The following is a 126,961-nucleotide window of genomic DNA, read 5'->3' on the forward strand; positions in this document are numbered from 1 at the left end:
GTAACTCATCCAGTAAGAGGAGACCATTACAATCCCTGTTTGTTTGAGTTTAAAGGTAATTCTGGAAGACAGTTCAACAACCGAAAACATTCGACAACCAAGGCTCAATTGCAGGTCAGCAAAATCCATTGAAAAACGGAGAAAAAATGGAGAAACACGCCTCAAAAACAGAAGTATTCACTTCCGGGTTGTCAGCGTTTGGGTTCTGAATTGTTCAGCTTCTGAAGCGTTTGACAACCGAGGTTCCACTGTACTAGGAGGCCGAGGGACCCAGAGAGGTTTGCAGCCGACTCCACCATCTCTGCCATCAGTGATTTTGGAGAAACCACTTGAAGCATCCATTGTGTCAAACTACTTCAATTGCTTTTGTTCAGTTTGCTGAGGGCAAACAGCTGAAAGTCTGTAAATTTTGATAATCTTCTTTTTCTTCTTTGACGATCACTCACAGCCGAGTAAGATTGTCTTCCATAAACACGGTTTTAGCAGTGAGTCCGTAAGTGACTGTGGAGGCCAATTCTGGATCCACATGTCCTTCCACAGTGGGGACATAGGTTTCTGGGTGGGAGTTTCTCCCTTTCATCCTGAGTTCAAGCGTCTTCAAAGCCCATGACACCTTTGGTAAAGGCTGTTCTCCAGTTGGAGCGCTCTCAGCGTGGTGTAGTGTTTAAGAGCGGCAGACTTGTAATCTGGTGAACCGGGTTCGCGTCTCCGCTCCTCCACATGCAGCTGCTGGGTGACCTTGGGCCAGTCACACTTCTTTGAAGTCTCTCAGCCCCACTCACCTCACAGAGTGTTTGTTGTCGGGGAGGAAGGGAAAGGAGAATGTTGGCCACTTTGAGACTGCTTCGGGTAGTGATAAAGCGGAATATCAAATCCAAACTCCTCCTCCTCCTCCTCCTCCTCTTCTTCTTCTTCTTCTTCTCCTCCTCAGACCAGTGTTTCCCAGCTGTAGGTGTTTATAACAACAAACTCCTCTCTCCCCCTGACTTGGGAGAGGCATGACAAGGGCAGAGCAAAAGGAAGCGACACACAGGCGTAGTCTCTGACTGGAGTGGGGAGATAGATGGCTGTGGGAAGGTGGGGATCTTTAATCCTGGCAACTAATTTCAAAGAGTAAGATCTACGTTTCCCCCTTTCGTCCTGAGTTTGAGCATCTTCAAAGTTCACGACACCTTTGGTAAAGGCTGCTCTCCGATTGGAGTGTTTACCAACATGAGTTTGACCAAACTGCAGGAGGCACTGGAAGACAGAAGTGCCTGGCGTCCTCTGGTCCATGGGGTCACGAAGAGTCGGACACAACTAAATGACTAAACAACAACAACAACAAATACTACTTTGAGAGAGAGAGATTTGCTTCGGATAATAAACCTGATTTGCAATGGGGGTTGAATCATTTTGATTGCCACTGTATACAAATGTAAACAACAACGGTCTTAATCCTGGCATGGTCTTCAGCTAAAGCTAACATAAGAAATGAAATAAAAAAAAAAATCCTTCCAGTAGCTCCTTAGAGACCAACTAAGTTTGTAACTGGTATGAGCTTTCGTGTGCATGCACACGTCTTCAGATATCTGAAGATATATTTGGTATCTGAAGAAGTGTGCATGCACACGAAAGCTCATACCAATAACAAACTTAGTGCTACTAAGGGGCTACTGGAAGAATTTATTTTTTTTTGTTTCGACTAGGCAGACCAACACGGCTACCTACCTATAACTAGAACTAAGAAATGAAGCCAGGCTGCTGCCCGAGGCCATCTCACATATTCTCTTGAGATTCCTTTGAGCCGCCAACAAGGCGAAACTCCCATCTGTCAAATGCAAAAAAAAAAAAAGGGGGGGGAGACCAGAGATCTGTCCTGGCAAGGGTTAAAAATGCAATCAACTCGATTCCTAGAGAGGAGAGGGATTTGGGGACGAGGTCTTTGCCAAAGCGCCTCCTTCCGAAGCGCCTTCCTGCCTGCCTCTCCCTCCCCAGGGTGGCCTTGACTCGCCTTTGCCGCTGCGTCGAGGCGCCTCCTGCCATCCGGTGAGCTCCCCCTTTTGCGCATGGGGAGGGGGCAAAGGGGTGTCCCCGGGGTGGGATCGAGACAAAGGGAGGGGGCCCGGGAGGGGGCCTGCAGCCGATCCGCCCGGGATCTGTCACAAAAAGCCACCCGATCTGGGGAGGGAGGGGGAGATCCTTTTTCTGCCTTCCTGCGCGCAAAAGCGCAAAGCTAGCAGGCCATCCGGGAAGCGAAGCCTCCTTTGTGCTCCGGAGAGAGAGAGAGAGAATGGATGCTCCCCCCACACTTTGGCCTGCGAATCCAGGCAGGAGCAGCCCCTCCGATGAAAATAGGGACGTCCTATTCTATTATTATTATTATTATTATTATTATTATTATTATTATTATTATTTACACCCCGCCCATCTGACTGCCTTGCCCCAGCCACTCTGGGCGGCCTCCAACAAACAACACACGCACAAACAAATATTTTATAATAATAAAACGTTAAACATTTTTTTAAAAAAAATTCCCTATACAGGGGTGTCTTCTAAAGGTTGTATAGTTACTTATTTCCTTGGCTCGGGAGTTGCATAACTCCACACCCACCAACATTTCTCCGATGATAATAGGGATGTCCTATTCAATAATAATAAATTATTTTATTTTATTTTTATACTCCACCCATCTGACTGCGTTGCCCCAGCCACTCTGGGCGGCCTCCAACATATAGATAGATAGATAGATAGATAGATAGATAGATAGATAGATAGATAGATATAAAATATAAAAATATTTTATAATAATAAAACATTAAACTTTTTTTAAAAATTCCCTATACAGTGTGTCTTCTAAAGGTTGTATAGTTACTTATCTCCTTGGCTCAGGGGTCGCATAACTCCACACCCACCAATATTTCTCTGATGATAATAGGAACGTGCTATTCAATAATAATTTTTATTTTATTTTATTTTTATACCCCGCCCATCTGACTGCGTTGCCCCAGCCATTCTGACCGGCTTCCAACATACAACAAAAATATATTAAAATGTTTTATAATAATAAAACATTTTTTAAAAATTTAAAACTTCCCTGTACGGGGCTGCCTTCAGATGTCTTCTAAAGGTTATATAGTTACTTATCTCCTCAGCTTGGGGGTTGGATAACTCCCAACATTTCTCCAATGGAAATAGGGACATTCTGGGATCAAATTAGAAACCTTGAAGGCTTCTGCAAATCCTGGACTGTCCCTGGATAATAGCGTCCCTTTAAGGGTCTGCAAGAGGAGGGGATCTTTGCAGACAAATCAAAACCAGCAGGTTTTTTTCATCTAAAGCCGTGGCTCTCAAAGCTGCCAGAATCCAAATTTGTTTGAGGGTTTCTTTCTCTTTTTTCTTGACACTCTCCTTTATTTTAATTGTTTTTATTAAATATTTCCTTGGGTTGCAGAAGTACATACACCGTCTCTATTTTCAGATCATAAAGTCCTTTCTACAGATCAGTTATATTCGATGTGGGCCTTTAATGTATTTTTTTATTTTTATTTTTAAAAATGCTTTTATTTTTGCTTGTTTCTAGTTGAAAGAGCAACAGAGAGACCGTTCCATCTTTAATATATCCACAAGAGTCATTTGGTAAGTAGCCTTTGATTCCAGTACCCGGTGCTTTTTTTCTGGAAAAAAGGTGGGGGGACTTGTTTGTTTGTTTGTTTGTTTATTGTGGGCCCAGTTGCAGTGCCGCCACTGCCCCCCACCAGTGGCTAAATGTAAAATGTAATTAATAAACTCAAGCAGACAAGGATTTGGTGACAACTTTATTGATTACAGATATAGATGGATTTGGGGCTCAGGTATTTGGGTGTATATCCGTTCCAGCACCCCCAGACAAAATATAACAATTATTTAATTTTCAAAAGGTAAGGGAACTGAGTTCCCCCACGTTCCTGCTAAAAAACAAACAAACCCGGAGTAATTTCATAAGTACCCTTTGATTTCAGTGCCCCCTTCCCCAAATCGCTGTTCGTGACAATGCCTTGGTATCCCAGATCTTGCCTGTCTGGATGAGGTTGTCACAACGCAAAACGTTTTAATTGTGTGGTTCTCAAAGTGTGTGGCAGGACAGGATGCCAAGTGGAGGATGGCAAGATATCAAGAATGATCAAATAAACATTTTAACATTTCTTCTTCTTTTTTGAATAACCAATTTTATTAGTATTTTCCACACAACAACAACATGACAAATATTGGAAAATAACAATACACAAAACACAAAAACCAGCATACCAAAAAAAACCCAAATCCATACCTTACAAGTTAATAATATAAACACTAAAAAGAAAAACAAACATTGACTATCACCAATCCCACAGCACCTCCTTTACCTCTCATTATGTCTTCCTGTTTTCCTGTTTTCCTTATCATCTTTATCCTAGCATCTACTGTATTTTTTGCTCTATAAGACTCACTTTTTCCCTCCTAAAAAGTAAGGGGAAATGTGTGTGCGTCTTATGGAGCGAATGCAGGCTGCGCGGCTATCCCAGAAGCCAGAACAGCAAGAGGGATTGCTGCTTTCACTGCGCAGCGATCCCTCTTGCTGTTCTGGCTTCTGGGATTCAGACTATTTTTTTCTTGTTTTCCTCCTCCAAAAACCAGGTGCGTCTTGTGGTCTGGTGCGTCTTATAGAGCGAAAAATACGGTAGATATAAATCCCTCTTTCTTATCCTTTCACTTCACAGGGTTATTCCAGACTCAGGCAGATTTCTGTCCTCGAACCTTGGCTTTTAAGGTATTCGTTTAGGCACTCCCATTCCTTCTTCACTTCACTTTTTGGTTTTTGTCTCATTATATATCTGTCAATTTGGCTAATTCTAAATATTCCGAAAGCTTACATAACCACTCTCCCCTAGTGGGTATCTGGTTCCCTTTCCAATACTTAGCCACCAGGATTCTTGCTGCAGACATCACGTATAAGAAAATTTTAGTTTTGTCTTTTGGAATATCATCATTTAAATTGAAATTTTGGAGCATGATCCACAAAGAAATAAAGAAAATACTAAGAATATCATATAGTAAAAAGTCAAAGGCATTCCTTTTAGGAATTTTAAATTTTAAGAAGAAGAAGAAGAAGAGTTTGGATTTGATATCCCGCCTTTCACTCCCCTTAAGGAGTCTCAAAGCAGCTAACATTCTCCTTTCCCTTCTTCCCCCACAACAAACACTCTGTGAGGTGAGTGGGGCTGAGAGACTTCAGAGAAGTGTGACTAGCCCAAGGTCACCCAGCAGCTGCATGTGGAGGAGCGGAGACTCGAACCCAGTTCCCCAGATTACGAGTCCACCGCTCTTAACCGCTACACCACACTGGCTCTCATTTTAACATTTCAGTGTGGCATAGTACAGTGTCGAAATGATTTATTTGCAGAATATGGATAGAAATCTTTTCAAAGTCTTTAACTGTAACAGAGAAACTTTCTGCAGTACATAAATATATAATGCAGCAGAAAAGGTTTAAGTGGGGGGAAACATCAGAGGTGAAGATGGGAAGTCAATTTATGAAACAATGTACTGTATTTTTCGCTCTATAAGACACACTTTTCCCCTCCTAAAGAGGAAGGGGAAATGTGTGTGTGTCTTATGGAGTGAATGCAGGCTGCGCGGCTATCCCAGAAACCAGAACAGCAAGAGGGATTGCTGCGCAGCGCTCCTTCTTGCTGTTCTAGCTTCTGGCTTAGCCACGGGAAGCCTCCGCAGGGCACAGGGAGCCTTCATCCTGCTGCCCTGCAGAGGCTTCGCAGGGCTATCCCAAAGCCAGAACAGCTGGAGGGAGGGCTGTTCTTGCGGGAGGTGGGGGAAGGGACAGAGCCGCGCGCTCTGTCCCTCCCCCCACCTCCCGCAAAAGCCAGGGATACCCGCACTCCCTTTAAAGAGCCACGCGGAGTGTGTGTGTGGCTCTTGGGGGAAAGCCTACAAGCGCCGCACACACGCTTCACGCGGCTCGTGAAAGGGAGCGCCGAACAGAGCCTGGGATGCACACAGTCTCTGCTCAGCGCTCCCTTTAAATAATATTTTTTTTCTTGCATTCCCCCTCTAAAAGCTAGGTGTGCCTTATGGTCAGGTGCGTCTTGTGGAGTGAAAAATACGGTAATCATTTGAGATGCAGATTATTGTGAAAATGTTTGGAAAATTTAATACAAAATTATACACCAAACAGAAAAAAAGAAATCTTGCCGAAACCAAGTACTACTAGGAGCTGTTTCTTTTGTTTCCCCCCAATGCATTTCTTATCAATAAAACGTTTGGTGTAGCACGAGGAAATTTTCATACTGAAAATGTGCACCAGAAGAAAAATGTTTTGAGAGCCACTGCGCAAGACTTCCTGGTGGAAATGAACTGTTCAGATGGAAATGAATGCAGATTCACCGAACCCTCCGACCCCAGCTGGCCAGGCAGTGGCAACAGGGGTGCATAGGAGTGATGTCATCACCACCCTTTATACGACACCTTTCTGCCCCCCCATCCTTTCCTCACAACAACTCTGTGAGGTAAGCTAGGCGGAATGGCAGTGGCTGGCCCAAGGTTACCCAGTGAACATCGTGTCTGAGCGGGGGTTCGAACCCGGGTCTCCCGGCTCCTAGTCCAACATTCTAACCGCTACACCACACCGGTTCCTTTTGCAGAATTGTTGCTTATGCCCATTGGAATGGGAGGGAACAGGGAAGAGGAAGGTGTGGGAAGGTTCAGGGAGGCTGGAGAGGATATATTGTTTACAGTGGTACCTCGGGTTGCATACGCTTCAGGTTACAGACTCCGCTAACCCAGAAATACTGCTTCAGGTGAAGAACTTTGCTTCAGGATGAGAACAGAAATCGTGCTCCGACGGCACAGCAGCAGCAGCAGGAGGCCCCATTAGCTAAAGTGGTGCTTCAGGTTAAGAACAGTTTCAGGTTAAGAACAGACCTCCAGAACGAATTACTAACTTGTGCTAGCAAGTTCTATAACTTAGCAGAGTTTACATTCCCCTTTAAACGCACAGCAGGTAGCTGGTTGCAGGCTTGTTTAAGCATCTCGGGTGGTGCTGTGGGTTAAACCACAGAGCCTAGGACTTGCCGATCAGAAGGTCGGCGGTTTGAATCCCCATGACGGAGTGAGCTCCCGTTGCTCGGTCCCTGCTCCTGCCCACCTAGCAGTTCAAAAGCACGTCAAAGTGCAAGTAGATAAATAGGTACCGCTCCGGCAGGAAGGTAAACGGCGTTTCCATGCGCTGCTCTGGTTCGCCATGTTGGCCACATGACCCGGAAGCTGTACGCCGGCTCCCTCAGCCAGTAAAGCCAGATGAGGGCCGCAACCCCAGAGTCGTATCTTTAAGTCCCTTTATTATCCCTCTTAAAAGAATAAACACTCCACAATCTTGTGTAAAGTATATCAAAGAAATTTACAAACGAATCATCATTTCACAGTTGGATCCCTGAAGGCAGACTTAGTTGCAAAGTATATATATGTGGATCTATCCCATATGACGGGGGTGTCCAGATTTGATGAAGTGAACATGCATGAGGGCCGACCAAAGTTGTTGACCTTTTTTAGGATTTTACCCCAGGAAATAAACTGCCACGGGGGCCGGATTAGGCCCTCAAAACAGACTTTGGACATGCCTGCCATATGGGGATAATCCTAGGCTAAAGGCCAAAAGAGCATTTCTAGCTAAAAAGCTGGTCCAATGGAATAAGTCAAAGAGAGGAAGTGTGCTGCGTGCCTTGCCGTTTTGTTACCTGGGCAGGTAAGGTCACACCCACCTCTAGTCACATGCCAAAGGAAGTATGTCCCAGTAAGAAGGAAAAAGGAAATTTTCGACTGACTAGACCAAACATTCCCTTGCATGTCCACTCTAGGAAAGCAAGGGATGTTGTACTTGACTCATGTATCACATCCCACAAAAGGTCTGTTCCGGCTATCCCGGTATAGGCCCAGTGTCGTCAAGTGTCAGAAACGGCGCAGGCTAGGGAGCTACAGGAGCTAATAATAATATCAATAATAATAATAATAATAATAATAAATTTATACCCTTCCCATCTGGCTCGGTTTCCCCAGCCACTCTGGGCGGCTTCCCACAGAATATTAAAATACAATAATATATTAAACATTAAAAGCTTCCCTAAACAGGGCTGCCTTCAGATGTCTTCCAGAAGTCTGGTAGTTGTTTTTCTCTTTGACATCTGGTGGGAGAGCATTCCACAGGATGGGTGCCACTACTGAGAAGGCCCTCTGCCTGGTTCCCTGTAACTTTGCTTCTCGCAGTGAGGGAACTGCCGGAAGGCCCTCGGCGCTGGACCTCAGTGTCCGGGCAGAATGATGGGGGTGGAGATGCTCCTTCAGGTATACTGGACTGAGGCCGTTTAGGGCTTTAAAGGTCAGCACCAACACTTTGAATTGTGCTTGGAAACGTACTGGGAGCCAGTGTAGGTCTATCAAGACCGGTGTTATGTGGTCTCGGCGGCCGCTCCCAGTTACCAGTCTAGCTGCTGCATTCTGGATTAGTTGTAGTTTCCGGGTCACCTTCAAAGGTAGCCCCACGTAGAACGCATTGCAGTAGTCCAAGCGGGAGATAACTAGAGCATGCACCACTCTGGCAAGACAGTCCACGGGCAGGTAGGGTCTCAGCCTGTGTATCAGGTGGAGCTGGCAGACAGCTGCCCTGGACACAGAACTGACCTGTGCCTCAATGGACAGCTGTGAGTCCAGAATGACTCCCAGGCTGCGCACCTGGTCCTTCAGGGGCACAGTTACCCATTCAGGACCAGGGAGACTCAGACCTCCTTGGAGCACCTCATTTCGGTGTTTTCCGGGCGCTGCTTCTTGCTGGGAGTAATTCTGCTCATCCAAACTTTTGTTGGATTGGGGGAAGGGGGAGTTTGGCATTTACAGGGTTAAAGCAGAGCTTGACAAGCCCAGGTGGGTAGCAGCCCCAGTTAGAGACACCTGGATAGGAATGTAGGTGGATGGAGATGTGTTATGTTATCCATAGGATGTAGACAAAGAAAGGAAAACAAGATAGACAAGGCCAGGGGCCCAGTTAGTGAAATAACAGGCAGGCATCTTGAAAATGGGTGAAAGCAATGCAGCTTCCATAGACAGAAGGATTATAGCGGATCTCAGATGCAGGGAAGAAATTATTTCAGGTTGAATAATGGAAAAAACACACACATTACAATCCTATCTGGGATACGGCAATGTCTGAGCATCTCGCCAGGCCCAAATCGAGATCTTGTGCCGACTACAGTGGAACCTCGGGTTACATACGCTTCAGGTTACATACGCTTCAGGTTACAGACTCCGCTAACCCAGAAAGAGTACCTCGGGCTAAGAACTTTGCTTCAGGATGAGAACAGAAATCGGGCTGCAGCGGCGCGGCAGCAGGAGGCCCCATTAGCTAAAGTAGTGCTTCGGGTTAATAGAAACACCGCCACCCGACCCCACCCCTATCCATCCTCCCTCCCTCCATCCCCTCTCTTTTTTCTTTTTTCTTTTCTTCTCCCCCTAATGCCTCAACAAATGAAATGGATTTGTAAAAATGTTACATGGGGAAAAAAAAATACGAGGCACTACACTCCTGTAAAACAAGAAAATCCTGAATAAAAAAAAGAATAAAGAAAAAAAAAAAAGAATGGTTTCAGGTTAAGTACGGACCTCTGGAACGAATTAAGTACTTAACCTGAGGTACCACTGTACTCAATGTTCTCAGTAAAGTTTGAATCTTGAATAATGGATTGGGGCTTAATCGTTTTTGTATCTGTTTAAACAAAAATGAACCAAAAAATGTCTTTAAAAAAACCCAACCCATGACTAATCGAAGGGGAAAGTAGGTTTTTATCGTTAACGTAGGTTTGACGACTGTGTGGATCCAATAATAGACTTTTGATTGTTTATTCACATCCCTCTTGACCTCGTGTGTTCGTTGTATCTCCCTTGTGGCGGGCTACAGCTTCAAACAATAAAGTTTTGTTTATCCGCTCAGACCACCGATACAACTTTTTCTTATTTGGATGTGTTTCAATTTGCCTCTGAGACACAGGCATGAGCTTCCCTTTTCCTCTCGCAGGCGATGGATCTAGCAAGTCCTGGCAAGCTATCTCTTTCCAGAAATGACCTTCCCTGATCCCAAACAGTTCTCTCTCCTTGAGAACGCCACTCAAGAAGGTTTCATTAAATTACGAGAATAATGATCAGCAATCAGCCTTTTTGATGTAGCTGGCTGATAATCTGATCTACAAGGATGAACTGTTTTCCTTTCCTCCTCAGTGTCCTTTGAGGACGTAGCTGTGCTTTTCGCAGAAGGGGAATTGGCTTTGCTGGATCCTGACCAGAGATCTCTGAATCGGGGAGTCATGGAAGAGATCTATGGGACTGCGGCCTCTCAGGGTAAGCAAGCAACCCGTTTAGATCAAAGTACCTATTTTTGAAATTTCTGTATGTTATTAGCTCAGGGGTTCTTAATCCACTGCAGTTCAAACTTAACTGTCTATCTATTGTGTTGTTTCTGAATATACCCCCTCCAGTTGACCTGACTGACTAGGCCAGGTCTTTTGAAATGCAAGTTTCTGATTTGTTCGGTGGGTGAAACAAGTAATTTTCAATGAATATTAATTGGAAAATACGTCTTGTGTATTAAATTTGTAATTTTTTGAAATTTGTAAATACGTGTTTTTTTAAAAGTTTTTAAGGATTGTAGGTTTGCCATACTTCAAAAAGTGGTTGACCTTTTCTTGCTAAATCTCCAAATAAATTGAATTTTTTGAGCTTTAAAAAAGTAAATTCACCCAAAAATCTTCACTTCCGACATGGTTTGCCATACCTCTGGGTTTCCCTGGTCATTTCAGTGATTTCCGGATATTCCACCTGGAAGCTAGTTTCTTTTTTTTAAAAAAAGTTTTTATTTATACTTTTCAAATTTATACATTTCAGAGTTTGACTTCCTTCCCCTCTTTCTCCGGTTCCTTAAATTTATTTTTAATATCTTTGCATATCCAAATTCATTTAATTTGCTCATTTGCTCATTTAATTATCTAATTATTTAATTAATTTAATTATCTAATTAATGATTCCCATCATCCCTGACCACTGGACCTGTTAGCTAGGGATGATGGGAGTTGTAGTCCCAAAACATCTGGAGGGCTGAGTTTGAGGGTGCCTGACCTAAATTGTATAGAAATTTATTTATGTATGCAACTACAGCAGCAAGAATGCTACTCGCCCCAAAATGGAATGCAGCAGAAGTTCCAACAAAGGAAAAATGGATACAAAAAACTTATGGAATATGCAGAAATGTCAAAACTTACCGGAAGAATAAGAAATCAAGATAACAAACTTTTAATAAAAAAATGGAAAAGGTTTATCGAATATTTACAGATAAATTGCAAACAGATAAAAAACACACAATCTGGAGGGCCGAATTTGGGGGTGCCTGCTTTAGGTAGTTCTGTCCCTATAATTCCCAAAAGAAAAGCTTCTGGGTTGTTGTTTTTTAAATAAAAGTTATATTGAACATCCTTTTCAATTCCTTATATATCATTTCCCAGTAAGCTTCAACCTTGCTACTACATCAGTGATTTGAGGCTCTATTTCTTCCTCAGGCTCTTATCAGTTTCTCTCTTCATTGCAGAAGGTGATCTATCTGAAACAGAGAATAATGGAGAACAAGATGTGACAGAGACAGAGGGAAAAGGCAGCTGTACTGGAGAGAAACCATACCGATACATGGAATGTGAGAAGAACTTTGGAGAAAACTCCACCCTCTCTTCTCATCAGGAAATTCACCCGGAGGAGGAGCCATACCGGTCTTTTGAATGTGGAAGGGACTTTGGAGATGATAGCCTTTCTCCTCCGCCTCCGATAATTCCCACGAAGGAAAAACCTTACAACTGCAAGGAATGTGGAAAGAGCTTCTCTCGGAAGTTACGTCTGACTAATCATCAGAGAATTCATACAGGGGAGAAGCCGTTTCAGTGCCTGGAGTGCGGCAAGTGTTTCATACACAACTGCAGCCTGTCATACCACAAGAGGATCCACACCGGCGAGAAACCCTACAAATGCTTGGAGTGTGAGAAAAGCTTCACTCGGAAGATCATTCTCACCAATCATCAGAGAGTTCACACCGGCGAGAAGCCGTACAAATGTTTCGAGTGCGGAAAGAGTTTCACCCGGAAGGTGATCCTGGCAAACCACCAGACGATTCACTCCGGGGAGAAGCCGTACAAGTGCTTGGAATGCGGGAAGAGCTTCACTCTGAAGGTGCACCTTACCGCACATGAAAGAATCCACACAGGGGAGAAACCGTATAAATGCCTGGAGTGTGGAAAGAGCTTCAGTCGGAACTCCAACCTCGCTTACCACCGGAGAGTCCACACGGGGGAGAAGCCCTATAAATGCCTGGAGTGCGGAAAGGGCTTCAGAAACAGCACGAACCTGACTTACCATCAGGAAATCCACACCGGGGATAAGCCATATAAATGTTTGGAGTGCGGAAAGTGCGTCAGACGGGCGGCGGATCTCGTCAACCATAAGAAAATCCACACCCAGGAGAAACCCCATATGTGCTTGCAATGCGGGAAGTGCTTCACTCTGAAGAATTACCTCAGACGTCATCAGAGAATCCACACGGGAGAGAAACGGTATAAATGTTTTGAATGCGGGAAATGCTTCACGGAGAAGACGACGCTCACGAAACACCACCGAACTCACACAGGGGAGAAACCGTACGAATGCATGGAGTGTGGGAAAACCTTCACGCAGAGCTACTCTCTCAGTCTCCATCAGAGAAGTCACACCTCCATGTTTGGAGTGTGGGAACAGCTTTCTTCTCAGCTCCAGCCTTTGTTCCCGCCACAGAATCCGTACAGCGGAGAACCGATATAGATGCTTTGAAATAGCTTCAAGAAAAGTCTCGCTTTCCCATCAAATACTTCCCGGAGCAGAGAAACTATAGAAATGGTAGCAGAGACCTTACGAAGAAGCAGAAACTTCAGTAATCAAAGGATAGACAGTTGTGGGTTGAGATTATATTAAAGCTTTGGAGTGCGGGAAAAGCTTGGGTAAGAATTCTCAAAGGGTAGGATCCATATAAAGGCCAGAAAAATTGAAATCCTTCCACCGCATTCATCTTCCCAACTCCCCCTCAGCCACCAGAAAATTCATGTAGCTATCAGATTTTGACTGTCGGTGCTTTGAAGCTGCAAAGAGCTTCAGAAAGTTTCAGCCTTACCTGGCGTTAAAGAGTTCTCGCAGGGAGGAAACCATATAAACGCATGTGAAAAAAAGGACTTTGATTTGCAAGATGTCGGTGACCAAACGGGATCCAAGAAGCTAAAAAAAACAACACCTGGAAAGTTTTATTTTAAAGACATGCAGCATAAGAACAATAGATGTAGTTTTGTTTATGAACCATGGAAGTATAGAAAGGGAGAGCGACTGCAAACTATATATAATTCAGTCTTGGGGAAGGGAAAGATAAAAGGAACTGTGGGTAAAATAAAACACGATTAATAAAAAAGGAAAGCGAAGACTGAAATAAACTGTATTAAGATAACCTGGTGAAGCGGCTGTTACATGGAAAATTAAAATTGTCTATGACTTCACGGGGGTCACCTAAACTCCCAACAGCCCTCTCTTTAAAGCTTACCTAACTGCCCTAACTACATACCCTCTTAGTTTAAAAGAATATTGTTAGTATCTAGAATGCGATTCCGTGGGGAAAGGCTCTGGCGGTTTTAGATGCTGATAGTAGATATAGAAATAGAATAAGGAAACTGTATATAATCGAAAGGTTTGTGAACTGAATCCCCCGCCTCAGAGGCCATCTTGTGGACAGGGGACAGTCTTTTCTTATTTTTCCTGGTGGAGTTTGGAGAGGTTGGCGTGCGAATATCCCAGCATCTCCCCAAAGATCAAATGGGGGAGCAAAATCTGTGGGAATGTGAATTTTGGGAGGCCTCTCCACCTTATGCTTAGGCTGCATATATATGTAAATAAAACCGTATATCCGAAACACAGCACTGTCCCCAATTAGTCTTAATGCTCTTACACGTTTTTAAAATGTCTTAAATAATCCTTTACTAATGTAGACAGAGAATCGGATGTCTTCCCCCTTTATCTTTGGTGTTTCTTATAGCATGGGTAGGCAAACTAAGGCCCAGGGGCTGGATCCGGCCCAATCGCCTTCTAAATCCGGCCTACAGACGGTCCAGGAATCAGCGTGTTTTTACATGAGTAGAATATGTCCTTTTATTTAAAATGCATCTCTGGGTTATTTGTGGGGCAGAGGAATTTGTTCCTTATTATTATTCAAAATATAATCCGGCCCCCCCACAAGGTCTGAGGGACAGTGGACCGGCCCCCTGCTGAAAAAGTCTGCTGACCCCTGCTTATAGCTTTGCTCTCCTCCCTCCCTTCTTTTTTTCCTTTCCCTCTTTCCTCTCTTATATTCCCTATTCTGCTTGTTCTAGATATTATTTTATTGTATTGTGAAAACTTTAATAAAAATCCATTTTAGAAACTTAATTCACTTCTACTTTTTTGCCGGGCTTTTTGTTTGTTGTTTTTGGTCATTCCTGCTCCAAAATTAGTCTCCCTCTCCTGTGTTTCTTAAGCGATGCCCACGCATGTGGTTACTATTGGATTTTGGGCATTATAGCTGGAGATCAAGGGGAATTGTTGAAGTTCACTCTTCCCCTTCATAGGACTTCCAGTTGCTCAGACAGAGATCTAGTGGCGAGGTGAGATGGCTTTGATACAAATCATTTGGCGCTTTCAGGAGGGCATTCCACAGAAGAGGGGCTGCCACTGAAAAGGCCCTGTCAGCACCAAGTGGGTGGCGCTCCCTAGTGGCACTAATGTGCTCACCTGTCGCTCTTCAGGTTCAAGATGGTTGATATTGGGAAAGGCCCCTTTTCAGGAACATGTGTCCCAAGCCATTTAGGGCTTTATCTTTTTTCCCTTCTTCTTAGGCAATCCCTCGTAGGCAAGTAAGTTTGTCTTACATGAACACAGTCTTAACAGTGAGTCTGTAAGTGACTGTGGAGGCCAATTCTGGATCCACACGTCCTTCCACAGTGGGGACATAGGTTTCCGGGTGGGAGTTGATCCTAGTGAGGGTTTGCAAAGCGTGCCTTCCTCTTAGCACATTTCTCCCTGAGTGATGGGCCCTATTGAGGTGTGAGATGATGGGATTTCTGGGTGGGGGAAATGGGGGACTGAACATTCACAAAAATGCTAAAACAGCTTGGAGACTTCTCTGCCAGCTTCCTCCTCTTATTTTTGTAGTCTGATGCCTCGGAAGAGCACCAACTCTGTGCAATACCTGTTTCCCCCTGGAGGTCTGGTGGCAATCTCTCACGGGTGCTTTAGCTGTGGTTTCTGCATCGGAGGCGGTTGGACAAGATGTCCCTTGGGGTCTCTTCCAACTTTAAGATTCTATCCTTAAAACCGGAGTATCAGAAAAGGGTGGAATAAATTTAATGATTATTTAGTTAAATTTGTTAAGTTAAACTAACTGAAAATAGCTTGCAGATACTTAATGGGCTTAGGATTTTATTTATGTTAAGTGATGAATTAATATGTTCAATTCCATAAGGTGAAGATCTAAGGATGTTAATGTTTAAGTTAAATTTCATAAAAATTGGGATTTGGAAAACCGTTAAAAAGACATGCAATGAAATTCAACCAAGGGGAAGCGAGGAAGTCACTTAACAAAGTTAATAACTGTAATTTTTCAATAAGGCTATGTTTTATGTTTGTTTGTCTTGTGTGTTTGTTTTTGTTTATAATATTGTGAAAACTAATAATTTTTTTGGAAAAATAAAACCGTGGCACCCAGAACTGGACACACCAAAGCAGAACAGAGTGGAACTAGGATTTCCCTTGATATGGACACTACTTCTGGGGATGCAGCCTAGAATAGCACATTCTAGGGCAAAAGATTCCTGATTTTTTTTTTGGGGGGGGGGGTTGGACTGGATGTTCCGGCTCTGCAATTCCATGATTCATTGCCCCCTTGGCTCTTTTGCTTTCGAAGGAATGCAAAGAGATATGATACAATAATCTTTACTTTCATTGTCCCATACAGAACAACGAAACTGTAAAAAAAATATCTACATAAGACATTCAAAACCAACAAGCCTGCTATCCCAACCCGGTTAGCTCCCTAAAAACTCAGATACCCCATTTTTAAAATACAATATACAGTGGTACCTCAGGTTACAGACGCTTCAGGTTACAGACTCTGCTAACCCAGAAATAGTATGTTGGGTTAAGAACTTTGCTTCAGGATGAGAACAGAAATCGTGCGGCAGCGGGAGGCCCCATTAGCTAAAGTGGTGCTTCAGGTTAAGAACAGTTTCAGGTTAAGAACAGACCTCCAGAACGAATTATGGTAAGTTCTTAACCCAATGTACCACTGTACTCCCATAGCGCATAGCTGTCAACTTTTCCCTTTTCTTGCGAGGAATCCTATTCGGAATAAGGGAATTTCCTTTAAAAAAGGGAAACGTTGACAGCTATGCCAGAGACTCCTTACACTGCGTTTAAAACCAAAATCGCATTTGGATTGAAACTGTTTCCCAGGCGGCTAGTCCTAGTCTTTATAACCCTGCACTTTCTTCCAGAAGGCAGAAGCTGAAAGACATCATTTCTGGGGTGCGCACTATCCTGCGCTATCTCTGCAGCTTTCTTATGGTACCTGGAAGCATAGATTTGATCCAAGGTGGGAAGAGGGAACCCAGTTATTCTCCCCGCAGTCTTTACAACCCTGGACAGCCTTGTTTTTCCCCTGACCGTGCAGCTCCCAAACCACACACACAGACCATAAGTTAATACACTCCACAGTACAATGGTAAAATGCCATCAACAGGTCCTTTGAGAGATTGTTTTTCCGGAGGATTCTCAGAAAATATAACCTCTGCTGTGCTCTCTTCATCAGGTCTTTGCTGTTTTCTCCCCAGGTTAGGTCATCTCTCAACTCCATTCCCAGAAATCGAAACACCGAGACCTGTTCCACGCACATCCCCTCAATAATGAGTGGCGGAATATTCAATTTACATTTCCTAAAGTCCACAATAATCTCTTTTATTTTCTTTTAAGTTAAGGAGTAAGTTGTTTTTCCTGCGCCACTCCCCCAACTGCTCAATTTCCTTCCTATAGGCCGCCTCCCCATCTCCAGCTGTGATCAAGCCAACCACCACTGTATCATTTGCAAACTTAATGATCTTATTACTGGGGTATTTTGGGGAGAGGGAAGGAAGGTGCTGTAAGGGTTAAAGTGAACCGGATGCATGCAGAGGGAGGAGATGTGGGGGAGAGGAGGAGGAGTTAGAGGCGGGGCCCGGAGGGGGTGGGAGATAAAGCACCTCTTTCCAGTCCGCATTCTCACGAGCGGGGCAGGACGCAAAGCGGGAGCCTTTGTCTGACCCGTGTTCTGCACCAGCATCCGTCTGAACCTGGTGAGTGTCCCTGATTTGGGTCGAAGGGGTTTCCCTGGGCAGTGGGGAGGGTGCACCGGAGGCCTCTGCAGATGATCTAAATTGGGGACATCCCCCCCCAAAAAAATAAACAACCCCACGCCCAGGTCAGGGAGCGGCGCGCCTTGATTTCTTCTTATCTGCACAGCCATGGGGAGCCGATCTGCAAGGCTGAGCTGCGCCATCAAGTTAATCGGGCACCGACACGCGTCTGCGCCTTCACACGTGACAACAAAGGCGCGGGGCTCCAGCGGGAGCTGAGCGGGTTGCGTTGTTAGGAAGGCTCTTGGGGGGTGTCGTGGCGCACCGCTTCCAGACCTGCAATCCTGCGTCCGTGCAGGTGGGAGGCATGCGAGAGGAAACCAGCCCGACCGGTTCCTTTGTGGAAGGCCAATGTAGCTCCCCGCCTGTGAATGGCCTCGGATCTGCAAGTGCAAAGAGGTTGCCATGGAGACCAATGCGTGGGATGGGGGGGAGTGCGCCTTCTCAGGTGCAGAACAATGGGTCAACGTGGGTGGTCCGCTTAGGTGAGCTGGGAGGGGAGATGCTGGAGGGGAGATCCCCCTGGATCCCAAATGCGTCAGTGTGGAAGGAGAGACATTGGTTGCCCCTCGGGCAGCAAGAAACCTGGGCACACCCGGGAAAGGGTGGTGATGGGATTTGGCAGGTTTCAAATAGCTCTTGCAACGTTACACAGATTTCAGATACAAGGCAAGATTACAAATTAGATGGACTTACAATATGCAGTTTTAAAAGTTACTGGTTTTCCTGGGGCCACCCTCCTTATGGGAATGTTTCTGTCCAGCATTTGTAGGGTTAAAGTGGGGTTAGGAACCATAGATGATAAAGACAGGATGATTAATTGGGTCGCATTGGAGGAAATACAATTTAAAATTATGATTTATATGGATCGAGAAAGGAAGATTAATTTGATTCGCTGGGGAAATGTCAGGTGAATGTCTAAACAAGAATGGGACATGCAGAGCTGGCGGGAAAAGGAATGAATGGGAAAGTATTAGAAATTAAGGGAAAGTGTTTTACTACGAGCAGCAAAGGAGGGAGGGGAAAGAATCCTATTTTGGGGGGGGATGGAAAGTCAATTGTTAAATTGGTGTTAAATTCCAAATTGATTTGTTAATTTGTTTTAGAATTTGGAAAATGAATTCAAAATGAATTGGAAATGAAAGGAACCATAGATGATTACAACCTTGCATGATTGTTGTTGTTGTTTAGTCGTTTAGTCGTGTCCGACTCTTCTTGACCCCCTGGACCAGAGCACACCAGGCACTTCTGTCTTCCACTGCCTCCCACAGTTTGGTCAGACTCATGCTGGTAGCTTCGAGAACACTGTCCAACCATCTCGTCCTCTGTCGTCCCCTTCTCCTTGTGCCCTCCATCTTTCCCAACATCAGGGTCTTTTCCAGGGAGTCTTCTCTTCTCATGAGGTGGCCAAAGTATTGGAGCCTCAGCTTCAGGATCTGTCCTCCCAGTGAGCACTCAGGGCTGATTTCCTTAAGAATGGATGGGTTTGACCTTCTTGCAGTCCGTGGGACTCTCAAGAGTCTTCTCCAGCAACATAATTCAAAAGCATCAATTCTTCGGCGATCAGCCTTCTATATGGTCCAGCTCTCACTTCCATACATCACTACTGGGAAAACCAGAGCTTTAACTATACGGACCTTTGTTGGCAAGGTGATGTCTCTGCTTTTTAAGATGCTGTCTAGCTTTGCCATCACCTTTCTCCCAAGGAGCAGGTGTCTTTTAATTTCGTGACTGCTGTCACCATCTGCAGTGATCATGGAGCCCCAGAAAGTAAAATCTCTCACTGCCTCCATTTCTTCCCCTTCTATTTGCCAGGAGGTGATGGGCCCAGTGGCCATGATCTTCGCCTTGCATGATATATGAATGTAATGGTGGAATGCAGCTAGCAGGCTTGGAGAAGTGGTGTATGTTTTCCCCAGGTTGATAAGAAAGGGAAAAACACGGAAAATCAAAGGGAGAAATAAGTTTTAATCAGCAACGTGGGTTTTATGCAGGTGAAAGATGGAAGAGCAAGAGACGGATGCCGCTGAAGAAGGAAGAGGCACCGATCCCATCAAAAGTGAGAGCAGTGAGGGATTCTGGGAAAGGAATGCACAGGGGATCCTGGGTAAAGAGGATGCCCTCAGCTCAGATGATCAGCACCAGGATTTCAGGCCGATCCGCTACCAGGAGGCCAAAGGACCCCGAGAGGTTTGCAGCCGACTCCACCACCTTTGCCGTTTGTGGCTGAAGCCGGAGAGACACACCAAGGCTCAGATCCTGGATTTAGTGATCTTGGAGCAGTTCCTGGCTGTCCTCCCCCTGGAGATGGAGAACTGGGTCAGGGAATGTGGAGCAGAGACCAGTTCCCAGGCGGTGGCCCTGGCAGAAGGTTTCCTCCTGAGTCAGGCAGAGGAGAAGGAGCAGGAAGAGCAGCAGGTGAGAGCATCTCAAGATCTTGTGATGGCCTTCAGGTGTTTTTGAACTAAATCTCTCATTGCCCCTGAGCAACGTTGAGGTGGGAATATTGGCTACTCCTGGTCCAGATAGTCCCAACAGACTCTGAAAGAGAGGGAGGGCAATATTACGGACAAAATGGAGTGACTTCAAATATGGATTCCTGAATAATATGCAATTGAAAAGGTTGACAACAGGGAATAATAATAATAAAATAATAATTTTTATTTATTCCCCGGCCAGAGCCGGGCTCAGGGTGGCTAACACCAATAAAATTACAGTAAAAACATAATAGGAAAAAACTAATTTAAAATGCTGGTTAAAATGTAATTTAAAATGCAGCCTGATTTTAAAAATAGCCCATAGATCAAAAACCGTAAGGGAAGGGAAACATAAGGGTCAGACTGAGTCCAAACCAAAAGCCGGGGGAACAGCTCTGTCTTGCAGCCCCTGCGGAAAGATGACAGGTCCCACAGGACCCTAGTCTCTTGGGACAGAGTGTTCCAACAAGTCGGGGCCAGTACTGAAAAGGCCCTGGCTGAGGCCAATCTAACCACCTTGGGACCTGGGATCTGGGAAAGGTGGGAAGTCCAGAGATTTGAAGGAATCTCTAAATATGGATATGTTATTTTGTTTTGTTATGATTTTATATTTGTAAAACCAAATAAAAATTATTTCAAAAAAAGAGATGGAGGGAGGGCACATCCCAAAAACCTCTACTTTAATTCACCAACATTCTCTGGGAAATCTTCCAAGTACTGCTCATGTTTTCCCCTGTGTCATTCTGTTTTCTAATACATCTCCCCATTCAATGTCCTCCAATCCTCATCGCTGTTTCAGGTAAAGGGTCTGCTTGCAGAAATGAGTGATTTCCCCGACGCAGAGAGATCTCTCTTGGATGTCAGAGAGAAGCCACTGGGTAAGGATCCATCGGTTGTCTCCATATGGTCTCTCTGTTGGTTTTGAAAGGGATCCGTGGCCTTTTTTGATCTGGCGAGGGAAGAGAGTTCAGTGTGCATGCAGGAAATAAACAACTACAGTGGTACCTTGGTTTAAGAACAGTGCTGTTAAAGAACGATTTGGTTTACGAATGACCGCAAAATCAGAAGTAGTGTCCTGGGTTTGCGAACTTTACCTCAGTCAAAGAACGGAATCCGAACAGTGGAAGGGCACCTCATTAGGGAAAGCGCACCTTAGTTTAAGAACGGTATTGGTTTAAGAACGGACTTCTGGAACGGATTAAGTTTGTAAACCGAGGTACCACTCTACAGTGGTACCTTGGGTTAAGTACTTAATTCATTCCGGAGGTCCGTTCTTAACCTGAAACTGTTCTTAACCTGAAGCACCGCTTTAGCTAATGGGGCCTCCTGCTGCCGCCGCACGATTTCTGTTCTCATCCTGAAGCAAAGTTCTTAACCCAAGGTACTATTTCTGGGTTAGCGGAGTCTGTAACCTGAAGCGTATGTAACCCGAGGTACCACTGTATCTGATTTTCAGAAGACATCTGAAGGCAGCCCTGTATTGGGAAGTTTTTAATGTCTGATGTTTTATCATGTTTTTAATATTCTGTTGGGAGCTGCCTACAGTGGCTGGGGAGACCCAGCCAGATTGTTGTTGTTGTTGTTGTTTAGTCATTTAGTCGTGTCCGACTCTTCGTGACCCCATGGACCAGAGCACGCCAGGCACTCCTGTCTTCCACTGCCTCCCGCAGTTTGGTCAAACTCATGCTGGTAGCTTCGAGAACACTGTCCAACCATCTCACCTTCTGTCGTCCCCTTCTCCTTGTGCCCTCCATCTTTCCCAACATCAGGGTCTTTTCCAGGGAGTCAGCCTTCTTTATGGTCCAGCTCTCACTTCCATACATCACTACTGGGAAAACCATAGCTTTAACTATACGGACCTTTGTTGGCAAGGTGATGTCTCTGCTTTTTAAGATGCTGTCTAGGTTTGTCATTGCTTTTCTCCCAAGAAGCAGGCGTCTTTTAATTTCGTGGCTGCTGTCACCATCTACAGTGATCATGGAGCCCAAGAAAGTAAAATCAAATAATAAATTATTATTATTATTGAGCAACCGAGTTTTATTCATTCCCTCCACAACAGAGAAGAATGGCTGCCAATGCCCATGTGTGCTTAGACATGCTTTCATTCGCCTCTGAGATAAGCATGAGCCAATGGCTTCACACAACCTTTGTCTCTCACAGGTGATGGGATGAAGCTGAGAAGATCTACTCAGACGTCTCTTCTCTGGGGAGGAGAAGGAGCTGCTGCAGAACCAGATCAGGTAAGGCACGAGTGGGGACTGCATTCTCATCTGTGTAACATTTGGGGTTTCACATGCCAGATGTAAAAATGGATGAAGTTAGTTTGTATATACCAGTGGTGGCGTACCTATGGCACGTGCGCCATTGGCCCATCCGCGTTGTTGTTTTGTTGTTTTCTTCTATTTCTGCTCCTGCTCCTTCCCACACTACTGCGTGCATCCGCTGCTTAAACCCAGAACTCTCCCCCCCCTTTTTTTTTTCTTTTGGTCAGTAGCTGGTGATTATGTTCCGCAATTGGTCTATTTTTCATTTTTCTTTCCTTTTTCAAAAATTTTATTAATTTTCCAAATTTATAACATCAAAAAACAAACAAACATAAATCCTAACTGTAATTCCACTTTTGTTAACATTTTTAGGTGACTTCCCCGAATCCCCCTAGCTGAGGTGTGGTGGTTAAGAGCGGTGGACTTGTAATCTGGGGAACCTGGTTCGCTTCCCCCTCCTCCACCTGCAGCTGCTGGGTGACCTTGGGCTAGTCACACTTCTCTGAAGTCTCTCAGCCCCACTCACCTCACAGAGTGTTTGTTGTGGGGGAGGAAGGGAAAGGAGAATGTTAGCCGCTTTGAGACTCCTTAGGGTACTGATAAAGCGGGATATCTAATCCAAACTCCTCCTCCTCCTCCTCCTCCTCCTCCTCCTCCTCTTCTTCTTCTTCTTCTTCTTCTTCTTCTTCTTCTTCTTCTATGTATATCATTGTAACAGTTTTCCAAAACTAATTTCTCATAAAATTGACTTAATCAATTAACATCTTTCTTTTCAATTTAGCTTTAGATATATTATTCTAGAACATCACATATTTAAATCCTAAACCAATCTGGTACTTGCAAGTGTTTCTGTTTAAATTATGCTGTAATCTGTTCAGATTGTGCAGATAAAATATCACAGGTAGAATTCTACAGGGTGTGTTGTTAGTGTGTGAAAAGAGTGATCCAAGGAGCCCCAGGTATGCACTTCCAGATGGGGGAGACATCAGGCATCATCCTGGCACCTGGGCATCTTCACTTGGTCGCAAGTGGCTGGTAGGCAGGTGCAAATAACACTGTATTACCTACAAGGCGAAAATGTTTTCTTTTTCTTTCAGGGTCCAATATCTTTTGAGGACGTGGCTGTGTGGTTCACCAAAGAGGAGTGGGCCTTGCTGGATCCTGACCAGAGAGCTCTGCATAACGAAGTCATGGAGGAGAGTGTAGGGATCCTGGCATCTCTCGGTGAGGCTCCCTCTTGGATCTTAATACAGTGGTGCCCCGCAAGACAAATGCCTCGCAAGACGGAAAACTCGCTAGACGAAAGAGTTTTCCGTTTTGGAGGTGCTTCGCAAAACGAATTTCCTATGGGCTTGCTTCGCAAGACGAAAATGTCTTGTGAGTTCCTGCGGGTTTTTTTCCCTTTCCCCCCCTTTTTCTAAGCCACTAAGCCGCTTATCAGCTGATCCGATCAGCAGATAAGCCACTAAAAGCCGCTAATAGCGCTAATCCGCTAATCCTTCAATGGGCTTGCTTCACAAGACGAAAAAACCGCTAGGCGAAGAGAATCACAGAACGGATTCTTTTCGTCTTGCGAGGCACCACTGTATATGCTTCAGGAGTCAGTATTTCTTTATGGAATGAACGGGATGCGGGTGGCGCTGTGGTCTAAACCACTGAGCTTCTTGGGTTAAATAAATAGGTACCACTGTGGCAGGAAAGTAAACCGCATTTCCGTGCACTCTGGTTTCCATCACAGTGTTCTGTTGCGCCACAAGCGGTTTAGTCCTGCTGGCCACATGACCCGGAAAGCTGTCTGTGGACAAACACCAGCTCCCTGGGCCTGAAAGTGAGATGAGTGCCACAACCTCAAAGTAGCCTTTGACGGGACTTAACCGTCCATAGGTCCTTTATCTTTATTTCTTCATGGAATGAAATTCACTATTCTGAGGTGGGTCAACAGCGGCTCTCCTTCAGTACCTGAGCTTTCTATTCCTCTGCAATTAACCTTGAATAAGCACGTACCTGTCATTTTCTCCCTCAATCTTCCACTCATGCCTTTCTAAACCATGGCTTTTGCAAGTGGAAGTGTCAGGTGTCTGTTTTTTGTGTGTGTTTAGGGCTTTGGGAAGGCAAATCCAAAGCTTCCCTCTTTGTACACACACACACACACACACACACACACACGCGTGCACACATACAATTTCCTAGAATGGGGTGGGAAGGAAGTTTCTGGGAAAGAAGGCTCAGAAACTCCCTTGTACAGCTGGATAGACCAGGGTACGGAAGGAAGATCATTGTAATAATAATAGTAGTAATAATTTATTATTTGTACCCCACCCATCTGGTTTCCCCAGCCACTCAGGGCGGCTCCCAACAGAATATAAAAACACAATAAAACATCAAACGTTAAAAACTTCCCTAAACGGGGCTGCCTTCAGATGTCTCCTAAAAGTCAAATAGTTGTTTATTTCCTTGACATCTGGTGGGAGGGCGTTCCACAGGGCGGGAGCCACCACCACGAAGGCCCTCTGCCTGGTTCCCTGTTACCTCACTTCTCACAGTGAGGGACTGCCAGAAGGCCCTCGGCGCTGGACCTCAGTGCCCGGGTTGAAGGACGGGGGTGGAGATGTTCCTTCAGGTATACTGGGCTAAGGCCGTTTAGGGCTTTCAAGGTCAGCACCAACACTTTGCTGTGCCTGATAGCAACCTATTGTAATTGACAGGTTTGGAGAGGGGGCTGAGGACTCTTAAAATAAGTTACTCCATCAGTGCCAGGCTGCAGAGGCTCGTCTGTTCCTGCACCCATGATGAGCCGCTGTGCATAACACAGCTAAGCCTTTTCTCCAGGCCACTGTGTTACCCTGGTGGAAATGGTGCACACCCCTGCCATCGCTCCCTTGATCATCCAAGCTTGCAAAGCAACAAATATCTTCAATATCAAGGATAAGAGTCTAGGGGTCTCTTTCAGGCGTGGGGGTCATATTCAAGAAGGGTTCCCCGTTTCCAAAGCTACCCTTAGTGAGAAATGGGGGTCTGTGAAGTATAATTAGTTCCAGCTAGCCCAAATCCAGCCATTCCAAAAATGAATAGTAAGTAGGTGCACGAATCATAGTTCTCAAACTGGGTTGGGTTGGGTTGAGTGAGAGTGATTGGCCCAAGACCGGACAATGAGATTCATCCCTGAGTTGGAAGCTGAACTCAGGTTTCTGTGGTTTGAAACCAATACTCTGTAGCACACCTGCTGCATCAGGAGAGCTAGTTAAATGTGTAAAGGTAAAGGGACCCCTGACCATTAGGTCCAGTCGTGGCCGACTCTGGGGTTGCGGCGCTCATCTCGCTTTACTGGCCGAGGGAGCCAGCATACAGATTCTGGGTCAAGTGGCCAGCATGACTAAGCCGCTTCTGGCGAACCAGAGCAGCACACGGAAACACCATTTACCTTCCCGCCGGAGCGGTACCTATTTATCTACTTGCACTTTGACGTGCTTTTGAACTGCTAGGTTGGCAGGAGCTGAGACAGAGCAACGGGAGCTCACCCTGTCACGGGGATTCGAACCGCCGACCTTCTGATCATCAAGCCCTAGGCTCTGTGGTTTAGACCACAGCGCCACCCGCGTCCCAGTTAAATGTGTACTTCCATCTATATCCACTCAGTTTTGCCTTTATCCTAAGTATGGAAGTCGTTAAGCTAGATAGGGGTCTGTTTCTTCCTTAGGCTCTTATGAGTTTCTCAATTCATTGCAGAATGTGATGAATCAGAAATGAAGAATAAGGAAGAACTACACGGAAAAGAGACCCAGGGCCGAGACAGCTGTAGGAAGCGAGAAGAGCAAAGGAGGAAAATCGAAGCAGAAAAGAAAGGGAAGACGCTTCTAAAGAACAGTGGCTTTTATGCAACCTCAGTCCAGGAAAAAACAGATGACAGAAAGCCATGTGGTAACTGCCTTGTTCAATGGGAAAGTCTTGGTTCAAAACACCAATGTAAATCCTACTGCAAAAATTACAAAGGGGAGCAACCGCATAGATGCTCTGAGTGTGGAAAAGGGTTCAGAGACAGTTATAGCCTTTCTTGCCATCAGAGAATTCACACAGGAGAGAAACCATATAAATGCTCAGAATGCGGAAGTAGCTTCAGTAGCAAGCAAAGACTCGTTTATCATCAAAGAATTCACACAGGGGAGAAACCGTATCAGTGCCTGGAATGTGGAAAGAGCTTCAGAGAAAAGTTTACCCTTTCTTCTCATCGAAGAATTCACACAGGAGAGAACCAATATGAATGCTTGGAATGTGGAAAGAGCTTCAGTGACAATTCTACCCTTTCTTCTCATCAGATAATTCACAAGGGGGGGAAACCATATAAATGCTTGGAATGCGGAAAGAGTTTCTCTCAGAAGTTACGTCTAACTATTCACCAAAGAATTCACACAGGGGAGAAGCCATATCAGTGCTTGGAATGTGGAAAAAGCTTCAGAGAAAATTCTAGCCTAGCTTCTCATCAAAGAATTCACACAGAGGAATATAAATGCTTGGAATGTGGAAAGAGCTTCATTAGTCATTCAAAACTTACTCGGCATCAAACCATTCATCCCGGAGAGAAATCATATCAATACTTGGAATGTGGAAAGAGCGTCATTAGTCATCCAAAACTTACTCATCATCAGACAATTCATACAGAGGAGAAACCATATAAATGCTTGGAGTGTGGAAAGAGCTTCAGACATAATTCTACCCTTTCTTCCCACAAAAGGATTCATACCGGGGAGAAACCATATAAATGCTTAGAGTGTGGAAAGGGCTTTAGTCAGTGCTCCCCTCTAACTCGCCATCAGAGAATTCACACAGGGGAGACACCGTATAAATGCAGTGAGTGTGGCAAGAGCTTCAGTCGGAAGGTACAACTCAGTGTTCATCAGAGAATTCACACTGGGGAGAAGCCATATCAGTGCTTGAAGTGTGGAAAGAGCTTCAGAAACAATTCTAGCCTTTCTTCTCATCAGACAATTCACACGGGCAAACAGCCATATAAATGTTTGGAATGTGGAAAGAGCTTTACTTTAAAGATGAACCTCAATACCCATAAAAGAATTCACACGGGGGAGAAGCCGTATAAATGCTTGCAATGTGGAAAGAGCTTAAGCAGCAAGGACAGACTCGCCGACCATCAAAGAACTCACACTGGTGAGAAACCCTTTAAATGCTCGGAATGTGGGAAAAGCTTCGCTGCGAAGATAAATCTCACTACCCACAAAAGAATTCACACGGGGGAGAAACCCTATAGATGCTTGCAGTGTGGAAAGAGCTTCAGTCAGAGCCACCATCTCACTTACCATCGCAGAATTCACACTGGGGAGAAACCATATAAATGCTTAGAGTGTGGGAAGAGCTTCAGAAACCGTACTAGTGTAATTTACCACCAGAAAGCGCACACTCCAGAGACACAATATAAATGCTCAGAATGTGGAAAGTGCCTCAGTCAGGAAGCGGATCTGGTCGATCATCAAAAAACGCATACCCGGGAGAAACCATATGTGTGCGTGGAATGTGGAAAAAGCTACGCTCTGGAGAATTGTCTTAGAAAACATCAAAGAATTCATGCAGGCGAGAAACCATATAAATGTGCTGAGTGTGGGAAAAGCTTCGCTGAGAAGTCAACTCTCACGACACACCAACGAGTTCATACGGGAGAGAAACCCTATAAATGCCTGGAGTGTGGAAAGGGCTTTAGTCAGTGCTCCCCTCTCACTCGCCATCAGAGAATTCACACAGGGGAGAAACCCTATAAATGCCTGGAGTGTGGAAAGGGCTTCGCTCAGAGTTCCCATCGCAATCTTCATCAAAGAACTCACACATCGATGGGCAGCGTATGGGAGCAGCTTTCTTCAGATCTCCAGCCTTTATTCCCACCAAAAAATCCATACAGCGGAGAACCCATATAAAGACTTGGAATATTAAAGGAGCTTTCAGAGCAGTTCCTTCTTTCCGCAAGAAGAAACCATATAAATGCTTGTAATGCGTACGGACAGGGCTTGTGCCAAGACACTTTGCGGAGGAATATTTTAAAAGTGCTTGGAAGGAGCTTCTGAAGAAGCAGAAATTTCCATTATCATCAAATAATTCACAGTGGTGGGTCATATCAATGCTTGGAGTGCAGGAAAAGCTTGAGTAAGAAAATGCAGCTCCCATCTCACTGAAGAATTCTCAGAGGGGAGAATAAGCAAAGAATAAAGTTAGTAGGTTCCTCCAGACTTGTTTGCAAGTAACAAGGGAGCAATATTTGTGTGACCCCTGCTCCCATCTTATGCTCAGCCTGTATATTTGTGTAAATAAAACATATCCGAAAGACACTGTCTTCTCCAGTCTGTACCTTGACTCTAAAGAACCCAAACCGCTGTGGACTCATGACAATCTGCAGAGAAATCAGAGATGAATAATAATAATACAGTGGTGCCCCGCAAGACGAAAAACTCGCTAGACGAAAGGGTTTTGCATTTTTTGTCGTTCCGCAATACGAATTTCCCTATGAGCTTGCTTCGCAAGATGAAACGTCTTGCGAGTTTGTTTCCTTTTTCTTAAAGCCGCTAAGCCGTTAATAGCCACTAATAGCCGCTAAGCCGCTAATAGCTGTGCTTTGCAAGACGAAAAAACCGCAAGACGAAGAGACTCGCGGAACAGATTAATTTCGTCTTGTGAGGCACCACTGTAGTAGTAATAATAATAATAATATTTATACCCTGCCCATCTGGCTGGGCTTCCCCAGCCACTCTGGGCGGCTTCCAACAAAATATTAAAATACAGTAATGCATCAAACATTAAAAGCTTCCCTAAGCAGGGCTGTCTTCAGATGTCTTCTAAAAGTCTGGTAGTTGTGGTTCTCTTTGACATCTGGTGGGAGGGTGTTCCACAGGGCGGGCGCCACCACTGAGAAGGCCCTCTGCCTGGTTCCCTGTAACCTCACTTCTCACAGCAAGGAAAGCGCCAGAAGGCACTCAGCGCTGGACCTCAGTGTCAGGGCAAAATGATGGGGGTGGAGACGCTCCTTGAGGTGTACGGGACCGGGGCCATTTAGGGCTTTAAAGGTCAGCACCAACACTTTGAATTGTGCTTGGAAACGTTCTGGGAGCCAGTGTAGGTCTTTCAAGGCTGGTGTTATGTGGTCTCAACGGCCGCTCCCAGTCACCAGTCTAGCTGCCGCATTCTAGATTAGTTGTAGTTTCCAGATCACTTTCAAAGGTAGCCGCACGCAGAGCGCATTGCAGTAGTCCAAGTGGGAGATAACTAGAGCATGCACCACTCTGGCGAGACAGTCTGCGGGCAGGTAGGGTCTCAGCCTGCATACCAGATGGAGCTGGTAGACAGCTACCCTGGACACAGAATTGACCTGTGCCTCCATGGACAGCTGTGAGTCCAAAATGACTCCCAGGCTGCGCACCTGGTCCTTCAGGGGCACAGTTACCCCATTCAGGACCAGGGAGTCCTCCACACCTGCCCACCCCCTGTATCCCCAAAACAGTACTTCTGTCTTGTCAGGATTCAACCTCGATCTGTTAGCCGCCATCCATCCTCCAACTGCCTCCAGACACACTCGCAGGACATTCACTGGTTCTAATCTGAAAGAGGTAGAGCTGGGTATCATCCGCATATTGATGGATGAACAAACTTTTTACCTAATGTTTGCAACTGATCTCAATATTTACGCGTAATATGTTAAATAGTTTTACAGCCTCCTCCACACTACATTTCCTTACCAACAAGAGCAACAGCACATTTAATACAATACTGTATTACACTTTAGACTATCATTCAAAAACTTCCCTTCCTTTCTCCAGCAAACCGGGTATAATACTTCTGGACAACTTTGCAGGGCTTGCGTAAGCCAGCCACAGACCTGCTCCCCTATTATATGGGAATAATAATGGTGGAAATTAAAAAAAAACAAAAACGTTCCCTAACTGGGAACAAAATCATACCGAGAGAAAGAGAATATGAACTGCCTCCCATCTCAGGTTCTACGTTGCTCCCATGTGACGAAAGTTTACAACATTTGAGGCGGTTTATTTGGGGTAAAGAAAAATGAATTCCCTCAAACCACATCAACTGTGCACAATCCCCATAGAAATACACAGGATGTGAATCTTGGTTGAGGACTATAAGGTGGCTTCTAGACTATCTAATTTTGCAAACCTGTAGCTCCCAGGGATGTTCACAACATACTTCTGTAGATCATTTTGGGACGAATGAATTTCTTCCTCCGAAACGGAGAGGAGGCAGAGATAATGGAGTCTTCCTCTAGCGGAGGGTTTCCCCACCCTTTTTTATTTTTCAATGGGTTTTATTAGAGTTAAAATAAATAAATACATACATACACTCCAGGATAACACCGAGAGTGCCGGGTTCAAGTCCAGACAGCGCCAGGCAAGAGCCATCCTTTCCAAATTCCAGAGGGGCAGCTTGGAAAAATTCCTTGCCCTTCTCTCCCCCACCGCTACTCCTTGCCCCACAAAGAAGAAGAAAAGCTTCGCCCCATTATTATTTTTCCACCTTTAACTCTTGCATTGCTGGAGGCTGGACTAGATGACCCTCGGGTCCCTTCCGACTCTACAGTTCTTTAATTCTATTAAACTCCTTGCCCCCTCTTTCTCCTCGCCAAGAAAAGAGGTGCGCATTTGCGCGTGGGGCAGCAGAATCGCCCTGCGCAGTGACGAGAACTTCAAAGTTGCTTTAAAAATGCTGCTTTCCTGCTCATTCCTCCCCTGGCCACGTTCGCTTGGGAGCCCGAAGTGCCGGCGAGTCTCTCCCCCCCCCCCCATGGGCAGGAGATGCCCAGATTCCCATCTGTGCGCGCGCAGGGCGCACGTTTCCTCTTTGGCACAGAGCGGCGATGCTCGTGGCTTAGGCCATGCAAGGGTTAAAAAAATAACCGGGTTCCTAGAGAAGAAGGAAATTTGGGGTGGGAAGGAGGGAGGGGGGGCTTCCTCCAGAGCTGAAGCAGCTCCCCGCTTTGCAGAGGAAGGAGCCTCCGCTTTCCCCCGCCGCGCGCTGCGTCTGCGGCTCCTCCTGCAACCCGGTGAGATTCTGCAACATCTTTTTGGTGGAAAGGAGGAGGCGTCGCATGGGAGACGCAGATCAGGAGAAGCATCACAGGAAACAAATAGGGAGAGGGGCTGTTCGTCTCTCCGTTCCCCATCTAAGATGGAATCACAGAATCGTAAACTTGCAAGAGTCATCTTGTCCAACCCCCGTGCGATGCAGGAATCTTTTGCCCATGCGAGACTCGAACCCACGACCCTGAGATGAAGAGTCTATGGCTCTCCCGGCTGAGCTGTTTGGGGAGGCTGGGGTTTAAAGAGGGGCTGCGAGGTGGAGTTGATCAGTGGGAGCAGATTGTCATAGAGTTGGAAGGGACCCTGAGGATCATCTACTCCAGCCCCCTTTAACACAGAAATATGCAACTGACCCATATTTTATTTTGCTGGAAGCTGCCCAGAATGACAGGGGGAACCCAGCCAGATGGGCCAGGGTGTAAGCAATAAAATTATGATGATGATTAAGGCGCAAACATGCGCTGAGGATGGGAGTTTGGGCTGGCATCATATCTCCTGTTATAATTGTTTATGCACATCATGTAATTAGGTAAAGGTAAAGGGACCCCTGACCATTAGGTCCAGTCGTGGCCGACTCTGGGGTTGCGGCGCTCATCTCGCTTTACTGGCCGAGGGAGCCAGCGTATAGCTTCCGGGTCATGTGGCCAGCAGGACTAAGCCGCTTCTGGCGAACCAGAGCAGCACACGGAAACGCCGTTTACCTTCCCGCCAGAGTGGTACCTATTTATCTACTTGCACTTTGAACTGCTAGGTTGGCAGGAGCAGGGACCAAGCAACGGGAGCTCACCCCGTAGTGGGGACTCGAACCGCCGACCTTCTTATCAGCAAGTCCTAGGCTCTGTGGTTTAACCCACAGCTCCACCCCCGTCCCTAATTAATCATGTAATTAAATAGCAATAAAAAGCTTTACAAAGAAAATAATTCAGAAAAGAGGCAAGGAGGCAGAGCACAGCCATGACGGCCAATAGCCATTGATAGCCCTGTGCTCCATGAATTTGTACCGTCCTCTCTTAAAGGCAGCGCGGTGCAGTGGTGAGAGCAGATCAGGACCATGAAGCTCCCGAGGGGACAACAACTTTGGTCCACTTCCTGTCAGCATGGCCTACCACATAGGGTTGTCATGAGGATTAAATGGAGAGAGGGAGAGCCACGCAGGCTGCCTTGAGCTGCTTGGAGGAAAAGGTGGAATACAAAAGTATAGACTCCTGGAGTCAGAAGGGAACCTGAGGGTCATCTAGTCGAACCCCAGCGATGTAGGAATATGCAGGTGGGTCGAGCCTGCGACCTTGGCGTTACTGGAAATATGCTCTAACCAGCTGAGCTATCCCAGCCAATTCCTCTTCTTCCCTTAAAATTAAAGCCCCTGTTTGTCAAGCGGAGCTTTCCAGCTTGGTAGCACGTAATAAATGTGTGCGCATTCAGACGCCAGTGTTTTCCAGGGATCACATTATGCTGGGAGTACTTCTGCCCAAGGACACTACAGTGGTACCTTGGGTTAAGTACTTAATTCGTTCCGGAGGTCTGTTCTTAACCTGAAACTTTTCTTAACCTGAAGCACCACTTTAGCTAATGGGGCCTCCTGCTGCTGCGCCGCTGGAGTACAACTTCTGTTCTCATCCTGAAGCAAAGTTCTTAACCTGAAGCACTATTTCTGGGTTAGCGGAGTCTGTAACCTGAAGCGTATGTAACCCGAGGTACCACTGTATTCCTGCATGAGGGGTTTGGCACTTACAGGATTAAAACTGGGCTTTAAAGAGCATAGATGAAAACAGTCTCTGTTAGTATCCCTGAATATAGCAATGGGAGGGAGCTCGGCCAGGATGATGATGATGATGATGAATAATAATAATAAAAAATTTTTATTTATACCCCACCCTCCCCAGCCAGAGCCAGACTCAGGGCGGCTAACACCAATAAAATAAAAACGCAGTAAAAACATAATAGTGGAAAAAGAGAGGGAGAAAAAATTTAAAATGCAGGTTAAAATGCAATTTAAACTGCAGCCTCATTTTAAAATAGCTGATAAATCAAGACCGTAAGGGGAGGGAAACATAAGGGTCAGACTGAGGATGTGGTACATTTCTCTCTGGTTGAAGAGTCTGTGTAATAGGGTATGGATGTAGGATCTCAGAGTTGGAAGGGACCCCGGGGTCATCTAGTCCAACCCCCTGCAGTGCAGGAATCTCAGTTAAAGCATCCAGGACAGATGGCCATCCAACCTCTGCTCAAAAACCTCCGAGGAAGGAGAGTCCACAGTCTTAAGGGAGACCAAGATGCGGTCTTGGTCCAGGTTCTTAGATTTTGGGGCAGGGATCCCCCAAACGGGCAGCATGAGAGGAACATGAATAGCTGTGTGAGCAATAGAACCTCCATATGCAGAAGCGGTATACCAGATCTCAAATGGGGGAAAGAAATGTTGTGTATTACATAATTCACAATATGAGGAATCAAAATAAAAAATACGTTTTCATCAGAGAATGTTTTTCTGCAGATAAGAGATGGAAGAACAAGACTCTGCCACCCTCGAAGCAGGAAGACAGCCTGATAGCGTCGTGACTGGGAGCACTGGAGAAATTTGGGTTGGAAGCAGACACAAGACATTGAGGGAGAACATCCATGGCTCAGATGTGTACTGCCAACAGTTTAGGCACTTCCAGTACCAGGAGGCCCAGGGACCACGGGATATTTGCAGCCGACTCCACCGCCTTTGCCGTCAGTGGCTGAAGCCGGAGAGACACACCAAGGCTCAGATCCTGGATTTAGTGATCCTGGAGCAGTTCCTGGCTGTCCTTCCCCCGGAGATGGAGAACTGGGTCAGGGAATGCGGAGCAGAGACCAGTTCCCAGGCGGTGGCCCTGGCCGAAGGTTTCCTCCTGAGCCGGGCAGAGGAGAAGAAGCAGACAGAGCTGCAGGTGAGAGTTTTGTCTGGATCAGGGAAAGTCAACCTGATGTCCTCTAGAGGTTGTGGAACTAAAACGCCCATCATCCCTGTTCATTCTACATATCAACTGGAAATGATGGGAGCTGAAGTCCAGCAACTTTTGGAGAGCATTATGTCAACTACCTCTGAGCTAGATAATCCCAAGGGGCTCACGGTGTGAGGGAGGGGATCCCAGAATTCTCTGCTTCTTCACCAGCTTTCTGTGGAAGTCAGCCAAACAGATAGCCAAGTACCCCTGAGGTTTTTGCATTTGCTGTTTCTGTGCGATGTCTTCAATGCATATTTCTGTTTCAGGCAAAGGATCTGGTAACGGAAATGAGAAGCGATTTCCCCAAAGCAGAAAGGAATCTGTCAGTCATCAGACAGAGGCCTCTGGGTGAGGATTTAGGGGTACTGTTTCAATATGGTCTCCCTCTGTTCATTTTGAAACTAAGCCATCAACTCAGGGGTCAGCAAACTTTTTCATTTTTTCCCCTCCAAATTTTTTTATTCATTTTATAACACAAATAAAGAACACAAACAGAAAAACAAACAATACAAACAGATTCTTGTCTTATCCTTATTTATTTAAACATTGTTAGTTTAGTCCCACCTATCTGATTTTAATTTTACTTCATCTTTAGCAGTTTACATATATCATAATTTCTAACCATCTTTTTTTTTATCACATTTACTTTAACCATAAAAAACTTCACATTTTATCACTTACAAATAATACTATTTCAAAATACAGTATCTTCTACTACTAACCCTACAGCTTACATCCACTTCCAAAGCTATTCTAAGATTTAAATATTAACATATTTTTTTTCAAATATTCCTTAAACTTCTTCCAATCACCGTCTCTTCTCTGTGGTCTCGGAGTCTCCTGGTCAGTTCGGCAAGTTCTATATAGTCCATCATCTTCATCTGCCATTCTTCGATAGTTGGTAAATCTTGTTTCTTCCAATTCTTCGCTAGCAATATTCTTGCAGCTGTTGTGGCATACAGAAAAACAGTAACATCCTTTTTGGGGATTTCACCCCGCAGCAAACTTTTTCAGCAGTGGGCCGGTCCACTGTCCCTCAGACCTTGTGGGGGGCCGGACTATATTTTGAAAAACAAAATGATGCAAGAGCCCCACGAGCCCCAGTGGCTGCTTACCTGTGTCTTGTGAGCGGCAGGGGCTGGCGGTGGTGGAGGGACGATGAGCGGTGTGCGAAAGGGTTCTGGAGACGGGCTGCTTAAAATGGCGGCCGCTTGAGCCTTGATGCTGCTGCTGACACCAACAAAGCCCACCCCCTTCCTCCTCTAGGCAGGGCGGGGAGAAGCCAGGAGGAGGGAGGGAGGAGAAGGCGGCGCTGCTGCCATGAGAGGGAGAGGGAAAGAACATGCACGCTGGTGATCCACGCAGCGATTCCCGGACAGTCCGTGGACCGGATCCAGAAGGTGATTGGGCCTGATCCAGCCCACGGACCTTAGTTTGCCTACCCATGCATCAACTGTTAGGATATAGTTCCGTTCCACCTTTAGAACACGCATGTGGAGTTGTTGTATGTTACATGTCTGTTTACTTCCAGCACAGTCTGCTGGGAACTTCCGTTGTATATAGCTTTTGCCTATGCTCTTTGCTTGGACACAAAGGGAAGCAGACATGTTTTTCCTTTGTCCTGATGTTGAATAAATGCTTGTAAATATGCTTACATATGCCTCTGTCTGCTACTTCTGTTGCAAAGAGTTCTTATCTCTGCTAGCTTGCGTGCTCAGTCTCTAAAGGTTTCTGAGGCTTGAGTCGCAGTTTTGATGCTGCTCCGAGAACCGGAGTTCACCTGGCTGCTGGAGCCAGCTGTGAGCCTGCCAATTGCCCCTGTCTCCCCGGATGCATCCCAACATCAACTTCTTTAACCTTTTGCGGCGAGGCAAATCTCCACCTTTTTCCAGGGCTCGAAAATACCCTTATTTGCCACATGTTGTGCACATGGATTTGTGATCAAAAGCCCCAAAGAGTTGCTATGTGTTCACACACTGGAACTATCAAACAGATGCACAGATCTCAAACTTGCTCAACAGTTCAGACTTTCTCTAAGTATCAGTTTCTCATCCAAGTTTGTGCCAATAATAATAATAATAATAATTTATTATTTGTACCCCGCCCATCTGGCTGGGTTTCCCAAGCCACTCTGGGCGGCTTCCAACAAAGATTAAAAATACATTAAAATGTCGCACATTAAACACTTCCCTGAACAGGGCTGCCTTCAGATGTCTTCTAAATGTTAGGTTGTTTATCTCTTTGACATCTGATGGGAGGGTGTTCCACAGGGTGGGCGCCACTACCGAGAAGGCCCTCTGGTTCCCTGTAACCTCACTTCTCACAGCGAGGGAACTGCCATAAGGCCCTCGGCGCTGGACCTCAGTGTCCCGGCAGAACGATGGGGGTAGAGATGCTCCTTCAGGTATACTGGACCCGAGGCCATTTAGGGTTTTAAAGGTCAGCACCAACACTTTGAATTGTGCTCGGAAATGTACTGGGAGCCAGTGTAGGTCTTTCAAGACTGGTGTTATGTGGTCTCGGCGGCCGCTCCCCGTCACCAGTCTAGCTGCCACATTCTGGATTAGTTGTAGTTTCCGGGTCACCGTCAAAGGTAGCCCTACATAGAGCGCATTGCAGTAGTCCAAGCGGGATATAACTAGTGGTTTTGTCTCTGACAGGCAATGGAATGATGTCGGCAAGATGTCCTCAGCCATCTCCTCTTTGTGGTTCAGTAGAAGGAACAGCTGTGAGACCTGATCAGGTAGGGGGATGGATCACTGAGGGGAGAGGCTGGGCTCCACTTTCCCCTCTCACCTCCCTGGTCCTGAGTGAATCTCTTTCCATCGATTTGCTCCTATCAAAAGCTGCCCCCAGCGAAGGCTGCGAATGCCACCCAAGAAGGTTTAATTCCTGAGAATAATAAGCACCCACCTCAATTTAACTGGCCTTTTGAATGTCGCCAATAGACCATCCCTATCCTACCCATGAAAAAATGTTTCCCTTTTCTTTTAGGGTCCCATAGCATTTGAGGATGTGGCTGTGCATTTCACAGATGAGGAATGGTCGCTGCTGGATCCTGACCAGAGGGTATTGCATAAGGAAGTCATGGAGGATAACTGGATGATCATGGCCTCTCTCGGTAAGATCCCCTGTTGCGTCATAATATCGTTTTTTAAATTCAGTACAGTGGTACCCCGCAAGACGAACGCCTCGCAAGACGGAAAACCCGCTAGACGACAGCCCATAGGGAAATCTCCAGGACAGCGGGGAAGCGCAGCGCGTCTTCCCCACTGTCCTCGGACCTCCTCCCGCCGCCCGGCATCAGAACGAATCTCCGATGCCGGGCGGGGGGGGGGGACACCTTCTCCCGCCGCCGGGCATCGGATGGCTTTCCTGAAGACTTGGGGTTGGAGGAGGGTTTTCCTTCCCACCGCCAACATTCAGAATGCTGTTCTGAATGTTGGCAGTGGGGAGGAAAAACCCTCCTCCCACGCAAGCCCCGGGAACAGAGGGAAAGCGCTGCGCGCCTTCCCCTCTGTTCCCGTACCTGTCCTGAAGGCTTGCGGTGCGGAGAAATGCCCTTCTCCGCACCGCCAGCCTGGCAAGCGGTTTCCCTAGGAACGCATTAATTGATTTTCAATGCATTCCTATGGGAAACCGTGCTTCGCAAGACGAAAAACTCGCAAGAAGAAAAAACTTGCGGAACGAATTAATTTTGTCTTGCGAGGCACCACTGTATTTCTGTATGTGAGCAATCCTAATATTCTGGCATAGCTCAGCTGTGCTACACATACAGCATCTAGGATTTTTATTCCTGCTTTTAATCTTGAAAATTAATCTCTCCTGCATTCTCTCTGAGCATGCATTCTCTAAATCTGCCCTTCACAACTGTGGCTTGGTTGGTCTTATCTGGTCAGGTTATTTGTGGAATGTAAGTTTCAGAGTTGTGAGGGAAGGTGGAACGATGTCATTTTCCAGAAGGCCAAAGAGATGAGTACACGTCATCAGAAATTGAGTGAATTTCATGAATGGGCCAAATAATAATCCACTTTATTAGAAGCTGGGGTTCACTGATTTCCATAAAAACGAGAGGCCTTTGCCTTCCTAGGAATGCAAAAATGCTCTCTCTTTCAGAACCAGCTTCCATTATTCTTCTCACCTAATGGCTTCCGAATTGGTTCTGAATCTGGGTTTTCTGCCTAAAACTTTCCCTCATGTGCTAATACAGCGTGGCTAAGCTCCATTTTCATGTCTGAAATGCTTCACAACTGAAGCCCGAAGTTTCCCTCTTTGTTTATATGAATTCCAAAGATGAGGCGAAAGGTAGGGCTGGTGTCAGCTTAGTGTAATATTTTTTTTGGGGGGACACACCTTTTTACGGCTGGGGTAGCCAATGTGGTTCCCTCCAGAGGTTGCAGGATTCCACCTTCATCATCCCTGACAGCTGTCCTTTCCAGCTGGAGCTGATGGGAAAGTCTAATAACATCTGGACGGTACCACACAAAAGGGTATTAGCCAGTAAGAACCCCACACATTTTCCAATTTACAGATTGTTCTCTTCTGAAAGAAAATTATATGAAAATGTACAAAACCGGCTCTAACATTTGCTGGAAATGTAAAGAAAAAGAAGGGACTTTTTATCGTATGTGGTGGGAATGTAAAGAAATTTTAAAAAATGGGAAATGCTATATAATGAATTGAAGGAAATGTTTAAAATGACATTTGTAAAAAAAACCAGAAGCATTTTTGTTAGGGATTGTAGGACAATACCTGCCAAGGAAAATAAGGAACTTGTTTATGTATGCTACAACAGCGGCAAGAGTCTTGATAGCACAAGGATGGAAGAATGAGGAAACCCCGACAAAAGAACAGTGGCAAAAGAAATGAACTATGGGGAACTGGCAAAATTGACATACAAACTGCGAGAGAAGGACAACTGTGACTTTAAGGAGGAATAGGAACTTCACACAAATTATTTAAAAACACAACAAAATGAACTGGACTCCTTGGCAGGTTTTGAATAAACACACACACATTTATTGTTGATAACATGATGGAAAGATATGTAAGGATATACAGTGGTACCTCTGGTTACATACTTAATTCGTAACCAGAAACTGTTCTTAACCTGAAGCACCACTTCAGCCAATGGGGCCTCCCGCTGCTGCTGTGCTGCCGGAGCATGATTTCTGTTCTCATCCTGAAGCAAAGTTCTTAACCTGAAGTCTGTAACCTGAAGCGTATGTAACCTGAGGTACCACTGTATACAATTTTATAATATGCAGAAGAAATAATGTGCAGCGAAACCAGGGAGAGGAGCTGAGGGAAGTCCATTATGCAGGGGGGAGGGGGGGATTATATGGTTTGATAATTTGTTATGTGGAAATTGAGCAAGAAAAAATATTTTTTAAAAAATATTAATAACCCCACGCATTTTCCCCTTTCCTCTGTTTCAGCACAAGGAATCCACAGCGCAGAGAAACCATATAAATGCAGAGAGTGTGGAATGAGCTTTGGCCGGAAGATAATTCTCATGTACCATCAAAGAATTCACAATAGGGAGAAACCCTATAAATGCCTGGAGTGTGGAACGGGCTTCAGGAAACGCAACCATCTGACTTCCCATCAAAGAATTCACACAGGGGAGAAACCCTTTCAGTGCTTGGAGTGTGGAAAGATCTTAAGGCATAAGACAAGTCTTGCTTCTCATAAAAGAATCCACTCTGGGGAGAAACCCTATCAGTGTTTGGAATGTGAAAAAAGCTTCACTCACAAAATAACTCTCATGCACCATCAAACAGTTCACTCTGGTGAGAAACCACATAAATGCTCACAATGTGGAAAGAGCTTCGCTTTGAAGAAAAACCTCACTTCCCATCAAAGAATTCACACCGGGGAGAAACCGTATAAATGTTTGCAGTGCGGAAAGAGATTCAGTCAGAGCTCCCATCTCACTTACCATCAGAGAATTCACACAGGGGAGAAGCCATATAAATGTTTAGAGTGTGGAAAGAACTTCAGCCAAAGTACTAGTCTAATTTATCACCAGAAATCGCACACTGCAGAGTCACAATATAAATGCTTGGATTGTGGAAAGTGCCTCAGTCAGGAGGAAGATCTCGTTAATCATCAAAAAATGCACATCCAGGAGAAACCACATGTATGTTTGGAATGTGGGAAAAGGTACACTCAGAAGAACTGTCTTAGAAAACATCAAAGAATTCATACAGGAGAGAAACAATATAAGTGTTCTGAGTGCGGAAAAAGCTTCATTGAGAAGTCAGCTCTCACGACACACCAACGAGTTCATACGGGAGAGAAACCCTATAAATGCCTGGAGTGTGGAAAGGGCTTCGCTCAGAGTTCCCATCGCAATGTTCACCAAAGAACACACAAATCGATGGGCAGCGTATGGGAGCAGCTTTCTTCAGATCTCCAGCCTTTATTCCCACCCAAAAATCCATACAGCGGAGAACCCATATAAAGACTTGGAATATTAAAGGAGCTTTAGGAGCAGTTCCTAGCTTTCTTTCCGCAAGAAAAACCCAAATAAATGCTTGAATTGCATATAGACAGGGCAAATGCAGGAAAATTTGTGGAGTAATCATTAATAATAATAATAATAATAATAATAATAATAATAATAATAATAATATATTTATACCCCGCCCATCTGGCGGAGTTTCTCCAGCCACTCTGGGCGGCTACCAATCAAGCGTTAAAAACAATACAGCATTAAATATTAAAAACTTTCCTAAACAGGGCTGCCTTCAGATGTCTTTTAAAGATAAGATAGCTGCTTATTTCCTTCACATCTGAAGGGTGGGCATTCCACAGGGTGGGCGCCACTACCGAGAAGGCCTTCTGCCTGGTTCCCTGTAACCTCACTTCTTGCAGGGAGGCAGCCGCCAGAAGGCTCTCGGAGCTGGACCTCAGTGTCCAGGCTGAACAATGGAGGTATACTGGACCGAGGCCGTTTAGGGCTTTAAAGGTCAGCACCAGCACTTTGAATTGTGCTCGGAAACGTACTGGGAGCCAATGCAGTACTTAGAAGTTGGGAGGAGCTTCCAAAAAGGCAAAAATGTCTGTTGTTATCATTAATTAATTCTTCAAAGATGATCCGAGCATCATGCACAGTACTAACCTTACCTGTCATCAAAGAATTCACACAGGGGCGGAACAATATATTTGTCCCAGGAGGCAAGATGTTAGGGACAAGGCAGGATCCAGGAGAGTCTAAAAATCCACTTGGATATATTTATATTACAGTGGTACCTTGGTTTACTAACTTAATCCGTTCCCGAAGTCCGTTCTTAAACCAAAGTGTTCTTAAACCAAGGCGTGCTTTCCCATAGCAATGGGGGACTCAATTTACAAATGGAACACACTCAACAGGAAGCGGAACATGTTTTGCTTCCAAGGCAAAGTTCACAAACCAAAACACCTACTTCCAGGTTTAAAGGTAAAGTTATAGGGACCCCGACCATTAGGTCCAGTCGCGGACGACTCTGGGGTTGCGGCGCTTTATTGGCCGAGGGAGCTAGGGTACAGCTTCCGGGTCATGTGGCCAGCATGACTAAGCCGCTTCTGGCGAACCAGAGCAGCGCACAGAAACGCCGTTTACCTTCCCGCCGGAGCGGTACCTATTTATCTGCTTGCACTTTGATGTGCTTTCAAACTGCTAGGTTGGCAGGAGCTGGGACCGAGCCACGGGAGCTCACCCCGTTGCGGGGATTCGAACCGCCGACCTTCTGATCGGCAAGTCCTAGGCTCTGTGGTTTAACTCACAGCGCCACCCGCGTCCCTTACTTCCAGGTTTGCAGCATTCTTAATCCAAGTTGTTCATAAACTAATCTGTTCTTAAACCAAGGTACCACTGTAAATACATTAGCAGAAGACCAGTGGGGGCTTTTTAGTTTTTGAAAGATGAAAACATCAAAGAGAAATCAGCAGCAAGGAGAAATAAAAGGAACAGTATATGCAGGTAAGGTAAAGTTCAGTGACTTGCTATCTATGCTGCCTTTCCTTGTGATGGAGTTGGGAGGGGGAAAGCATGACTTGCTCTCTGTGTAGAGTCCAATTCTGTGGATCTATGCCTCTCCCCAGAATCAGAACAAGAGAGCAAGATTTGTGTGAATGCTGTGAGTCCTCTCCGTCTTATAATCAGCCTGCATATATGTGTAAATAAAACATATCCGAAAGACACTGTCGTCTCCAGTTACCTTGATTCTGAAGGACCCAAACCGCTGTGGACTCATGACAATCTCCGGGGAAATCTGACGAGACGTTGAACAAGCTTACTGCCTAATGCCTGTAACTGATCTCAGTATTTACACGTGATTTGTTAAATAGTTTTCCTCTGTGCAAATGATCTACACCAGAGGTTTTCACCCTTTTTGGGTCCACGGCTCTTTTGACCAACTACAGTCATACCTCAGGTTACAGACGCTTCGGGTTGTGCAATTTCGGGTTGCGCACCGCACTGAACCCGGAAGTACCGGAACGAGTTACTTCCGGGTTTAGGTGCATGCACAGAAACGCTAAATTGCACTTTGTGCATGCGCAGAAGCGCTGAATTGCGACCCGCACACGCGCAGACGCAGCACTGCGGGTTGCAAACGCGCTTTCAGAAGCAGAGATAATGAAGTCCTCTAGCTGAGGGTTTCCCCACCTTTTCCCAAGCTGCTAGAATAGCAGGATCAGGTTTTTTCCCCTTTTAGGGAATTGCCTCAGATGCTCACGAGGTGGGCGACCTTTGGGACCCTCCAGCGGTTGCTGAACTAAAACTCCCATCGCCTTGGCCACTGGCCATGCTTGCTGAGGCTGATGGGAGTCGTAGTTCTAGGAAGTGGCCTTGCAATATTTTTATTGATATATAAATCTAACCAGGCCTTTCAGAAGCAGGCAAAATGTCTTCATGTATCAAATAACCTGATAAAATACTGGCCTTGGCCCAGTATACCTGAAGGAGCATCTCCACACCCATCGCTCAGCCCAGACACTGAGGGTCTGAGGGTCTTCTGGCGGCTCTCTCACTGTGAGAAGCGAAGTTACATGGAGCCAAGCAGAGGGCCTTCTCGGTGGTGGCACCCACACTGCAGAACTCCCTCCCACCAGATGTCAAAGAGATAAACAACTACCTAACATCAAGGAGATAAAAAACTACACAACTTTTAGAAGACATCTGAAGGCAGCCCTGTATTGGGAAGCTTCTTAATGTTTGACATTTTATTGCGTTTTTATATACGCTGGTTTATACACCCTGGTTTTGACTGCCACTGAAAGGCGAGCTTGCCCCCTTCCCAGTCCCCTTAGGCTTCAGCCACAGCCATTACAAGGCCAGTTGCCTCACTTCGGAAAGGACCTTAGCCCAGTTGCCAAGCATCTCCCTTTGAACGAAGAGGGTGTCGGGTTCAAGTCCAGTCAGCACTGGGCAAGATCCATCCTTTCCAAAATCGCAGTCGGATTCTCAAAGGAGGCAGCTTGGAAATATTTCCTGCCCCTCTTCTCTCCCCCACCGCTACTCCTTGCCCTTTAACACTTTTTCTACTTTTAACTTTTGCATTGCAGAAGGGACCTTGGGGTCCCTTCCATCTCTACATTTCTTTGATTCTATTAAATTCCTTGCTCCCTCTGTCCCCTTGCCAAGAAAAGAGACAAGCAGCACTCTTGCTCAGGGGCGCATTAATAATAATAATAATAATAATAATAATAATAATAATAATAATAATAATAATAAATTATTTATACCCCGCCCTCCCCGGCCAGAGCCGGGCTCAGGGCAGCTAACACCTGTAAAATTACAGTAAAAAGGTAATAGGAAAATTAAAATACAGGTTAACATGCAATTTAAAATGCAGCCTCATTTTAAAAGTAGCCGATAGATCAAGACCATAAGGGGAGGGAAACATAAGGGTCAGACTGAGCCCACACCAAAGGCCAGGCGGAACAGCTCTGTCTTGCGGGCCCTGTGGAAAGATGTCAAGTCCTGCAGGGCCCTAGTCTCTTGGGACAGAGCGTTCCACCAAGTCGGGGCCAGTACTAAAAAGGCCCTGGCCCTAGTTGAGACCAATCTAAGCACCTTGTGACTTGGGACCTCCAAAATGTTGTCATTTGTGGACCTTACCAGGAGCGGCGGTCCCATAGGTATGTGGGTCCTAGTCCGCATAGGGCATTGGCAAGTGGGGCAGGAGAATCACCTTGCGCAGTGATGGGAAAGGGCTGCTCTAACCACTAGACCTCCTTTCTCCCCTCTTCAAAGCTATTTTCAACTGATTCCACCCCCCTGGCCACGTTTGCTTGGGAACCCGAAGTGGAGGCGAGTCTCCCCGCATCCAAGAAAAGATGCCCAGATTCCCATCTGTGCGCGCGCAGGGCGCACGTTTCCTCTTTGACACAGAGCGGCAGTGCTCGTGCTCAGGCTTTGCAAGGGTTAAAAAAATAACCGGGTTCCTAGAGAAGAAGGAAATTTGGGGTGGGAAGGAGGGAGGGGGGGCTTCCTCCAGAGCAGAAGCAGCTCCCCGCTTTGCAGAGGAAGGAGCCTCCGCTTTTCCCCACCGCGCTCTGCGTCTGCGGCTCCTCCTGCAACCCGGTGAGATTCTGCAACATCTTTTTGGTGGAAAGATGGAGGCGTCGCATGGGAGACGCAGATCAGGAGAAACCATCACAGGAAACAAATAGGGAGAGGGGCTGTTCGTCTCTCCGTTCCCCATCTAAGATGGAATCACAGATTCGTAAACTTGCAAGAGTCATCTTGTCCAACCCCCGTGCGATGCAGGAATCTTTTGCCCATGCGAGACTCGAACCCACGACCCTGAGATGAAGAGTCTATTGCTCTCCCGGCTGAGCTGTTTGGGGAGGCTGGGGTTTAAAGAGGGGCTGCGAGGTGGAGTTGATCAGTGGGAGCGGATGGTCATAGAGTTGGAAGGGACCCTGAGGATCATCTACTCCAGCCCCCTTTAACACAGAAATATGCAACTGACCCATATTTTATTTTGCTGGATGCTGCCCAGAGTGACTGGGGGAACCCAGCCAGATGGGCCAGGGTGTAAGCAAAAAAATTATTATTATGATTAAGGAGCAAACATTCACTGAGGATGGGAGTTTGGGCTTCTCCTGGCCTGCAGGCAACATATCTCCTGTTATAATTGTTTGTGCACTTGTTCGCTTCTCTCTTCCCCCTCTGTATAGGCAAAAGAGGTCCCCGATCTAAGATACCACCACAAAATTGCAGCGTTAGAAGGGACCCTGAGGACGATTCATCCCGTTGCAATGGAGGAATCTTTTTGTGCAACCTGGGGGGCTGGAACCCTGATATTTAGAGTCTCTTGCTCTGCCAGGTCTGTGGGGCAGAGTTGCTCAATGAGAGCAGTTTGTCATACAATCACAGAATTTTAGAGTTGGAAAGGACCCCTGAGGAGCATCTAGTCCAACCCGGTTTAATCCAGGAATATGCAGCTCTCCCATATGGGGATCGAACCCGCATCCTTGGTGATAACACACTCTCACCAACTTTGCTATCCACGCTGACAGTTCTCAATTCCCTGTTTGCCAGGTGGGCTTCCTGGCTCTGTAGTACATGTGCTCATTCGGATGTGAGGGGATGTTCAAAAACACTGCTCTGTTAAAAAACCGGCAGCCTTTTTGTCCAAGGAGTCGATGACGCAAGAACCCAAGTGAAAAAGATGGAGAAGGTTTTGGATTATCACAAAAGATGCAGGAGGGAATGATTAACAAATAGGACCCACAAAGGGGAGGAGGGACGTCCAAGAGATTCCTTGGAACCTTGTTTTTATGTTGCTTGTTCAATATGTGACTGTAAAATTTTAATCTGAAAAATCAAATATTTTTTTTAAAATAAATAAAGTGAATAATGAACAAGAGTGAGGACCTGGCTGAGTTAGGAAGGAGCAGTGGGATTGCCACTACCACATTTGCAGCCTTGTTCCTCATGCTAGGGACACGGGTGGCGCTGTGGATTAAACCACAGAGCCTAGGACTTGCCGATCAGAAGGTCAGCGGTTCAAATCCCCGCGACGGGGTGAGCTCCCGTTGCTCGGTCCCTGTTCCTGCCCACCTAGCAGTTCGAAAGCACGTCAAAGTGCAAGTAGATAAATAGGTACCGCTCCGGTGGGAAGGTAAACGGCGTTTCCGTGCACTGCTCTGGTTCGCCAGAAGTGGCTTAGTCATGCTGGCCACATGACCTGGAAGCTGTACGCCGGCTCCCTCGGCCAGTAAAGCGAGATGAGCGCCGCGACCTCAGAGTCAGTCACGACTGGACCTAATGGTCAGGGGTCCCTTTACCCTTTACTCCTCATGCTAGAAGGGGCAGAGAGGCAAAAGTGTGCTTTGGGCTATGCCAGCCTCGAGCTGGTAGAAAATGATTGGGCCGGCATCCTGCCCACAGCCATTGAGTGTCAGAAGTTGGAGATCCACTGCAGCCTCTGCAGATTGATAGCTTACAGAGTTAAAGCCGAGCTTTAAAAAAGCATATACTCGTGGCCAAAATTGTGGAAACCTTTTGGGAAAAGTGCATTTGTGAGGTTTGATGGCTCATAACACCCGATTGGCTCTCTAAACACTCGTGCTTGTTGGCTTCGTTCAAATGAATGAAATCTACTGCATATCAACTTAAGCAAGTTGTTTTTCCTTTTTCTGGTCATTTGGCTATAACTTTTGATAGAAAACAGATAACTGAACAAACTTTGTTCCATTGCATTCTTCATTAAATTATCTTTCCATTGATTTATAATTTTATGGTATTACTCAAAAGAATGGCCACTAGCGTAGATGAAAACAGTCCTTGTTAGTGATTGCTGAATATAGCAATGGGAGGAATCTAGGCAGGGATGTGGTATGTTTCTCTCTGGTTGATGAGTCTGTGTATGGACGCAGAAAGGAAGAGGATGTACTTGATAGATAATAGAATCTTAGAGTTGGAAGGGACCCCTACGGTCATCTAGTCCAACCCCCTGCAATGCAGGGATCTCAGCTAAAGCATCCATGACAGATGACCGTCCAACCTCTGCTTAAAAACCACCAAGAAAGGAGAGTCCATAACCTAAGGTAGACCAAGAAGCAGTCTTGGTCCAGGTACAGTGGTATTTACAACTTGCATATAAACGCAGACTTGCCATGGGCAAATTCAATGATATTTGGAATTTATTCTTACAAATGCAGTGGTACCTCGGGTTACAGACGCTTCAGGTTACATACGCTTCAGGTTACAGACTCCGCTAACCCAGAAATAGTACCTCGGGTTAAGAACTTTGCTTCAGAATGAGAACAGAAATCGTGCTCCAGTGGCGCAGCAGCAGTGGGAGGCCCCATTAGCTAAAGTGGTGCTTCAGGTTAAGAACAGTTTCAGGTTAAGAACGGACCTCCAGAACAAATTAAGTACTTAACCCGAGGTACCACTGTAGTTAGATTTTGCGCAGGGATCCCACGAATGGGCAGCGTGAGAGGAACATGAATAGCTGTGTGAGCAATAGAACCTCCATATGCAGAAGCAGTGTACCGGATCTCAAATGGGGGGAATAAATGTTGTGTATTACATAATTCACAATACAGTCATACCTCGGGTTACAGACGCTTCAGGTTGCGTTTTTTCAGGTTACAGACCCGCTGAAACCTGGAAGCACCGGAACAGGTTACTTTCGGGTTTTGCGCATGCACAACCCGCGCATGCACAGACGCGCCGCTGCGGGTTGTGAACGTGCATCCCACACGGATGATGTTTGCAACCCGAGCATCCACTGTATGAGCAATCAAAATGAAAAATACGTTTTCATCAGAGAATGTTTTTCTGCAGATAAGAGATGGAAGAACAAGACTCTGCCGCCCTCGAAGCAGTAAGACAGCCTGATAGCGTCGTGACTGGGACCACTGGAGAAATTTGGGTTGGAAGCAGACACAAGACATTGAGGCAGAACATCCATGGCTCAGATGTGCACTGCCAACAGTTTAGGCACTTCCAGTACCAGGAGGCCCAGGGACCACGGGATATTTGCAGCCGACTCCACCGCCTTTGCCGTCAGTGGCTGAAGCCGGAGAGACACACAAAGGCTCAGATCCTGGATTTAGTGATCCTGGAGCAGTTCCTGGCTGTCCTCCCCCCAGAGATGGAGAACTGGGTCAGGGAATGCGGAGCGGAGACCAGTTCCCAGGCGGTGGCCCTGGCCGAAGGTTTCCTCCTGAGTCGGGCAGAGGAGAAGAAGCAGGAAGAGCAGCAGGTGAGAATGTTTAATTTACATTAAACCTAACAAACAGGAGCCCCAGAAGTTGTTGGACTAAATCCATCATCTCTTAGTATTGGCTGAAGGCAGCTGGCATTGAACATCTGGAAGGCACTTCTTTGACTGGCCCTGGTTTTTTGCTTTTGTGTTGTTGTTTTTCAAAAAAAATTATTCATTTTATAACACAAATAAACAATACAAACAGAAATACAAATAATACAAACAAATTCTTGTCTTCTCCTTATTTTTTCTAAGCATTGTTAGGTGAGCTTCCCCAAGTCCCCCTATCTGATTTTCATCTTTAGCAGTTTCATATATCATAATTTTTAACCATTTTTATCACCTACTTTTACCATAAAAATCTTCACATTTTATCACTTACAAATAATACTATTTTAAAATACACTACCTTCTACTTCTAACCCTACAGCCTATATCTACTTCCAAAGCTATTCTAAGATTTAAATATTCACATAGTTTTTCAAATATTCTTTAAGCTTCTTCCAATCTTCTTCCACCGTCTCTTCTCTCTGGTCTCAGAGTCTTCCGGTCAGTTTGGCAAGTTCCATATAGTCCATCATCTTCATCTGCCATTCTTTGATAGTTGGTAAATCTTGTTTCTTCCAATTATTCCCTAGTAGACTGGCCCTGATTTTGATTTTATTTGGTTTGATTTATTATATTTCCATGTCACTTTTCATTCAAATGAGTCCCAAAGCGGCTTGCAGACAATAAATAACAGTAACATAGTAAAACATAACGGAACAACATTATGTAAAATAATTAGCAGATCATCAGTAAAACAATTGCAATCTACATAACGCTGGTAACAAATCAGCCACAAAAACGGTAAGCTGATAGCTGAACATCACAATTTTAGCAAATGTCATACTATATGATTGACAGGTTAATACGGCATTTAGAATCAAAACAAAAATGGAAAACAAGCGAGGTCCCAGCCAAAGAAGAATGGCAACTTAAGCTGATGGAATATGCGCAGCTTGCAGACTTAACATACAGAATAAGAGAACAAGAAGAACATACGTTTAGTGAAGATTGGAAAATGTTTATTGAATATATGGGGGGAAATAGTGTACACTTGAAAACGTGGGCAGCATTAAAATAAATTCAACAGTGTAAATAAGCTTTGATGGAAGTAATAATGGAATACTGAATGGTTTAGTTTATGTAAAATATGCAGGGATTCATGTTATGCAAAATGAACCATGGAAAGAAGAAGGGAAGTCATTGATATTTTAAGGCTGTTTAAATGAATATTTTAAAATGTAAAGCAGAAATAAAACAATATTAACTTTTTAAAAAGGCCAAGCGTTGTTACATGGTCCCAAGCAGGTCAGACTGTGGGTGCAAAATTCTGTATTCCCTGTCCAAATTTATTTAGAAATCATCAAAGTTTTCAGCTTTTTCATTTCTCCCCATTTAATGCCTTCCATCCTTATTGCTGTTGTTCCAGGTAAAGGGTCTGTTTGCTGAAATGGGAGGTGATTCCCCTGCAGCCGAGACGACTCCATCAGACCCCAGACAGAAGCCATTGGGTGAGGATCAGTGCAATGTATCTCAATTTGGTCTCTCTCCATGTTGTGAATTGAACTTCCATGGAAGTACCGTATTTTTCGCACCATAGGACGCACCGGACAATAGGACGCACTTTGTTTTAGAGGGGGGAGAACAAGAAAAAAAAAATCTCCCCCTCTCTGCCCAGCGCCCCTTCAGTGAAGCGGCAGGAGGCGATGCACAGAGAGGGGGAGAACTTTCCCCCTCTTGTTTTCCCGCTCTAAAACAAGGTGCCGTTTAAGGTGCGTTCAGGCGGCTACCTTGGAAGCCTGGAGAGTGAGAGGGGTCGGTGTGCACTGACCCCTCTCGCTCTCCAGGCTTCAGGTTCCTTTCGACCTGCTCTTTGGGGCTGGCGGGGGGAAGCCCACCACCAGCCCCAAAGAGCAGGTCAGGGAGCAGCGGAAAGGCGCAGCGGAGAGGCTCCTGCCATAGCCGCGCGTCACCTCTCCAGCCGGGAGAGGGTCGCGGGGCTATGGCATCTTCGCTCCATAGGATGCACACGCATTTCCCCTTCATTTTTGAAGGGGAAAAAGTGCGTCCTATAGAGCGAAAAATACGGTAGTTGCTATTTGGAGGTAATGAACTGGAACCAACTTCTTCTCAAATGTACTGAGGAAATTCCACTGACATTCTGATGGTCTTAACTTTTCTAGAAAAATAGGCATCAGAACTCACCGTGAACACCAATAATAATAATAATAATAATAATAATAATAATAATAATTTATTCACTAGCTATTCTGGGCAGCTCCCAACAGAATATTAAACACAATAAAAGATCAAACATTAAAAACTTCCCTAAACAGATCTGCCTTCAGATGTCTTCTAAAAGTCAGATAGTTGTTTATTTCCTTGACATCTGATGGGAGGGTGCCACTACCAAGAAGGCCCTCTGCCTGGTTCCCTGTAGCCTCACTGAGAGGTGCCGGAACTGAGTTCTGTTGAGTTCCACCTGGAAAAAAGCCCTGGTCTTAATACTGAGGCTTGGCCTAATTTCTGTCCCACTAGAGTGAATCCGATGTTTCAAGAGGGAATTCCTTTCTACTTTAAGTGATGGGGCTTTCATTCAATCACACAAATGTCTTATTCATATTGGTGCCAGTTATAAAAAAAATACATTTTTCCTGGAGGTATTTTATCACCCTTACTGCTGCTCTAAGAAAAACCATATGCAGACCTTAGCTTTCCAGGGGACACACTTTTTTGGATAGCAGGATTAATAACATTTCAACCTGCCCAAATTGTGAATCTGGTGGAGTTGAGGTCTTTAAAGTTGCCTCTTCTATGAACTTTCTAGGCAAAAATTCCTTTCTTGTTTTCCTCTCGGACCTGATAATTTTCTGTACACTTTAGGTAGTTCTGTCCCTATAACTCCCAAAAGAAAAGCTTTTTGGGGTTTTTACAAAGGTTATTTTAAACAACCTTTTCAATTCATTATATATCATTTCCCAGTAAGCTTTAACCTTACTACAAGACCACCACATATGAAGCTAGGATTTTTTCTAAGTTAGGCATGCATTTCAGAGGTGAGGATGTACTAATGGCTCTCTGGCACGTTTGTTTGTCTCCTTCAGGCGAGGGAATGAAGCGGCCAAGACATCCTCATTCATTTCCTCTTTGTGGCGGAGGAGAAGGAGTCGCTGTGGAATCGGATCAGGTGGGACATGGGTGGGGAAACTGGTTCAGGCTGAGGGCCACATTCTTATCTGAGCAACCTTCCAGGGGTGGGTGAGAGCAGAGGGGTGTGTAGTTTCTACACACCCCTCCAAGTTCAAGGTCATATTCCAGCAGGGCAAAAGCACTCAAGGTCGTATGAATTAGGTTGGGGATGTCAGGAGCTCGTCCTACACTCGAGTAGGACCCGACTGGCATGTTCTCTCCCTCCTGGTTGTTCGTTTGGGAGCTTCAAAAGCTTTCTTCAGCCCGAACATCATAGCGACCGATGCCAACAGACATCGGCATACTTAGGGATCCACAGAGTGTTCGCAGCTTGCATAACAGACTTCAGCAACTCAGCATTTTGGCTAATCTACTTTATTTACATATAAAACACACACACAGAGCACTGCAACATAGCTCCTTCTCTCTCTAGCATCAGACAGCAAAGAGAAGAACAAAGGACAATAGTCCCACTTCAGGAAACACAGTAATACAAGCATCCTGTCTCCGTCACTTCCCACTCTGTGGAGTCAAAATATACATCGTCATGTGATAGACAACAATTGCATGACTGCAATCATGGAGCAGAAATTCTAACAGGGGAGAGGTGTTGCTGGGGAGGGGCAGTGTCACAGGAATGTGCCGGTCAGTAATCACAAATAATAATAATAGTAGTAGTAATGATGATAATAATAACAACAACAACAACAACAACAACAACAACAACAACAATTTATTACTTATACCTCGCTCATCTGTATATTATATGCAAGGAGGTGTTTCCTTTTTTCTTTTAGGGTCCAGTGTCCTTCCAGGATGTGGCTGTACATTTCACAGAAGAAGAGTGGGCTGGGTTGGATCCTGACCAGAGAGCTCTGCACAAGGAAGTCATGGAGGAAAATAGAGGCATCGTGGCCTTTCTGGGTAAGGCTCCCTGTTGGATCATAATTCCCATTTTGAAATTCAGTACTTTTTTGTGCGCGGCGAACCCCAATATTTTGATGTAGCTCAATAGTGTGGGTGGCGAAGACCTTCCCACACACGGGGCATGGGCTCATCCGCTTCCTTTTGTACAGCTTCACCGGGTTTTTAATGAAGCAAAGGAGTCAGGCTTTGGGGAATCGGCTTTCTCCTCCATGGCAGTAAATAAGAAGATCAAATGAAAATAACGTCTTACCAGTTAGATTCTTTAATAATCCCAGCGAGAGAACAAAGAACACATCTCCTAGAAATGGTGGTGCTCCCAATTAAGGCTTACACCCCCTCCGTCCCTATTAATCTATGTTGCTCCTACTTCTTGTAATCTGAGCTTGTTCTCTCTGCACTTTCTGTTCTGAGACTTTCTGACTTGTGGAGGGGGTGGAGGAATGCTGTCCGACGACTGTGAATCTGCTAACCCTCTCTCTCCCCCAGTGTTTCTTCTCCTAGCTGTTCCCCATCCAGTATTTCCCAGCTTCAGCCTTCTGAACTATGCCCCTCTGCAAACTGCTGTTCCAAATCTACACTGTCCTCCTGTTCTTGGGAAGATTCAGGGTCAGGGGGAGGGAGAGGCTCCCACCATTCCTCCTCTGTGTAGCCCTCCTCAGCATGGTCCCTGACAAAAGGTCGCAGCCTGGAATGATCACTGATGTGATCGTCCCCACGGACACTTCCTTTCCCAGATTGATCTCTGGTTCGTTCTGGTGGTCAGAGATGTTCTCCTCCTTCTCCAGGCCCTGAAGCCCTCTGCAGTTTACTTTGAACTGACAGTTATCTAATGTATTCTCTCTGAATTTGCATCCTTTCGTTGTGCCCTTCTAAACAATGACCTGGCTGCTTTGAACTGAGCAGACCTTTCGAAATGTAAGTTTCACAGTTTTTAGGGAGGCAGAACTAGCATCCCAGCCGTTTTCTGTTGGGGCAGAGAGCTGACTGGCATAAGAGATGGAGCAGATTTGGTTTGACTGAAATAATAATAATGTCCCTCTTATGGAGAAAAAAATTTGGCCAGTAACTAAAAAGGGCCCCCCACTCCTGATCTTTCTCAATCAATCTAATCTTTTCTGCACATTTCCTCTATTCCAGCACTTGAAGTCTCCATCTTCCAATCTAGGAGTATTTATTTGTTTTTCTTGATTAAAAACTTTTATATCCTAACACTGCATTTAATAAAAATCTAAAGGGGGAATTACTGCTTGTATAGGCCTTGCAAACCTATAAGATAGGTGAAGTTGATTAGACTGAGAGAGTGTGATTGGCTGAAGACCATCCAATGAGATTCACCTCTCTCTAGGAGCTGAACATACATCTCTGTGGTCCAAATCCATAGCACTCCAGCAGTCAGTTAACACCAGTCAACAGAGGCAGTTAAAATCTGCCTCCCATCCAAGTCCTTCCAGCTTTCCCGTTATCACAAGCATTGAAGTTGTTATAATAATAATAATAATTTATTATTTATACTCCGCCCATCTGGCTAGGTTTTCCCAGGCATTCTGGGTGGCTTCCAATACAATATTAAAATACAGTAGTGTGTTAAACATTAAAAGCTTCCCTAAACAGGGCTGCCTTCAGATGTCGTCTAAAAGTTTGGTAGTTGTTGTTCTCTTTGACACCTGGTGGGAGGGCGTTCCACAGGTCGGGAGCCACTACTGAGAAGGCCCTCTGCCTGGTTCCCTGTAACTTGGCTTCTCGCAGTGAGGGAACCGCCAGAAGGCCCTCGGCGCTGGACCTCAGTGTCCGGGTAGAACGATGGGGGTGGAGACGCTCCTTCAGGTATACTGGGGCAAGGCAGTTTAGGGCTTTAAAGGTCAGCACCAACACTTTGAATTGTGCTCGGAAACGTACTGGGAGCCAATGTAGGTCTTTCAAGACTGGTGTTATGTGGTCTTGGCGGCCGCTCCCAGTCACCAGTCTAGCTGCCATATTCTGGATTAGTTGCAGTTTCCGTGTCACCTTCAAAGGTAGCCCCACATAGAGTGCATTGCAGTGGTCCAAGAGAGAGATAAGCAGAGCATGCACCACTCTGGCGAGACAGTCTGCAGGCAGGTAGGGTCTCAGCCTGCGTACCAGATGGATTTGTTCAGTGTTCAGTGATTGTATTCAGTGATTTGAGGCTTCTGTCCACAGGCTTTTAGCTATTTCTCTCTTCATTGCAGGTGACAAATCAAAAACCAACAATAAAGGGAAACGAGCTAGAAAAGAGTCATTGGAAAAATGCGCAAAGAAGGAAAAGCAGAAAAGGAAAACTGAAGCAGAGAAGATGGGAAGGAATACACCCCCAGCCTCTCAGGGTAGTAACTACAATAAAATTGCAGTCAAAGGAAAAACAGATATAAAAAATAAAAAGAAGTGCCGGGATTATTGGAAAAGTTTCGGTTCTAAAAGAAAATGTAAAGCACATTGCCAAAACTGCAAAGGGGAGAAACCATATAAATGCTTTGAGTGTGGAAAGAGCTTCACGAGAAACTCCGGACTCATTTTCCATCGAGGAATTCATAGTGGAGAGAAACCATATAAATGCTTGGAATGTGGAAAGAGCATTAGTTGCAAACATGGACTCAGTTATCATCAAAGAATTCACACAGGGGAGAAACCGTATCAGTGTATGGAATGTGGGAAAAGCTTCACTCGGAAGATATATCTTACTAATCACCAAATGATTCACACAGGGGAGAAGTCTTATAAGTTCCTGGAATGTGGAAAAGGCTTCGCTCAGAGCTCCAAGCTCACTTCCCATCAGAGAATTCACATTGGGGAGAAACCATATAAATGCCTGGAGTGTGGAAAGGGCTTCAGCTGCAAAAAGAGCGTCACTTATCATCAAAGAATTCACACAGGAGAGAAACCATATAAATGCTTAGAATGTGAAAAGAGCTTCATGCATAAGGCAAGCCTCACTTTTCATCAGAGAACTCACACAGGGGAGAAACCATATAAATGTGTGAATTGTGGGAAAAGCTTCACCCATAAGACAAGTCTCACTTTTCACCAGAGAACTCACACAGGGGAGAAACCCTATACGTGCTTGGAATGTGGAAAGAGCTTCCCTCGCAGTGGTGAGCTTTCTTCCCATCAGAGAATTCATACAGGGGAGAAACCGTTTGAATGCTTGGAATGTGGAAAGAGCTTCCGTCACAGTTCTAGCCTTTCTTCCCATCAGAGAATTCATACAGGGGAAAAGCCACATAAATGTTTGGAGTGTGGAAAGAGCTTCACTCGGAAGATACATCTTACTAATCATCAGAGAATCCACACTGGGGAGAAACCATATAAATGCTTGGAATGTGGAAGCTGCTTTATTTCCAAACACAGACTCACTTCCCATGGAAGAATTCACACACAGGACTTACCGTATAAGTGCATGGAATGTGGGAAGAGCTTCATCTTGAAGCAAAGTCTCACCTCCCATCTACGAATTCACAGTGGGGAGAAGCCATACAAATGCTTCCAATGTGGAAAGAGCTTTGGTGGAAAGGCCCACCTTAGTTCTCATGAAAGAATTCACACAGGGGAGAAACCATATAAATGTTCTGAGTGTGGAAAGGGCTTCAAAGACGGTTCTAGCCTTCTCTTCCATCAAACAATTCACACCGGGGAGAAACCGTACGAATGCTTGGTGTGTGGAAAGGGGTTCAGAGACAAATCTCACCTTACGAAACATAAAAGAATTCACACAGGAGAGAAGTTATATAAATGCTTAGAATGTGGAAGGAACTTCAGCTGCAAGAAAAGTATCCGTAATCACCAAAGAATTCACATAGGTAAGAAACTATAAAAAAAAAATTTGTTTGGAAAGAGCTTCAGGAGACGTACACGTTTTTGTTGTCATCAGTGGATTCACAAAGGGCGAAACCATATTAATGTTTGACTATAGCATGGGGTTCAGGAAGAAGATACAACTCACTTCTCAAAAGGATCCACACAAAGGATCATTTATGTAAATACTTAAGAAGGTGTGGCCTTTACATTGCCACAGAAGAGACATCTCACTGATCATCAAAGAATCCACAATGGAGAGAGACCGTATACATAAATGCTTGGATTATGGAAAGGACTTCATCTGCAAAAAAGTTTCATTTCCCATCAGAGAATTCATAAAAGGGGAAAAGTATAGAGAAGTTTGCTGTGTGCGCTGTCAGGGACTGGTTGGAAGCAGAGGAACGGTGGAGGAACTGGCTGGGCTCAGAGCCCAGGGATTGGTGGTGGGACAACAATGAGTGGTCAGAGGGAGAAGGGGGAGAAGTCTGGGAGAAGGAGAAGTCGGAAGCTGAAGAGGTAACAGGGCTTAGTGAGCTGGGAGAGTCTGTGGCAGAAAGAAGACCAGAATCAGGGGGGAAAGCCAAAGCAGTTGAATAGGAGGAGGGAGGTAAAGAGATAGAAATGCGAGGAGTCACAAATGTCTTCCCCTCCTGCTGTGACAAGCTCCTCTTACTCCCAGGACCAAAAGAGGCATGAAAATGGAGGAGCAAAGACAGACACGCAGGCACAGTCTCTGATTGCTTGGGGGAAGCTCTGGAGGTGGCTCCCCACATAGATAGCTGTGAGGAGGCAGGGACCTTTAGTCTCGGTAACTGGTTTCATGGTTGTTGTTTTTTTTTAAAAAAGGTAAAGTACTTCTGGACAATTAAGTCTAGTCATAGGCGACTATGGAGTTGCAGCGCTCATCTCGCTTTCAGGCCGAGGGAGCCGGCGTTTGTCCACAGACAGCTTTCTGGGTCATGGGCCAGCAGGACTAAACCGCTTCTGGCACAACAGGATACCGTGACCGAAACCAAAGTGCACGGAAACACCGTTTACCTTCCCACCACAGTGGTACCTATTTATCTACTTGTACTGGCGTGCTTTAGAATGGCTAGGTTTGTAGGAACTGGGAAAGAACAACAGGAGCTCACCCCGTCGTGGGGATTCGAACTGCCGACCTGCAAGCTCAAGAGGCTCAGTAGTTTAGACCACAGTGCCACCCACATCATGGGGTAATGGGGTAACACATACAGGGAATGAACTGCTGTGCTCATTAAGGCTGACACTCAGCCCAGTCGGTGAAGATCATGTTTTGCTAATAAAGAGATAATTCCAGCTTTGAACTGTGTGATTTCCTGGCCGGTGTTTGCTCAATGACGTGTGCAGGAAATGTTTCAGAAGAAGGCACAAACTCCAGTCACCATCAAAGAATTCCTAAAGTGGGAGAGAGTGTATTATAATTTGACATTGTTATGATGAGGCTATTACTGGATTATTGTAATTGGAAAACGAATAAAATCATTATAAGATATAAAAACATAATAAAATGCCAAATGTTAAAAACTTAAGGGCAGGATGTGAGGAGAGAAGGAAGTGGCTTGAAGGATCCAGCGCTGAGTTTAAAGATGTCTGGATGTCAGGTCCCAGAATGTAAGTTTCTCAGAAGTCAGGTATGTTGAGGAATCTCCCAGCTCACTTCGCCATCTCTGCCCCAAACGGTAGACCTGTTGCTGGCTGGTAGTTCTTTTTGTTCACTACAAAAAGGTGTAGCCTTCTCAGGCTTTGCCTTCGGGTGGGAAGAGCATTGCGCCCGGGAAGGGAAGTGGGAGTCAAATAGACCCTCAAGGTGAAGGAATGGGTTTCCCAAACCCAAAACTGACTGTGCAGGCATTTTTAAACTGCACCAAAATCCCCATTTCTCCTTAGCTAAAATGTATAAACTTTAGCCGTTGAGCAAATGCAAAACAAGAACACAGCTCTCTCCCTTATCAGTTTGACGGCAAGACTGGCCTTGACTTTACCAGCAGAACAGACACAGACATATCTTATGTTCTGACCACAAATGACGGGGAGACCCAAGTCTGGGACTAACGCCAGAGCATGTTCTCGGAAGTAGTGACCTTTTGCTCCAAGATAGGAGTAGGAACAGGAATATCCTTTTATGGTCAGGAGTGCAGGAAGGAAATCCCTTTTATGGTTGAGAATACCAGAGCAGGAACATATGTGATGTCAACCTGCATGCATACATAGGCTGACGTGGTTGGAAGGAGGGAGAGGGTGCCTGGAGGATATAAATACTGCATGAAACTTGTCATTTCTTTGGACTTGCTGTGGACTAATCACGCAAGTGCCTTCTGCTATCCGGAGAGCAGAATAAACTCTTTCTTTGAACCAACTCGGTGTCATTTTGACTTCCTTCCTCCTGTCCCGGAGCAACGCAGACCCAATCAGTGAACTCCAATAAGGCTACAAAGGGATAATCCAGAGAAAGAGCTTTATTGGTACAATCCGGGCTGGTAGAAGGAGTAAGCGTGATAACTCACAAGCTTAGCACAGATTTTGCAGCCATTTGCACAGAGCATATATTCCCCTCCAGTTCCCTCCCCCTTCTACCCCTCCTCAGGAGCCCTGCCCCATGATGAGTTTTCCTGAGCATGAACAGAAACTCCTGTCTTGTGACTCCTGGCACCCTTCCCAGGAAAAAGCGGGGTTGGGAAGCCTGTGCCTCTGCTTGGCATTGACAGAGCCTATTCATTAGCTTTGAAGCTTTTTGTGCTGATAAAAATAACGTTTTGCTTATGTAGCAGCATCTTGTGAGAAAAGCTGAAGCTGTGGATTTTAGAAGAGAGAAAAGGGAATTTTGGGGCTACAGTTTTTGAGGCCTGGAGTGATTTCACAGACAGGATTTGGGGATCCTGTCCCTTCAAAGGGAGTGAAATGTAAATCTGCTTGCTCCCTTTAGTTTCCCCACCACCCTATGGAGATACAAGGTCACATATGGTCAAATCTCCCCACAGTAATAATAATAATAAAAATAATTTATTTATATCCTGCCCTCCCCAGCCGAAGCTGGTCTCAGAGCGGCTAACAACAATAAAAGTAACACGGCATTCTAAAATCAATTCAAAATCAAATTAATGGCAGCTACAGTGGTGCCTCGCAAGACGAAATTAATTTGTTCCGCGAGTTTTGTCGTCTTGCGATTTTTTTCGTCTTGCGAAGCACGGTGTCGGGAAACTTTTGGAAAAGCTTCAAAAATCACCAAAGTCTTTTAAAACTTCAAAAAAGGCTGCCACACCGCGTTCTATGAGTTGCTCCTCAAAGTCAAGTCGCAACTGTATTAACGGTGTTAAGAAAAAGGAAACAAACTTGCAAGACGTTTCCGTCTTGCGAAGCAAGCCCATAGGGAAAATCGTCTTGCGAAGCAGCTCAAAAAAAAAACAACCCTTTCGTCTAGCGAGTTTTTTGTCTTGCGAGGCATTCGTCTTGCGAGGTACCACTGTATTGGGCTAGAGTTCTGTGAGGATTACCAAAGGAGAGGGTCAGACTGTGCCTTGGCTAACAACACAACCTTTTGTGAACAACTTTCTGGGGGCCGCATACCAATGGTGGGAGGGGCCAAAGGCAAAAGTGACCGATTGAGGGAGGTGACATTTGTACAATAGGCTGGATTTCAGTCAGATACACACAAAGAGGCTTAATCCCACTTCCAGAGCGATACATGCCGTTCGTCTGAAGCACATGGCTTCCCTAAGGAATTATGGGAACTGCGGTTTACCTCTCATGGAGCTACTATTCCCAGCACCCTGAACAAACTACAGTTCCCAGGATTCTTGGGGGGGGGGGGATTTATGCATTTTAAATGCATGGTGTGTATGCAGCCAAAGAACACCACAAAAGAGGTATGGAGCATGACTGGTGAAAGTGTTTGGCCTCCAGGACTGAGGTTCCCCCACCATGACCAGCTATAATTTCAAGCATGATGAATTCATTCCGGACTTTTATGGCTGGTTGCGTGTGTGTGTGGTCAAAAAGGGGGGACGGAAGGAAACAGTCAATCTGGAGGTGCAGCAACCCCTACTTATTTTAACACCTCCCCTAAAGTTCTTCCCGTTCAAAATCGTTCTTGGTCCAGTGGAAGGAGTCCTAGTTAATGATAAACTTTCAGCAGATCTTCTGTCTCAGTTATCAGTTATGGCCGCCGAGACCATATAACATATAACACCGGTCTTGAAAGACCTACATTGGCTCCCAGTACGTTTCCGAGCACAATTCAAAGTGTTGGTGCTGACCTTAAAAGCCCTAAATGGCCTTGGTCCTGTATACCTGAAGGAGCGTCTCCACCCCCATCGTTGTGCCCGGACGCTGAGGTCCAGCTCCAAGGGCCTTCTGGCGGTTCCCTCATTGCGAGAAGTGAGGTTCCAGGGAACCAGGCAGAGGGCCTTCTCGGTAGTGGCGCCCTCCCTGTGGAACGCCCTCCCACCAGATGTCAAAGAGAACAACAACTACCAGGCTTTTAGAAGACATCTGAAGGCAGCCCTGTTTCGGGAAGCTTTTAATGTTTGATGTATCACAGTATTTTAATATTCTTTTGGAAGCCGCCCAGAGTGGCTGGGGAAGCCCAGCCAGATGGGCGGGGTATAAATAATAAATTATTATTATTATCACAACAATCTGGAAATGTGCTGGAAATTTTTATTTTCTTTTATTTTTCTGCTGGCTTTAAAAGAGGATTGGAGGAAGTCATGGACGACCAGGCCAGCCGTGGCTGCTACTAGTGATGCCTCTGGGTGCCAGTCACTGGGGATCTCAGGGGGGTTGGAGTCCCACGCTCTAACCACTGCACCGCACCACACGGGCTCCGTGAAGACAGCTCCTTGCGTCGGCAGAGAACGAGACTCTTAATCTCAGGGCTGTGGGTTCAAGCCCCACGTCGGGCAAAACAGATCCCTGCATCGCAATGGGGTTGGACTTGATGACCCCTGGGGGGGGGTCCCTTCCAACTCAACAATTCTATGGCTCTATGTCATAAAGTGTGGCTCATGGCCAGCCTTTTCCACGCCTCCCTGAACTGACCCAGTTGATGGTGGAGTTGTTGCTGTTGTTTTGAAAACCTGATGATGCTTTGGACACACACCCCAGTCCTTGCTTGGAGCATGGTGCTGATAACGGCAAGGTTGCAGGTTCGATCCCCGTCTGGGGCAGCTGCCTATTCCTGCTTTGCAAGGGGGTTGGACTGGAGGATCCTCGGGGTCCCTTCCGAGGCCACAATTCCACGACATTACGATTCTATGCACGGCTTCGGCTCGGCCTACCTCACAAGGTTGTTGTGAGGATAAACTGAGGAGAACCAAGTGTGTGGTATGGGGGGTCCTTGGTGGAAAAAGTCCTTGGATATATACCGTATTTTTCACTCCATAAGACGCACCCGACCAAAAATGAGAGGCACAAATACAAGATGGGGGACACCTGGCTTGAGAGCAGTACATGTGAAAAGGATTTAGGAGTCTTAGTTGACCACAAACTTGACATGAGCCAACAGTGTGACGTGGCAGCTAAAAAAGCCAATGCAATTCTGGGATGCATCAATAGGAGTATAGCATCTAGATCAAGGGAAGTAATAGTGCCACTGTATTCTGCTCTGGTCAGACCTCACCTGGAGTACTGTGTCCAGTTCTGGGCACCACAGTTCAAGAAGGACACTGAGACACTGGAACGTGTCCAGAGGAGGGCAACCAAAATGGTCCAAGGCCTGGAAACGATGCCTTATGAGGAACGGCTAAGGGAGCTGGGCATGTTTAGCCTGGAGAAGAGGAGGTTAAGGGGTGATATGATAGCCATGTTCAAATATATCAAAGGATGTCACATAGAGGAGGGAGAAAGGTTGTTTTCTGCTGCTCCAGAGAAGCGGACACAGAGCAATGGATCCAAACTACAAGAAAGAAGATTCCACCTAAACATTAGGAAGAACTTCCTGACAGCAAGAGCTGTTTGACAGTGGGATTTGCTGCCAAGGAGTGTGGTGGAGTCTCCTGCTTTGGAGGTCTTTAAGCAGAGGCTTGACAACCATATGTCAGGAGTGCTCTGATGGTGTTTCCTGCTTGGCAGGGGGTTGGACTCAATGGCCCTTGTGGTCTCTTCCAACTCTATGATTCTATGATAAGATGCACCTAGTTTTTAGAGGAGGAAAATAAGAAAAAAAATATTCTGAACGAAACAGTGGATGTATGATTTTTGTGGTTCATGCTGTGGCCACAGACATGTGATTTGACGGTGAGTTTGGGGTAGCCCAATGCTAAAATCCTGAGGATCCGTGTGGATCCGTGCTTTGTAACCACGTTTTTGCACCATTGCGGCCCCACAGAACAGTGGGTGCATGCTTTTTTTTTTGCTGCAGGCTGTTGCCATAGACATGCTATGTGACCTGATGGTGAATTTGGGGTGATCCAATGCAAAAATCCTGAGGATCCATGTGGATCCGTGCTTTGTAACCACGTAAGAAACAAACAGCCTTGTGGCGGGGCTGTTTCCATGGGCTATGTTCGCTTGGGAACCTGAAGTGCGCCTGCAAAGCACCCATCTGCCTTTCCTCCTTGGCGGCTGCCTGCTTTGAAAGCAAGCGGTGCAGAGGCTGGGCTTCAAAGGGTTAAAGCGAAGCGAGCTCGAATCCTAGAGAAGAAGTGAATTGGGAGTGGGGGGGGGAGGAGGAGGAGGAGGCGTCCTCTGCAGCCAAAGCACTGAAGCCCCTTTTCCTGCCTGGCTTTTCCACCTGGGAGGGTCATTTCCAAATGCTGCGTCTGCAATCTGGTGAGCCCGCCCCCCCCCGTACCCATTGCACAGGGTGCCCCAGGGAGAGGGTGCCCGCGGGGGGGGGCTGTTTATCCCATGCCCCCCAAATCAGCCAGGAAGCCGCTGGGGGTGCGCTGTGTCTGCATCTCTTGAGACGGCCAATGCCTTTCCGGGGGTTGGTCTAGATGAGACCAAGGGGACCCTTTCCAGCTCTGCGGTTCTATGAATTGTGCATTGAGCTGCGATTAGAATTAATGCCCCTCCAATAACACACACGGGACGCGGGTGGTGCTGTGGGTTACTACACAGTGTAAAGTCTTCCTATATTCCTAATAAAGTGTGGTGCCTTCCAATGGCTGAAAAACCTGGAAGGCTTTAACAGGGGATTAGTTAAAATTCCTGGAGGATAAGATTTTGGTAGGGGACGCGGGTGGCGCTGTGGGTTAAACTACAGGGTCTAGGGCTTGCCGATCAGAAGGTTGGCAGTTCGAATCCCCGCGACGGGGTGAGCTCCCGTTGCTCGGTCCCTGCTCCTGCCAACCTAGCATTTCGAAAGCACGTCAAGGTGCAAGTAGATAAATAGGTACCACTCCGGCGGGAAGGTAAAAGGCGTTTCCGTGCGCTGCTCTGGTTCGCCAGAAGCGGCTTAGTAATGCTGGCCACATGACCCAGAAGCTGTACGCCGGCTCCCTCGGCCAGTAAAGCGAGATGAGCACTGCAACCCCAGAGTCGGTCACGACTGGACCTAATAGTCAGGGGTCCCTTTACCTTTATTTAATAACACACACATGATGGCAATTCAGACATCAGCTCCTGAGATGCGTGCGCGGGACTTTCATTCAAATCCCTGGGGTTGGACTAGATGACCCCCAGGGTCCCTTCCAACGCCACGATTCTACGCTTCTAACAGAAAGCACTTAACTTGAAAACTGGCAAGCCATCAAACCCAGCAAAGGAAAACCCGGCTGAAAATCAGCAAGCGTTTACTTACTTGCTGTTGTTCCATTTTGTGAAGCGCAAACGCCCGGCCTTCAGCCCAGGATTGCAAGGCGGTTTATATCTGAATTAAAGAAGAATGGAAAGAAAATAGGGATCCGAAAAACCCAGCTGGGGGCAGCAGGCTATGACAGAGCAGGTTTGCAGGAGAGGCCAGGAAACCCTCTTTCCCTCCCTCCCACCCATAGGTGCTGAATTGTAGGAGATCTAGGAGTTTTTCAGCTTCTAAACCATAGGTGGGAAGAGTTGCTGTTCATGAGATGTACCATATTGGCCCGAATATAAGCCACACTCTCCCCACCCCCATTCTGATCGTGAAAAGTTAAAAGTGCATCTTATATTCCAGAACTTATTCTGCTGGCAAAGTGGCTCCCCCCACCCAGTAGCCTATATTCGGGTGTGACTTATATTTGGGCCAATATGGTAAATATAGATTTGGAAAGGAGGTGGATGTATGGATGGATTCAGCCTACCGTACCTCACAGGGAAGGGTAGACAAGATCCTGACCCAGACCTTTCGGTGAGCTGTTTGGCCTCTGCATTTGTTCTTAAGGGGTTTATCTGTTACTGCTGGTGTTGTATTGCATAATTAAAAATATGACTGTTATCTTTCTTTATTACAATTCTATGCCGTCCTTCCTCTGAGGACCACAGGGCAGTTTACAATAGAAAAACACACAGATGCATAACGTAATGGCAAAATAAACCATAAGCCTCTCCCCCCATGACTAAAACGGGGAGGGGGTATATCTTCAGCAGCAATTTAGGTTTTAAGCATGTGTGGAATAAGCCGATTAATCAGCTGTGTGCAAGCGATGCAGTGAATCCAATTGACATTGCTTTTGTTGAGTGACAAGTTTGGTTTAAACTAGTGGTTGCCAATCTTTTTTTTGGCCATGCCCCACCTAAGCATCTCTAAAATCCTGATTCTCCCCCCCCCATGACATATAATTCTTATTATTCAAAAAGTAAACCCCTATTCACGTGGAGGAAGTCTAAAAGGCAATTAACTGTTAATAACTCATTATTGAATTTCCCCCCTTAAAATCAAATTGCCCCCATGTTGGGAACCACGGGTTTAAGCCAACTCCAGTGTTGTTTACTTACTCTATATCAGTGGTGTCCAAACTTTTTTCAAAGTGGGCCAGATTTGATGAAGTGAAGGGCTGTAAGGGCCGACCAAAGTTGTTGACCTTTTTCCTCAATGTTGTTGAGATTTTTTTATGGTTGAAGTTTTTGAGATTTTATCCCAGGAAATAAACTGCCACAGGGGCCGGATTAAACCGACTGGCGGGCCAGATTAGGCCCCCGAAACAGACGTGCCTGCTCTGGAGGAGAAGATGGCAACAGTCACGGAGAATGGGCATCTTCTTTTTCCTTTCTGCCCTCCAATCTCTTTGAATGTCAGCATTCATCTTCCTTTCCTTCCAGGAGAAAGAAGACCTGGTTGCGAATAGGATTGGGCAACATCTGGTTTTTAACATCATGACAGATCACCAGCTAAAAATTGTGATATACCAATATATCAGGATGTCTGAAATAAGGATGGAGCCATGTAGAGTCATTGGCCGGCTTCACTGTTTTTCCTGCATTCTGATTTTTGCAAAGCACACACATCATGATTTGTGATAAATTGCCAGGTCAAAAATTATGAATCATGATATGGACCTGAAAACCGGGATTGGACGATATATGGCCCTAGTTGAGAGCCATGCTCCTTTAACTAATACAGTGGTGCCCCGCAAGACGAATGCCTCGCAAGACGGAAAACTCGCTAGACGAAAGAGTTTTCCGTTTTGGAGGTGCTTCGCAAAACAAATTTCCTATGGGCTTGCTTCGCAAGACGACAATGTCTTGCGAGTTCCTGCGGGTTTTTCCCCCTCCCCCCTTTTTCTAAGCCGCTAAGCCGCTTACCAGCTGATCCGATCAGCAGATAAGCCGCTAATAGTGCTAATCCGCTAATCCTTCAATGGGCTTGCTTCGCAAGACGAAAAAACCGCTAGACGAAGAGAATCACAGAACGGATTATTTTCGTCTTGCGAGGCACCACTGTACAGGGAATCTTTTTACTGATAATGTGATAATTCTCACACGGAAAAAATGTCTTGGCTTTGCAGGACTTGGTTGCAAAGGGACTAATGAGAACAGCCTTTGCCCTGAGAAATAAACCAAAAAAGGCTGAGGCTTCCTTGGTGCCCAGATCAAATATGGCTGCCCTTGAAGTGGGAAGAGACCACAATTCTATCAAGATTTGGAGCAGTGGGAGATTCTGGAAAAGAGCCACGCAGGAGATCCTGGGCGAGGAGAATGCCCTCAGCTCAGACATACAGTGCCAGCGTTTCAGGCGATTCCGCTACCAGGAGGCCGAGGGACCCCGAGAGGTTTGCAGCCGACTCCACCATCTCTGCCGTCAGTGGCTGAAGCCAGAGCGACACACCAAGGCTCAGATCCTGGACCTGGTGATCCTGGAGCAGTTCCTGGCTGTCCTCCCTCCAGAGATGGAGAACTGGGTGAGGGAATGTGGAGCAGAGACCAGTTCCCAGGCGGTGGCCCTGGCTGAAGGTTTCCTCCTGAGTCGGGCAGAGGAGAAGAAGCAGGAAGAGCAGCAGGTGAGAGCGTTTCATCTTGATTATGGATGTGTCCTCCAAAATATGTTGAATTAAAAATTCCCATCATCCCTGATAATAATATTTTATTTATACCCTGCCCATCTGGCTGGGTCTCCCCAGCCACTCTGGGTGGCTCACAATAGGATATTAAAAAATGATAAAACATCAAACATTAAAAACTTCCCTAAACAGGGCTGCCTTCAGGGCTGACTTCTAAAAGTCAGATAGTTGTTTATCTCCTTGACATCTGATGGGAGGACGTTCTACAGGGTGGGCTCCACCACCAAGAAGGCCCTCTGCCTCGTTCCCTGTTACCTCACTTCTCACAGGGAGGGAACTGACAGAAGGCCCTCGGCGCTGGACCTCAGTGTCCGGGCTGGACGATGGGGGTGGAGACACTCCTTCAGGTATACTGGGCTGAGGCTGTTTAGGGCTTTAAAGGTCAGCACCAACACTTTGAATTGTGCTTGGAATGTACTGGGAGCCAATGTAGGTCTTTCAGGATCCTGAACATTGTCTGTATTTGCTGGGGCTGGTGGTGTTTGGAATCTGCAGGGAACCCTTGAGTTTGAAACTCCCTTGGGTCTTGGAATGGAAGGGTTGATATAAAAAAACCTCTGTTCATTTTCCTACTTTTATTGGAAATCAGCCAAACAGGAATATCCTTCAGGTTTATGCCTTTGTCGTCCCTTTTTTTAATCCTTCTCCCCATGTGATGTCTTCTGATCCCTATTGCAGTTTCAGGTAAAGGATCCAGCGACAGAAATGAGGACTGATTTCCCTAAAGCAAAGAGGGCTCCGTCCGTCAAAGGTCAGAGGTCACCGGGTACGGATTCAAGGCTTCTATTTCAGTTTGTTTTCTCGCTGCATATTTTGAAGGAAAGCCTTTTATCTTTTGGGGGAGGGCAAACTTGGTTTATTTGCAACACTTCACACCCCTGATTTCTGGTTAGGGACCAGAGACGGGTTTCCACATGATTGAAATATAAAGAGTATAATCTGCTGGAATGCACTCATCATATAGGACCAGTGTGGTGTAGTGGTTAAGAGCGGTGGACTCGTAATCTGGTGAACCGGGTTCGCTTCCCCGCTCCTCCACATGCAGCTGCTGGGTGACCTTGGGCCAGTCACACTTCTCTGAAGTCTCTCAGCCTCACTCACCTCACAGAGTGTTTGTTGTGGGGGAGGAAGGGAAAGGAGAACGTTAGCCGCTTTGAGACTCCTTCGGTAGTGATAAAGCGGGGTATCAAATCCAAACTCTTAGAATCATAGAATCATAGAGTTGGAAGAGACCACAAGGGCCATCGAGTCCAACCCCCTGCCAAGCAGGAAACACCATCAGAGCACTCCTGACATATGGTTGTCAAGCCTCTGCTTAAAGACCTCCAAAGTAGGAGACTCCACCACACTCCTTGGCAGCAAATTCCACTGTCGAACAGCTCTTACTGTCAGGAAGTTCTTCCTAATGTTTAGGTGGAAACTTCTTTCTTGTAGTTTGGATCCATTGCTCCGTGTGCGCTTCTCTGGAGCAGCAGAAAACAACCTTTCTCCCTCCTCTATGTGACATCCTTTTATATATTTGAACATGGCTATCATATCACCCCTTAACCTCCTCTTCTCCGGGCTAAACATGCCCAGCTCCCTTAGCCGTTCCTCATAAGGCATCGTTTCCAGGCCTTTGACCATTTTGGTTGCCTTCCTCTGGACACGTTCCAGTTTGTCAGTGTCCTTCTTGAATTGTGGTGCCCAGAACTGGACACAGTACTCCAGGTGAGGTCTGACCAGAGCAGAATACAGTGGCACTATTACTTCCCTTGATCTAGATGCTATACTCCTATTGATGCAGCCCAGAATTGCATTGGCTTTTTTAGCTGCCGCGTCACACTGTTGGCTCATGTCAAGTTTGTGGTCAACCAAGACTCCTAGATCCTTTTCACATGTACTGCTCTCAAGCCAGGTGTCACCCATCTTGTATTTGTGCCTCTCATTTTTTTTGCCCAAGTGCAATACTTTACATTTCTCCCTGATACTTTACATTTCTCTTCTTCTTCTTCTTTTCTAAATGAGACATGCGGTTGCTCAATCTCCGAGGTACGTGTGTTTTAATGGGTTCGTGGCACATTTGTCTCTCACAGGTGACAGAATGAAGCCACACATACCTGCTCAGACATCTCTTCTTTGCGGTGTTGAAGAAGGAGCAGCTGTGAAACCAGATCAGGTAGGAGGATAAATCACTGGGAGAAAGAGGCTGGTACCCTTGCCGCCTGCTCCCCTCTCGATCCTAAACAGATCTCTCTCTTCCTCTTAGATTCTATCAAAGCTGCCCCAATGAAGGCTTGTGTCTGCCCCACCCCCCCAAAAAACCCCATTTAAATATTGAGAATAATGACCAGCCACTTCACCACAACTAGTATTTTGATTGTGGCTAGTCGATAATCTTTGTGCAATGTGCAAGGAGAAAAAACGTTTTCTGTTTCTTTCAGGGTCCGGTATCCTTTGAGGATGTGGCTGTGTGGTTCACAGAAGAGGAGTGGGATCTGCTGGATCCTGACCAGAGAGCTCTGCATAACCAAGTCATGGAGGAGAGCCTTTGGATTCTGTCCTCTCTCGGTGAGGCTCTCTCTTGGATCATAATCTCTGTTTCATAATTCAGAATTTATATAGTGAAACTCCCTGCCTGTGCGGTTAATGTTGAAAGGACGTTCTCTGAATACACATCCTCGACTTTTGCCATTCTTAACAATTGTTTAACTGGTTAAAACTGGCCAGGCTTTTTCAGAATAGAAATTTCGGAGCTGATACGAAAGTGGAACTAGCATCTCAGCTATTTCCTGGTTGGCTGGAAAGATGACGGATGTCAGAAGATGGAGCAGGTTTCTTGACTGGGCCAAACAGCAATCCGTGGCAGAAAAAAGGCTGGGATTTCCTGGTTTCAACTGCCCACAAACAAGAGATTCTTTTGCCTCTCAAGATACATCTGATCAGGAGTCAAGTATGCTCTGTTGCAGAGCCTACATCCATTTCCCTCACTTCTCCCCAATAAAAAAGTTATATACGTATATATTTCTCCACATTTGGCTTGAAAGACCCTTGTTTGGCGTTCTCACTAAACCTTTTCCTCACATGCTCATATGCTGTATCTAACCTCCATTTTGGTTGCATCATACATTGTCAGGTTTCTGTACAGCTTTTTATTTTGGGCCTTGGGGTGGCTTTGTTTATATTTTTCCTATAGATGGTGTAGAGGGAGGAGCACCAAAAATGGGACTCAGATACTCCCTCCTACAGATGGGCAGACCAGGTTATGGAACGAGGTTCTTCCTCGCTATGGGTGCCTATTGTGATTTTTTTTTAGGGGGGTGAGGTTTGAGGACCCTTACAGGACTGGGACAGCCAAAATAGTGCCCTCTTAAGGTTTTTGGATTCTAGTTTCCATCATTCCTGAGCATTGCGATTGTGGCTGGGGCTGAGAGGAATGGGAGTGGTTACCCCTATTTTATGAAAAGGGTTTGGCCTAAAAAAGTCTGGGATGCTCTGCCATTTCCCCCCATGTCTATCCTCCAGTTGCTTCTTTCGCAACTAACAGTTCAGAAGTGATAATAATAATAATAATTTTTATTTATTTATACCTCGCCCATCTGGTTGGGTTTCCCCAGCCACTCTGGCTGACTCCCAAAAGAATATTAAAAACACAATAAAACAGCAGACATTACAAACTTATCTAAACAAGGCTGCTTCCAGGTGTCTTCTAAAAGTCAGGTAGTTGTTTATTTCCTTGACATCTGATGGGAGGGTGTTCCACAGGGCGGGCGCCACCACCGAGAAGGCCCTCTGTCCGGTTCCCTGTAACCTCACTTCTCGCAGTGAGGGAACCGCCAGAATGCCCTCGGAGCTGGACCTCAGTGTCCGGGCTGAACGATGGGAGTGGAGACGCTTCTTCAGGTATACCGAGCTGAGGCTGTTTAGGTCTTTCAGGGTCAGCACGAACACTTTGAATTGTACTCAGAAACATACTGGAAACCAGTGTAGATGATGCATGGTTCTTCCATTTACCTGTACAACAACCTTGTTGTACAGCTGAGCTGAGTGTGATTAGTCCCAGATCACCCCACGAATTTCCTATCTGAGCTAGAAGCTGAACTCCACAGCATATATAGCTCAGCAGCTGTCAAGTGAGGCAGTTAAATCTGTGGTCAGGCCTGCTTCCCATCTAAATCCTTCCAGCTCTTCCTTGATCACAAGTGTTGAAGCTGCTCAGTGATTTAAGACTATGTTTTCCCCCTCCATCTCTTATCTGCTTACTCTCTCTCTTCTTTGCAGAAGGTGGCGAATGGGAAACCCAGAATAAGGGAGATCTACTTGGGAAAGAGACATCGGAAAGGGAGGGACGTGAAGGGAAGAGGAGAAATAAATTGTCCGCTTCTCGGGAATGTGACTACCGTGAAATTGCAGCCCGAGAAGAAACGGACGAGAGAAAGGAAACAGGGATACCCCGTGTGAACAGGGGGAGTCGCAGTTCTAAAAGGGGACGTAATCCCAGCGTCAAAACCCGCCCAAGGGAGAATTCTTACGAGCACTCGGAGTGCGGAACAAGCATCATTCGTGTCACTTCCCTTCAAGGAATTCACAGCACAGAGAAACCCTATATTTGCGCCGAGTGTGGGAAAAGCTTCCCTTACACTTCTGGCCTTATTTCTCACCGAAGGGTTCACACGGGGGAGAAGCCATACCGGTGCTTAGAATGTGGCAAGACCTTCAGCCAGAAGAAACACCTCACCAACCACCGAGCGATTCACGCGGAGGAAAAACCGTACCGGTGCCTGGAGTGCGGGCGGAGCTTCAACTGCCGCTATAATCTGATTCGGCACCAGAGGATCCACACTGGGGAGAAACCGTATCAATGCCCGGATTGTGGGAGGGGCTTCCGGCACAGCTCCACCCTCTCTTCCCACCAGAGACTTCACACCGGGGAGAAACCGTATCCGTGCCCCGAGTGCGGGAAGCGCTTCAGGGATCGGTCTCACCTGTATTCCCACCAGAAAGTTCACACGGGAGAGAAACCGTACGCTTGTCTGGAATGCGGGAAGCGCTTCTACCAGAAGAAGCACCTACGTAAGCATCAGGTAATTCACACAGAGGTGAAGCCGCACAGGTGCTTGGAGTGCGGAAAGGGCTTCCGCTGCCGTTTCAAGCTAACCCGCCACCAAAGGACCCACACGGGGGAGAAGCAGTATCAGTGCTTGGAGTGCGGAAAGATCTTCAAATGCAGCGCCGCCCTTTGTTCCCATGAAAGGATCCACACGGGAGAGAAGCCGTTTCAGTGCCCCGAGTGCGGGAAGGCCTTCAGAGCGAAGTCTCACCTGTATTCCCACAAAAGGATTCACACGGAGGAGAAACCCTACCTGTGTCGAGAATGCGGGAAGGCCTTCCGGCGGCAGGAGCACCTCGCCAACCACCAAGCGTTGATTCACACGGCGAATAAGCCCTATAAATGCCTGGAGTGCGGAAAGAGCTTCAGCCAGGCTATTTACCTTACGTACCATCAGAGCATTCACACGGGGGATAAATTGTATCCGTGCTTGGAGTGCAGGAAGAGCTTCCACAGCCAGAAAAGCCTCAGTTCTCATCAAAGAGCTCACAAAAGGGACCGCAACAAGATCAAACCTCTCCATTCTGAAGGAAATCAGCCCTGAGTGCTCACTGGAAGGACAGATCCTGAAGCTGAGGCTCCAAGACTTTGGCCAGCTCATGAGAATAGAAGACTCCCTGGAAAAGACCCTGATGTTGGGAAAGATGGAGGGCACAAGGAGAAGGGGACGGCAGAGGACGAGATGGTTGGACAGTGTTATCAAAGCTACCAGCATGAGTCTGACCAAACTGCGGGAGGCAGTGGAAGACAGGAGTGCCTGTCGTGCTCTGGTCCATGGGGTCACGAAGTGTCGGACACGACTAAACAACAACAAATAAAAAAAGGGAGTGGGGGAGAGAATTTGAGTAGAAACACAAACTTCTGTTGTCGTAAAGCGGGGAGCAGTATTTATCCTTGATGTATTTTTTAAAAGGTTCAATAGTAATGCACACAGGTGAGAAGCTGTGCTTCCGGAAAGGAACAAATTTTCGTGAAAGTGAATTCTTTAATTTGCCCTAAATAATGCAAGAGGGTAGGGAACGAACAGAATGCTAGAGGGTGAAAATCCCATTTGCAAATATTTATTTCCAATTTACTGGCGGAAGAGGTGAAGGCATTTTTTTGTTTCTGAAACTTGTAAGTCCTGCAAAGAGAAATCGGCAGCATCTTCTACATGAAAAAGAGCAAAAATATGCATGTAAAATAAAACAGTGTCTTCATGAGGGATGATCAAGTGTGAAACGAACTTTATTAAAATGTCTGCATCTGTTGCATTCAAAGACCGTGCAGGATCAAAATTAACAATTAAGGATTGCTGAATCCAGCTTGGCCACACCTAAGCTCCACAAGCTCCTTTTTTAAAACTGTAGCAAATCCACAGCTGTCCTGATGGCATAGCCTTTTTTATTTAAAAGAGCACCATTGCTCCCAATCAAGGGACTCTGAGAGTCCTAAATGTATGGTAGCAGAGATCAGCTCTCTGTCCCTGTGGGAGGTGGGGTGTGTGTGGAAATTGGGATACTTCCCATCATCACTATCCAGGATCCCATCCGTGCTGTAGTGAAAGAGGGGAAATGGGAAAATCAGATTTAAAAAAATAAATGTTTTATGTTGCTGATTCGGGAGCTGAGCTCACTGAATTCAAAGATGTCAATTTTGGAGGACGAGAGGCATTCCCCTCCTTTCGACTGTCTGAAAAGGGGTATATCGCCCTCATTTCCTAAAGGTCTGCTCTCATAGCCTTTTTGGTGTTTTTTTCAAGTCAGACTTTTTATTGGACAAGAGCGCCTATGATAGCTCTGCAAAGGCCCAGACCAGCTTCTAGTCACAGTCTCTGAAGCTAACTAATTGAAACCGGAGTCTGTTTTTCTTTGCCTGCTCTTTCCCAGATTTCCCTTGGCAATTTATTTCTTTTAAAAGCAGATGTAATCAAATTGAAAATAACACCAAGCAACGGCAGGATAGTTTTTATCCTTAAGGACCCCCCAATTCTGCTTTCACAGCATGCTTACTCTGAGATAAAATCCCACTGTTCAATATGGCTCAGCAAAGATGTCTATGGTTTCAGCCTATTTCACTTTCCTCTCTTATTCATATCTCACCCTTCCCTCAAAATGCTCAGGCAGATGGGGTTGCATTCTCCTTGTCGCAATTCATAGTTACAGCTCTGTAAAGGAGGATAGGCTGGCCCAGGGTTCACTTTATTTATGTTTCCATTTGGGAGTGGACCACACACCAACTGGATTTTCTCAGGAGCCCCCCCACCCCCGTTTTCTTCTTCAAATGTGTTCTGGAGACTAATGTGATGGAGTAATTCCTCTTGTAACGACAATATTTTTCCTCCCTTCTTAACATGTGCATGCGCATTGTGGCCAGATGAAAGGGTTTGTCTTTTTTAATAAATAAAAAATAAGTAGAGCACGGTTGGTCACACCTGTCTAATCTTTTCCAAAACCTTTTCAGGTCACCTTGGTTTCAGAAATTCATTCTGAGTGGCATTCATTCTTGAGAAAGCGCCATTCAGAACAGTGGTTTTGCAGGACCCTACTCAGGTGGCGCTGTGGGTTAAACCACAGAGCCTAGGACTTGCCGATCAGAAGGTCGGCGGTTCGAATCCCCGCGACGGGGTGAGCTCCTGTTGCTCGGTCCCTGCTCCTGCCAACCTAGCAGTTCGAAAGCACATCAAAGTGCAAGTAGATAAATAGGTACCACTCTGGCGGGAAGGTAAACGGCGTTTCCGTGCGCTGCTCTGGTTCACCAGAAGTGGCTTAGTCATGCTGGCCACATGACCCGGAAGTTGTACGCCGGCTCCCTCGGCCAATAAAGTGAGATGAGCGCCGCAACCCCAGAGTCGGCCACGACTGGACCTAATGGTCAGGGGCCCCTTTACTAAGGAAGATAACAACACACATTCAAAATGGTAACTTTTATTCAGTGTGCACATTTATTCAAAACTATCTAGTTTAATGATTCAGGTAGGTAGCCGTGTTGGTCTGATGCAGTCGAAATAAATAAAAATGTCCAGTAGCTCCTTAGAGACCAACTAAGTTTGTTCTGGGTATAAGCTTTCGTGCGTATCTGAAGAGGTGTGCATGCACACAAAAGCTTATACCCAGAACAAACTTAGTTGGTCTCTAAGGAGCTACTGGACATTTTTATTTATTTATTATCTTGTTCAATGAATTGACAAACTTGGCCCAGTGATACCAGCTTTGTAAAATCTGCCAGTCATTTTCAACCTCTTTCAACACAGACACTTCAGCCAGAGAAGGGAAAAACACATCATATCTCCTCCCAGCTGAATTATGCACCATTTTGCTGCTGCATCACTAACTAGAACTTATCTTTAAATTGCATTTTTTTTGTCTCTGCCTTTGGTTTTCTATCTTTATGCTGTTTCATTTTGTTTCTCTTTAAGATAAACACGCTTACTTTGTTTCAATGTGCAGCTGTCTCCTTCAGTTGTTTTTTTTAAAAAAAGGCTGTTTTTTTGCAGCGTTTCTCATTCAGCCTCAACATGTGCCTGCAGTTCAGTGGCGTAGCGTGGGGGGTGCAAGGGGGGGCCGGCCGCACCGGGCGCAACATCTGGGGGGGCGCGCTCGCTGCCTCCGGAGTCGCCGAAGAGCCTCGGGCGCAGGCTGTAGCAGAGCCCCATGTCTCGCGGAACTGACAAGCTGTGCGCACGTCCGGGCTGAAGGCGTCCGGCAGGCAGCGGCTCTCAGCGCTCGCCGCGGAGGACGCACCAGGCAGCCCCTCCTCACAGCCCCGCCTCCGCCGCTGCTGCTGCTGCTGGGCCATGTTGCATTTTCCTCGCCTCTCTGCCCTCCTCCTCCTCCGGGCAAGCGGCGTCGTTTGGGCAGCAGCGCCAGCGGCAACTCGCAGGTTAGGGGTTGGGGGGGCACAAATTACTTGCCTTGCCCCGGGTTAGGGGGCGCAAATTACTTGCCTTGCCCCGGGTGCTGACAACTCACGCTACACCGCTGCTGCAGTTGCATGTCTGAATGGCACGCACCTGCGTCAGGCAGGAAGGTGGTTAATGCCAGTGCCTAATTAAAGGGGATTAACTCACATCGAAGTATGGTTGATTACCCGCACCCAGGATAGAAAATGCATCTCCACGACGGAGTGAGCTCCCGTTGCTTGGTCCCTGCTCCTGCCAACCTAGCAGTTCAAAAGCATGTCAAAGTGCAAGTAGATAAATAGGTACCATTCTGGCGGGAAGGTAAACAGCGTTTCCATGCACTGCTCTGGTTCGCCAGAAGCGGCTTAGTCATGCTGGCCACATGACCCGGAAGCTGTACACCGGCTCCCTTGGCCAATAAAACGAGATGACCCCGCAACCCCAGAGTCGGCCACGACTGAACATAATGGTCAGGGGTCCCTTTACCTTTACCTAGCCCCCAATCATAATGACCTCCTGATTTGGGGGGGACGGGGACCACCAAGCACCTTTCCCCCAATGTGCAAAGTGGGGTTTTCTCATCAAGTTGCAGGAGGTTCCAGCAACACAGCGCTTTGTGCAAGCAAAAGCTCCTTCTTTGCAAGGGAGAAAAGCCTTGCAGGAAAACAGCCTGGAAAGACCCGCCCCCTCCCCTTATCTCAAATTCCCTTCCTCTCCTGGAAACCAGTTAGGGTTCATGTTAACCCTTACAAGCCCAAGCATCAGGATTCCCCCAATCCATCCCCTTCCTCTGTGCATTTATTCCAAGACAGGAGCCAAGTGCGAAACATGCACCCTTTGAAGCAAACCTCTTGTTTATCTTGGTACGCTGAGAGCATAGAGTCAGCCTGACCTGGCTATTGGCAGAGAATGGCAAGACTGAACAGGAAAATCAGGAGGATAAAAACTTCAATAGAGAATGGGACAATTTTAGATTGTATCTAAAAGAACACTGTAAACATTCAAACTCTTTGGCAGGCTTTAAACTACTCTGGCAATGTTGCAAAGATTTTGGATGTAATGGAAGATTGTTATTTGGATGAATTTATAATATTCAGTGGACAAAGGTATTCCAAGAATCCACAGGGGGGGGGAGCCCTAAGATTTGGAAGAATCTTGTTTTAATTTTAACTGTTGTAAGAATTTTATTTGTGTGAATGAATTTGTAAAACCAAATAAAACCTTTGCAAAACTGGTTATGGCAGAATACTTGCGAATACTCTCGACTTTTTCATTCCTACAGCAAATGGATTCTCCAGTGTGAAAACAGGAGTGAAGGTGGCATAGTTTTGTTCCATATTGCAAGCATTTAGGGGGGGAGTTTTATTATAAATATACAAAACACACATCACAAAATGCACAATATATACACGTAACAGTTAATATTATTCACTGATAAAATGTGTTTCATCAATGGGAGTTACCAAATTAATCTGCATTTATACTATCTTGTTCTGGTTTACATAGAAGTTAATATATGCAAGGTAAGATAACTTTGATATTCATATTACATTGCAGTATGATACAATAATGGCTTTCCATGTTGCTCAGAGATTTCTTTCTTTTGCCTGCCTTCGCATAAATGAGCGGATCCTGTTAACATTACCGCTGAGGCTATATCCTTTTGTGGAGGAATATAAGAGAGCCTCCATTTGGTGGCTAGAACTATTCCCACTATGTGTTTAAATAAAAGATTTACTGCTCATTCCAAGGGGTCCCTTCTTATTGTCGATTTCTTTCAGCCACTTACATACCGCTTAACATCATAGTCTCTAAGACTGGTGTGCAGTGTAGTTTAGAAGATACAAGAAAACTAAAACTAACCATAAAATCAGAACAGCTTACTTAAACGCCAGCTTTTTAAGGTCATTACTGAGCACAGGAAGCTCAACAAAACTGATCTCAGACCCTGTTTTCCAAGGGCAGTCCCAGATTTACAGAAGCCGCCCCAGTTTCTGAGTTCATCCTGGAATGTCCTCAGGAAATCCCTATTTTCATCAGAGAAATGTTGGAGGGTATGGAGTTGTGCGACCCCCCTGAGCCAAGGAGATGAGTAACTATACAACCTTTAGAAGGCTTGGGGAAGGTATAGGGACGTTTTTAAAAAGGTTTTATGTTTTTATATATATTGGAAGCAGCTCAGAGTGGCGGGGAATTAAGGACATCCCTATTTTCATTGGGAAAATGTTGGAGTGTATGTGATTTTAACTGGGAGTTCCACACAATTGGGCCTGCCACATAGCTCCTGATGGAGATGAGCCACAACATCATGAGGGATCCGAACAATGACGGCTTTGAAGACCTCCTTGATTGGGCTGGGATATAAGGAATCAGGCAGTCCTAAGAATATACTGGACCCAGGTTCTTAATACAAGAACCTTTAACTTTTCCCAGTGGGCAACCAGCGCAAGCTTTTAAACACCAGAGTCACGTGCTAGCAATAGTCTGTCCCCCGCCACCGAGACAACCAAGTAAAATATATACAGTCGCACCTTGGAAGTCAAACGCATATCCATTCCGGAAGTCTGTTCAACTTCCAAAATTTTCAAAAACCAAAACGCAACTGCTGATTGGCTGCAGGAAGCTCCATTGGACACCCGGCTTCCAAAAATAGTTCGCAAACTGGAACACTCACTTTCGGGTTTGCAGTGTTTGGGAGCCAAAACGTTTGAGAACTAAGCTGTTCGAAAACCAAGGTATGACTGTATTGCAGATACGGAACTGCCAGTATTTTCGTTCATCTGAGCTATAACGTCCTGACAGGAATAGGCGATTTTATTTTTCCACCGTGTACGAATGGCGTTTGCATTATTTTCAACAAACGGTGATAATATCGTGACTTCTGCGGTGCGAGGTACCAGCAATACAAAACACTGTAAACACTTACTTTGGGTGGTGTGCAACGTTAGTCCTGCTCAAGAGTCTAGACCCATTGGAGTTAGTGGATACGATTGTGTTCATTAGTTTCGGAGAATTTACTCTGAGTAGGACTTAGTTGAATGCAACTCTTTGAGATTAACAGAGAGATGTTTGGCCCATTGCCAGTATAAATATGTATATTTCCAATGAGGAGACTGAAGACACGTCTCACACAGAAGGGCATCTCTGGAAGACATTTCCTGCCTATAACGTCACTACCTGTCAATGAAGACAATATTGAGCTAGATGGATCAATGCTCTAACTTGGTATTGATTTAATTCTTTTGATATGTCAGCAAAAATTGAAAGCTCGCTTCTGGACCACCGTGTTGTGTCAGCAACTAACTGAAAACAAAGATTGCTTGAGAACTTTAATAAAACAACGTATTTACAGATCTCTGCCATGGCTGCAGAACAGCTACAGTCAAACCTTGGTTGTCGAACGTAATCTGTTCCAGAAGCCCGTTCGGCTTCCGAAATGTTCCAACATCCAAGGCGTGGCTTCCGATTGGTTGCAGGCTGCGTTGGACGTTCAGCTTCCGGAAAACGTTCCAAAACTGGAGCATTTACTTCCGAGTTTCCGTCATTCGGGAGCCGAAATGTTCGAAAACGGAGGCATTTGGGATCCAAGGTTTAACTGTATTATACTCAAGTTTGACTCTAGAGTGAAATTTATCTCGCTCGGATTCCTTTTCATATGTCCACGGTAAGGATTTCAAAGGAATCCTGGAACAGCTCATCTCCAAGCTCTTGTACGATTTCCCCTGAGTGAGATTTTTGTGTGTGACAAGTGAGATGTACCTTCCGAGTGAAGCTCTTTCCACACTCCAAGCACTGATACGGTTTCTCCCCGGTGTGGATTCTCTGATGACAGCGGAAGTTTGTGCTCCTATTGAAGCTCTTTCCACATTCCAAGCATTGGTACGGTTTCTCCCCAGTGTGAATTCTCTGATGACAAGCAAGGTCTTTGTTCAAGCGAAAGTTCTTCCCACATTCCAAACACTGATACGGCTTCTCCCCTGTGTGGATTCTTTGATGGCAAGTGAGGTCCTTGTTCAGAATAAAGCACTTTCCACAGTCCAAACATTTATAGGGTTTCTCCCCTGTGTGAATCCGATGATGAGACGTGAGATATTTCTTCTGACTGAAGCTCTTTCCACACACCAAGCACTGGTAGGGTTTCTCGCCTGTGTGGATTCTCTGATGACCGCGGAGGTTTGTGCTTCGAGTAAAAGTCTTTCCGCACTCCGTGCATTGGAACGGCTTCTCCCCCGTGTGAATGATCTGGTGATAAGCAAGGTCTCTGTTCAGACTGAAGCTCTTTCCGCATTCCAAACATTTGTATGGTTTCTCCCCATTGTGGCTTCTCTGATGGTTTGTGAGACTTGCACTCAGTCTGAAGCTCTTTCCACACTCCAAGCATTTATACGGCAACTGTCCGGTGTGCGTTTTGCTCTTTTTGCATCTGTCTCTTTCCGATGACACCTTTGGGAGTCGATCACGATTATGCTGAGTTTCCCATTCGCCGCCTGCTGTAATGAAGACAGGGAAAGTGATAAGAGCTGGGGAAGAAATTGAGCCTCCATTCACCAAGGAAACAGAATGACACTTTGCAATAAAGGTCACTGCAATATACGGAAGGCAAATTTTCACACATTTTGTTGATTGGCATTTACTGGCAACCAGCATATATTGCACGATGATAGTCTAGATGACACTGGGGGTCCCTTCCAATTCTACATTTCTATGATTGTAATTTGTTGTTGGGGGGGGCTATTGGGTTGTTTTTATTTTTATTATATATTTTGTGGTTTTATATCTTGATTTTATTCTGTGGACCACCCTGAGACCCCTGGGTATAGGGCAGTATATAAATAATAATAATAATAATAATAATAATAATAATAATAATAATAATAATAATAATACAGTGGTACCTCAGGTTACATACGCTTCAGATTAAATACGCTTCAGGTTACAGACTCTGCTAACCCAGAAATAGTACCTCGGGTTAAGAACTCCTTCAGGATGAGAACAGAAATCGTGCTCCGGCGGTGCAGCAGCAGCAGGAGGCCCCATTAGCTAAAGTGGTGCTTCACGTTAAGAACAGTTTCAGGTTAAGAACGGACCTCCGGAACGAATTAAGTACTTAACCCGAGGTACCACTGTAATAAATAATAATAATAATAATAATAATAATAATAATAATAATAATAATAATGAAGTCCAATAATAATAATAATAATGAAGTCCAACCCCCTCCAATGCAGGGATCTTTTTGCCCAATGTGGGGCTTGAACCCACAACCCATTAGATTAAGAATCTCAGGTTCTACCAACACAGAGAACTGTCCTCATAATGTTTATGGAGCCCGTGTGGTGTAGTGTAATGGTTAGAGCATTGGACTCCAAGCCTCCTGAAATTCCCTGCAACTGGTATGCTATAAACCTAAGAACTGAAACTATTTACAGAACTATATGGAACAACTTTACATTTACAGAGCAAAATATCCCCTTGAATTACATACCCAGCACATGGAACCTTACGAAAGGACAATACGAGTGGACTCTCCCTGCCCTGATTACAGCAAAAAGACTGATACTGATGAATTGGAAAAATAAAAATGCGGCTCCCTTCTGCGATTGGATTGAAGACGTATACAAACTCGCAGCATATTTACAACTTGCATGTAAACGCAGACTTGCCATGGGCAAATTCAATGATATTTGGAATTTATTCTTACAAATGCAGTGGTACCTCGGGTTACAGACGCTTCAGGTTACATACGCTTCAGGTTACAGATTCCGCTAACCCAGAAATAGTACCTCGGGTTAAGAACTTTGCTTCAGGATGAGAACAGAAATTGTTATCTGGCGGCGCGGCGGCAGCAGGAGGCCCCATTAGCTAAAGTGGTGCTTCAGGTTAAGAACAGTTTCAGGTTAAGAACGGACCTCTGAAACGAACTAAGTACTTAACCCAAGGTACCACTGTACTGTAATAGGTCTAAGATCTGGTGAAGTACAATAATGACCTGGTAAAATATACAGTTTGGGGTTATTTCACCTCCCCCCTTTATTTTCCCGTCTGCTTCTCTTCTCCCCCCCCCCTTTTATTTACGTCTCACCATGTTTAGTGCATGTATAATTATGTACTTTTTGAATGTTCAATAAAGATGTTTTTTTTAAAAAACCAAAAAATACATATATAAGGAGCCTGCTGGACCCAGCATCTTGTTCTCACAGTGGCCAAAGGATGCCTGCCGGAAGCCCGCGAACAGGACCTGAGGAAAGGGCACTCTTGCCGCGCAGGGTTTCTAGCAACTGGTTTTTGGTAGCACTATTCTCTCCACACTGTGGAGGCCGAGCAAAGCCATTATGCCAGTCTTCTCCATGAATGCTGGACCTGGATGAAGTCTGTCAGAGACCTGGGTTCAGCTCCCAGCTCAGAAGGCATGCAGAGCCGAGGCTGTTTTTAAATGCTTCCCTCAAAAAGATAAGCTTGCAGTCGCTGAATTTAATGTGACTTACTTCTGAGTAGACATGGTTAGAACCGCACTACCCAAAATATGGTTGGAGTGTGGAAATGTGCAAAAGAAATTACGCGTTCCTTATTTTCCCAGCCAGGGAAATAGAGGGGCTTACCAAAAGAGGCCACCATCCCATAATTCTCCTCCATAACTTCCCTGTGTAGAGCTTTCTGGTCAGGATCCAGCAGAGGCAACTCCTCCTCTGTGAAAAACACAGCCACCTCTTCAAATGACACTGGACCCTGAAAAAAGAGAGAGAGAAATGTTTGCTGCTTTATAGATCACATAAAAGATGATCTACTAGCTGAATCCAAAAGGCTCACCCAGGAAAGGCAGCTGGATATTATCCTGCATAATTTGGGGGTGGGGAGAGACATTTGCAGCCTTCCTAGCCGTGGAGACTGGTCTATTTTGGAAAATGGGGCGCTGCCCTCCCCAACAATCCCAGTCTCTCCTGCCTGGGTTAGTTAAAACTGAGGTGGAATAGCAAATCGACCTCCTCCTCCTCCTTAGGCCCAATGTTCCCCCTTGTAGGACTTAGCAGGGAGGAGGAAGAATTAGTTGGAGCTGCCTGTTATTGACTCTGCCGTCACCCGCTGTTGGCTCCCTGCCTTCTACCCCATATATATAGTTTTCAATTTAACAACAAGAGTCTCCTTTACATTTGTATCTTTCATTTCGACTTCCCTCCACTCCTTCTCTGCTTACGTAGTGAATTTGTTTAATTACACTGTACCTCCCCCATAACATCTTTTAGATAGATAGATGATAGTGTTAGAATTCCTGCTCCATGACTGCAGTCATGGGATTGTTGTCTTTCACATTGACTCCACAGAGTGGGAAGTGACGGAAACAGGATGTTTGTGTTATTGTGTTCCGTGAAGTGGGACTATTGTCCTTTGTTCTCTCTCTCTTTGCTGTCTGACGCTAGAGAGGGAGGGAGCCATGTTGCAGTGCTCCGTGTGTGTTTATATGTAAATAAAGTAGATTAGCCAAAATGCTGAGTTGCTGAGGTCTGCCACGAAAGTTGCACAAACTCTGCCGATCCCTAAGTGTGCCGGTGTCGGTTGGCATCAGTTGCTGTGATGTTCGGGCAGAAGAAAGCTTTTGAAGCTCCCGAACGAACGACCAGGAGGGAGAAAACATGCCAGTCGGGCATGTGTCTCTGCCAGGGTCCTACTCGAGTGTAGGCTGAACTCCTGACAAATAGATGGATAGATAGATAGATCTTCTTTCCCCCCAACTGCTTGATTTTATATTAATCCTGCTAATGTATTTAGTTGTTTACAATGATTCTTTTTAAAAATATATGTAACATCCCCATTCTTTAATAAAAACACTTTTTTCTTGATTAATAATAATAATAATAATAATAATAATAATAATAATAATTTATTTATACCCTGCCCATCTGGCTGGGTTTCCCCAGCCACTCTGGGCGGCTTCCAACAGAGTATTAAAATACAATAGTCTATTAAACATTAAAAGCTTGCCTAAACAGGGCTGCCTTCAGATGATTTCTTATCCCCGTAAGTTTTGCCATTTCTACATATTCCATTAATTTTGCCTGCCATTCTTCCTTGGTTGGGACGGTATCTTGCTTCCATCTCTGCGCATAAAGCATCCTGGCTGCTGTGCTTGCATACATAAGTACAGTGGTACCTCGGATTAAGAATTTAATTCATTCTGGAGGTCAGTTCTTAACCTGAAACTGTTCTTAACCCGAGGTACCACTTTAGCTAATGGGGCCTCCTGCTGCCGCTTCTGTTCTCATCCTGAAGCAAAGTTCTTAAGCCGAGGTACTATGTCTGGGTTAGCGGAGTCTGTAGCCTGAAGCATCTGTAGCCCGAGGTACCACTGTAGTTTCTTCCGGTCTTTTGCTATATCCTGTCCTATTATCCCTCAGAGAAAGGCTTCTGTTTTTTTAAAAAATAAAGGTTGCCTTCAACCCCCACCCACCAGTCCCAAGGAGTACCAGCAACCACTGCTTCCTTGCCTGCAGTTTTGACTGAAGCAAAGACTCACAGAATTGTAGAATTGGAAGGGAACCCGAGGGTCATCTAGTCCAACCCTCTGCAACACAGGAATCTTTTTGCCCAACGTGGGGCTTGAACCCACAACGCTCAGATTAAAAGTCTTGTGCTCTACTGACTGAACTATGCAGTTAAAAAGAATAAAAGAGGTTCATTCTAGGCCTAAGGAGGCAAGAGGGGTGGGACAGACGCAGCCAGCGATATTTCTCCATACCGGCCGAGCTCCTGTGTCTGCTGCTTCTCCTCCAGGACACAGAAGAGTTGACTGAGTAAGCATTCCTGGTATCGCTCCATCGCCTGTCAGAGACAAAGATGAAAGGAGGTCGGTAGGAGGTGCTCGTCTCAGTTACAATGCGCATCTAAGTTACCATATTTTTAAGACGCACTTTATTCCTCTTGAAAACGAAGGGGAAATGTCTGTGCGTCTTATGGAGCGAATGTGTGGGTCCTGGAGCTAAATCGCCGGAGTGCGGCATGCTCCTGAGCTGCTCTTTGGGGCTGGCGGGGGAAACCCCAGGTGCCGGCAGAGCAACCGGGACTTCCCCCGCCAGCCTCCACAGGGCATCAGGGAGCCTTCATCCCACTGCCCTGCGGAGGCTTCGCGAGGCTATCCCTGGCTTTTGCGGGAGGTGGGGGAAGGGACAGAGCACGCGGCTCTGTCCCTTCCCCCACCTCCCAGAAAAGCCCCCAAGAGTCATGCTCCCTTTAAAGAGCGCACGGCTCTTGTGGGAGGAAAGCCAGTAGGCTTGCTTTCACTGAAGCCAGGAGGGCAAGAGGGATCGGTGCGCACCCGCTTGCTCTCCTGGCTTCAGGGATAGCCCCGCAAAGTCTCCTGAATGAAGATGGGGGAGCGCTCCCTCTTCGCTCAGGAGGCTTTGCGTTGCTTTTTTATTTGTTTTCCTCCCCTAAAAACTAGGTGCATCTTATGGTCCAGTGCGTCTAATAGAGCAAAAAATATGGTGCATGTGGGTGCTACAAAAAAATATTTAGCTGTTGCATGCATTTCTGGATGTTTATACCCATTTTACAGGTCGGTGGTGTGGAAACAACTCTCTCCCCATCTGGGCTCTTGGATACAAAAATACCAAGCTTTTCAGGATGATGGCATTTCTGAGGCTGGAGACAAGAGTGTTACCCCATTGAAAAAGAAATAAAAAAAGATGAAAGCAGCCCACAGATTTACAGTCGTACCTTGGAAGCCGAACAGCTTAGTTCCCAAACGTTTTGGCTCCCAAACGTCACAAACCTGGAAGCCACTGTTCCGGTTTGCGAACTATTTTTGGAAGCCGAACATCCGACAGGGCTTCCAATTGGCTGCAGGAACTTTCTGCAGCCAATCAGAAGCCGCGTTTTGGTATTCAAATGTTTTGGAAGCTGAACAGACTTCCGGAACGAATTCCGTTTGACTTCCAAGGTATATTGTATAATTTATACAATACTGTATTGTATAATCAATAGAGGCAAGTCCACCTCCTTCTCCCTTACCCAGTGACCTCTGTCCGGTGCCCAACAGAATCCTCTCCGCCTCAAAGAAATCAGGAACTGCTTGTCCAAGAAGAACTTTGACCTGAAAGAGGAAAGTGTATTCAAACATAGAATGGGGAGAAGGATTGCAAAAAGAATGGCAGAAGCAAAAGCTTGGGGGTGCTGGCTATTGGATGATTCTAGGGAAAGCTGGGGAATCAGTCGAGTTCTTAAGGATTCTCAGCACCTTGGAACTACCAGGATGAAACCTTCTCACCTGTTGCTCTAACTGCTTCTTCTCCTCCGCTTGACTCAGAAGGAAACCTTCAGCCAGGGCCACTGCCTGGGAACTGGTCTCCACTCCACATTCCCTGACCCAGTTCTCCATCTCCGGGGGGAGGACAGCCAGGAACTGCTCCAAGATCACCAGGTCCAGGATCTGAGTCTTGGTGTACTGCCCTGGCTTTAGCCAACGACAGCAGAAATCGTGGAGTCGGCTGCAAACCTCTCGGGGTCCCTCGGCCTCCTGGTAGCGGAACTGCCTGAAGCGCCGGCGTTGTACGTCCGAGCTGAGGGTCTCCTCCTCATCCATGTTTTTAGGCAGTGTTCTTTCCCAGAATTCCCCACTGATAAGGGGGCCTTTTCCTGCTCTGCAAGCAGCTGTGTCTTCTTCTCCCGTCGTTGATCTGTGCTCCAAGGAAGCCTCCATGAAGGCTGAATGGTGAAATCTGCCTTCTTCTGCCAATGCCTGTCTCCAGGCAAAGACAGACAGAATTGGAGGTTCCACCACGTCCTGCCAAGCCAAAACATTTGTTTACACAAATTGTCGGAAAAGAAAGACTTATGTGGATGACTCCAGCCAGCAATCAAGTTTCATTCTAGGAGAAAAAGCAAAACTCGAAGAGAAGCTAGAGATTGGAAGAGGAGGCTGCTGTGTCTCAAGGCCACAAACCAAAACCTTCAATCTGGTTGTGGGTGAGAAGATGCAGCATCTCTCCTAGTCACGCTGCATGATCAAGTATTTATTCTTTCCTTTTCTTGCTGTTCCCCTTAAGTCCCCAGCCCTCTTTTGCCGTCGTCCCTCCCGCAGAACCTCATGGAAACATAAAAAGTCAAGTCAGACTTTTAGAAGACATCTGAAGGCAGCCCTGTTTAGGGAAGCTTTTAATGTTTGATGTAGTACAGTATTTTAATATTTTTTTGGGAAGCCGCCCAGAGTGGCAGGGGAAGCCCAGCCAGATGGGCAGGGTATAAATAATAAATTATTATTATTATTATTCTGTACCATGACATGGGCAGGTTTGCAACAGTGTAAAAAAAAACACAACGTTAAAAATCAGTTAAAACAATTTATGAGCTGAAGAATAGGGTTGATTGTTAATATACTGATAGATGTAATCTGACATATACCAGGTGTCAATGGCCTAGAACAGCCTTTCTCAACCTGTGGGTCCCCAGATGTTGTTGAGCTACAACTCCCATCACCCCTAGCTAGCAAGGCCAGAACTCACGGATGATGGGAGTTGTAGTCCAACAATATCTGGGAACCTACAGGCTGAGAACCGCTGGCCTAGAGTAAAGGAGACACCTGGGTGGGCTAAGGAAAAAGGAAAGAAGCTTCTCCCCACCTTCCTTTGCAGTTGCTGATGGGGAGGGGTGCTGGATGGGCCAGGTGCTCAGATCACCTCCCTATGGGGTGAAATGGGGGGGGTGTCCTCTGCATTCCTCTTCTCTGCATTCTCCACCCCCCCCCACATAACTTTTGGGTGTAATTATTATTATTAAACAAACTTGTATAACGCCCTATACCCGCAGGTCTCTTATATTATATTTTATCGTAATATAAAAACACAAAATAGATTACAGTGGTACCTCGGGTTAAGAACTTAATTCGTTCCGGAGGTCCGTTCTTAACCTGAAACTGTTCTTAACCTGAGCTACCACTTTAGCTAATGGGGCCTCCCGCTGCCGCCGCCACGCGATTTCTGTTCTCAACCTGAAGCAAAGGTCTTAACCCGAGGTACTATTTCTGGGTTAGCGGAGTCTGTAACCTGAAGTGTCTGTAACCTGAAGGTAACCCGAGGTAAAGGTAAAGGGTAAAGAGACCCGAACATTAGGTCCAATAGTGGCCGACTCTGGGGTTGTGGTGCTCATCTCGCTTTATTGGCCGAGGGAGCCAGCGTACAGCTTCCGGGTCATGTGGCTAGCATGGCTAAACCGCTTCCGGCGAAACCAGAGCAGCGCACAGAAACACCGTTTACCTTCCCGACGGAGCGGTACCTATTTATCTACTTGCACTTTGACATGCTTTCGAACTGCTAGGTAGGCAGGAGCAGGGACCGAGCAACGGGAGCTCACCCATCGTGGGGATTTGAACCGCTGACCTTCTGATCAGCAAGTCCCAGGCTCTGTGGTTTAACCCACAGCGCCACCCGTGTCCCTTAACCCGAGGTACCACTGCATTATTTATTAAATTTATACCCAGGGGGGTTTCAGGGTGGTTCACAGAACAAAATCGAGATATAAAACCACTAAATACCTAATAAAAACAAAAACAACAACAACACAATGAAAACAGAAACAAACCCGCCCCAATAACCTCCCTCCCCAGAACATTTTAAAAGAACATTGAATGTCAATGCAGAGGGGAATGTCAGTGCCACCCCACACCTCCCTATAGGGGGACATGCAGAGGGGTCTGTCCCATGCCAATGCCCACTTCCCTATGGGAATAAAGGGGGTGCCTCCCCTACCCCACGCCTCCCTATAGGGGGACATGCAGAGGGGTCTGTCCCATGCCAATGCCCACTTCCCTATGGGAATAAAGGGGGTGCCTCCCCTACCCCACGCCTCCCTATAGGGGGACATGCAGAGGGGTCTGTCCCATGCCAATGCCCACTTCCCTATGGGAATAAAGGGGGTGCCTCCCCTACCCCACGCCTCCCTATAGGGGGACATGCAGAGGGGTCTGTCCCATGCCAATGCCCATTTCCCTATGGGAATAAAGGGGGTGCCTCCCCTACCCCACGCCTCCCTATAGGGGGACATGCAGAGGGGTCTGTCCCATGCCAATGCCCACTTCCCTATGGGAATAAAGGGGGTGCCTCCCCTACCCCACGCCTCCCTATAGGGGGACATGCAGAGGGGTCTGTCCCATGCCAATGCCCACTTCCCTATGGGAATAAAGGGGGTGCCTCCCCTACCCCACGCCTCCCTATAGGGGGACATGCAGAGGGGTCTGTCCCATGCCAATGCCCACTTCCCTATGGGAATAAAGGGGGTGCCTCCCCTACCCCACGCCTCCCTATAGGGGGACATGCAGAGGGGTCTGTCCCATGCCAATGCCCACTTCCCTATGGGAATAAAGGGGGTGCCTCCCCTACCCCACGCCTCCCTATAGGGTGAAGCCATCCATCCCTGGACCCCCAACCAGCGGATTCCTCCACCCCCTTGACCTGCCCCGCATCCCTCCAAAGCCCAAGGGGGGGGGAGAGGGGGCCAGAGCAGGGCGACCCACCAGAGCCAAGCCCGGCAGGGAGGCGGCCAGGCAGCCCTCGGGGAAGACAAAAGCCATTTTCCCCCTCCGGGAGGGGAAGGAGTAGGAAGGCAGGAAGGAGCACCGCCAGGAGGCGCCCTTGCACCCCCCCCCTTTCCTCTCTCTACACCCGGAAGAAGCTGCCTTCCGCTCTAGGAATCCGGCTCCGCTTGTTTCCCTTAACCCTTAGACGCCCACGCGATGCTGCCTGCCTCCCAGTAGGAGCAAAGAAAGCACACGCGAGGGGCTGGGGCTTATCCTTTGGCCCAAACGCTGATCTTAAATATGATTTATTTATATATTTATTATTATTCCGCGCCCTTCTGGGGTATAATAATAATATTATACCCAGCCATTGCTGTATTATTATTATTATTATTATTATCATTATCATTATTATTACCCACTCATCTGGGTACGAATAATAATAATAATAATAATAATAATAATAATAATAATAATAATATACTCCAGCTGTTGTTGTTATGATTATGATTATTATTTCCTGCTCATCTGGGTACATATAATAATAATATTATACTCCAGTCATCATCATCATCATTATTATTTCCCCAGCCACTCTGGGCGGCTTACAGGACATATAAAACATAATAAAGCACCAAACATTAAAAACTTCCCAATACAGGTGTCTTCTAAGAGTTTATGTAGTCCTAAATTGCATACCCTCCAACATTTCTCCGATGAAAATAAGGACATCGCATTCCATAATAAGTTTACTATTTATGCTCCAGCCACTCTGGGCGGCTTCCAACATATATAAAAACATTATAAAACATTAAACTTTTTTTTAAATAAAAAAACCCCTTCCCTATACAGGATTGACTTCAGACGGCTCGGGGGTCAGATTACTCCATACCCTTTGACGTTTCTCCAATGAAAATACGGACGTCCTAAGGAAAAGTGGGACATTCCGGGATCAGATTAGAGACCGGCATGGGCTTCTCTAAATCAGGGACGTCCCTGAGACACTTGAAGGGGCAGAAGTTATTATGTGTATTTGTGGGTTTTTTGGGTGGGGTGGCGAGAGGCTCTCCTGGGGGCTCTGGGTAGTATTCAACTTAGTCCCACTCAGAATTTTTGTTCTTATTTTTATTATGTGTTTGTGCTTTTTCAATGGTAATTTTCTCACGGAATCATAGTTGGAGGGACCCCAAGGGTCATCTAGTCCAACGCGCTGCAATGCAGGAATCTCAACTAGAGCATCCATGACAGATGGCCAGCCAAACTCTGCTTATAAACCTCCAATGTTGTGAACTGCCCTGAGATCTACGGATGAAGGGGGATATACAAATTTTAACAACAACCTTGCAGAGTCAATGTGGTGTGGTGGTTATCAAGTGCTGGACTAGGACCTGGGAGACGTGGGTTCAGATCCCCCTAACTCAGCCATGAATGAAGCTCCCTGGGTGATCTTGGGCCAGTCCCTGCTGATGTTCAGGGTTGGGAGACAGAAATCCGGTATATATATGCCTGTTGTCTTTGTCCATGGAGTTTTCTTGGAAGGGATACTGGAGTGACTTGCCGGTTCCTGCTCCAGGTGGATCACGTTTGGTCAAAACTCTCCACTATGACCCGTCCATCTTGGGTGGCCCTGCACAGCATAGCTCATAGCTTCTCTGAGTTATTCAAGCCCCTTCACCACGGCAAGGCAGTGATGCATGAAGGAGAATTTACTTTCTTGGGTTCCATGATCACTGCAGATGGTGACAGTAGTCACGAAATTAAAAGACGCCTGCTTCTTGGGGAAAAAGCAATGACAAACCTAGACAGCATCTTAAAAAGCAGAGACATCACCTTGCCGACAAAGGTCTGTATAGTTAAAGCTATGGTTTTCCCAGTAGTGATGTATGGAAGTGAGAGCTGGACCATAAAGAAGGCTGATTGCCGAAGAATTGATGCTTTTGAATTATGGTGCCAGAGGGGACTCTTGGGAGTCCCATGGACTGCAAGAAGATCAAACCTATCCATTCTGAAGGAAATCAGCCCTGAGTGCTCACTGGAAGGACAGATCCTGAAGCTGAGGCTCCAATACTTTGGCCACCTCATGAAAAGAGAAGACTCCCTGGAAAGGACCCTGATGTTGGGAAAGATGGAGGGCACAAGGAGAAGGGGACGACAGAGGGCAAGATGGCTGGACAGTGTTCTCGAAGCTGCCAGCATGAGTTTGACCAAACTGCGGGAGGCAGTGGAAGACAGGAGTGCCTGGCGTGCTCTGGTCCAGGGGGTCACGAAGAGTCGGACACGACTAAACGACTAAACAACAAGGTGGGTTAGGAAGTGAGTGAGTGTGTGTATAAAAACAATTCCTATCCCACCTTTCAGGTCTCCATGCAACACCCAGGACACCTCTCTTTTTTTAAATTGCAATATGTATTTTCTTCTCTGCAATCCACTTATAAAGATAGAGGAAGCATTTATTTGATGTGCAACCCGGAAACATTTGCAAGCACCAGGATCATCTAGTCCTGCAGCACAGGAATATGCAGTTGCCCCATTCACGGCTCGAACCTGCAACCTTGGCGTTATCAGCACCAACTGAGCTATCCAGGATGAGCCTGGCGATACGGCAGGCTCTCCATTCTTCTTACGCCTTTCTCTGCAACCTTTGGAACGTAGAGAAAGTGACATGGGTGCCACTCCAAAATGGCTGCTCTCCTGGGCATGGCCAATCACAGAATGGCTGCCATATGCTGTCTCAAAATGCCAGTATCTAGTAAATCGGTAAAGGGAAACCAGTAACTTACCCCAGTGGGTAAAGGTAAAGGGACCCCTGACCATTAGGTCCAGTCGTGGCCGACTCGGGGGTTGCGGCGCTCATCTCGCTTTATTGGCCGAGGGAGCCGGCGTACAGCTTCCGGGTCATGTGGCCAGCATGACTAAGCCACTTCTGGCAAACCAGAGCAGCGCACGGAAATGCCGTTTACCTTCCCACCAGAGTGGTACCTATTTATCTACTTGCACTTTGACGTGCTTTCAAACTGCTAGGTGGGCAGGAGCAGGGACCGAGCAATGGAAGTGAACCGCTGACCTTCTGATCAGCAAGTCCTAGGCTCTGTGGTTTAACCCACAGCGCCACCCGCGCCCCACCCTAGTGGGTAGAGAACCCTTTTTCTGCCTGGGGGATCAGATATCTCCACACTTCACCCCACCAACCTGAGCCAACTTCTGACTTGTGGGCGAGCCCACCCACCTGTCAATCATTTGCTGTCATTGTTCACCTGTCCAAAGCTGGTCTATGTGGGTGGGGAGCAGGACTGATCAATCCTGCTTAGCGCTGGGCTCTGAAGCACGGAAAAGCTCCCTGTAGAGATCACTCGCACACCTAAATCAGGCGGAATGAAGCTCCCTCCTTCCCACGAGCTGATTTAAGAGATCTGTCCTGGGCCCAGTTGCGTAAGAGAGTCCACTGCAGTGAACTTTCTCATAGCCTGACATGCCAGCCGGCCAGTTTCAACACCTTCTCTATCCTCAATACAGACATTCAAGGGGCATTGTTGGAGTTGAAGGACACATTCCAGGTAGGCAGAAACACCAGGGTCATTGGGGGGGCAGGGGCTGGGGAGGGGGGCCCTGGTGTGGGGCAGGTGCCAAGCGCAGGGTAGAGTGGCCTGATGTTGCCCGCCCCCGATTTATACAATTTCTCCCGAAAGTGAACTTTATGATGGCAAGAAAAGGTCGAATGGTGAACAAAGCTCTTTCCGCACTTTGGGCATTGATAAGGTTTCTTCCCCGAATGAGTTCTCTGGTGAAAAGTGAGCTGGGACTTCTGGCCAAAGCTCTTTCCGCACTCCGAGCACTGATACGGTTTCTCCCCTGTGTGGATTCTCTGATGTTCAGTGAGACTTCCCTTTTGGATGAACTTCCTGCCGCACACAAAGCACTGATAGGGCTTCTCTGACGTGTGGATGGTTTGGTGGGTCGTGTGGTCCAAATGATGGCGGAAGTGCTTTCCATGCGCTGTGGAGTGAAGAGAGGGAAAAGGTAAGAGAGCCCAAAACATATGTTGTACACAAAACATATGTTGGAAGTGTAAAGAGAAGGAAGGCATATTCTACCACATGTGGTGGGTGTGCTTTCATTTCTGTATATACTGTGTGTTTATAGTCTTTGTAACGAGCGCAAAATATTGTCTGAAGCTCAAAATCAAAAAAACGAGTATCATGGCCAATGGGCCCATCACCTCCTGGCAAATAGAAGGGGAAGAAATGGAGACAGTGAGAGATTTTACTTTCTTGGGCTCCATGATCACTGCAGATGGTGACAGCAGTCACGAAATTAAAAGACACCTGCTTCTTAGGAGAAAAGCAATGACAAATATAGACAGCATCTTAAAAAGCAGAGACATCACCTTGCCAACAAAGGTCCGTATAGTTATAGCTATGGTTTTCCCAGTAGTGATGTATGGAAGTGAGAGCTGGACCATAAAGAAGGCTGATGGCCGAAGAATCAATGCTTTTGAATTATGGTGCTGGAGGAGACTCTTGAGAGTCCCATGAACTGCAAGAAGATCAAACCTATCCATTCTGAAGGAAATCAGCCCTGAGTGCTCACTGGAAGGACAGATCGTGAAGCTGAGGCTCCAAGACTTTGGCCACCTCATGAGAAGAGAAGACTCCCAAACTGCGGGAGGCAGTGGAAGACAGGAGTGCCTGGCGTGCTCTGGTCCATGCGGTCACGAAGAGTCGGACACGACTAAACAACGACAAACAAGGTCTTGTTCTCTTATGCTATATGTTAAGTCTGCAAGCTGCGCATATTCTGTCAGCTTAAGTTGCCATTCTTCTTTGGTTGGGACTTGGCTCGTTTTCCATTTTTGGGCTAACAAAACACGGGCCGCCACAGTGGCATACATAAATAACCTTTTTGGACACCTGGGAATTTCAGTCTGAATTATCCCCAACAAAAAGAACTCTGGTTTTTTCCGGAAAGTACTTTTAAACATTTGCTTCAATTCATTATGGATCATTTCCCAATACTCTTTTACCCTTTCACAAGTCCACCACATATGAACGTTCCCTCCACCTCTTCGCATCTTCAGCACTTATCTGATTCAGCCTTATAGATCTTAGTAAGCCTACTCAGAGTTAAAATACCATCTGTAAATCATTTTCAAGTATATCTCCTTCAAAGAATAACACGCTGTAAACTTCAAATCGCTTTTCGAAAGTTTTCTTCAGAGGTTAAAATCTATATTGTGAGGACGGCAGCTCTTCACCTCAGAGCGAGGGAAACAAAGGAGCCTTACCAAGAGAGGTGACCATCAGGCAATTGTCCTCCATGACTTCGCTATGCAGAGCTCTCTGGTCAGGATCCAGCAAAGACCACTCCTCTTCTGCAAAGAACACAGCCACATCCTCAAAGGACACAGGGCACTGATAACAAATTAAAGAAGATGTTTATTATTAACATATCATTCGTTTATAGCCTATTATTGACATTTTTGTTAGATTTTCAAATTAACATTTTTTATTAGCTTTTCAAATTTTACAAATTGTTTTAGACAACCATCGAAACATATATCTGTTGACTTCCCATCCACTTTTCCATGGTGTTCTTTTCTTGCCTTATAAAGATCCTTTATTACTTATATTTTACCCATTACAGTGGTACCTTGGTAGTTCAATAGCTTGGCTCCCGAACAAATTTGCTCCCAAACGCCGCAGACCTGGACAGGAATGTTTCGGTTTGCAAATGTTTCTCAGAAGCTGAACGTCCTACGCAGCTTCCAATTGAGTGCAGGAAGCTCCTACAGCCAATTGGAAGCCGTGCCTTGGTTTTTGAACAGTTTCAGGAGTCGAACAGACTCCCGGAAGGGATTAAATTCGAGAACCAAGATACCACTGTATATATGTTAACCTTAGATTATTAAATTACCACTTCTCATTCATCGCAATACTTCAAATCCTCAATACATTTTAACATCACCATGATTTCCCCCCCCAAATATTACAATTCTTCAAGAAATTTTTCTTCATTCTGTTCTTTAATTCTCAGTTAGTCTAGCCATTTCAGCATATTCAATCACCTTCATAAGTCATTCTTTCGTCGGGATTTCCTCTCCATTTTCACACTCAGACTATTCTGGCCACCGCCATAGCATGCATAAACAAATTAAACAATTCCTCTGGAAGCTCTGGTCTAATTATACCCAACAGAAAGGCCTCAGTTTACTTGGGAATCATCACTTTAAACGTTTTTTAACTCATTATAAATCATTTCCCAATAACCTTTTTGCCTTTCTGCAGGTCCACCACATATGAATAAAAGTTCCATCCATCATTTTACACTTCCAACAAATACCTGATCTACCTCTATACATTTTTGCAATTTTATATGCTGTTAAGTACCATCTATACATCATCTTCATGTAATTCTCTTTTAATGTACAACAATCTGTAAATTTTAAATTAACTTTCCATAGCTTCCCCTAAAGAAGATGTTTAAACTGGTTATCCCCAAAAAACCCGAAGGCTTTCTGCGAGGGGTAATTGGGACAGATGTTCTGAAGAATCTGACTTTTATATTTTTATGTATCCAACAACTCTCTACATGTGGAAATGTAAAGAGGGATTCCAACTAAAGAAGAATAGCTTCTAAAATTAATGGACTATGCTGAAATGGCGGAATTGACTGTAAAATTAAGAGATCCAAAGGACAAACTTTTTATGGAAAATCTCAGGCCTCTCTTGGACTATCTGATGAAGTATTCAAGCGACATGAAATTGTGAGCAGGATTTGAGATATGAACAGCAGAGGAAGAAAATGGTAAGATAGTGTTAAGGGGTTTGGTAATAATTATAATGCATAAAAATGTCAGGGAGGGAAGGGTGGGAAGTCAAAAAGAAAACTATAAGATAATGGTTTATTGTCTGTGGAGAAAATTTGCTTTAAAAATTCAAAACGTAATCAAAATCAATTTAAAGAAAAAACAGGACACTGGACTCGGAAGGAAGGAAGGAAGTTTTCTTACTAGGAATTTTAGGTTGAGAAATACCTAAGGATCAGAAGAGACTATTTATGTATGCTACAACAGCTGCGCGGATGCAACTTGCCCAAAGATGGAAGGAGGACAATTTACCCACAAAAGAAGAATGGTGGATAGAGATGCCGAATTGGTGAAAATGACCAGGAAAAACGGAGATCAAGAAGACAATAAATTTAATAAAGAATGGGGGGGGGATTAAGTTACTTGAAAGAACACTGTAAACAATTGAAAACACTGGAGTGCAGTGAAGTGAGAATTATGATAAAAATTGAGATTTAAGAAAATATGAATATGATAAGACTCAGTTTGAAAAGAATATCTGGGGAAACCATGGAGGGAAGTTCAGGGGTTCTGAGAATCCTATTTGTAAAATGATTATGATTTGTGTACGATAACAAATGTTTGTTGTTGTTGTTTAGTCATTTAGTCGTGTCCGACTCTTCGTGACCCCATGGACCAGAGCACACCAGGCACTCCTGTCTTCCACTGCCTCCCACAGTTTGGTCAAACTCATGCTGGTAGCTTCGAGAACACTGTCCCACCATCTCGTCCTCTCTCATGCCCTTCTCCTTGTGCCCTCCATCTTTCCCAACATCAGGGTCTTTTCCAGGGAGTCTTCTCTTCTCATGAGGTGGCCAAAGTACTGGAGCCTCCGCTTCAGGATCTGTCCTTCCAGTGAGCACTCAGGGCTGATTTCCTTCAGAATGGAGAGGTTTGATCTTCTTGCAGTCCGTGGGACTCTCAAGAGTCTCCTCCAGCACCAGAATTCAAAAGTTATAATGCTATAATGAATAAAAATGAATAATTTTTATTTTATTTTTTTTAAAGGAAGGAAGGAAGTATGGAAGTTTAACATGAAGGTCACCGACAAGCAAAATCCAGAAGACTCGGAAAGGAAAGGTGCTTCAAATCTGCCTGGCATACACGGCCTTTCTTGCATGTAGCTCAGACAGAAGCAAAGAGAAGGAAAGGGATTTGTTGAAGCTGAAAGAGGCGCACAGGAGATAAGAGGCCCCATCACTGCCACCTGCCATCTCCCCAGGGGTCCTTCCCCTTACCTGGTCTAGTGTTACAGCAGCTGCTTCCCCTCCGTCCAAAAGAAGAGGTGGCCGAACGGGTCTTGCCAAGCTCATTCCATCACCTGCTAAAAAGACAAAGGTGGTGGGAAAGCCAAGAGCCCAGGTCTCCTCCACTGCATGCAGTTTGAATGTCGAGTCCTTTTTTTCTGGACGGCTTTAAAGGAGGAATAGACACATTCTGTGGAGGAATTCTGCTCACAATAGCTATGTACAATAGCTAGTTGAAGGCAGTGTATTTCTGAATACCAGCGGCTGGGAAACCACAAGAGGAGAGAGCTTCCTTGTGTTCAGGTTCTGCTCCCAGTCTTCTCATATTAATAAATAATAATAATAATAATAATAATAATATACTGCTCCATACCCACAGATCTTAGGGCGGTTCACAGAATAAAAACAGAACATGAAACCACAAAATAAATAATCAAAATAATAAAAACCACAACGCAATAACTCGCCCCTTTCAGTTTGCGTTTCTTAGTACAGTGGAACCTTGTGTGTTGCGGACGTAATCCATGACAGAGGCACATTCACAACCTGCAGCGTTCACATCCTGAAGCGCCGCGTCTGCACGGCGTGATTTGGCGCTTCAGCGCATGCATGAGTGGCGAAACCCGGAAGTAACCCGTTCTGGTACTTCCGGGTTTCCCATGGTCTGCAACCCAAAAACACGTAACCTGAAGCATCCATAACATGAGGTATGACTGTACAGAAAGTATTGATCTGACGTGTAGAGATCTTTCCTATTCTAATTAGTTCAAGAGGGTTCTGGAAGCTGTGTGACAGAAAAAGGCAGAAGGTTAATGATGTTTGGGTTATTCCTTCAGAGAAGCTGAGTACAGCTGGCTTAACTTGGTCCTGTTATCTCTTCTGTCAAGGTCATGCTGACTATAATAATAAGGGCAGAAGGAGTCTGGGTTTCACTTTCTATCTCTCTTCCTTCTGGTGTGGTGTTCTGTATACAGTGGTACCTTGGGTTACATACGCTTCAGGTTACAGACGCTTCAGGTTACAGACTCCGCTAACCCAGAAATATTACCTTGGGTTAAGAACTTTGCTTCAGGATGAGAACAGAAATTGCGTGGCAGCAGCAGGAGGCCCCACTAGCTAAAGTGGTGCTTCAGGTTAAGAACAGTTTCAGGTTAAGAATGGACCTCCGGAACGAATTACGTACTTAATTCAGGGTACCACTGTGTAGTGTGACTAGAAGTTATTGTAAGTTTAAGTGAACTCTGCTGCAACTGGATTTCTTATGGACAGCACCAATCCTGAACGTATTGTATTTGTGACCATCATACTCATTTGCCTTCAGTAGCAGTAAAGCTCTGCTGGATGAAATATTCATTGCCTCTGGTCTATTTTTGGGGAATCTTGCAACATGTTTAAGTTTTTACTCTGCTAACTATGCGCTGGAATCTGCTCTGGATCAATATTGAGTAGAATTCCATGACACCCCCCCCAAACCCCACACACACATTTTAAAAGGGCATAGGATGTAGGATTTGGCTGGTTAGTGTGAGAACAGGATGGTGGACTAGGTGGGCCCCAGTCGTGACCCAAACGGCCTCTTCTTAATCTATTTTTATAGCCCAGTTTGGTGAAAACACAACTCTCCACCTGGGCTCTGGGCAACAAATCCAAGTGTCGCCTTTAACGTGTTCAAACGTTGGAAATAAATATGGATGAACTGTGTACAAGGGCTGTGGGGCAAGCATGTTCGCCCACGACAAGTCAGGAGAACGCGAAGGCATCCCAAAGATTTATTGCATAAACAGCGGAGGGTGTCATGGATTGGTTTGGACATGGGGGAATGGTGGAAGGAACCAGTTGGGGAACCCCTCAGGAAAGAAGACTCAGAGCCTGGAGAATGGTGGTGGGACGACGATGAGAGGTCAGAGGAAGAAGACGGGAAAGAGAAGGTATCGGAAGCTGAAGAGGTGACAGGGTTTAGTGAGCAGGAGGAGGCTGTGGCAGAGAGCAGTCCAGAATCGGAGACAGAAGGTGAAGCAGGAGAGGAGGGAGGCCAAGAGGTAGAGACGAGTCAGGCTGATGAAGAGGCATGGGTGTCTCCCCGTTGTACTATGGCAAACTCCCTCCACCTTCTGTCTCCCAGAACGAGAAGAGGGCTGAAACAGGAGAATAGGTCAAACAAAGGTGCAGTCTCTGATCGCTGGGAAAAGTCCTGGAGAGGAGCGGACTTAAGACAGTTGCGGGGGAGGCTTCAGCAACTGATTTCCTGCCTGTTAAATTGTGGGTGAACATATCACACGACACAGCGATTCTTCAAACAGCTCTTGAACTGAAGGGTTCAGCCAGCCTGCTTATATAGAGCTCCACTACAACGCAACAGTAACAACTTTCTACAACTATCCAGTCACTGTACATCACTTTCAATCCCTTATTTGCATATGTGGACCTGAGTGAAAACTATCTACAGTATCCCCCTGCTGGCCCAGGGTGAAAACTTCAGTACGTAACACTGCCAGAAGACCCAACAGGGAATGAGCTGCTGTGCTCATTAAGCTTGACATTCAGCCAAGTCTGTAGAGACAGTGTTTTTCCAGTTAACTCCAACTTCCCTTTTTAGGGAAGTTTTTAAGGATTGATGTTTTTATTATGTTTTTAGATATGTTGTAAGCCGCCCAGAGTGGCTCATTTGGGGTGCTCATTTGGCAGGGTAAAAAGCCAAGAATAAAATACAAATTATTAATGGAAATTAGAGATAGAAGCAGGTTTGCATTACCAGATCTTAAATTATATTACGAAGCAGCACATCTGGTGTGGCTCAAAGATTGGATGACTTTTAAAAATGTAAACATACTCGATATTGAAGGCTGGGACAACAGATTTATACCCAGATGGGCGGGGTATAAATAACAGAATTATTGTTATTATTTTTATTTGAACTGTGAGTGATTTACTGACCGGCACGCTTTGTGACAGAGGGAGACCCAAGTTCAAGATCATGCAACATTAATATTTACCCAACAAAGTGGCACCTCCATCACTCTCTGGCATGTTTTGCATGGGATACTCTCCAGTGGTTGATGGCGTCCTCTCTGCCTCCAGGGAATCAGCAGCCAATTCTGCAAGCAGACCCTTGGTCTGAAACAGCAAGTTGAAGTTGTAAAACAATGTGAACGCAGATCTTTGGAAGCTTCTTGGTAAAAGCTGGAGAACAATGAACCACGTTATGGAGCAATGGAGAACTTCTGAAACAACAATGGGATATTAGCTCTGCCCAAGGCACGATGGAAGCATCGGCTGGGAAAAGATAGACATAACATTTTACAAGGACAGGAAGGAACATCACCAGTGCCGGATTTAAGCTAAACAAGCTATAGCTTAGGACCCCACTCTCTTGGGGGCCTCTAAAAAAAAAAAAAGGGAAAAAAATCTGGATGTACATTTCCAAAATATAAGATAAAAAACAAATAAAATAAAACCTACAAACAGCAACGGTGTTTTGTGTTGTGTAGGCTCCTATGATATAAGTAATGGGCCCCGCCTGCTAGCCTGCTCCCTAAAATATCACTGGTTTTAGATACCTATTAGGTCCATAAATATGGGACGCAGAGTGGCACTGTGGCACAGAGCCTAGTACTTGCCAATCAGAAGGTCGGCGGTTCGAATCCCCGCAACAGGGTGAGCTCCCATTGCTCGGTCCCTGCTCCTGCCAACCTAGCAGTTCGAAAGCACGTCAAAGTGCAAGTAGATAAATAGGTACTGCTCTGGCGGGAAGGTAAAGGTCACTGTGAGAAGAGGATGATGGAGCAGATGAACCACTGGCCTGATCCAACAGGCTCTTGCTGTCCGAAAAAGCTGGCCAATTATAGCGAGTTTTAAGTTGAGCTCCCTCATGTTTTTTAGGCCCTTTGGAACAACCCTCATTCAACTGTCTCTCACCTGCTGCTCTTCCTGCTTCTTCTCCTCTGCCCGACTCAGGAGGAAACCTTCAGCCAGGGCCACCGCCTGAGAACTGGTCTCCGCTCCACATTCCCTGACCCAGTTCTCCATCTCCGGGGGGAGGACAGCCAGGAACTGCTCCAGGATCACTAAATCCAGGATCTGAGCCTTGGTGTGTCTCTCCGGCTTCAGCCACTCGTGGCAGAGACGGCGCAGTTGGCTGCAAAGCTCTCGAGGTCCCTTGGTCTCCTGGTAGCAGACATCTTTGAAGTTTCTGAACTGTTGGTGCTGTACTTTGGGATGGAAAACACCTTCGGCCGGGATCATCTTCTGCATGGTTCTTTCCCAGACGTTCTCAGTGCTTCCAATCTTGATGGTGTCGGGGCCTCTTCCTGCCACAGCAGAATCCTGCTTTTCCATCTTTGATCTGTGCCCCAAGGAAGCCCCCAGCTCTGGGAAACAAAAGATGAGTCTCCGTGACACACTGGACAATAGATATAGGACATAATATGGAACTTGAACCTCTGGGAAAAACTGTGGAAGAGTGATCTGAAGTTCACAGCATGCTACTCTTTGAAGGAGAACTACATGAAAATGGGTGGCGCTGTGGGTTAAACCACAGAGCCTAGGACTTGCCGATCAGAAGGTCGGCAGTTTGAATCCCGACAACGGGGTGAGCGTCCGTTGCTCGGTCCCTGCTCCTGCCAACCTAGCAGTTCGAAAGCACCTCAAAGTGCAAGTAGATAAATAGGTACCGCTCCGGCGGGAAGGTAAACGGTGTTTCCGTGCGCTGCTCTGGTTCGCCAGAAGCGGCTTAGTCATGCTGGCCACATGACCCGGAAGCTGTACACCAGCTCCCTCAGCCAATAAAGCGAGATGAGCGCTGCAACCCCAGAGACGGCCACAACTGGACCTAATGGTCAGGGGTCCCTTTACCTTTAGATAACATGGGGATTAGCAGCTAATAAAAGTTTGGGTTCTCTTTTGTTCGGGGCTTCCATCTTGTTCCACCTTGTGTGGCAGGTGGGAGTCCTGTCTCGACAATCTTCAATAAAGACCAAGCCTACGGGCTGCTGTTTTGCTCTGGTATTCCTGGCTGGTGTCCTTGTTTTTTTTGTCCAAGGGAGCCCTCAGATTTCTCCGTTAACAGGGCAGGGATCCTCCTAAAACGAAGGGGACCTGATTGCTTGAGCCTCCTGCAATTCCTGAGTGATGTGCGCGTAGGGCTTCTGCAGAGAATCGGAGACCAAAGCGCATAGCAGCGCATCGTTAACCTCTGGAACTCCCCTCCACAATGATCGTCCCCAACACAGACGGTTTAGAAAAGAGGATCAGACCGTGGAGGAGGTGGGGACATAGGCGCCGACTCCATGGGGCTTGAGGGGGCTCGAGCCCCCTCAAAAAAAATTTTGGGGGGGCTCAGCCCCCCCAATAATCTCGGGCGGGCGCCCTTTCAGCAGAGCGCCGCCGCCGTCCCCCGCCTCCTCCCCACCTGCTCCTTCGCCAGCCAGCCAGCCGCGCGCCCTAATCGCCAAGGCACTGCCGGAAATCCCGCGAGAACAGGGGAATCCCGACTGGCCACACCTCCCAGCCAGCCAATCGGCTGGCTGGGGGGGGCGTGGCTTGCCCTATTTAGGGCCGGAGCCACTTTATTTGCATATTCATGAGCTTATTTATTATTCATGAGCTTTCCCGGGGCCCCCCCAATATTTTTTCTAAGTCCGCGTCCCTGGGTGGGGATGTTAACAACCCCCCCTCTGCCAAGCCCCCAAGCCCCCTCCTCTCTTTGCAGCCTTGCAGTCTCCCCATCCCCTCCAGCCCTGCGACTGCCCTTCACCCAAATAATAATAATAATAATAATAATAATAAATTTTATTTATATCCCGCCCTCCCCAGCCAAAGCCGGGCTCAGGGCGGCTAACAACAATCAAATAATCAATCAAATAATCTAACATTCTAAAACATTTCATTATAACAATTAATTAAAATCAAATTAATGGCAACCGTTAAGCAAAGTTCTGTGCAGGTTGCTAGAGGAGGGAGTCAGGGAGTCGAATGCACAAAAAGTGGGGCAGGCAAGCTCACCAGATCCCAGAGCGTGGATCCCAGCGGGGGAAGAAGCAGGAAAGCCAGCGGATGGGGACGGGCATTATAAGGAGTGTTCCCTCCCCCCAAGTTCCCTCCCTCTCCAGGAAGCGAGCTCGGCTCATGTTCACCCAAAGGCCAAACTGCCGGATTCCTCTCCGGTCTCTGCTTTTCCTGCATTTCACAGAGATGCCTGCTTTGGCCACTCCTGGGGGGCTCAGACATATGCCCCCTTCCCCTGAGCAAGATGGGAGGAAACTGACTGCAAAGGTTTCTTGCGGGGGGGCGGGGAGGTTTGCAGGAAATCCCGTTCTCATCCTACCTATGCTAGATCGCCACTCAGCGGAGAGAAGGAAATCATGGAATCAAATAATTGGAGGGGACCCAGGTGGTCATCTAGTCCGACCCCCCGCAATGCAGGAATGCAAGCGAAAGAACCCCTGACCGATCCTGCAGGGAAATGCGGTTTTGCATCTACGTTGAGCAATTAAACTAGAAACTTGAAGCCTTTGGCTGATCTTATAGACATCCAACACCCTTTTAGAATGTGGCTTTTTTTGGGGGGGGGTTATTGGGTTACAGTGGTACCTCGGGTTAAGAACTTAATTCGTTCCGGAGGTCTGTTCTTAACCTGAAACTGTTCTTAACCTGAAGCACCACTTTAGCTAATGGGGCCTCCTACTGCTGCCGTGCCGCCGGAGCACGATTTCTGTTCTCATCCTGAAGCAAAGTTCTTAACCCGAGGTACTATTTCTGGGTTAGCAGAGTCTGTAACCTGAAGCGTATGTAACCCGAGGTACCACTGTACTGCTTTTGGTTTGATTTTGTATGTTGTGGTCTTGTGAACCGCCCTGAGACCTCTGGGTATAGGGCGGTGAATAATAATAATAATAATAATAATTTATTATTTGTACCCAGACACCCTGGGCAGCTTCCAACAAAGATTAAGCATACATAAAAATGTCACACATTAAAAATGTCCCTGAACAGGGCTGCCTTCAGATGTCTACTAAAAGTCAGGTAGTTGTTTATCTCTTTGACATCTGGTGGGAGGGTGTTCCACAGGGCGGGTGCCACCACCGAGAAGGCCCTCTGCCTGCTTCCCTGTAACTTGGCTTCTCGCAGTGAGGGAACCGCCAGAAGGCCCTCGGTGCTGGACCTCAGCGTCTGGGCAGAACGATGGGGGTGGAGACGCTCCTTCAGATATACTGGATCGAGGCCATTTAGGGCTTTAAAGGTCAACACCAACACTTTGAATTGTGCTCGGAAACGTACTGGGAGCCAATGTAGGTCTTTCAAGACCGGTGTTATGTGGTCTCGGCGGCCGCTCCCAGTCCCCAGTCTAGCTGCTGCATTCTGGATTAGTTATAGTTTCTGGGTCACCTTCAAAGGTAGCTCCACGTAGAGCTCATTGCAGTAGTCCAAGCTGAATGAATGAATGAACTATATAACAGTAAGAGCTGTTCAACAGTGGCACAGTCTCCTTTGAGAGTTGGTGGACTCCCCATCCTTGGAGGTTTCTAAGCTGAGGTTGGCTGGCCATCTGTCATAGATGCTTTAGCCGAGATTCCTGCATTGAGTTGGGCTAGATGACCCCTGGGGATTCCTCTCTTTTAAGCATGGCTTACCTGGTGGTCACTTGGAAAGTCCGCCCCAGCCATGGCCTGGGGACATCATCTTCCAAGCCGCATGGCTGACAATGTTTATATTTTACTTTATATATGTGGGGTTTTGTGTCAGCCTTGCTAGTGCAGGTTCTTTGCTGTTCACTTGTGTTCCTTTGGTGGTGAGAGAGGTTGGGGTTGGCCTAGGGCAGGGGTCTGCAACCGGCGGCTCCGGAGCCGCATGTGGCTCTTTTACACCTTTGCCGCGGCTCCGGGGCGGATACTAGCGAGGGGAGGAGGCGCATTGTGTGCCCCGACACTCCCCACTGTGGCGGGCGCTGTACTGGCTGTGACGTCGCATGGGGGCGGTGCGTGCATCAGTCATGCACCATCCCGATGTCACCTTCCCGCCCGCCTGCCCGCTACACTGTAAGGGGCATGTACACTGGTCACTGCATTGAAAGGGGGCATGTACGCTGGTCACTGTTTTGAAGGGGAGTGAAGAACACACACACACAAAAAGGTAACTTGTTAATTTAACGTTTATTTCTATGAGAAGGAGTAATTCTGAGAGGTCAAACAAAGAAATAATAAAAAGTGACAAAAAAGTTATTTTTATAATGACGAGTTTTGCGGCTCCCAGTTTTTTTTTCTTCGGAAACAGGTCCAAGTGGCTCTTTTTGTCTTAAAGGTTGCAGACCCCTGGCCTAGGGTGTAGTGGTTCATTTGTGGTTGGCTGTGGTTGTCTTTGTTTTCGTGTGTGAGTGGGGTGGGTGGGTGTTTTGGATCAGGTTAGCCATATTGATTTGCATGCCGTTGGTGGGTTTTTGTCGTCTTGTTGGGCTGGGTATGTGATAGAGGGGAGCCATACCGGGGTGAAGGAGTCTTCTTCTATTTGTCCCCATACGAGAAATATGTAAAATAACCAAGCAAGTATAAGAAATCACCCCAGAATTGGCCTTATCAAACATCTTCCAAGACAATAATGCCCATTTACACCACAAAGAACTCATAACCCATCTAACTTTCAGCAGCCAGAAACATCATAACCAGACACTGGAGAGACCTGTCAGGAGTGAGCATGGGCCAATGGTACCAAATAGTATGGGAAACAGCCTTACTAGAAAAATTAACCAATAAACTACCTTCTTCTTGTTGACCTTCCTGTTCATCCTGTCTGCTTCCTGCATCACCAGGACTGTACTGCTGGCTGCTACAGGTTATCTCGGTTCGGAAACCAAGGCACAGCTTCCGATTGGCTGCAGGAGCTTCCTGCACTCAATCGGAAGCCGTGTCCGTCGTTCTGCTTCCAAAAAACGTTTGCAAACCAGGACACTTACTTCTGAGTTTGCGGCGTTCGGGAGCCAATTTCTTTGACAACTAAGCCATTTGGGAACCAAGGTACCACTGTAATGGGAGATGTCAACAAAGACGGGGATGTTAGTATTTTAATTAGGTGGTCGTGATATGCCAGGAGTCAGCAAACTTTTTAAGCAAGGGGCCGGTCCACTGTCCCTCAGACCTTGTGGGGGGGGGCCAGACTGTATTTTTTGGGGGAGAAATGAACGAATTCCTATGCCCCACAAATAACCCAGAGATGCATTTGAAATAAAAGGGCATATTCTAATCATGAAAAAACACACTGGTTCCTGAACTAGATTTAGAAGGTGATTGGGCCTGATCCAGCCCCTGGGTCTTAGTTTGCCTACCCTTGTGACAGGCTGTAAACTTTGCACGTGCCCAGCCAATGGGGAAACAAGGGAGGGAACCTGCACTTGGGAATAGGGGATATAAGCTTTGTTGTTGTCGTTGTTTAGTCGTTTAGTCATGTCCGACCCTTCGTGACCCCATGGACCACAGCCCGCCAGGCCCTCCTGTCTTCCACTGCCTCCCGCAGTTTGGTCAGACTCATGTTTGTAGCTTCCAGAACACTGTCCAACCATCTCGTCCTCTGTCGTCCCCTTCTCCTTGTGTCCTCCATCTTTCCCAACACCAGGTTCTTTTCCAGGGAGTCTTCTCTTCTCACGAGGTGGCCAAAGTATTGGAGCCTCAGCTTCACAATCTGTCCTTCCAGTGAGCACTCAGGACTGATTTCCTTCAGAATGGATAAGTTTGATCTTCTTGCAGTCCATGGGACTCTCAAGAGTCTCCTCCAGCACCATAATTCAAAAGCATCCATTCTTCGGCGATCAGCCTTCTTTATGGTCCAGCTCTCACTTCCATACATCACTACTGGGAAAACCATAGCTTTAACTATATGGGCCTTTGTTGGCAAGGTGATGCTTTTTAAGATGCTGTCTAGGTTTGTCATTGCTTTTCTCCCAAGAAGCAGGCGTCTTTTAATTTCGTGGCTGCTGTCACCATCTGCAGTGATCATGGAGCCCAAGAAAGTAAAATCTCTCACTGCCTCCATTTCTTCCCGTTATGTTTTGCTAATTTTGGGTGTGCCTGCTTTGGACACTTGCTCTTGCAAGAACGCTTTTATATTCAATAAACACTTTGCTGCTTCACCAATTTTGTTCAGATTTTATTTTGAGGGTCTCAGACCCACTTCCAACAGTGTTGAAAGCCCTAATTGACTTAGGCCCCAAATATCTGAGAAATTGCCTCCTTCTCCACAGACCTTCTTGGGTTAAGATCAGCAGAATGGCCTCTCTTGGCTGTTCCACCACCTTTTGAAGATGAGGAATTGACCTGCAAGAGGCCATTCTCTGTGGCAGCCCCTAGGTTGTGCAAAGCCCTCCCCCATAGAGCTGCGTCGGGCACATTCCTTGTATAGTTTACGTCATATGCTGAAAACACACCTCTTTGCTTTTTACAACTGATATACAGGTTTTCAGGAAACCGCCCCCGCCCCCCCATTCCTGTGAATTTAACTTGGTTTTAAACTGTTTTTAATACGGCATTTTAATTGCTGGAATCCACCTTATGGTGAAAGGCAAGTAAGAAATCAAATAGCTAATAACAATATTTCAGATCAAACTGCCAATTTTATAGGATACCTAAATGGATGAAAAGAAAGCAATAATTCTAATAACAAGGTTATATACATGCAGGTTTCAATCTAAGCATGCAGGTGTTTTATTTGAAACATGCAGGTGTTTTTACTCCAGTCACTTTTAGATTATTGTTATATAAATGGAGTTGTTCAAAGTGCCTCTGGCACTCAAAGATGTTAATTTCACTAGGTCAGGGCATTTCTAAACGTACCGCTATCGGCTAGGTCATGCTGTTCCTTTGTGACTAGACAAATTATTTCTTTAAATTGGGCCCTGAACGAAACATAACACATTATAAGGATTCATTGCTTACAACAAAGATAAGCTTTGAAGCTTAGCTAACTCAAGGCAGTTCAGTATCTCCTGTCAAGGGTTTGGACTGCTTAACAGAGAAGGCTGAATCAAATTCAGCTTGAGAAAGTTGGGTTTCCCCAGAAATGGGCCTGATTAATTTTTCTCTGTTATTAGATTGTCTAGGACATGGAGTTATCTGCAACATTATATTTGACAGCAATACAGTGGTACCTCGGGTTAAGTACTTAATTTGTTCCGGAGGGCTGTTCTTAACCTGAAACTGTTCTTAACCTGAAGCACCACTTTAGCTAATGGGGCCTCCCGCTGCCGCCACACGATTTCTGTTCTCATCCTGAAGCAAAGTTCTTAACCTGAAGCAATATTTCTGGGTTAGCGGAGTCTGTAACCTGAAACGAATGTAACCTGAAGCGTATGTAACCTGAGGTACCACTGTATGTACTTTGTGCATTTATGTCTATTTTCTTATCCGTTCACAAAAATAAATATTACTCATCGACATTTCCGGTGGAGAAAACATTTATATGTGGGCTCGCCGGTATGATCCAGAGTTATTGCATACTCCAAGCACTGCTGTGAATTCTTTGATGATAGGCGAGATTGATCTTACTGCTGAAGCTTTTCCCACATTCCATGCATTGGTGCGGTTTCTCCTGTGTGTGAATTCTCTGATGAGAAGTAAGGTTGCTCTTCTGACTGAAGCTCTTCCCACATTCTGAGCACTGATAGGGTCTTTCCCCCGTATGAATCCTTTGATGGGAAGTGAGGTTGATCTTGTGACTGAAGCTCTTCCCGCATTCCAAACACTGATAGGGTTTCTCCCCGGTGTGGATTTTCTGATGCGAAATAAGGTTCGAACCTCGAATGAAGCTCTTCCCGCACTCTGAACATTGGTACGGCTTCTCCCCGGTGTGAATCCTCTGGTGGGAAGTGAGGTGTATCATCTGAGTGAAGCCCTTCCCACATTCCAAGCATTTGTACGGCTTATCCACTCTGTGGATTCTCTGATGAGAACTAAGGGTGGAACTCTGACTGAAGCTCTTCCCGCACTGGGGGCACCGAAATGGCTTCTCCCCTTTGTGGATGTTTTGGTGTGAAGTCAGGCTGGAGTATCTAATGAAGCTTTTCCCACATTCCACGCACTGGTAGGGTTTCTCCCCTGTGTGAATTCTCTGGTGGGATGTGAGGTGAATCTTCTGGCTGAAACCCTTCCCGCATTCCAAGCATTTATGGGGCTTCTCCACCCTGTGAATTCTTTGATGGGAACTCAAGGTAGAGCTCAGCCTGAAGCACTTCCCACATTCGGGGCACTGATACGGTTTCTCCCCAGTGTGCGTCCGGTGATGGGAAGCGAGGTTCGCCTTCTCGCTGAAGCTCTTCCCGCATTCCGGGCACTGGTACGGTTTCTCCCCTGTATGAGTTCTTTGATGGGAAGTGAGATGAATCTTCTGGCTGAAGCCCTTTCCGCACTGCAAGCACCTATATGGCTTCTCCGCTCTGTGAATTATCTGGTGAGAAGCAAGGGTGGAATTCAGACTGAAGCGCTTTCCACATTCCACGCACCGGAATGGTTTCCCCTCTTTGTGAATCATCTGATTAATCGCAGTTATCGTCTCATCGACGCACTTTCTGCCTTCCAAGCACTGGTTTGTTTTTTGACCTGCGCGAGGAGCTGAACCGAAACATTCCCAATACACACATTTGCTCATTTCTCTTATTTCATCTGTTGTTTCATCTGTTGCAATCTCATGGTAGTTGCAGCCTTCGGAAGCAGAGGGTTTACTCCAGCCATTCGGATTTGTTTCTGTTTTCCTTCTCTGCTGCTCCAAGTCTTCACATGTACCTTGTTCTGGTGGCAACGCGGGTAGTTCTGTTTTCGACATGGTTTCACATATGTCTTCTGCTGCAATGGGGAAAGAAAAGAGAGGAAGAAATGAGAGTCTTGAATCACTGGACAGCTTGAACCACCACTTGTGATAAAGGGAAAAAACTGCTAAGGCTTAGATGGGAGGGACATCCTATCACACATCTAACAACCACTGTTTCAGCTCCCAGCTCAGACCTGAAGTTCACTGGTTTATCCTGGGCCAGTCACTCTATTTCAGCCTAGCCTACCTCACAAAGTTGTTGTGTAAGCAAATGCAACAATCAGATACGATACGATCATCTTTATTGTCATTGTCCCATACAGAACAACGAAATTGAAAAATCTACATCAGACATTCAAAAACCAACAAGCCTGCTGTCCCAGCTATCCCAACCTGTTTAGCCCCCTAAAAACTCTGATACCCCATTTTTAAATACAATATACTCCCATAGAGACTCCTTACACTGCGTTGAAAACCAAAATTGCATTTGGCAGGCGAGAATTCTACCACTTGCTTAAAATGTATATAGGAAGTGCAGTGTAAGCGACGGAAGTCAATCAATGAAGTTTTATTATTGAGATATTTGTAGAATAAATTTGGAATAAATTCTTCCAATTTTTCTTCTTTCTTTTTTATTTTCTTCCTTTTTATTTTCTGTTCTTTTTTATATACCATGTGTGCTTATCCGAAAAATATATTTATGTACGTATTTGTATGTATTTTGCTTGTATTTTGCAATAATTATGTTAAATAAAATTTATTAAAAATTTAAAATAAGAAACAAAAAACAAAACAAAATCGCATTTGGATAGTGTTATGTAGTGTAGTTGTTGATTGACTCCCCCTCTGCCTGGTTCCGGTGGTAGAACGCATGGCGGGCAGCAATCTTGGACGGCTTTGGTGCGTAGTGGCTGCGGAGCTTCTCTTGGATCGTGTCCCATGGTGTTTCCTGGACTGCTTCAGGCGCAACCAATGCTCGGGCCGTCTCAAACACCTCAGGCCCACAGAGGCTGAGGAATAGGCCCCGCTTCCGTTCCTCTGATACTGCTGTCAGCTTGTTGGCTTGGAGGTAGCAGTCGAACCGAGCGAGGTAGGAGTCCCATGATTCAGAGGCTGGCGCAAACGGCGGTAGAGGCACAAGTGAAGCCATGATTCCGATGCCGGCGTGAAGGGCGATGGATGGAACACAGTGCTCCAGCCAGAACAGTCAGCTCTGAATTGGTTCTGCCCAGTGATTTCGCTCAGTGATTTCGCTCAGTGATTTCGCTCAGTGATTCAGCTCAGTTCAGAGGCTGGCCGCATCTGGCTGTGCTCCGATGTCCATCCATCCCACCTTCGTCGCCAGTGTTAAGTTGTGGGTTGACATAGCAGCCGGCACAGCGATTTCTTCAAGTAGCTCTTTTATTCTGGTAAGCTGGAACAGAACTGACTGCGAACAGCTCAGCCGGCCTGTATTTATAGTCAGCCGGCTGTCAACATTGTAACAATAACAGCTCAGAGTTCCCGCCTAAAATAACAGACGCGGACCTGAGTGAAAACTATCTACAGACCTGAGTGAAAACTATATACAGTATCCCCCTGTTGGCCCAGGGTGAAACCAACGAGCTGACAGCAGTATCAAAGGATCGGAAGCGGGGCCTATTCCTCAGCCTCTGTGGGCCTGAGGTGTTTGAGACGGCCCGAGCATTGGTTGCGCCTGAAGCAGTCCAGGAAACACCATGGGACACGATCCAAGAGAAGCTCCGCAGCCACTACGCACCAAAGCCGTCCAAGATTGCTGCCCGCCATGCGTTCTACCACCAGAACCAGGCAGAGGGGGAGTCAATCAACAACTACACTACATAACAGATAGAAACTGTTTCTCAGGCAGCTAGTCCTAGTCTTTATAACCCTGTACCTTCTTCCAGAAGGCAGAAGATGCATTCTTTCCTGACTGAGCCGTATCAACATCATTGTGTGCAGCCGGATAACAACCTGGCTCACTGGTCCAAACCGATTCCCCCACCTGCTAACTGAAGGATGATGGAAGGAGCCCTGGTGCATCCTGGGAAATGAGTTTGGAGAGGTGATACCAGCGAGAACAGACAGTGGGCCAATTGCTACAGCACAGCTGTTTTGTCAGGCTTCTGAGGAAGGAGCATGGCTCAGCAGTAAAGTTTCTGCCTTGCATGAAGAAGGTTTCAGGTCCAATCCCTGGAAACTTCAGGTATGGCTGGAAAAGCCTTCCTGCCTGGAACCCTGGACAGCTTCTGCCAGTCCAGCGTAGACAATACTGGACTAGTGGACCAATGGTTTCACCCAATAACTTCTTATATTCTCCAATAACTCTAATCTTTTTTTTGTATTTAAATCTATTTTTGTATCCGAACGGTTATTAATGAATTTTTTTAAGTGAAGCTTTCAATAGACTTTGATTTCATGACAATGGGTATACTTGGAAACACGGCTAAAGAGGTAAGTTTAGCTTCAAAGGTATGAGATTAGCGGGAAAGGCAACGATAGCTTTCGGTTGGAAAAGATAGAGAAAAATGGACAGAGGAGGCATGGAATAGTTATTTGTTTGAACTGATTCAGTCGGACATTGTCGCAGTCATGTCACAGGAAACAACATGGAAGGTCAATTCCACCACGGTAAGGAACAGATGGAACCCCTATCTTGATTGGATAAAAACTACTGGAACAAAACACATTCGGTGGAAACCAAAAACGCTATGCCCGTGGCTGAGGATAATTGTTTGAACCCTTCCAATGGATATGGGGCGTGGCGGTGGGAAGGGAGGGAAAGGAAACAATTCTACGGGAAATTTAAAAACTGGAAGGAGATAATATAATGTATGTAAAAATCCCGAACTTGAATAAAATGGTTCTTAACCCAAAAAAAATAAATCTATTTTTGTATTTGTACTTATTAAGGTATGAACAACTTGCATATAAACGTAGACTTGCCATGGACAAATTCAATGGTATTTTGAATCCATTCTTACAAATACTGTAATAGGTTAAGATCTGGTGAAGCACAGTAACAACCTTGCAAAGTACAGTCGTACCTTGGAAGTCGAACGGAATCCATTCCAGAAGTCCGTTCGACTTCCAAAACGCAGTTTCAGCTTACAAATCTTCAAATAACCCTGCTAATGAGGTTAATTGCTTTGAATCGGTAAATATAGATCAACCCTGCTAGAAAAGGGGGAAGGCGGATTTGAGGTACCAAGATATTGAGATTCTGCCAAAAACACACACCCTATAATGTGCCTACCATTTCTAAATAAATGTGATTGTCTGCTTGAGGGTCTTACCAAGAGAGGCGACAAGATGGCCGTTCTCCTGCATGACTTCTGTATGCAGCGCTTTCTGGTGAGGAGCCAGCCCAGCCCATTCCTCCCCCGTGAAGTACACAGCAACCTCCTCAAAGGTGGATCCTGCACCCTAGGAGACAATGAGAGGTGTCTGTAGTTGTGGGGTGTAAATGAATAAAAAAAGCAGGAGAAAATCAAATATTTGCCTCTTTGTAGGTAGCAAGCATGCCATCTACTGGCAAAACCCATAAGGCTCATCAAGGAAAGGAGACTGGGCAGTTTATACTTGAGAAGACTGAGAGGAGATACGATCGCCATCTTCAAATGTCTGAAGGGCTGTCACATGCAAGATGGAGCCAGCTTGTTTTTGTATATAATAATAATATATTCCAGTAGTTATGTATGGAAGTGAGAGCTGGACCATAAAGAAGGCTGATCGCCGAAGAATTGATGCTTTTGAATTATGGTGCTGGAGGAGACTCTTGAGAGTCCCATGGACTGCAAGAAGATCAAACCTCTCCATTCTGAAGGAAATCAGCCCTGAGTGTTTACTGGAAGGACAGATCGTGAAGCTGAGGCTCCAATACTTTGGCCACCTCATGAGAAGAGAAGACTCCCTGGAAAAGACCCTGATGTTGGGAAAGATGGAGGGCACAAGGAGAAGGGGACGACAGAGGATGAGATGGTTGGACAGTGTTCTGGAAGCTACAAACATGAGTCTGACCAAACTGCGGGAGGCAGTGGAAGACAGGAGTGCCTGGCGTGCTCTGGTCCATGGGTCACGAAGAGTCGGACACGACTAAACAACAACAATAATTTGTTATTTGTACCCCGCCCATCTGGCTGGGCCTCCCCAGCAACTCTGGACGGCTTTCAACAAAGATTAAAAATACATTAAAATCTCACACATTAAAAACTTCCCTGAACAGGGCTGGCTGCCTTCAGATGTCTTATAAATGTCTGATAGTTGTTTTTTTCTTTGACATCTGGTGGGAGGGTGTTCCACAGGACGGGTGCCACTACCGAGAAGGCCCTATGCCTGGTTCCCTGTAGCTTTGCTTTTCGCAGTGAAGGAACCACCAGAAGGCCCTCGGTGCTGGACCTGAGTGTCCGGGCTGAACGATGGGGGTGGAGACGCTCCTTCAGGTATACTGGACCGAGGCTGTTTAGGGTTTTAAAGGTCAACACCAACACTTTGAATTGTGCTCGGAAACATACTGGGAGCTAATGTAGGCCTTATAATTTTTATTAAGTTTTGTGTTTTACAATTTAAAACCATCATCTTCACACCCTTAAAATATCATTGGCTTCCCTTCTCTTTTCATGGTTTATTTCACATATCATATAACCCTGCATATTTTACAAAAACCATGCCATTATTGCATCCATCAAAACTTATTTACACTGTTGAATTTATCTTAATGCTGCCAGCGTTTTCAGGTGTATGCAATTTTCCCCCATATATTCCATAAACGTTTTCCAATCTTCTCTAAACGTATTTTCTTCTTGTTCTCTTATTCTGTATGTTAAGTCTGCAAGCTGCACATATTCTGGCAACTTAAGTTGCCATTCTGCTTTCGTTGGGACCTCACTCGTTTTCAATTTTTGGGCTAACAAAACACGGGGCGCATAAATATGCCACCTTTTTTTTGACACCTGGGAATTTCCATCTGAATTATCCCCAACAGAAAGGACTCTGTTTTTTGGGGGGGAGCCAGCTTGCCTTGGGCTGCTCCAGAGGGCTGGACCTGAACTGAAAGAGTCATAGAATCATAGAATTGGAAGAGACCACAAGGGCCATCGAGTCCAACCCCCTGCCAAGCAGGAAACACCACCAGAGCACTCCTGACATATGGTTGTCAAGCCTCTGCTTAAAGACCTCCAAAGTAGGAGACTCCACCACACTCCTTGGCAGCAAATTCCACTGTCAAACAGCTCTTACTGTCAGGAGGTTCTTCCTAATGTTTAGGTGGAATCTTCTTTCTTGTAGTTTGGATCCATTGCTCCGTGTCCGCTTCTCTGGAGCAGCAGAAAACAACCTTTCTCCCTCCTCTATGTGACATCCTTTTATATATTGGAACATGGCTATCATATCACCCCTTAACCTCCTCTTCTCCAGGCTAAACATGCCCAGCTCCCTTAGCCGTTCCTCATAAGGCATCGTTTCCAGGCCTTTGACCATTTTGGTTGCCCTCCTCTGGACACGTTCCAGTTTGTCAGTGTCCTTCTTGAACTGTGGTGCCCAGAACTGGACACAGTACTCCAGGTGAGGTCTGACCAGAGCAGAATACAGTGGCACTATTACTTCCCTTGATCTAGATGCTATACTCCTATTAATGCAGCCCAAGTCAAATTGCAAGAATTCCAGCTAAACCTTAGGAAGAACCTGCTGGCCTGGGAAGGCTGTGACCTCTCCCTCCTTGGAGGTTTATAAGTAGAGGTTGGGTGGCCACCTGTCAGGGATGCTTTAGCTGAGATTCCTGCAATGAAGGGGGTTGGGCTAAGATGATCCATGGAGAGAGATTCCTCCCAACTTTGAAATTCTAATGTCAATAACATTCTCAGTCCACCTTCTAGGTGGCTTTGACATAAGGAAAGAGAAGGGGAGAGATTCAAAAGCATTCCCTGTTTAAAGGTAAAGGTAAAGGGACCCCTGACCATTAGGTCCAGTTGTGGCCGATTCTGGGGTTGTGGCGCTCATCTCGCTTTATTGGCCGAGGGAGCTGGCGTATAGCTTCCGGGTCATGTGGCTAGCGTGACAAAGCTGCAGCTGGTGAGCCAGCACCAGCGCCGCACACGGAAACGCCGTTTACCTTCCCGCCAGAGCGGTACCTATTTATCTACTTGCACTTTGACGTGCTTTCGAACTGCTAGGTGGGCAGGAGCAGGGACCGAGCAACGGGAGTTCACCCCGTGGCAGGGATTCGAACTGCCGACCTGCTGATCAGCAAGTCCTAGGCTCTGTAGTTTAACCCACAGTGCCACCCGTGTGCCATTACCTGTTTAGGGAAGTTTTAATGACTGATGTTTTAATGTATTTTTAATCTTTTGTTGGAAGCCGCCCAGAGTGGCTGGGAAAACCCAGCCAGATGGGCAGAATATAAGTAATAAATTTATAAATATACAAGTGACAAGAAAGTATTTCAATTTCAAAATTATTACTATTATTATTCCACTTTAACCAGGCCTTTGGCTGACTGACATCTAATGCCCTTTTAAAATGTGTTGGGGTGGTGGGATTATTTGGTTGTTCTTTCTTTTATTTTTATTATGCATTTTGTGTTTTTATATTATGATTTTATCTGGTGAACCCTGAGACCCGCAGGTATAGGGCAGTATTCTTCTTCTTCTTCTTCTTCTTCTTCTTCGTCAAGCCCAGGGAGTTGTGGAGGGAACAGAGGCACCTAGGCGGACCCCAGCCTATCTCCCTACAATACCTCAAGGACCGCCTCTTCTCATATGAACTGATCCAGACCCCAATATCGTCCTCTAAGGCCCTTCTTTGTGTGCCGCCTCTATGAGAGGTCTGGAGGGTGGCAACACAAAAACGGGGCCTTCTCTGCAGTGGCTCCCTGTCTGTGGAATGCTCTCCCCAGGGAGGCTCCCCAGGCACCTTCATGATACACCTTTAGACACTAGGCAAAAATGTTCCTCTTCAACCAGGCCTTTGGCTGACTGACATCCATCCAATGCCCTTTCAGAGGAGAGGATGATTGGTTTGGTTCCCTTCTTATTTTTATTGCGCATTTGTGGTTTTTAAACATTGTGATTTTACGTTGTGAACTGCCCTGATGAATTTAACAAACAAACAAACGAATGCATGAAATGATCTGTCCTCCTACCTGATTTGTTGTCGCAGCAACTGCTTCCCCTCTGGAATAAAGGAGAGACGGCTGAAAAAGCCTTGTCAGGATCATTCCTTCACCTGTGAGAGACAAAGGTGATCTCGCTCGTCCCAGAGTTCAAGTGACACATCTCTAAGTGGTCACCGCGGGTGGAGATCAAGGTTGCACAGTTAGAATTGTTCCACCGGCAAAAGCATTTCTGCTTGTCAGATGGAACAGCCGCCTCTCTCCTCCGACAACTGGGAAACACTGGCCTGCGAGCGCTCCAGTTGGAGAACAGCCTTTACCAAAGGTGTCATGAGCTTTGAAGACGCTCGAACTCAGGACAAAAGGGAGAAACTCCGCCTGGAAGCCTATGTCCCCACTGTGGAAGGATGTGTGGATCCAGAATTGGCCACCACAGTCACTTATGGACTCACTTGGCAAACCCTCACCATGATCAACTCCCGCCCGGAAACCTATATCTTCACTGTGGAAGGATGTGTGCATTCACAACTGGCCTCCACAATCACTTATGGACTCACTGTTAAGACTCTGTTTATGCAAGACAATCTTACTCGGCTACGAGTGATCGCCAAACAAGAACACAAATACAGTGTGTGTGTGTGTGTGTGTGTGTGTGTGTGTGTGTGGCACCCCTTTGATTCCTTAAATAAGTGAAGGAGCCCAAGATGATGCCCCGTTCAGCCTTACCCAGTGAGGTGGCACCTCCAAAACCTTCCTGGACAGTCTCTCTTTCTCTGGGACCCACCGGAGCCTTCTCTGCGTCAGGGAAATCAGGAGCCACTTCTGAAAACAGACCCTTTACCAGAAACAGGGAATGTGGGGAAGGGTGACAAAAAGGGAGAGTCAAGAGGCTTTGGGACATTTTCAGTGCAGACTGGACAACTGCAGAGAGTGCCAGGATAGCCTCCTGCACGTTGGAAGAAGAGAAGAGTTTGGATTTGATATCCCGCTTTATTACTACTCTAAGGAGTCTCAAAGCGGCTAACATTCTCCTTTCCCTTCTTCCCCCACAACAAACACTCTGTGAGGTGAGTGGGGCTGAGAGACTTCAAAGAAGTGTGACTGGCCCAAGGTCACGCAGCAGCTGCATGTGGAGGAGCGGGGAAGCGAACCCGGTTCCCCAGATTACGAGACTACCGCTCTTAACCACTGCACCACACTGGCACCAGGATGAAACCCTCTCTCACCTGCAGCTCTGTCTGCTTCTTCTCCTCTGCCCAACTCAGGAGGAAACCTTCGGCCAGGGCAACCGCCTGGGAACTGGTCTCCGCTCCACATTCCCTGACCCAGTTCTCCATCTCCGGGGGGAGGACAGCCAGGAACTGCTCCAGGATCACTAAATCTAGGATCTCAGCCTTGGTGTGTCTCTCTGGCTCCAGCCACCGACGGCAAAGACGGTGGAGTCGGCTGCAAACCTCTCTGGGTCCCTCGGCCTCCTGGTAGCGGGAATGCCTAAAACGCTGGCGCTGAGCATCTGAGCTGAGGGCGACCTCCTTGCCCGGGATCTCCTGCGTGGTTCTTTCCCAGAATCCCTCGCTGGCACCAGTCTGGATGGCCCCAGGGCCTCTTCCTGCTTCACGGCCAGCTGTTTCTGGATTCTCCATCTTCAATCTGTTTCCCAGGTAAACTGATCTCTCCTCTCCTGCCAATTTCTCAAGGCAAAGCCAAGGGGCTGGATGAAGGCACCACTACCAAGTCCTTCAAAGCCAAGACATTGTCTTTTTTTAAAAAATTGTTTAACCATTTTTTCCAATACAAACATCAACCGCAAAAGACACATATCATAATAATAATAATAACACAATTTGGCAATTCAGATTTGAATACACTGATATACATCTGACTACACCTTCTTTTTCGGGGGACGTGGGTGGTGCTGTGGGTTAAACCACAGAGCCTAGGACTTACCGATCAGAAGGTCGGTGGTTCGAATCCCTGTAACGGGGTGAACTCCCCTTGCTCGGTCCCTGCTTCTGCCAACCTAGCAGTTCAAAAGCACGTCAAAGTGCAAGTAGATAAATAGGTACCGCTCCGGCAGGAAGGTAAACGGCGTTTCCGTGCGCTGCTCTGGTTCGCCAGAAGCGGCTTAGTCATGCTGCCCACATGACCCGGAAGCTGTGCGTCGGCTCCCTCGGCCAATAAAGCGAGATGAGCGTCGCAACCCCAGGGTCGGCCACGATTGGACCTAATGGCCAGGGGAGGGTTCCCCTTACCCTTTACCTTTACACCTTTTTATACAATATTTTCCCATCTCTCTCTCTCCTCCCCCTACTTCCCACCACTATCCGCCTTATCGCTTAAATATTCCTTCCAGATTTCTTCATATTTATCCATTCTTATTTTGCGCCCACACATTGTCTTGTTAGAAAATTATGACGTTGTCAGGGCTGGAAGATTTTCCTTGAAGAAATGTGGATAAATCTGGGTTAGCAACTAGTTCCCTCGCACCCTGAAGAAATGGCAGGGGAATGACAAGTTTGAAATTATATAGAAACTAGAGATTTGTGGGTGGAGTTCCTTTCCTTGAGGACTAGTGGATTGAAGCCTTCAATCTGGCTGGGAGTCAAAAGATGCAGGGTCCCACCCCTCTGATCTCCCACTTACAACTCTTCCTCCTTTAGGCGCCCTCCTCTTTTCCAGCTTCCACCTTCCCTTCACCCCAAAACACCCCCAGACAGAGACTTCCTCTCCCATATCCGTGCCCTGTAACCTTTAAAGCCCACAGATTCGCACAGGGACTTTTGCTTCCCATCAGCGTCTTTGATCGACAGCTTCCCCCCAGTTTTGCATCCCGGCCTCCCCACCGCGTGTCAGGGCTTGCACGTCTGAAACGGCGCGTGCGCGCTTCTCCAGTGGATGCGCGATTCGGGGGGGTGGGTAGGAGCACCCATTCGAATCTTGGCACAAACTACGCCGCGCTTCCGCCAATCAGCGCCGCGCTGCAGACCGACACGCCCTGCGCTCCCCCGCATCATGATGCGGGTGTTCTGTTCGTGTGAAAGGGTGATCAGGTGCACAAGCGGGGTGAAAATGGGGAGAGGAGGATCTTCCTTGCTCTTCTCGGGCTCTTCTCTTCTTTTCTATTCAGCCACAAATCCGGGCCTCTCTCTGCCCCTCGCAGGGGACTCCACCCCCCTTTTTTCCTGCATTGCAGTTGCATCCTCCCGACTCCTCTCCACCTGAAGTCAAATTAATAGGTAGGGGGCTCACCAGATCATAGAAGGGTCCCCGATGCCGAACTGGGGAGACCCCGAGGCTGCATTCCTCCAAAGCAAGAACCAGGCAGGAGGGGCTTTGGGCAGAAATACCCATTTGCTTTGTAGGTCTCCCCCCCCTCCCCAAATCCCCATCCTCTCTAGGAATCCAGCTCAGATAATTTTAACCCTTGGCAGCTCAAGCTGTAGGATGATTTCTCTCTCTCTTAAAACAGGAGCCAAGGAAGAAACGAGCACCGTGAATGCAGATCCCACACCCCTTTTCTTTCCTGATGGAAGGAGTGAAACCAATCCGGGGAAGAAGGAATAATAGAACCGCCTCTTTCCATATGAACCTACCCGAACCCTGAGATCATCTTCCAAGGCCCTCCTTCCGTGCGCCTCCTCAAGAGGTACGGAGGGTGGCAACACAAGAACAGGGCCTTCTCTGCAGTGGCTCCCCGTCTGTGGAATGCTCTCCCCAGGGAAGTTCGCCTGGCGCCTTCATTACACACCTTTAGGTGCCAGGCCAAAGCGTTCCTTTTTAACCAGTCCTTTGGATGATTTGATTGACACCCTATGCCCTTTAAAAATGTGGCTCTTTTGGGAGGGGGTTGTTATTGGGTTATTGTTTTGATTTTGATTTTATATATTGTGATCTTTTCTGTGAACCGCCCTGAGGCCTCCGGTACATATATTCAATATAATAATAATAATAATAATAATAATAATAATAATAATAATAATAATAGACTTGGATGGGACCTCAAGCGTCATCTAGTCCAACCCCCTGCCATGCAAGAATCTCAGCTGAAACATCCATGACAAATGAGCTGTGATAGCTCAGTCAGTAGAGCATGGGAATCTCAGGGTTGTGGGTTCGAGCCCCACCTTGGGTGAAATATTCCTGCATTGCAGGGGGTTGGACTAGATGACCCTCGGGGTCCCTTCCAATTCTACCATCCTATGATTCTACGAACCTCTGCTTGAAAACCTCCAAGGAAGGAGAGTCCGCCACCTCTCAAAAAAGACACTTCCGCCATCGAACGGCTCTTACTAGATTTGTGTAGCGTTTGCTCCCTAGGTTTTTCTCCTCCCAAAGATATCCTGCAAGGCAGTGGATCTGAATCAGTGTTTTCCTTCACCTTCCCAGGTGGACGAGCCCCATCTGCCCCTCACTTCCCTCTACAGCACACGCAGAAACCACCTTTGGGATTGTTGGACCCTCCGCCTGTGAGTCGAAGCCATTCCCAGGATTGTGGCTCCTGTCACCTGCTGGCAGCTTATAGAGCTGAGTGCAGGGTGGGGACCAGAGGTGGACAAACGACCCCAGAAGGAGCACAACGTGCCCCCCACCAGAAGGACTACCCATCCTCAAACACCCAGGAATCACAGCTAAAAAAACAACAACCTTCTCAGGTTGCCTATCCAACCCGTTTAGAAACCTCCCAGGTAGTCTGTTCTGCTGCCTAACAGCTCTTACGGCCAGAAGAGTGTTTATACAGTGGTGCCCCGCAAGACGAATGCCTCGCAAGATGGAAGACTCGCTAAACGAAAGAGTTTTCCGTTTTGGAGGTGCTTCGCAAAACGAATTTCCTATGGGCTTGCTTCGCAAGACGAAAATGTCTTGCGAGTTCCTGCGGGTTTTTTCCCCTTTCCCCCCCCTTTTTCTAAGCCGCTAAGCCGCTTATCAGCTGATCCGATCAGCAGATAAGCCGCTAAAAGCCGCTAATAGCGCTAATCCGCTACTCCGTCAATGGGCTTGCTTCGCAAGACGAAAAAACCGCTAGACGAAGAGAATCACAGAACGGATTCTTTTCGTCTTGCGAGGCACCACTGTATATTTAGATGGTTAGTTAGAATAATAGAATCTTAAGAGTTGGAAGGGACCCCAGGGTCATCTAGTCCAACCCCCCGCAATACAGGAATCTCGGCTAAAGCATCCATGACGGATGGCCAGCCAAACTCTGCTGAATAACCTCTGAGGAAGGAGAGTCCACAACCTCCTGTGGCAGACTGTTCCACTGTCAAACAGCTCTGACTGTCAGAAAGTTTCCTCCTGATGTTTAGTCTGCTATAGTTTCTCCCCTGTGGGAAATCTTCGATCGGAAGTACAGTGGCACCTCGGCTGTCAAACGCTTCGGAAGCTGAACGTTTCGGTTTCTGAATGCCGAAAACCCGGAAGCGAATGCTTCCATTTTCGAACGTGCCTCGGAACTCGAACGGCTTCCGAGGTGTGTTTATCCATTTTCTCAATGTAATTTGCCAACTACCCATTCCGCAACAGATTACCGCATTTTTCGCTCTATAAGACGCACATTTTCCCCTCCCAAAATTAAGGGGAAATGTGTGTGCATCTTATGGAGCGAATGCAGGCTCCTTGGCTTCAGCGATAGCAACGCGAAGCTTCCGAAGCGCAGAGGGAGCGCTCCTGCCGCGCTCCGGAGGCTTCACGTTGCTTTCGCTGAAGCCTGGAGAACGAGAGGGGTTGGTGCGCACCGATCTTAAAAACACAATAAAACATCAAACCTTAAAAACTTCCCTAAACAGCATTGCCTCCAGATGTCTTCTAAAAGTCAGATAGTTGTTTATTTCCTTGACATCTGATGGGAGGGCATTCCACAGGGCGGGCGCCACCACCGAGAAGGCCCTCTGCCTGGTTCCCTGTAACCTCACTTCTCGCAGGGAGGGAACTGCCAGAAGGCTCTCGGAGCTGGACCTTAGCTGAACGATGGGAGTAGAGAAGCTCCTTCAGATGTACTGGGCCAAGGCTGTTTAGGGCTTTAAAGGTCAGCACCAACACTTTGAATTGTGCTTGGAAACTTACTGGATAAGACAGAGGGAGAATGGGGTGAAAGATCCAGAATGGTGGAGTGAAACCAGTTTTTCCTCAGGCGTCCAGAGCAACAAAAGTGGGAGGAAGAGAAGGGAGAAAATAAGCCAAACACTGTATTATAAAGGGTGCAAACTTGACTGGTGAGGAATCCCTGCTGTTCTCCTGTGGCAACACCTGGAGCTTGAAACTCAAACCCTGAAGGTATTGGGCTGTGCAGCACTTTTGCACCCATCCGCCTCCTCTCTCAGCCCTGGGGTCAAAGGGACCCCAGCCCCAGAGGCCACTTCAGCTCCAACAAGAGCACACCCGGACTTCCGGTTGTGAGCGACGCCATCGCAAGCGGGGATTCCTTCGCAGTGGGGAATCCCGGGTTTTTCGGAGGATTTAGGGGGGTCTTTGGGCACGCAGTGACCCCCTGAAGTAGTGTCTGGAGGGTGTCCAGACACTCAGGTTCCCGCGAAGAGCCATAACGCAGACCACCCGGCCGCCAGGTAACTCCTACGGGAGCGAAGAGAGCGGCGGGGAGGAGAAGCGGGCTACCTCGTGGCAAAATGGAAAGGGGCTGGTTTTGACCAGCAGGGAAACAGAACTTCCTGGGACTCTCAGCTTTCCCCTTTTTAAAAAAGCATCAAGTTACCAGCCCCTAAGGAGGAGCAAACACTTGGAAGCGGGTGGACTGCAGCTGTGAAATGAGAGCAGAAGGTGCAGGAAATAAAGCTCAGGCACTCAGGGAACTGGGAAACATTAACAGATTTTGCGAAACGCTGCTCTTTTTAGAGAAATACAGCTTGTGTACGCTGATTTATTTGGGAAGCATGGAGAACACACAGACCTGGCTGTTAACTTACAAAATTCTCAACACCAGTTCTCAGGGCACATCTTCTCCCTTGCGACGCTACTGAGTGAAACTCAGGGAAAGAGAACAAACACTGAGTTGTGAGGAGTTGTTTTTATAATCTATAAAACACCTAGATTGTAGTAAAAAACATTTGAGAATGATGTATTTGAGAATGATGTGTGTGATGGAAAGAGGATAAATATACCAGTTGTGGGGAGGGAGGGGGGTCGCGACTCGGCAGAGTCAAAGGAAATGTATGGTGCTATTACAATTTGTTGGAAAAGAATATGTAAGGAAAACAATAAAAATTCACTTGGCAAGATTGTAGTAAAAAAAAAACACACCAACAGAAGACAAAGGAAAAAGCTCCCAACTACAACATGAGATGTTTCAACTCTCGCTATGTTTTTTGATATTCGGGCTGCGCACGCAAATCTCTGTTTGTGTGGCCTTGGGTTTTTTTTTTTTATATCTGCACGTGTGCACCTTTAACATTTCTTCCTAACGCATTTACAAAAACAAATGGGATGTTAATCACAGAGTTTTGCAAGGCAGAAACACTTAACGGAGAAAACCCACCACCAAGCCCAATATTTACACTGAGACACCTGCGTGCACAGAAAAATATTCTCTCAAACAGATGGAGGGGCTGTGTGTTCATCTTCGATTTGAAGCCTGGAAATAATTCTGGCAGGGGTCTCCATTTTTTTTATGCCTTTAGGCACCTCTGGGATTTAGAGATAGGGGGAGCAGTGTTATCATATAACAGCGGCTCTGGGGCATGTCGTCATTCAACAAAAGGCTTCCTTGCTCAAAATGAAAATCTCTAAGCCAGATATGGACCATCTCCAGCTTGCATGATTACTGAATGAGACACATTTCGTTTTAACAAACAGCCATTCAGTTAAAGGTCCCTTAGCTGCAAACCAACCCTTAAAATCACAGATCCAGCGCCGATCAACACCGCCACTGACAGAGACATTGCTTATAATACAGTGGTTGTTCCGGGGAGAGACCCCCCATAATGATAATCTGGTTTCATACTGATCCATGTCTCAGATCCCAATTGTTTTGCTATGACAGTGCTGGCAAGCACCGGATCTGCGACTTTTGCGTGTGGGGAACGTGGGCAGAGAGGAAGAAAGCACCCAGGTGCAGATACATAGAAAACACACACAGCAAGAGACCGCCACCCACATTTAGACTCTGTGCATTTCTGTGGGGCAAAGATCTGTTCCAGTAGAATTAAAACCCAACCTCCTTGCGGGTTATTATGCAGCTTCCTTTCTGTTGGTACAGGAAGTTGTCTACTTCTTCTGCCTCATTATCTTTTTTGTATAAATTTTCATAATACGTTTTAAATTTTTATATTATTACTTTTGGATCACCTATAATTTCCTCTCCTATTTTTATTCTATTTATTTGTCTTGGATTTTGCCTCTTTCTCAGTTGCCACGCCAGGTATTTTCCCGGTTTATTGGCAAACTCAAAATTATTTTGTTTCCACATTTCCACATTCCACTCCACTTCCAGTTCTATTTTGCACATATATTCTGTCTGCAGTAGCCTAATTTCTTTTTTAATTATATCATTATTTGGTTGTTTGATTTGCTCTTTTTCTTTTTTCCTTATTTCTTCCATTAATTTTGTTTTTTTTTCCTTTTCACTTTCCTTTTTTATTCTTATGCCTTGTTTTATGAAACATCCCCTGATCACTGCTTTACCAGCATCCCAGAGTGCCCTTACGTCATCAACATGATTTTTATTCAATTCAAAGTATTCTTTTAATGCATTTTTAGCTAGACTGTGTTGATGTTTATGTTCTCTCTCCCTTTTTTTGTCTTCCCCCTTTCCCCTCCTCCCAATACGCAGACACCTGAGCAGACATGGGAGCCTTGATTATATCATCCTCCAGATAGCAAGGCCCCCCAACATGTCCCAAAATCCGTTACCAGGAGGCAACGCATTTTGGAAATGCCCTTGGGTAGATCCTTTGGCCAGCGCCGACCACACATAGGAGCTTCAATGCTCCCACATGGAAGCATCACTACGTGCTCAGGAGAGGAAGGATGGATGGGGAGGGCAGAGGGGAGCAGCGGTGATTTCTCATTTTTATATTAGAAAAGGAGCAAAGCTAAAAGAAAATGCTTCAGTTCCCTTGCTGTCATTGTTCAGGATAGGTACAGTATGTTGCTCCCTGCTTAGCATTCATTTATACAGCGCATGTCCGATGTGGGTCCTCACAATCAAACTCCTGTTTCACGTGGGATACAAGATTTTGCTGCATATTCAAATCGCTTCTGTGAGTTCTCTGATGATACGTGAGGTTTATCTTATTATTGTAGTTGTTTCCACACTCTAAGCACTTATACGATTTCACCGCCGTGTGAGTTCTTTGATGCAAATTCAGACCGGACCGTCTAGTGAAGCTTTTTCCACACTCGGGGCATTGATATGCTCCACTTCTCTGATGCAGTAAGGCTTGATCTTCTCGTGAATCCGCATTCCAAGCAGGTATACGGTTTCTGCCCTGTATGAGCTGTCTGGTGCCTGTATGAGCTGTCTGGTGAGCAGAGAGGCCTATCTTCTGCGTGAAGCCCTTTCCGCATTCCAAGCATTTGTATGGCTTCTCCCCAGTGTGAGTCCTTCGGTGAAAAGTGAGCC

General features: G+C 46.2%; 8 protein-coding genes across 18 annotated transcripts; 5 read left to right on the forward strand and 3 right to left on the reverse strand.

Moving 5' to 3' along the window:
• Positions 1-1,913: 1,913 nt before the first annotated feature.
• LOC309525013 (uncharacterized protein) lies at positions 1,914-14,524 on the forward strand. The gene is made up of 4 exons (XM_082210340.1): positions 1,914-2,028; positions 3,563-3,618; positions 10,276-10,395; positions 11,636-14,524. The coding sequence occupies exons 3-4, from the start codon at positions 10,362-10,364 to the stop codon at positions 12,886-12,888; spliced, it is 1,287 nt and encodes a 428-aa protein (XP_082066466.1). The 5' UTR covers positions 1,914-2,028; positions 3,563-3,618; positions 10,276-10,361; the 3' UTR covers positions 12,889-14,524.
• A 2,814-nt stretch (positions 14,525-17,338) lies between these two features.
• On the forward strand, positions 17,339-28,592 carry LOC309524622 (uncharacterized protein). Of its 2 annotated transcripts, XM_082209397.1 has the most exons (6): positions 17,339-17,465; positions 19,520-19,943; positions 20,802-20,880; positions 22,163-22,242; positions 23,364-23,490; positions 25,993-28,592. In XM_082209397.1, the coding sequence occupies exons 2-6, from the start codon at positions 19,527-19,529 to the stop codon at positions 28,182-28,184; spliced, it is 2,895 nt and encodes a 964-aa protein (XP_082065523.1). In that variant the 5' UTR covers positions 17,339-17,465; positions 19,520-19,526; the 3' UTR covers positions 28,185-28,592. The 2 variants fall into 2 exon arrangements, with proteins under 2 accessions (XP_082065523.1, XP_082065524.1); XM_082209398.1 differs by lacking the exon at positions 19,520-19,943 and having other exon boundaries at positions 17,345-17,465.
• Positions 28,593-31,209: 2,617 nt separating this feature from the next.
• LOC309524683 (uncharacterized protein) lies at positions 31,210-56,921 on the forward strand. 3 transcript variants are annotated; one of them, XM_082209581.1, is made up of 6 exons: positions 31,210-31,312; positions 33,841-34,261; positions 50,009-50,090; positions 51,684-51,766; positions 52,566-52,692; positions 54,903-56,921. In XM_082209581.1, the coding sequence occupies exons 2-6, from the start codon at positions 33,848-33,850 to the stop codon at positions 56,519-56,521; spliced, it is 2,325 nt and encodes a 774-aa protein (XP_082065707.1). In that variant the 5' UTR covers positions 31,210-31,312; positions 33,841-33,847; the 3' UTR covers positions 56,522-56,921. The 3 variants fall into 3 exon arrangements, with proteins under 3 accessions (XP_082065707.1, XP_082065708.1, XP_082065706.1); XM_082209582.1 differs by lacking the exon at positions 31,210-31,312 and adding an exon at positions 31,924-32,616; XM_082209580.1 differs by lacking the exons at positions 31,210-31,312; positions 33,841-34,261 and adding exons at positions 44,764-44,891; positions 48,111-48,531.
• On the forward strand, positions 34,592-42,505 carry LOC309525084 (uncharacterized protein). Its single transcript, XM_082210467.1, has 3 exons — positions 34,592-34,666; positions 37,313-37,439; positions 39,757-42,505. Exons 2-3 carry the CDS (start codon positions 37,406-37,408, stop codon positions 40,782-40,784), a joined length of 1,062 nt encoding a protein of 353 aa, XP_082066593.1. The 5' UTR covers positions 34,592-34,666; positions 37,313-37,405; the 3' UTR covers positions 40,785-42,505.
• Positions 56,922-63,190: 6,269 nt separating the features above from the next.
• Positions 63,191-75,366, forward strand: LOC309524717 (uncharacterized protein). 4 transcript variants are annotated; one of them, XR_014216020.1, is made up of 7 exons: positions 63,191-63,294; positions 66,390-66,881; positions 67,620-67,707; positions 69,017-69,099; positions 69,365-69,491; positions 71,202-74,561; positions 74,904-75,364. XR_014216020.1 is itself a non-coding variant. In XM_082209657.1 (7 exons), exons 2-7 carry the CDS (start codon positions 66,411-66,413, stop codon positions 72,572-72,574), a joined length of 2,100 nt encoding a protein of 699 aa, XP_082065783.1. In that variant the 5' UTR covers positions 63,191-63,294; positions 66,390-66,410; the 3' UTR covers positions 72,575-75,366. The 4 variants fall into 4 exon arrangements, 3 of the variants coding, with proteins under 3 accessions (XP_082065783.1, XP_082065782.1, XP_082065781.1); XM_082209657.1 differs by having other exon boundaries at positions 66,390-66,454; positions 66,497-66,881; positions 71,202-75,366; XM_082209656.1 differs by having other exon boundaries at positions 67,620-67,692; positions 71,202-75,366.
• Positions 75,367-77,236: 1,870 nt separating this feature from the next.
• On the reverse strand, positions 77,237-89,555 carry LOC309527200 (uncharacterized protein). 2 transcript variants are annotated; one of them, XM_082213787.1, is made up of 6 exons: positions 89,409-89,555; positions 86,169-86,684; positions 85,913-85,994; positions 84,642-84,724; positions 82,510-82,636; positions 77,237-80,397 (listed from the first exon to the last, which is right to left on the reverse strand). In XM_082213787.1, exons 1-6 carry the CDS (start codon positions 89,463-89,465, stop codon positions 79,562-79,564), a joined length of 1,701 nt encoding a protein of 566 aa, XP_082069913.1. In that variant the 5' UTR covers positions 89,466-89,555; the 3' UTR covers positions 77,237-79,561. The 2 variants fall into 2 exon arrangements, with proteins under 2 accessions (XP_082069913.1, XP_082069912.1); XM_082213786.1 differs by having other exon boundaries at positions 77,237-80,400.
• A 2,643-nt stretch (positions 89,556-92,198) lies between these two features.
• Positions 92,199-103,594, reverse strand: LOC309527402 (zinc finger protein 202-like). Of its 3 annotated transcripts, none has more exons than XM_082214247.1 (6): positions 103,500-103,594; positions 101,415-101,866; positions 100,493-100,613; positions 97,491-97,576; positions 94,693-94,819; positions 92,199-93,404 (listed from the first exon to the last, which is right to left on the reverse strand). In XM_082214247.1, exons 2-6 carry the CDS (start codon positions 101,832-101,834, stop codon positions 92,929-92,931), a joined length of 1,230 nt encoding a protein of 409 aa, XP_082070373.1. In that variant the 5' UTR covers positions 101,835-101,866; positions 103,500-103,594; the 3' UTR covers positions 92,199-92,928. The 3 variants fall into 3 exon arrangements, with proteins under 3 accessions (XP_082070373.1, XP_082070372.1, XP_082070371.1); XM_082214246.1 differs by lacking the exon at positions 103,500-103,594 and adding an exon at positions 102,351-102,378 and having other exon boundaries at positions 97,491-97,573; XM_082214245.1 differs by lacking the exon at positions 103,500-103,594 and adding an exon at positions 102,351-102,378.
• A 3,913-nt stretch (positions 103,595-107,507) lies between these two features.
• On the reverse strand, positions 107,508-121,118 carry LOC309527305 (uncharacterized protein). Of its 2 annotated transcripts, none has more exons than XM_082214042.1 (6): positions 120,640-121,118; positions 118,617-119,127; positions 118,117-118,225; positions 117,421-117,503; positions 113,579-113,708; positions 107,508-110,314 (listed from the first exon to the last, which is right to left on the reverse strand). In XM_082214042.1, exons 2-6 carry the CDS (start codon positions 119,031-119,033, stop codon positions 108,966-108,968), a joined length of 2,088 nt encoding a protein of 695 aa, XP_082070168.1. In that variant the 5' UTR covers positions 119,034-119,127; positions 120,640-121,118; the 3' UTR covers positions 107,508-108,965. The 2 variants fall into 2 exon arrangements, with proteins under 2 accessions (XP_082070168.1, XP_082070167.1); XM_082214041.1 differs by having other exon boundaries at positions 107,509-110,317; positions 120,640-121,117.
• Positions 121,119-126,961: the final 5,843 nt, after the last annotated feature.

Source organism: Podarcis vaucheri (genome assembly GCF_965113315.1).
Source record: "Podarcis vaucheri genome assembly, chromosome: 2".
NCBI classification, from domain to species: Eukaryota; Metazoa; Chordata; class Lepidosauria; order Squamata; family Lacertidae; genus Podarcis; species Podarcis vaucheri.

What these genes read in the sequence shown, in the direction of transcription:
- LOC309527200 (XM_082213786.1), bottom strand. Translation starts at nt 89,465, where the DNA reads ATGGCTTTTGTCTTCCCCGAGGGCTGCCTGGCCGCCTCCCTGCCGGGC. An exon ending in AGAAGCAGTTAGAGCAACAG is followed by an intron (nt 85,995 to 86,168) that starts GTGAGAAGGTTT and finishes TTCCTCTTTCAG; the next exon opens with GTCAAAGTTCTTCTTGGACA. An exon ending in CACCGGACAGAGGTCACTGG is followed by an intron (nt 84,725 to 85,912) that starts GTAAGGGAGAAG and finishes TGTCTCTGACAG; the next exon opens with GCGATGGAGCGATACCAGGA.
- LOC309524622 (XM_082209397.1), top strand. Translation starts at nt 19,527, where the DNA reads ATGGAAGAGCAAGAGACGGATGCCGCTGAAGAAGGAAGAGGCACCGAT. An exon ending in AGGAGCAGGAAGAGCAGCAG is followed by an intron (nt 19,944 to 20,801) that starts GTGAGAGCATCT and finishes TCGCTGTTTCAG; the next exon opens with GTAAAGGGTCTGCTTGCAGA. An exon ending in TGTCAGAGAGAAGCCACTGG is followed by an intron (nt 20,881 to 22,162) that starts GTAAGGATCCAT and finishes TGTCTCTCACAG; the next exon opens with GTGATGGGATGAAGCTGAGA.
- LOC309525084 (XM_082210467.1), top strand. Translation starts at nt 37,406, where the DNA reads ATGGAGGATAACTGGATGATCATGGCCTCTCTCG. An exon ending in GATGATCATGGCCTCTCTCG is followed by an intron (nt 37,440 to 39,756) that starts GTAAGATCCCCT and finishes CCTCTGTTTCAG; the next exon opens with CACAAGGAATCCACAGCGCA.
- LOC309524717 (XM_082209655.1), top strand. Translation starts at nt 66,411, where the DNA reads ATGAGAACAGCCTTTGCCCTGAGAAATAAACCAAAAAAGGCTGAGGCT. An exon ending in CAAAGGTCAGAGGTCACCGG is followed by an intron (nt 67,708 to 69,016) that starts GTACGGATTCAA and finishes TGTCTCTCACAG; the next exon opens with GTGACAGAATGAAGCCACAC. An exon ending in CAGCTGTGAAACCAGATCAG is followed by an intron (nt 69,100 to 69,364) that starts GTAGGAGGATAA and finishes TGTTTCTTTCAG; the next exon opens with GGTCCGGTATCCTTTGAGGA.
- LOC309527402 (XM_082214245.1), bottom strand. An exon ending in CTGCTGTAACACTAGACCAG is followed by an intron (nt 94,820 to 97,490) that starts GTAAGGGGAAGG and finishes ATTTGTTATCAG; the next exon opens with TGCCCTGTGTCCTTTGAGGA. An exon ending in CCTGATGGTCACCTCTCTTG is followed by an intron (nt 93,405 to 94,692) that starts GTAAGGCTCCTT and finishes TTCACTCCACAG; the next exon opens with CGCATGGAAAGCACTTCCGC.
- LOC309524683 (XM_082209581.1), top strand. Translation starts at nt 33,848, where the DNA reads ATGGAAGAACAAGACTCTGCCACCCTCGAAGCAGGAAGACAGCCTGAT. An exon ending in CCCCAGACAGAAGCCATTGG is followed by an intron (nt 50,091 to 51,683) that starts GTGAGGATCAGT and finishes TGTCTCCTTCAG; the next exon opens with GCGAGGGAATGAAGCGGCCA. An exon ending in TCGCTGTGGAATCGGATCAG is followed by an intron (nt 51,767 to 52,565) that starts GTGGGACATGGG and finishes TTTTTCTTTTAG; the next exon opens with GGTCCAGTGTCCTTCCAGGA.
- LOC309525013 (XM_082210340.1), top strand. Translation starts at nt 10,362, where the DNA reads ATGGAAGAGATCTATGGGACTGCGGCCTCTCAGG. An exon ending in TGGGACTGCGGCCTCTCAGG is followed by an intron (nt 10,396 to 11,635) that starts GTAAGCAAGCAA and finishes TCTTCATTGCAG; the next exon opens with AAGGTGATCTATCTGAAACA.
- LOC309527305 (XM_082214041.1), bottom strand. Translation starts at nt 119,033, where the DNA reads ATGGAGAATCCAGAAACAGCTGGCCGTGAAGCAGGAAGAGGCCCTGGG. An exon ending in TGGAGGTGCCACCTCACTGG is followed by an intron (nt 117,504 to 118,116) that starts GTAAGGCTGAAC and finishes TGTCTCTCACAG; the next exon opens with GTGAAGGAATGATCCTGACA. An exon ending in TTGCTGCGACAACAAATCAG is followed by an intron (nt 113,709 to 117,420) that starts GTAGGAGGACAG and finishes ATTGTCTCCTAG; the next exon opens with GGTGCAGGATCCACCTTTGA.